Source organism: Tinamus guttatus, unplaced genomic scaffold (genome assembly GCF_059628265.1).
Source record: "Tinamus guttatus ecotype Peru unplaced genomic scaffold, ASM5962826v1 Tinamus_guttatus_pri_ptg000408l, whole genome shotgun sequence".
NCBI lineage: Eukaryota > Metazoa > Chordata > Aves > Tinamiformes > Tinamidae > Tinamus > Tinamus guttatus.
Window position 1 is genome coordinate 384,811 of NW_028288942.1, and position 144,179 is coordinate 528,989.

The 144,179-nt window shown below is 42.5% G+C and overlaps 4 protein-coding genes across 4 annotated transcripts; 1 reads left to right on the forward strand and 3 right to left on the reverse strand.

Annotated features, from left to right (window-relative positions):
* Positions 1–34,954: 34,954 nt before the first annotated feature.
* Positions 34,955–75,970, reverse strand: TEAD4 (TEA domain transcription factor 4). Its single transcript, XM_010214025.2, has 11 exons — positions 75,716–75,970; positions 57,958–58,022; positions 56,939–57,001; positions 53,886–54,020; positions 53,029–53,072; positions 50,462–50,511; positions 49,599–49,729; positions 48,157–48,330; positions 39,057–39,197; positions 37,824–37,976; positions 34,955–35,190 (listed from the first exon to the last, which is right to left on the reverse strand). The coding sequence occupies exons 1-11, from the start codon at positions 75,720–75,722 to the stop codon at positions 35,077–35,079; spliced, it is 1,077 nt and encodes a 358-aa protein (XP_010212327.2). The 5' UTR covers positions 75,723–75,970; the 3' UTR covers positions 34,955–35,076.
* A 19,610-nt stretch (positions 75,971–95,580) lies between these two features.
* TULP3 (TUB like protein 3) lies at positions 95,581–110,210 on the reverse strand. The gene is made up of 10 exons (XM_010214024.2): positions 110,162–110,210; positions 105,068–105,230; positions 104,308–104,484; positions 102,236–102,354; positions 101,446–101,643; positions 100,847–100,959; positions 100,499–100,613; positions 98,941–99,039; positions 96,239–96,410; positions 95,581–95,730 (listed from the first exon to the last, which is right to left on the reverse strand). The coding sequence occupies exons 1-10, from the start codon at positions 110,192–110,194 to the stop codon at positions 95,597–95,599; spliced, it is 1,323 nt and encodes a 440-aa protein (XP_010212326.2). The 5' UTR covers positions 110,195–110,210; the 3' UTR covers positions 95,581–95,596.
* Positions 110,211–119,636: 9,426 nt separating this feature from the next.
* RHNO1 (RAD9-HUS1-RAD1 interacting nuclear orphan 1) lies at positions 119,637–122,787 on the reverse strand. Its single transcript, XM_010214031.2, has 2 exons — positions 122,547–122,787; positions 119,637–120,310 (listed from the first exon to the last, which is right to left on the reverse strand). The coding sequence occupies exons 1-2, from the start codon at positions 122,712–122,714 to the stop codon at positions 119,681–119,683; spliced, it is 798 nt and encodes a 265-aa protein (XP_010212333.2). The 5' UTR covers positions 122,715–122,787; the 3' UTR covers positions 119,637–119,680.
* Positions 122,788–124,262: 1,475 nt separating this feature from the next.
* Positions 124,263–132,362, forward strand: FOXM1 (forkhead box M1). The gene is made up of 9 exons (XM_088531322.1): positions 124,263–124,273; positions 125,167–125,763; positions 126,871–127,019; positions 127,223–127,435; positions 127,871–127,999; positions 128,551–128,595; positions 129,477–129,552; positions 130,000–130,181; positions 131,204–132,362. Exons 2-9 carry the CDS (start codon positions 125,214–125,216, stop codon positions 132,251–132,253), a joined length of 2,394 nt encoding a protein of 797 aa, XP_088387448.1. The 5' UTR covers positions 124,263–124,273; positions 125,167–125,213; the 3' UTR covers positions 132,254–132,362.
* Positions 132,363–144,179: the final 11,817 nt, after the last annotated feature.

Genomic DNA, 144,179 nt, shown 5'->3' on the forward strand with positions numbered 1-144,179 from the left:
GGTAGAAAGGGAACATTATATCAGTTCCTCCTGAAATTCTCTAACTGACCAGTGGAATTAAAGACATTCTTATAATCAAACCTATGCAAAGCTCTTCCAAAGCTCTTTCTCAACTCCTGATCTTCCAGGGAGGGCAGGCCTACAAAAGAAAGTTGCATATTCCTTCCTCTCACACAAGTACACCACATTTGCACCAGAAGAAACTGGGTTGTTTGTTCAGGCATCCCCACTCCAATCAGATGGGCTGAAGCATAATATGGAGAGATGCCCAATGGTTCTTTTTGACTCCTCTTTACTGCCCTAGTATAGTTTGTACTGCATCCCATGAGAGAGAAATCTGCTGCAAGATCTGAAACAAGATCTAAATAAAGGCCTGTGATGTGTGAGAGGTAAATAGTAATGAAACAGTAGCACAATTTTTTATGTCAAAAACTTCAAAAAAATCGTATTTTTTGGAGGACTGCTTCCTTTTAACTCTCACACACATCTTCATTAGAGGAAGCTGTACTGGAATATTAAAATAAAAAAAGGACTATATGAATTTTTCTCCCGAGAGCACAACATAACTGCTGCCAGAACATTGCATAACCAGGTGAAAAATGAAGCAAGCTACTGAGACATAAGTCTTCGTATTGCTCATAAACTAAAGGAGAAAGCAGAACAAGGTCAAAATAACAGATGTCTATGAGGAGCTTTATAGAATTTTGATGTTAAAATGTAAAACATGCTTCCTAGAAAATGATTCCTTTTACAAAAGTCACAGTAGAAGAGGGATGGACAATAAAGCAGTAAAATTCAAATAACATTTGCCCTACAGTGTTATAACAGTATCGTCGCTTCTCCAGGTCTTTTCCCTACATACATTTACAGATGAAATTGGATGTAATGACTAAAAGAGCAAACAATCTAAGAGAAGAGCCAATAATCCCTCACATAGCAACAATTCAGGGCATAATCTCGACCCAGTGACTAAGCATCACTGGGAAACAATCTGGCTCTCAGCTGCTCTATTGTACTGGTTATAAATAAAGCTTCCTTTTGTTCCTCAATTTGCAAGGCTGGCAATTAGGAGGAAAAAAAAAAAAAAAAAAAAAAAACCAACCACACCACCACCACCACATTAGTTTTTGCTCAATTTAATTAGTTCCTTCTTTCAATACAAACCAACATGAAATGTGCTCTGCTACAGTATCTTTTTAAGAGTTATTCCTCTGACTAAAATACAGCTAAGTCAATGGCACTATTCAAATGCCAAGCAGTTCTGCACTCGGTGAACCCTTTATAAAGGATTAAGCAAGCATCATCCATTTTCAAACTCCATGCATCAGTCGGGCTGCTGTGGGAGTAAATTGGTAAAAGTCTGTGGAAGTAAAACAGTTAATGCCTCTGCCTACCTGGCAAAAAAAAAAAACCCACGCAACTGCAATGTGCAATGACCCTGTTGAAGTCTGTCTTACGAGGCATTCAAGGAATGCACTGTCTGTATAAAAACTGCACTATCTGTATGGCACTGCCGCTCGGAGTTCTCCCCTTAGCGCTACAGCTTTAACTTGTTTCTGCTCAAGACCTCAGCCTGCTTTGCATTCTGCTGCAGAATTGATCTGGCGCAACGCTCACCTCGCAAGACACAGGTGCAGCAGCAGCAGAAAAGGGGCGCTGAGCATCCCCATCGAAACTGCACTTACGTAAAGGGGAAGTAAATATCTGGGATTTATTTTAAAAAGGAGAAAAAGCTTAAACAGATCCTGCCAGAGTATTTTAGCATCTGCCAAGCCCTGTAACAAAACACACACACATAAAAAACCACAACACCTCCCCACTCCCACAAAAAAAGCCACACACACCCACAAAAATACACACAAGTAGGAGGATTTTAGGGGCATATATGGTTTTACAGACTGTGGTTACCAGGGTCAGGGGAATTGACAAAAATCACTAGCGACAGCTACTAAAAATGAAGGAATAGATCCAATCGCTTGGACAAAAGTCTTTTGCAAGTATTTAAGAGGCCTTTGCAACTGCTCCTGCATTAGGCTTCCCAAATTATTCAAAACCATTTAATATGTTCATGAGAGAAAAGGAGTGGGTAGTGGAGTAATAACGTAGCCTCTAGGTCCACATCAGCAACCAGCTGCATATTATCCTAGGCACTTAGATCCAGTAATTCTAAGAATTCCAAATTGTATTAAAGCAACAGCCACAGCTGCTATAATTTTGGAGAAAAGCCAACCCTTAATCCTAGGCCATCCAGTAACTATCCACATACTCCATGAACTAAAAATTTTATTGAAGGAGTATATACAATGCAAGCTCTTTCCTCTCAAAGAGTGCGTAAGTATGAAATAATTCTACTGTTATCTGAAAATGTGGTTTTGAAATGGTGTAACACCATGAATCCAGTGACTTTGTTCCCTTTGGCAGATGAGAGACAACCTCACCACGAGTGTGCTGATGTCATCCAAACTTCTAGTAAGCCAAGAGATGATTTAACAGACATTCCTTTGAGCGATCCAGATGCAACTTGTTATGTGGATGGATTGTCATATTACCAGGATGGCTGCAAGAAAACGTGATATGCGATAGCAGACCATGAAGGAGATGGTGAAGTGAATCCCTTGCCAACTGCTATGAGTCCTCAAGAAGTGAAACTTGTTGCATTACTTGGGCAACACATCTGGTAAATAGCGAAACATGCACCAGACTCTCAATATGTGTTTGGAGTATGCCATACTATAGGAATGTTGTGGGAAAAAAAAGTGGATTTCTTACACCTGCAGGAAAACATCTAGCCAACACAAAGGAAATAAAAGACTGAGAGGCTATAAATGAACTTAGGGAAATTGTGCTCATGCATCATCCTGCCCATACTAACTAACAGTCTGTAATCACTAGCAGAAATGTAATGGCGGATCCAACTGCAAAGGCCGCTTCACCTTCACAGCTGCGGTTTCATGCGGATCAATAGTTAATAATGACTGTTACAAATAACTTTGATGCAATTTTTTTTACGCAGTCCTTAATTAATATATGTGGATTGTTCACCAAAAGAAAAGTCAATGGGAAAAACGGGAAGCGTGCCAAAATGATGGGATTTTGACATGCATAGCTGCATATTGCAGAGTATTTTGCAAAGAGAAATAGTAACCTTCTATCCCTCCCGTTACTTCCTCTGATTAGCGCTTCCTTCTGATTATCATATGTAGCCACCAGTCCCAGCTCCTCCAGCCACAAGGTTCTCCGCTGGCCTAAGGCCAGGAAGGACTGCCAAGAAACAGAGGTTGTGGGCAACCACGTGTCCCGCTGGCCCATTCTGCACAGCCTGATGATGCACACACTGCCCTGCTGAGCGCATGAGTGCTCAGCATAGTGCGTATACAGGAGGCACAACAGAGCCTGGAGAGCGTTAGATATAGACTATACAATCTCTCTCCTGGCTCTGTAACTGGGCCTAACCAACGCGAAATAACAGTGAAGAAGCATCACTTCTCTCAACATCTATGATCTAATTAAAAAAAGAATATACTCTATTCCTCCTCCTCTCCATTTCACTTGCAGTCTGCAATCCCTGTGGGAAAAGTTCATTTAAAATTCATCCTTTGTTTGATATGAAGTATCTTCCAGTTCAACAACAGAGAACATACTTCCTTGCTGATCTGAGTCTCACCTTTCTGAAGTTTTCAATTTATTATGCCTGAATGGTGACCAACAGCTTCTCAATTGCATGGTAATCCTTTAAACAGGAACTAGTTATTCCTAGTTATTCTACATCAGCATTGGTCCGTGAGCATGTCAACAGATATTCTATGAAACATAAAGAGGAAATGGTGGGAGAAACGAAACAATTCTCAAAGGCACACAGACAGGCACTTACCAAAACATTTTCAAGATACCACAAAACCAAAGCCTAAAGCCACTCTATTCTCAGTTGACTCCAGTCCAGATGATTCTCTTCTCAAACCTTGGAGAACTACAGTCCACAGTTCTACAGCAAACCCGATATCACAAGCTAAACCACAATCTAGTATCTGCAACCAGTTTTTTTATTTTCCAAAAACAAACAATGAATTATTTTTTGCTCCTTGTGTCTATAGTTTATATTTTTAATCCTTCTCTTGGCCTCTGAGAGCTAAGAAAAACTTCTGATAAAAATAAAGAAAAATTGAAAGTTTCTTATATCAAATAAAAGTTTCTTATAACAATTTCAGGTGCTTAGCTTGAATGACAAAACACTTTCCTAGCTATCACTATAAAATTGCTAAGGTACAATATGTTACTAAAAATGGACTTAGTTACTTCTCAGAATATACAGTTTGTAAAGATCAAAACCAGAATATTTGATAAAAAAATCACAGTAGTCTTGCAATACTCCACAAGGAGTTCCTTTCTTAAAAGTCTCAGTGCTATTATTTTGTTACTCTGACAAATACCTTTCAATACTCAAGTGCAAATAAACATTTGATGATTCAGCTGAACTTTATTGCTCAGGACTTGCAGTAAGCCTAACGGATTCAAAAAAGGAAGGGGGAGCAGCAACCCCACATGACTAGCCAACTCACTAGGCAAGATATATGTTCTTATTTAATAGCCAGAAAAGCTAAATATTACACCTCTGAAATTTTTGCCTTTGAAACAACTTACAAGGTTTACCCTGTTTTGCTATGGCTGTCATGAAACTTTCTTAATAGATATACAGTATTTCCAGGTTTAGGTTTAAGCCAATAAAAAGGTGTTTTCATGTAAGATGCTTTAAGTGCTTTGAACTTTTCTTATTAAAGGCTTTCTATGGGATTTTGTTTTCTGATTACTGAGAGGGAAAAAAATGCATCTACAAAAACAAGTTGCTATTTTGAAGCTTCATTTGGGAAAGAAAAAGAAAAGAAAGGATTACTTTGAAACAAAGCATACAATAGGGAAACAGGCTGTGGAATCCAATTTAAAATTACATTCCAGGAAAAACTACAAAATAATTCAAAAATGCTACAAAATAAGCAAAATGAACAGCATCCCTGACTTTGACAGAAAGTCAAGTTACTGTCCTGCCACTCTGGAGACTTAACTTATTGTATACACAGACCATGAATTTAATCTTGGTGCTTCTGTCTTGTTTCTGAAACAAGATAGTCCAAATCATCTGTCTAATCACACAGGAAATACAAGCAACATTTCCTCATTACTACTAAAATAGCAAGTTATGCTCCTTCCTTGACTTCTATCAGTCTGATTGCAAAACAGTGCTATAAAAACATATAGAAGAGTATGTCAGAAGATAGCTGTTTATGTTTTGTAAGTATTGAAAGAAGAAAATAAAGCTAACAAATATAATATTGTTGGCAGTTAACAAATCCATTTTCTTCCTGAAATGAAGAAGGAAAGCTGAGTTCCCCCATAGAACTGAAGTGTTTCCACTGCCATCTAGTGTTAAAATTAATACATACATAGTCAAGGAGAAGACTTTTTATGACTCAAGATCTCATACTGATTAAAAGAGAGAACTATTGTATATGAAAGATATTTTTCAATTCATTTTAAATAATGCCATTTATATATAAACATACAGCTGAAAAATTCTGCTCCTCCTCATATCCTTGGACATGAATTTTAACTGGATTTTGCCTATCTTGCTGAAAAAGGAAATCTCCAATAAAAATCGTTTCTGAAGAGCATAAAGTCCCTCACAAACAAATTAAATGAAACCCTGAAAACCAGCAGCAAAATATTGAATAAAGGTAACACAATGAAAAGAAAAGCTTTTAAGATTACGAGGTACTGATAGAAGAAATGCTCTGACAGAAGTGGTCAAGATAAGCTATATAATGAACAAAAAAAAGGAAAATACAGATAAGGTTTTCATGAGTAGCAGAGAAGAAAAAAAACAACAACAACAATCACCAAAAAACCCACCTCCTTTGGACTGCTAAATGAAGTTCAATGAGGGTCACTAATGAAGGACCCAGGGCCAAGTTTAAAGATGCACATAACACATGTAGTTCCACTGAAAGCAGTAGATTCCTTATTCAGGTTTCAGCAAGAGATACAGAGCTGGCACTCTAGCTCTGTAATAGCTAGTTTTCTACAGAACCAGTAGCAATATAGCTGCCAGTGCTATATCATCATCCTGAGCGGATGAATCCTCCGAGAGATAAAGGTGAGCAGCTCAGCTGCAATGGTGCTCCAATGCAGCCAGTGTGGTTTCCAGAGTTGTACCATATCTGCACGTGCTGCCAATTACATCACGTAGCTTCACTACTTCAGTCAGCAGCAGCTGAGGGTTATCTGAACACAGTGTCTGATGTTGCATCGGTACTTCTGAATCGCAAGATCAAAATTTGCATTTATTATTGCCTACCAGTAGGCCTGTCACATCACTGAAACCTATATTACATCTAGACTAGATCTGCAGTCTCAGCAGAGTTATTACACTGGTATGAACTGAGTCTTCTAGGTCCCAAACCAGGAAAGGACAGACTGGCAGGTCTTTACTGAGCCATCCATTCCCATGCACATGAAAATGAATATACCTATCAGAAGACTAGTTTGGTTGAATAGAGAAGTTATGATTGAGCTCCAATTCAAAAAGAGGTAGAAGTGAAGACAGAGTACAGATAAACAGAAAACTTGTCCTGAGGAAACCTAAAGCTGAACATAAGGGATATCAAGGCCAGAAAGAGTTACATTAGCCCTAATAAAATAAACAAGAAAAATGTTGGCCTGATGCTGAATGGGGCAGAAAATATAATGGGAGCAGACACAGATGCAGGTAAGGTTCTTAATGACTTATTTGCCTCACTTTATTACCAAGGCCTCAGGCCCCTGTGTCTCAAGACAGGCTTCAAGAATAACTGGAATTACCAATGGCAGAAGAGGACTGTGAATCAAGGGTTTCTTTAAAAACCTCAACCCTGTAAGTCCACAAGACCAGATGGGATGCACTCTAGGGTGCTGAAATAATTAGTCAATATCACAGCAAGACTGCTTGCTATCACACTTGAAATTTTGCAGAGATCAGGGTCTGTCCCTCATGACCAGAGAAAGGAAGGTATTACATCCACATTCAAAGAGGATAAAAAGGACAATTCAGGCAACTATAGCCTAGTCAGCCTTCAGTCCCTGGGGAAAGGGGCCTGAGATCTCTCTGAGATCCCTTCCAACTTGAATGGTTTCTGTGATGTTTTATCTCTACAAGAACTCTACCACAAACCAATAGCAGACACTCTATTCATCAACAGGGCATGGATCTATGATGACTGGCATAAACCCAGAAATATCTCATCTGTTAGTTCATGATGGCTACTGTGCCAGCTGTTAGCTGGAGATGTGATCTCACCCTACAACTCTGACACGAAGGGAGTCAAGAGGAATCACAGATTTGATACCCTTGGTGACATTACAAGTAACAAATGTCAATATTTCCTTTGCAGTGCTTATCACTCTGAAGAAAGAGCATTTATAAAAATGCTGTTAGAAGATGCATTTGAAAAGACGTTAAGTTAGCATCTGCCTATACCAGGGTTTGCTGTTCTGCATTCACATGAAGCACTGCCACCTGTTGGCAGCACAGGGGAAAGTTTGGGCTGCTCACCCACAGTTTCTATGCTCAGTTAGTTGTTTCAGGCCAAGTTAAAATAGTGTCCCCACCTCCTCTTTAAGCTTCCCTCATTACAAATGCAGTGCCATAAGCATCCAGATGCATAAGGCAATATAGACATGAGTTCTCAGTCAGCCTGAAAGCAAATCTTTGGAAACTTTCCCCACTGCAGATGGTCCCCTTCAGCCCATGTATGACACCTATAATGCTATTATCCATATTATATTTGCTCCGTAATAACAATCGTTAGCAGGAAGCCTGCCAGTTATAAAAGAGTATCAAGTAGCTGCCAAGACTAGTCAGTGATGGGACCCATGGTTCATGTCATCAGTCTAGATTTAGACTGTTCACAGCATTATTAGCAGCAGGCACTGCATCACAGAAAGCACTCTAGACACCTGAAGAACTTAAATACTTAAGAAGACAAAAGATAAATACAGTTTGAAAGAAAATAAATAAATGAGAGAATGATGTCTATATGTATTTAAAAGAAACAAAGCACCTAACATACAGAAGATCAGAGTCAATAAATCAAAGCAATTTAAAAAAAAAAGGAAAACAAAACAAAACAAAACAAAACAAAAAACCTTTCCTCAGCAGCATCCCTCTGGGGTGGTGCTGCTTTCTCTAGCAGCAGCTCAGAGCACATGTGCTTTCACTGGAAGGAACAAAAATTGCATAGCAGTCAGTAAAAACAGAATTTGTTCCCATGTGATAATCTCTAATCAAACACAACAGATAGAGAACAGATTTTAAAAAGCTGAGACCAAAAGTTTAATATCCCTATCCAAGTAGGTTTTCTTCACTATATGTGGGTATTCACTATCTACACATATGCCCAAGCTCTTTCGAATGTACTTCACTCATAAACCCACCACCTAGCTTGATGAGGACTTCTACAGTGTGATATATAAAGATTTGCACTGATTTTCCTTCATTCTTTTCCCACTTCTGTGTTTCACTGAACTTTCCTTTCTTGCATTATGAGAGGAAAGCTTTGCTTCAAACTCAAAAGTAAGATCCTCTATATAAGAAAAGAATATAGTTTGAATTTTAGGTATTTACTTTACATTTTTTCTCTAATTGTGTGTCCCTGGAATTATAGTAACATGAATAAAAATGCATTAGGTGAATTAACTGAGTGGTTATTTTGGAACACAGGCATAGAGGCATGGCTTTCTGTGAACAGAGTGCAGAAAACAAAAACAGACACAAAGTCACTAAAGAATTTCAGTATTTCAACCTACATAATTTCCACCTATATAAACGTTAAAGTACAACCCTATCCTCCCTTTTCACCTACTCTCCCTTAAAGAAAGAAGTTGCATGTCCATATAACTTTTTCTTTCTACATACTGCTACTACCTTCTCATTTGTTTAAGGCTCATCAGCCTCCTAAAATATATTTCAAATGTAATTCTGGATGCTTTAACAAATAGGAATTTGTCTGAGCTTGGATGGATTCCCTCAACCCCACACTCATCCACTGGCTGTAGATGGCTGGTACTGGCCAACTGTGAGCCAGTGTTCCTGAACAAGTAACGATTGTTTAAACAAATCAGTTGAGTCTATGCATTGTTCTGCACTGCTATCAAAGGAAACACTCACAGGAACATACAAAAGCAGGAAACATCTAAAAAGTACATTCCTTGGCACCAGCCCTTTGCCTGCTGAAGTCTTAATTGCACAGCGCATCATATTAAGAAAGAGAAGATGTGCTGGGCACTGCTTTAACATAAAAATGAGTAAACTGAAGAGTAAGCCACCAAACTTGCAACTTGAGACTTGCAACAAATCTTCACAAAGGTCAATGTAGTCCCCATGATTTTTATTTTGACTGTCAGCTTTAAATGCCAGACAGACGCAAATGCCTGTGGGTGTCAAAGGTGATAAATAAGAGTGACATATAGATACTGCCATAGAGACCAGTTTTCCACAGACTATCTTTTTAAATTACTTTACAAGGCTATAATAATAAACTTCAAGAACATTTTCTGATGAAAAGTGACAGAATATCAATATTCAGTTCACCTCAGGAGTTATTTTCTCATCTTGCACATCTCTGGATTGACCTCAGCACCACCAGGCATCCCAAGTATGACTGGACACAGAGTTCACTGAGTTTTGCTGTGTGAGGTCTCCCTCCTAACCCATGCAAAAATCAGCTCCCAGAGCAACTGCTCATTTCCTAGAAATTAAAAGAACCACAAACCACAGAAAATAAGTTTAATGTTGCATATTTCAAGCAACCCTGATCAAAATCCTCTTAAGTTTACATTGTGTCACATGTTAAAATATTAACATTAAAATACAGAATAAAAAGTATATACTTTTTCATTCTTTTCATTCAAGGTATGTTAAAAAAAAGAAGAAAATGTTATCAGAGAACATATTTTAGAATTCATACATGCTACATACTTAAGCTAAAAATGAATTCCTGGAGACAATATAAATTTAAATAATTGTCAGATATAATCTCTGTAAAAGTATGCTTCTAGAAAAGCAAATATATTTAAAATAACGGTTTCATGAAAAAAATCAGACACTTCTGAAACTCAATTTTTTAGTTTCACCTTAATTTGTACGAGCACATCAAAAAGATTACAGAAATCAATAGAACAAAAATACATAAGACAATGCTCTTCTCTGGAGGAGAAAGTAAAAATACACACACGAAGGCAAGCCAAATGCTAGCAGCATCGGGTACAAAGTTTACTCATCTTGTTTAGTTCTGTATGGGAGAAGTCAACACGTTTGCTGCTTAACCTTCCTGGTCCATATAATGGACTGCTTTGTCACGTTATACTCAGTTTCATTCTGACTTTATTTAATGCCTCGCTTTGCACTAAATACCTCCAAGATCCAAACAGGTTTCATCAACTATCACCTTGGTCAGATGCCTGCATCAGATAACGGTCTTGCATATCCTTGATATAGACCAAGTGTAAAAAGCACAAGTTTCCTGTGGAGTTACTTTGGGGAGTCTCTCTATAGGGCTCTAAAAATAATAATAAGAACAAATTTGAAGAAATGAAATAGGCTTTCCATCTCACCTTCTGAGCACTGTACTGCTACAGATGCTTTACTTGCTAGTGATACTGCATTTTCTTTTGTGCCCCTACATTCTGCACACCAAATCCTAAGCTAATTGACCATTTGTTCTCCAGTTCCTCTATTATCCTTCTTAACCCCAAAATGAGGACTTTTGAAAAGGAAAATTCTTCAGTGTTTGGTCAACTAATCCCCCTTCACACCAAGGCAAAAAGTAAAGGAAGCAGCAAGTTGGAAAAGATAAACCAGCTGATTAACACAGCTCAAATGAGAGCATCACTGGACTGAATACAGGGTAACAGCACCACAGTAATTTAAAGGTAGGAACCCAAAGGAGAGCACATGTATTTAGCGCAACAGAGGGGTCAGAACTAGGATTAAGGACTAGCTAGGACTAACCACCAGCCCAAGCCCCCACCCTGGCAACAACTCCGACAGCCCGTAACAATACGCTGTACAAAAACAATGCAACGTTCATCATGGAAAAACTTCCCCAATTCTGCTTGGGGAAAACCCAACTGGATGGGCTTTCTCAGCAACTGAAGGAAACAAAGTGCCAGGAAACACACTAATAGGAAACAATTAGATACTAGCTCTACTTATGGCTGGGAAATTTAATGTTTTCCTTCTCTTTCCATCTCTAACCTCTGGGATGCTACAAATGCTTGTGCTGAGTGACAGAGGTATCCCTGAAAATGATGGAGAACAGATCAAAGCTACAAGCCAGAAAAGTTGCACAGCTCCTGAAATTTCCAATTATGACCACATATTTCCACCCATGGAGACAGAGACCGGCCTAACTTCTCTCCTACATCAAAGGAAGCTCTTCAGGGAGAATGAAGGCAATGATTTTATATGAAGGAAAGCACAAAGCATCTACTGATGCTTTGAACAATGTAAGCATATATATCTAAAAAAAAAGAAAAAAGAAAAAAAAAGGTCTGTAAGAATATGCCACAAAGCTGATATTCCAATGTAGCTGAATGTAGCTGAAAACATATTTTCTTGATGACTATGGCACCAAGGAGAACTTTGGAAGTTAATTAATGAGAGGGGCAAATATTCTAGGTTAAAGCAATCCGAGAAGGGCTGACGATTAACTCTACTGATACTTCTGGGACAAATCAGTTTGCTTTCCCCATAACTAATTTATCTTTCACCAGTGGGTTGCTCTTATACCCTGAGGTTTAAGTTTATGGCACATTAAAGCTTAGCTATATCATATTACTCAGGAACTTGCAGGACTGAATCATTTACAATTCCGCCTTGAGGCCTTAGAAGGCAGTTTAAAACCGAGACCCCCTGTAAATGAAATTACCTTGACTTAGCAAATGGTCAATCCCAGGGCTGTTGGACAGCGGCATTTTCCTTTCCTCAAGCTATCCTGTTAGGACCATGTTACTGACCTTTATCTAACCATACCCATTGAAGTGGACATGTGGACAGCATCTTTAACTGACCAAGTAAGAGACCTCTGTCAAGAAGTTACCCAATTCAGACATAAATGAAATGTTAGCTAGACTGTGGAACATCACGGCATATTACACTCTTTTCATAAAGAAAGCTCTCTTACACAATGCAGATCATCAAGCTGCTCTGTAATTGTAAGGCAACTGAAGAAATTAATTAAATTTGTTCTCACACGTTGCTTGCTCACCCTGCTTGTCTGATCTCATTTTGGATTAAACTGTGCAGTTTGTTTTGTACACACTCTCCTCCCTTTACCTCATTTTGCTCAGAGTGGTACAAAGACTTTGGAACAAAAACTTACTTACAGTCCAGAGCAAACTAGATAAATGAAAAAGAACTGACCCAATTTAAAAATCAGCAAAGGGGATGACTTATCCAAGCTCACCCAAGGAGATCCCACACTCTCTTGGATGAGTAAGGCATGGAATAATCTTACCATCTCTGCACAACTGTACAATTAAACATTTAAAACCCATTATTCAATACATTCTATTATATATTCAACTGTCCAGCTCATTTGAAATGGCTGCCTGCCAGAAGCATATCATCACAAAGCTTCTCATGCTTTTGTTTGTTTGTTTCTTCTGCACAACAGTGAAACAAATTGCCCACAGTGCTTAAGTTAAAAATACTACTTCTTGGGTTCTGATTTTTTAAAACTATAACTGAAGACCATCGCTTACTACCAACCAAGTTTGACTCCTCTATTAAGCAGTTTCCTACAAGTAAGTTTTGCAATACTTTATCAATCTAAATCAAATGCAATATATTTCTTTCAACTTCTGTGCATATTTTAACATCACAAGGTAGGCAAGGCTTTCAATCACCTCATTTTAATCAGTCAATACATTGTGCAGATTTTAGAATTTAAACTATTTCAAATCCTCTAAGATACGTAAACACAAGTATTTTTCATTAGTAAAATGAAAAAAATACACACACACCTCGCTCATCATGAAAAAGTCCTCTCTTCTTAGAATAAATGGAGACCTTTGAAAATAATATCTTTGCATTACAGCAAGGGGCTTTCTGAAATCCCATAACTAACACTGATCAGCATGCTAAGAAAGTGAGGTAATTTGGGGGCCTGCATTAGAGAAGGGATAGCAATTTTTCAATCTAATTTCAGGATCATGGTGGGAAGAGAACTGCATATTACCATGCATGCAAGAAAAATACTAGAAATATGCTATTTATTTTCTCTCTCTGATAGATGTGCATTCTTTCCTACTCCTCAACGATGCGATTCACAGACCAGGATTCCGGGAACGGAGCCAGTGCCCATTTACCAGTGCAGCAGGATCATTTGGCATAATTAGCGTATGACACTTCGGCACTGCCATGAACTTCAACCAGATCTGTAATCTAAGTATTTGCCACATGCTACACCCCATGCCCATGCTGTGTAACTTAAGACACTCGCTTGGTGCGCATTCTTTTCTGAGAGCTGAGTTAAGGGTGCTGTGGGAATTCTCACTTTCATAACATAAGCCAGTTAGAACATCATACTTAATGTTGCATTAATTTCCAGAGTATCAAATTCTAAAGCAGTGGGAGCAAAATGAAAAAGATCCCAATACAATAATCATTTAAAGTGGCATAAGGAAAGTCAGTAAGAATTTTTTTCTGTGCCCAAAATTGACCATTTCTGGCTTCCACGACTATCTTTTCACCATCACCTAACAGTCCAACTTTTTTGAGAACCCAGGAATCACGGTACCCTTCTGCCTGATTCAGAGCATGGCACATATGACAACATACTGAAGTTATCCAAACAATCATTCTAAGATTGCAACACACAACAGCCTTACAAGGCGAGTCATCTTATGCCTAAACCCAGGCTGTTCCTGCCCTGTTCTGACTTAAAATCTGTAGCACAAGATTTTATAGGTTCCTTATCTTATGTACTGTAACATTTTGTCTCATATTCAGCAAATATGAATGATACCTATATCAAAGCCTAACACTATCCATCTCTTTATTTTGTCTTACAACAAGAAGTACCAGCAGCTATTTATGCCCAGTAGCACAAATAGGGATTTTAAGCTAGTTGTATATTCTTACTGTACACCTTATTACTACTGTTTTTTCAGAAATATGCAGATCCCAAAATAAGACTTTTTACAGCAGTTAGACTACAGAACTACAGCTTTGGCATCCAAAAAAAGGGCTCATCTTTTCCAGTTCTTCTTTACATATACAATTTCCCAAGATCAAACTATCTGTCTCATATCCCCGAGAGGGTGTTGTTAAGTTTCTATGCCATCAACTGTAACAACCTTTGGGTTGATTTAAATAACATTAAAGGAAAGTTTCAACATTTCCTTTTCTTAACCTCACCTAGTATTTTCCTTGCCTTTTCCAACTGCAAGAGAGAGACTTTTTTTCCCTCTGCATCACTGACAAGATGATAAATTCATTTTCATTCATTCTTTCAAGCTTTCAGAATACCACTCCTCCAGCCTGAGCTCTAAACATCTGTGCAGTTGTAGCTTGCTGCAGCTCACTGGTCATTCAAATCATATAATAACAGATATCATCTGCTTGCAGTTGTCTTTACAAGCTTTACACAAGCAGCACAAAAATATGCCATGTTGCTTAGCAAATCAAGCTGATTATTTTGGACTAATTATTTTTTTGCTGCTCCTGTTTGTAGAGTTTAGCAACCTGCATCCCTCTCTGCCTTTGGCAGCACACATGACTGTTAATCAAAAAGGCAGTTCCTTTTCTTCCTTCCTCTGACAGTCAGGAAGCCACTTCCTCTACTGTTTTGGAAGAACACTGAAAGAGGTAGTGACACATTTTCTACTCACTTGTTAGCCAAGGCCAAACCCTTAAATAAGTAGGGTGTGCAAAGAAACCATCAGCCTCACATTCCATCCTGCAACTGCACTAGGGCACCAAACATGAGGGTAACAGCAGATACTGCAAGACTGGCCTATTTTCAAAGCTGCTTTACAAACATATACTTGCAAAAGTGGACAAAACTTAGCTGGTCAAATATAAGTACTGAATATACTTAATATCAGGGCAATATGATAGAGCCCCTCTTGAACCTCCAAATCTCAGAGACAACTAAGAAAAAGAAAATAGAGGCAAAACAGTATTTGTATATAATAAGATGATCTCTGGAGGTCCCTTCCAACCTCAACCATCTTGTGATTAGAAGCAATATACTTCTCCTTCACACCTCCTCTGGTACCTACAGCAGCATTTGGAGACATCTCCACCAACAACCACCTTAGCATTTAAAGTAAAAACACATTACAAAAAGGTTTTATAAGTGTTGGCCCAACTCTGCTACTCTAGGCAACTATTAGAGCACAGTTAAAGATCAGACTGACTGATTCTAAAATACCGTAGCAGAAATCCTACTCACCTGCAGTATTTTTATGTATGGTGCTGGAGAGCTCCCAGACAAAACCTGAGGGGATGAGAAAGACTAAAATGAATTTGATTATCTCCTGGACTCGCCTCCCTTCGCAAGCATACATCCCTCAAAGAAGACAGAAATGAGAATTTCACAAAAAGCCAACAAGGTTGCATCAAATCCTACATGCTTCTGAACATAAGGAATAAGTCTTAACAATCTGGTACCTACGAGCATAATTGAATTTGGATGAAAACTCAGACAATGCCAAAAAATATTAAAAACAGACTCAAGAGAGAGAAAGGGGAAGACAGAGACCTTTGTGTGTCAAGTCAAATCAGATATACTAGTCATAAAAATCCAAAGTATCTGTCCCTTTTTGTTTAGGTCCTCTATAACCACTAAGACATCCATTATCTCTACAGCACCAAGAACTGAAATTAAGCAGGACCTCTCCTACTGACCTTGCCTGTGCTAGCCACATTTTGTGATTGCTCTCACAGACCTCCCAGAACAAGGAAGCACAAAACCAAAACAACATGAAGGGCATCAAAAGTACTCAAGCACATCCATGAGGAAAATATTTATTTTTTTAATGTTTCAGATTTCTAACATAATATCTTATTTGTACAGCAGGTAAGAAAGCCCAGTTTTGAGAACAGCATTTTCAAAGCTTGACTATTGTCCAATTCCAAAGAGTGAGAAAGAAGCTAATTAGATATTTTCATCTTTAATCTTCTCACATTCAGCTACAAGAACTACTCTATTCTTAATTAACCTTTGTGTCTGAAGCCAAGAGAAGGTCTTGCTGATTCACAGGTCACAGTCTACTTGCCATAGTTTCTCAAGTGCATGGACTCCTCAACAGATCGTGCACATCAATTGATTTAGTTATATAGAAGTTGAATATGGCTTAGCAAAATTAAAAAAAAAAAAAAAATTCTCAGTTTCACTAAGCACGTATAAGACAATTGGCCAAGCTGATGCCACAGAGCAGGATGCTGTCATCTTCATTTAAAATTCAACTGAATTCACCACTGGTGTAAGCCAGTTTTTGGTGCAGCATAGGCCGAAATACTGGCCCAAAAAGTGCCCTTCCAGCCATGTAAGCACTTATCTCCTTACAACCATTAGGTACATTACCACATATGCCCTCTAAAATAAAGTACACACATCTTTCGGTTCCTCAAATCATGTCCTAAGGGCAAAGAAAGCTTGTTTTGTTTTGTTTTTTTGATGTATGTCTCAGACTAATATCATCAGCCCTAGGTAAGTATCTACTTTGGTGTCACTGACAGTGCTGTGAACCTACCTCTCGAACAGTAACAGACCTGTCTAGAGATTTAAGCTGCAACAGCCTGATAGTCATTCCCCAGTAGCCTTAGAGGAACATAGAGCAAAGCACATAACCTTCCAAAGCCTCTTAACACTAATGCCTTAGCATCTCCAAAAGTGACAAGTGTCTTGAGAAGAGTTTGAGAAGTGACTTTGAAATCTAAAAACAAAAGAACAAAATACCATTTGCTAAAGCAGGAAGAAAGACTTAGTAGCACTTCTTCTTAAAGCCCCTTTAAACACAGCTGCAAATCTAAATGGCTTGAGCTACAGCTTCATTTCCTCTGTGGTGGTTTAATGCAAAATCGGGAGGGTGGTGGTGAACTACAGCTACATGCAGCAAAACAGGATGCCTAGTTCCATTAAGCACCATTCACAAACTTCCTAAGCTCTTCAAAGAGGAGAGGTGAATAAATATGAAGAGTGGAAGATAGAGACTACATAGCTGGGGAAAAGACACTATGCTCAGGCCCTAGCCAAACTTTTTACTTACTTAGAAGAAAGCAAGACATAGTAGCTGTCACTCAGGGGTCCCCAAAGAGTAAAAGACTCCAACTAGTAAAGTGAGAAAAGGAAAACCTAAGAGCAAAAAATAAAAAGAACTCAAAGAAGATTAATTCAACAGTTTAGGAAAGACCTCTTTGAGGAAGATATCTTGGGAATAGACTCAAAAAGGGGAGTCTCTTATAGAACTCTAGGGATATATCTTATGGTAACCACTCTATAAGGCAAGAGTAAGAAAACATGGAACACGAAAAAATCAAAACCATGAAGATGAATTTACGTGGGTGTGGGAAATTAAGATTCTGTGTCTGTTCTTGTTTTCTCTTCCTGGTTCTCTACAGGAGATCCCTTGTGTTTCACAGTCCTTTTCACTCTACTTTCTACATTTGGATTAGACATCACTCGCAAACAGCTCCTGTTCACAGCAAAGTCTCTTCTTATCTTTTATAAGCTTTTTTTTTTTTTTTTTTCTCTTAGGGACCACTGGTTCCAGCAATTACTCTTACCAGCATTTTCTTTTCCCAGACTATAACTGCATTCACTCAAAATACTGTCCTGGGTCTTCGCCATTACCAACATAAAACAGGAATAGCTTCACGAAGTAATGCCAAGCCCCTCCATCTCAAGTGCATCTGAAGGGAATAAGCTGATTTTTTTTCCCCAGAGTTGCCATACTCTTCACCATACTCTTCCTCTTTTATGTCACCAAATACTTAGGCAATAGGAATCTATAGCAATAGGGAATTGTATACTTCCTCTAGCTACCCTTGTTGTTATCAAAAGCTTCCCAGGTGCTATGAAATGCAAGATTCTTGCCTTTTCTGTCACTTTCCCTGTTTCTGCCAAATAGACCTCCAGAGCCCCTATTAACTTGATGAGACTCAGAGACAGCAAAGCAACACTAAAGAGATCCATCCAAATACCTTGCCATAAGAAACAGCATCACTTTAAGCTATTTATATTTGGAAAGTTTCCTTTACAGGCTCTAAGCCAGACATTCAGTTTTATTTCACAAGTTGATGTGCTCTAGACAGCTTGTTAGTAAAGGTCTCTTCAGTTGCTAGAGCCATTATCCCATTTCCCTGATGCTATTTGCTCACATGTATATAAATACACATAAACAGTACTGTACTCTCCTCAAGTTAAAGACAAAATAGCACGCTAGACATTCTTAGTATGTTGCATTCAATCCTCCGTATCTTCACCCGCGCTTTTTTCAAACAGAGTAGAGTAGCATTCTTTACAGAATCACAGAATGGTTGAGGTTGGAAGGGGCCTCTCAAGATCATCTAGCAAGGACACTCAGAGCACGTAGCACAGGGTGGCATCCAGGCAGGTTTTGAAGATCTCCAGAGAAGGAGACTCTACAACCTCTCCGGGCAGCCTGTTCCAGGGCTCTGGCACCCTCACAGCAAAGAAACTCTTTCTCACATGGAGATGGAACTTCCTGTGTTTCAGTTTGTACCCATTACTCCTTGTCCTGTCACTGGCCACCACCAAGAAGACTCTTTACACCCTCAGGTATTTGTACGGTACTTCAAGCCATGCCTCCCTCAGTTCTTCAGGTCAAATGACTTTAATTAGAAGGGAACCTGAAGAACAACAAGCACAGCAAAATTCAAGGAGCCCTCTGCTCCTAGGATTTAGATTAATCCTACTTCCCAGCACACAGTAACAAGCTTAGAACTTGTGACCCTCAAACCCACTAGGTGCAATATTTGAGTTTCTTTTCCTCTGGACACTGTACCACCTTATCCTTCCCTTTCAATTCTTCCTCCCAGGGGATGGTTGCAGACTTCCTCTCCCCTAGCCTCCTCCCTTCACAAGACTCCTGCAATTTCACTTACTCCCTATTCAGTCCCTTCTTCAGTCTAGCCCTGTCACCTCCCCAGGAACATCCCCACAAGGTTAATACAGCTCTCATGATCCTTTGCTTCCCTAAACCTCACATATCATATCCTTATTGGGAGGACACACAGATCAGCCCAAGCAGTCAGTGAAGACTGCAAAGGCCGTTCTACTTTGGCAGTATCAGTGTAAAAACCCAACTCCAGTTCGTACCATTAAGCTGGTTCTAGATACATGCAGTGGCTCAGTCACAGAAATATAATTAGCTTTTCACAAGTTATTGCAGTTTGTTTCCTTTTCTGCCCTGTTAGCAACAGAGATCATGAAAATAAACTCCCTAGCTATTAGTCATTTCCACCTTCAGAAATATCAGACATTAGAACAGCACAGCAGAGTTCACACTTGAAAGGCTTTACAGTCAACAGAAAATATGTTTTCAACAGAACTTAAATAAAAATATTCATACTGCATGTTTTGAAATAAAGACCAATACACACTTCACATCTTTTAAATGGCTGTTACTATTTCACTTACTGTGGTATGTATTATATACACTTCACTGAAAAGAAATACTAAGTTTAATTAATTCCTTGTCCATTTAAAGTTATTGGAGCTACAAATGCTTATAGTTTAGTCTCCCTCATTTCCCTGAAGCTAGCAAAGAGCCCTCCAGAGAGTGGCTGGAGAGTGTGGGATTTCAGAGGCACCGTTCTACTTTGCTTGCAGTCAAGGCAAAGGCAACTGAGCTTTGCCTAAGGATATGGCTAACCTGTAAACTCCAGCCCTCAAAGTCTCACAGCAAGGAATGCAAGTGGTGAATAACAGCAAAAAGGGTTTAATATATTCTGAATATAAAGTGCTTTCCAAAGCAGGCTGAGAAGGAAAGGTAAGGGAAGGGTTGAAAGACAGTTTAAGATTGGTCCAACCAAAGGCATAGACAACTTCTCAGAGAGAAACTTCATGACTTTCCCACAGACACCTGTGCAACAAGAAAATTATCTAATATCTTTCAGTGGAGACCAATGTCCCACTTAAATACAAACACCACATGGCCCACGAAAATGACCCATAAGGCAATGATCTTTTTCTAGGAAGCCTAACACTGGCATCCAGCCATTTGAGTTTTACCTAAGAGAGGCTGGAAGGAGCAGCAGAAAGTGTTATGAAGGCAGCTTCAGCAGAACAGGACTGCCGAAGAGAACCGAGTACACACTTTTGTCCCCAAGAAAGCAAACAATGTAAAAGCTTATTTCTCCCCAATAAGAACTTTTAATACAAATGAAATTATAGCATGCATTTGTATTGAATGAAGAGAAAAAGGCAGGTCACAGAACACCTGAGATTGGAAGAGACTTTCAGAGATCGGTTAGTACAATTCTAACCAGGGTCACCTACAGTGTGTTGTGCAGAACGCTATCCAGGTGGCTTTTGAATATCTCTAAAGCTAGAGATACCACAACTGCTTTGATCCAGCGTTCAGCCAACCTCACAGTAAGGAAGTTTTTTTTTCTTAGATTCAAACAGACCTTCCTCTGTTTCAGTTCATGCCCATTGCCTCTTTCCCTGCCACAAGGCACCACTGAAAAGAGTCTGGCCTTATCTTCTTTACACCCTCCCTTCAGATATTTATACACTTTGATAACAGCACCCTTGAGCTTTCATTTACCAAGGCTAAAGAGTCACAAGTCTCTCACTCCTTCCTCACAAGAGAAATGCTCCAGTTCCTCAGTCATCTTAGCGACCTTTCACTAGACGCAATCCAGAAGCTCCATACCTCTCTTACTGGGCCCAGAACTGGACACAACTCCACATGCAGCCTCACCAGGGCTGAGAGGAAGGACTACCTCCTTCAACTTTCAATGCTCTTCCTAATGCGGCCCAAGATACCACTGGCCTTCTTGGCCACATGCTAGCTCTGGGTCAGCTTGTTGTCCACCAGCACCTACAGATCTTTCTCTGCTTTCCTGCAGGTCAGTCCCCAACCTGCACTAGTGCATGGACCTCCCTAGATGCAGGACCCTGCATTTGCCTTTATTCAGTCTCATGAGGTTCCTGTCTTTCCATCTCTCAAGCCTGTCAAGATTCCTCTGAATGGCAGCACAGCCAGCTGCCCTCTCAGCCACTTCTCCCAGTTTTGTATCATGACTGGCATCCAACTTGACTTTGCCCCTCTGATCACAAAACTTTGAGCACAGCAATGTAGCCAGTTTTCGATCTGCCTCACTGTCTGTTATCTAGGCCATACTTAACCTCGTAACAACCTCATATGCAAGCTGGTTGTTATGGGAGAGAGTGTCAAAAGACTTACCAAATTCTAGGTAGACAATATCCACTGCTGCCTCCTCATCAACCCAGCCAGTCATTCCATCATAGAAAGCTATGAGTTTGGGAAGGCATTATTCCCCCCTGTAAATTTATTTTGACTAGCTGACTAGTCTTGATCACCCTCTTAACTTTCATATGTTTGGAAAAGATATACAAAATGAGCTGCTCCATCACCTTCCCAGAAATGAAGGGAAGGCTGAAGGCTAACTGGCCCTGGATCTTCCTTCTAGCCCTTTTTGAAGGGAACGACATTCGCTTTCTTCCAGTCCTCAGGCACTTCTCCTGATCTCCGAGACTTCTACAAGGTGATCAAGAGTGACCTTGCCGTGACATCGGACAGCTCACTCAGCACTTGCAGGTAAATCCCATCAGGGTCTGCGGACTTGTGTGTATCCAGTTTCCTTCAGTGATCCCTAACCCAATCTTCCTCCACCAAGGCAAAGTCTTCTTTTATTTTTCTGGATTTCTTCCTGGTCTAAACAGTCAAGGATTCCTGAAGAGCAGTAAAGACTGAGGCAAAGATGACATTCAGTACCTCAGTCTATTCTATATCTTTTGTCCCCAGGGCAAACGTCCTTCCCCATTCAGCAGGGGGCTCACATTTCCCTGGTCTTGTTTTTGTTACCCGTGTACTTATAGAAGCTAGTCCTCTTGTCCTTGACATCCATCCCCAGATTAGGGGCCCCCTCCAAGTGGGCCTTTATTTTTCCAGCTCCATCCCTGCATACTCAGAAAATGTCCCTATATTCTTCCCAGGTTACTTGTCCCTGGCTTCTATCTTCTATGTACTTCCTTTTCATGTTCCAAGTTTTGACAGCAGTTCCCTGTTCATCCATTTTGATGAGTTCTTTCTAGTTCCTAGAATCGCTCTCTCTATTTGCTCAACACATTCCTGCTTTATCACAGTGTTATGCAGAGAGGAAAGGACAATAACTCATTCCTGATCCACTTATATTCTCTGGATATTATAAGCAGGGCTGAATGGACCTGAGGGTCAAGAGCAATCAAACCACAAATAGAGAAATGCTGTGCTGCTCCTAACATATTTATTCGATCTTCCAAAGAGTCAAAGAAGATGACTATGAACTATTCCATGATCAACTATGAACTTTTCCATGATCATATATTGTCTTTTTCCAAGCTCAACACTGTGCTGTACTGACATGCTCTACATGAACTTTAAAAAGGTTTGGTCTTTTCCAGAAAGCATTTTAGGTGACTTGACCCTTTAATTAAAAAAAAATAAATAAATAAAAGAAAAAGAAAAGGAAAGAAGAAGAAGAAGAAGTTGGTATATCTAGTCCATTTCCTGCTCCACACAGAGTCGGCCATGAAGTCAGACCAGGATTCTACCCAAGGCTCAGGGTTTATCCAGTCAAGTCTTAAATTTGTGAGGATGGAGACTACACATCCCTAGCCAAGCAGCTTGACCAACCTCATGGTAAAAGACTTTTTACATACACACAGATTGAACCTCTTTTTTCAGCTTATTTTTGACTCCTATCCTATGCCCATGCACCACTGTTTAGGGCCTGGTTCTGTATCCTCAATAACTTTCTCACAGGCATTTGCATCTACTACTAGGTACCCTCAAACCTATCCCATCTCCAGACTGAAGAAGCCCCATTACCCTAGCCTCACCTTGAAGTGTTGCAGGGCTCTGGGTGCACCAAAAGGCCTTAGGCCCTGAATGTCCCTGACCAGTCTCACCTGGGGCCTCTGCTCCACTTATACACAGGCCCGGGACTTCGAACCCTGCTTGTAGCCATGCCTATCTCCAACTCTGTCACAGCCCTGCCTGCACTTGGCCATTGGCCCTGTTGATCCAGACCCTGCCCTGAGGATGACTTCTCAGCTTGTTTTCAGACCTGCCTCATCTCTATGGACTTGTGCTGGACTGTGTCTGATCTTTGTTACCACCAGCAGACCTGACTCTGACCTGCTTATTCACTTACCACGTTGAACTTGACGGAATCACAGAATGCTTAATGTTGGAAGGGACCTCTAGAGATCATCTAGTCCAATCCCCCTGCTCCAGCAGGGACACCAAGAGCACGTGACCTGGGTGGCATCCAGGCGGGACTGGAAGATCTTCAGAGAAGGAGACTCCACAACGTCTCTGGGCAGCCTGTTCCAGGGCTCTGTCACCCTCACAGGAAAGAAGTTAACTTGGACCTGCCTTGTCACCATGATTTTTTCTGGTGATCTCTCAGTTAGTCCTGTCTGCCATCCTGGCTCTGCCCCACGCATTTCACTCGGGTAATGGGATTTCACTTCTCAAAACCAATAGCAACAGAAATGTTAGTATACCTTTTCTAAAACAACTCCTGCTATCAAGGCCGACAAACTCCATGGCTTGTCTCACACAGTAATGCTGTGAGACAAGTCCTGGATTCTCCATAGAAGTTTTGTTATGAAATTGTAACAAATACATTTAAAAGTTAAAGTAACTCTTCCAGTCAGTGTTGTACTCTTAGCATTGGTTTGCTATTTTATGCTGTTCCCACGCATCTCTTCTTTTAGAATAGTATTTTGGTTTCGGTATTCTGGGAAAGGGCTTAACACACTGAAAATACACAGTTCTATTGGAAACACCCTTGTGAACAGGTTGAAGTTTGGGCTGCTTGGAATAAAATATTTTTAAAATAGCAATGAAAGAATGGACTGCGGAATATGCACAGTATTTTCTGTTATAATAATCACAGGACCTAAGATAACACCAACATTCACAGAAATAGTCATTAAATTTCAAAATTAACCCTCTACCCTCCTCAAAGGAGATGAGCATGATCATTTTAAATTCTGAGCTTTGTCTGCATTGTGCAAATTATACTGCATGAGTTATACTCTCATCCCAAGGTCTTCCTATGCAGCTTCAGCAGTCAGAAATCTTTAAAGAAAGAGGGCCCAAAACAGACTTGCCATAAACTCTACAACCCCATAATAGAAAAAGCCTCATTTATAGGGACTGCAATTTGAACAGCATAGGTCTAAAAATAGGAAAGTGAAAGATCCAGAGGCAAAAGCTACATTAGCTCCACCAGTTCTTATTCCTACAGCCCCAAAAATGTGAAGTTGAAGAGCACAGAACTATAACAAGCAAATTTTAGTTGTTGTTACCTTTTATTAAACCCTGGCATTATTAGTTACACACATCATTTCACAAGTTATCTTTTGAAAACAAAACACACATGCACATATCTGGCCCCTTGTAATGGCTATAAACAACTTTAGCTTAGGCCCATCCAGGAATAACAGCATAAACAAACTGAAAGATTTGATTGTTGTGACTGTTCTAGAGAAAGCCCGACCTTTTTCCCCAGTCAAGGCTCAGGTAACTCACTTAAAGTCTTAAAATAAGCCCAGTGCTGAGTCAAGTACTCATTCAGATGTTCCCATTCCTAGCCCTGAGGTTAAAACCACGAAAGTACACAGAGTGAAAGCACACAAGAACAAGAGAGCTGATATCAGGGCTAAGTCAGGAAATGCAGTTTTATTCACCTTTGCAGTCTAGTTCTTCCCAAACACAGCATCCTCATACCACAGATCCTCCTCTCTGCCCATCTGACATTTCCTGAGCTGAAGGCTTCTGTGAGAAGCAGAGCTCAGACTGGAGCTTTCCCCCCTTCTCATCAGAACCTGGGTAACAGACAAGTACCAAGGTTCAGCATGAAAAGTTTCCAAAAGCTTGAACAGGAAAACCAAACAAACAAAAAAAAAAAGGGGAAGCAGGGGAGGCTGGCTCAAGTATTACATATCTAGGGGAAAGTCGGGCCCGCTCACACACCTCTGCAGGCAGCTTATGAGGGCCTGCCCCATGGCTAGCCTCGGTGCTTCCCCCGGCCACGTTCCCTGAGCCACAGCATCCCTCCTCCAGGCACCTCGTTCCTGCTGCCTCCGTCGTGTCCTGCCCTCGGCAGCGGCTTCTCCCTGCTGCTACCTGCCCATGGCATAGCTCGGATTCACACTAGGGCTACGGGGAGAACTGGAGGAGGGAAGGAAACCCTCCCCTCCCGAAAACAAGAAACACAGAACTATTTCCCACACATATAAACACACACACCACCCCGTGACGGGGAGAAACCCCAGATGAAGCCACCTCTTCCCAAGAGACACGAGTTCGCTAGCTCAGAGCACACACAAGACCCGTCCCTCTCAACTAACTTTTCCATTTCCGCAAAGATTGCCAGTGACGAGGGGCGAGGAGAGGAAGCAAGAGCCGAGGACGCTGCTACCCGCACGCAGCTCGTCCCCTCTGCGAGTCACCCCTGCCCGCCCGCACCTCGGCGCCCCCCGCGCCCCCCGCACCGGGCCCGGCCCCCGCCTCGCGCCCTCCCGCACCCCGGCCCCGCACCGGCTCCCCCCGTCGCCGTCCCGCATCTTCCAGGCCACCAGGCCAGCCGGCATCCGCGACTGCCCCAGCCCGCGCTCCTCACACCGCACTCACCCGAGCCGCGCCGAGCCGCGCCGGAACGGGCCAGGCCGGATGGGGCCGAATCCCGGGGGAGCCGCTGCCGCACGGCGAGACGCGGCTCCAGCTCCTGCCAGCGGAAACGAGAGGAGGAGCCCGGGACGGAGCTGGAGAGCGGGGAGGAGCTGGAGGCGCAGCCCGGCGTGGGGGGGCGCCGCCGCTGCCCTCCCCCGAGCGCCCCGGCTGCCCGCGCCGGGGTGGCTGCTGCCCGCGGCGCTGCTCCCGGGCAGGGCTGCCGATGCTGCGCTCCGTGCCGCCTTCCGAAGGCTCAGGGCCTGCTTCCCCTCGCCTCTCCACCGCCAGGGCCTCGCCACCTCGTGCGCAGCCAGCGCGCCCCAGGGATCCCCCCTGGGACGTCCCAGGGGCCCTGCTGCTCCCTGTGCAGCCCATGCAGCACAGGACACACGGGGTACTCCCCTGCAGGATGTCTCCGCAGGCCCCCGCTCTCCCTGTCCGTGCTCTCCAGGGCACACAGGATGCCCTCAGGATACCCCTGAGTCCCTCACTCCTCCATACACAGCTGATGCACCTGAGGACAGGTCCCCCAAAGGTCCTGCAGCTCCAAGGGTAGCCCACACATCACAGGACACACGGAATCCTTCTGCTCCAGGCACAGCTGATGCACGCAAGGACACACAGGCCACCCCTGGATGGAGTCTGTGCACAGTCTGGAGTTACCAGCTCTGACTCCTTCCCCAGCTGCCCTTCCTGAGAGACCAACAGTTTCAGGCCTCCTCGCTGTTAAGTGGCACAAGCTGTGCAAACCTGTAGGCCAGCATGAATGCAACCCACTGGCACCTAGGCTGTTAATGCAAAAGGCAAGCCCGCAGCTAAGTTCCCAAGTCCATGACCGTCAACATGTTGTTACAGCTTCTAGTACGGGGAGCAAGGCACCTGTTTGATCTCACTGCCCGTATAGCCAGCAAGAGTCTGCATTCTCCAAAGCATATTAATCTGTGATGCTGGAGATCCTACCCATCTGCCTACTCCTAGATGTCAATAGAAGTGAAAGAAAAAGTTAATGGAGCCAGCCTTAAAATCCATCTCCAGCAGAGATGTCTCCACAGCCCTAACATGGCTGCAGAAGGTCCTGGCATGGATATAATATGTCAGAAGCAACAGAGGGACAGAGACTTCAACAGAAATAGACCAGTATAAACGCGGGCTTGTAGGGAGGGCGCACTGTATTTTACAGTATGTTCTTCCTGCATGTACTTCTGCAGAAGGTAGCTGTTTAATATCCTCAGTCTTCATGTTTCCTCATTTCCTTAGTGCTACTGTTGTTATGCTTCTCAATTCAAAGTTATGTTCACATCAAATACATTCTCTCATGTCTTCTGCTGGATTATCAATAATGGAGATATGGCCTTTATCCTGAGTCATATCATGCCGTCAGTTGTCCTATGTGGATTCTTGCTTGATGCACCAGAATCTGAGCATCCTGACAGTAGCACTGCCAGGAACACAGTTATCACCTGCCACATGTTTAACTCTCCCTTCCCCTGGGAGAGAAACAAGTGCAGCAGTGTTCTGCTCTTCATTTATTTATGTACAAATGTTGCTATGTGTTTAGCTTAAAACAAGCAATGAGGGAAGCATGTGTTGCAGTGTAGCAGAAGGTAGAGATTTGTGGAGAAAGGATTATTGACTATAAGCTATGAGCTGTGAAAAAGCTCCATCTCCTGTCTAGAGAAGCTATAGCTGTAATGCTGTAACTCCCTTGGTAAATGAGGAGTAAATAATCTTCATATCAGAACTGTTGTCAATCTTTTAAATAACTCAGGCTAAGACCTTGAAGAGCTGCTTCCTCAGAGATGATTTGGTGCAGCACAAGAAGCCGGAGCAGACATCGGAGGACAAATTTGACAAGCTTTGGGTTGCAGAGGCAACTTGTGCTGTGTTCATCTGTTGGTATTTTGTAAGCACAAGCAGCTTTATATCTAGGTACACTGCATTTCTGTAGCTCAAGTGAAATGTAAAGGATGAATAGCTGAGGTCAAGTCATCATTTGGAAACTATCTGGAAAGAAAGCAAAATGTGCTACTGCATGACATGGGATCATACAGACCATGCGTAAGGCATGATATACAGGTATTACACCATAGAAGTGTTTTCTACAAAGATACTGCATTAGGCTGCAGACATCTGCTCAACATCCTAATAAGCAGAGGAAAGAAATCTCTTTAATGTTTGATTTCAACTTCAGCTAGCCTTCACATTTGAGCAAATCTAACATAGAGACACTCGGGGACTCTTTGTACCTTTGTATTCAATGAGGAGCAGAAAGACTTGCCCCTCCTTACCAGCATACAAACACTTGAATATGAGACATCTGGCCAGCACACCTGAAGGCCGCATACAGCTATTGAAAATAAATGAAGGGTACATGCATTTGAGGGATCATCACTCACTGGGTATATCCCAACCCTTGTAACAGGTTGCACTGGGTACCACACACCCCTTTAAGATAAAACGGTGACACTGTTGAATACTGTAGGAAAATCAGGGAGGGCAAAAATGAAAGCTTGTCCTCTGCCTTTGTCAGAAAGAGATCATTTGTTTACATTGCCTTGCTTTGCTCTATTCAGAGCAGGTTCTGTCCATCATTGTTACGAGGACAAGTACCAGTACTTTGGGGCTCATTTGAAGCAAAAATGGCACAGGTGACAGGTCTGCAGCCTCAGGTACGTCCTGAATCTCCACACTCAGTTATGCAGATACAAACAAAATGTGAATACAAGCGCAAGTAGGCAAGAGATCTTCTTTTAGATACCTTTCTAATATTGCATGGTGCAGTGTCTAAGAGGATACCAGCCCAGACCTCTACAAAGTGTGGAGCACACCCAAATGAGAGAAGGAGCAGCACTCAGACTCGTGAGTGCACTAATAAGTTTCAGTTGCCCTCACCAGCCTCACCTGGAATCCATGCAACCATTGTCATTAATTCAGGAGCTTAAGTAAGCTCAGGCTTAGGTGTTGTAGGCCTTGCTTGAACTATGCTGTAAGTGTATGTATAGTCCTGGCTCCTGAACTGTTGATGGGCTTTCCTGGCTTGGCTTCAACCCTGACTGGGCTGCCTTCTGATAGCAAGTGGTCCATCAGTGGCATCTGATGTAGCCCCTGCTCTGTTCGCTGGCTTGGATGCTGTGGAGTTGTACACTGTTCTGCAAGGTTCCTGACAGAGCTGTGGGCAACCTCAGCTCCTGGTCATCTTTTATAGAGCAGCCCTGCTCTTGCTGCTCGCTAACAAGGATGTCGGTTCTTAACCGCCCTTGCTACTCAGTATTGATGCAGACTTTCAAATAGGAATGATAAAGCAGCAGGACTCCTTGGCAGACACTCTGGGTAATTCTGTGGGCTTCAGCACAAGCTTTAGCATAGGCTTGAGGGCCTTTTCACCTGCCCGAATCAGTTGTTATACTTCACAATCACTACTCAAGTTCTTCCCTTTCTTTGGGTCAAAAATGTCAGAGCTGCGGAAAATCAGGTGGATAATGGGGAAGAAAAAAGTCACTAGGGAACCATTGTGCCAAAGCCAGTGTGCAAAACTCCAGGAGAGACTGATCTTTGGGTTTAGATGCTGAAAGAAAAGGGAAGAGATTTGAATTCAACCCCTACTGCTGTCTTTAGATCTACTTCTATGTTCTGTTTTCTTTGCTGGCAATATCAGCTTAAGATGTTCCCATTCTCTCATCACAGGTAAGTATGTGTAGTCAAATGAACTTGTCTTGCCTGAAGTGTTTATTCTGGCTTTGAAGTGAAGGGAGGGCTTCAGTTTTCTTCTGTTTTATTTAGCCCTGTCTTGTACAGACCACAGATCTGCTCGGTTGTATCTTATTTCAGCAGGCTGTCTTTAAATGGAATAATTTCAATGATCCAGTTTGGCATGACTTCACAAGCAGCTGTAGATACACAAGCTGCTGAGTGGGTTAGAAAAGAAAGGTGAAAGGGTTGAATGGAAACTTTTGAGCTGCTTTCTCCCAGTGAAAACTTAGATTCTGGTTCTGTCACCTCATCTTCTAATACTTCAGTGCTGTGGTTGTAAAGTGATCAGGGAAAATGGCTTTGGTGCTCTGTCTTTTGTTTTTACAACAAATATTTGCTGTCACCAACCAAGTTCTTTTCCTCTTGCACAGGTCCAAAATGTTGAAGAGTCAAGGGAAAATGGATTGGATAATGGGGAAGAAAAAATCATTGGGAAACCATTGTGCTAAAGGCCAAAGCCAGGATGCAAAACTCAAGGAGAGACAGAAAAATTCACAACAGTTTAAGATTAGTATTTACCAAGAGCATACCCATGTTTCAACAAAAATTGTGCTCATAAGATTCTCTGACAGCCTAGTATGTTTTTGATTGTTATGAATATAATTTAGCTTTTCTTCTTGAAGCTGGGCTAGGTCTTTTATAACATGTTGCTTTTCTTGTATTTACTTCGACTAATTTTCAGCAGAATTGCAACTGACTTTTGCCAACTTGTATCTTCCAGGAAAGCAAGAAAGCAAGCCTTGGGGGCAGAGATCTCCAGTCCTTTCAATTCCTGAAGTATTTATGCATGTATCTCACTCAGTCTGCAAGGGGGAGAAGCCCTTTAGTCCAGGTCAGAATTTCCGGTCTTCCTTCTGGCTCATGGATAATGCAGTTCTATTAAATATACTTCATCTGGCAGCGCTCCAGAAAAGTAATGAATTTTCTGTTCATTTCCCTTCTTAGTTTGGAAGGTAAGTAGAAGTCTATTGCCAATGCCAGTTATTGACATGAAAGAGGCATGAACTCTACGGGCATGAGAAGAGAGGAGTGCCAGGGAAGAAGCTTTCATTACTGCTACATGCCCCCTCCATTTGCTGAGCTGTTCAGCCTGTTCTCTGCATTCCTGGTTTTGATAACATCTTAGAGTTATGTGAGCTTGGTCTTATTTATTGATGCTTGACAAAGCAGACTTATAGGATCCATCTCTCTGGACTCCCTCACTGGGTCTGCTGTGCCAGTGCAAACCTGCAGTGCACTCAGGTGCACCAGGTGCATGTCTGCAGCAGAGCCCCAACACGTTACAAGCAGTTTTCCATTTCTGGGGACGACTTACTGCCCCTTTTCTGTACAAGCTTCAGTTTCAAACCATATTTGCTGTCCAAGAATTGCAAAATTTGCTGTGTTTGCCCAATGTATTTTCCCTTGAGTCAGTCTTTTTCCTATTGTTGAGCTATATTTGGTTTGTTGTGTGCACCACCTTCTGGGGATTAAGGAGGGAACTGCATAGGGCTGAAAAGAGCAGGTGTGTGCACAGCTAGTGAGCTCTACCTATTTGGTGCTGTTTGTACCTGGGTGGCTGAGTGTGGGGCTGGGGCCTACAGACATGCAGGTAATTAGGTCTGTGCTGTGTGATTCTGCCGCTGTGATAAGCGGTGATACCTGACCGACAGACCTTGACCTATCTGCGCTCCAGCTATGTTAACACATCAGGTATTTCAAAATGCTGTGTTTTCTGGATGTTTCAATCCATATACCTTGATTTGCTTTTATCGAAGCTTGGTTACCAGGGCCAATACCAGTTCTTATGGAAAGGTATTGGCAGTATGCAATGCAGAAGACTGTCAAAAGCCTGCTAGTTTTGTGTTGTCATTTGGAAGCTGGCTATAGAAAGTGCTTGTGGGTGCTGGAGAGTGTAACCACAGGAGGTGCCTCTTGCATAGGCAGATAGGTGCAAAAAGTAGCACTCTCCTCTCTAGCCAGTTCTGGCTCCTGCACAGAGAAAATAAACCAGCCACTACTCACACATTCCTTAGAAGCAGCCACTGGCAGTGCAAGATCTGCAAGATCAGAGGAAGATCCCATCAGTGTATTAAAATAGACCCTCTTCCCATCACAAAAATCAAACCATCTTTTCCTAGCTCCAACTTCACAGCATCAGGTTTGCTCTTCTCTTCACTTACAAAGCACAAGTTTTGACCTAGATGGAGGTCCCAAGCAGAGAAGTGCACAGTGCATGACAGAAAAGGTGTAGGAGCTGCTACCTCACATGGGAATATACCAGCACATGCCAGCTGCTCTACAGAATGGCTGGTAAAGCCTCATACCTATGAGGGCCGTCCTACACATAGGTAGAAACCTGTACTTGGGCAGCTAAAACAGAGCAACTGGCATGCAATAACTTAAGGGAAAAGGCAATTAGCTCCTCCTTCACATCAAACTGAGTATCCAGGCCCATGCAGGCTCCAGAGATGCAGGACCCCAAGCAAGTCTGTGTGTCATTAGGTTAGTACTGGTGTGGCTTGTGCTTACCTGAGTACCAAAATGGCAATCGCATGAAAATCACATCCAGAAGGGCTTTGCAAGTAACCATATTTCGGTCTTCCACTTGAAATCTCTATCTAACTTACCTTTCAGTTGTCATCTGTCTGCTTATAAGAACATTTAAAATTATATTTCACATCACCCTTCTCATTCATCCTCCTAGTGCAAGCCTAGTTAATAGAGTTCAAATCACTGTTATAGTTCTACCTACTCAATGGACAAAATCTTCCTTCAGTACCACCTGCAGATTTATTTAGCCTTGTGTTTTCTTCTTCCTCCAGGTCACTGATGAAGATGTTAAGAGAATGGGCCTATCTTTTCAGTACAAATCAGAGTAATTTAGCATTGTCTTAACTGATGATCTTCTAGTTCTTTCCTTATATCTAACTGCTAAAAGCCATACCAGTGTGAACCCATACTTCAGAAAAAAAATTAGAAGATCCCATACGAAAAGTTTACTGTAATAAACTTGTCTAACTTACTTGATTTATGAGTTAAATTTTAGTAGTGTGTTTCTTTTTGTTACTTGGATATGACTTGGATGTACTCGTGGGAATCATAGGACCCAGCTGCAACATGGCATCAGGAAAGACTGTATTGAAACTTAAGATCATAGATTAAGTACTATGCAGGACTGGAAGGTTTATACTATGCTGGAGAAAGTATTATAGGCCTGGCAGGTTCTACACGTGGGTTGCACAACATTCATTGAAGGAAACACAAGACTGTCAGCCAGTGAAAAGCAAGAGGAACACTAAAGTTTTAGGTCATTGAAGGGACCATTGCATGTTTCTCTATGCTTACTGCGTAGCAGAGGACAATTGTTCCTGCTGGCAGCTTCAAAATAAAACCATGATAATATGAAGGCATTAGCAGGTTCATCCTTACAAGAACTACATGGAGTAGTACCATTATCCAGGTAAGTCCGGGCTATAACTCATGAGTCCAGAACTCATTTAAGTTGAGTAAGATGAAGAACAGTTAGGAATTTGGTAAGGAAGATAATGAGAGCACAGCTGGTAAAAAAAAAAAATAATTCATCGAAAATTTACCATGAAACTGATAAGTGACTTAATTGAAACAAACATCTAAGATAGCAGATTGCAAAAAGAGATGAGGAGCCACAGAACCCCAATTAGGTGCAATTGATGTGACTGAAGTAACTATTAAAAGCAATAGAAGAAGTGGTGACAGACGTTCTTATAACATATGGGTGCTTTGAGCATAGTGAGGACTTTGGAGATGATTTGGTACATATCAGGTTGCGTTTAAAAACACAAGTTTTTCAGTAAAGGAACTCCCACCTTCAGAATCTGGTGTGCCAAGTAACAGTGATACTAATTCACGCTGTAAGATGACTAGCTAAGCATTTTTCATGAATTTCAGTGAGAATGGGGATATTCACCTAAAATTGTGAAAAAGCCCAGTAGAGAATTAGATCTTCATGTTCTTAAAGGATTAATTTAACTCCATAAAACATGGTAAGAACATTCTATAGGAGTTTAAAATTTTAAAGAGAATTGGGATTTAAACCCGGAGGAAATGAGTGCCAGTTTATGAGGAGATTTCTGGAGTACCTGGTAAATGAGCACATATTACAAAACCAGAAAAAAAGAAAAAAGAAAAAAAGAAATGTCAGGAAGATGGATAGAAATCTGGAGGAGACATGTAGGCCTGTGGGCCTCTACAAATGCTATGGGAGGATTTGAATAGCATCTTCAGGGAGCCTAGGGCACCCTTTTAGCAGTTGATTGAGAGTTGTGTGGCTATGGGGCTAATGAGCTAATGAGCTCAGAAATTCTTCAGAGAGGTCAGGTTTCATCTACCTGTGGCTCAAGTACTTACCTCCTGGCATTCCAATAAGTCCTTTGGTTTCTACCAATGTACATCTCATGTGCCAGTGAGTTCTGTCTCTGTGCCAAATTCTGTCTCTGTGCATTATTTTGCTGTTGCACAAAGAAAGAGCAGTGTCTATCTCCTGAGCTGCACAGGGACAACAGGGGCAAAAGCAGTGATAAATTACTTAGTCACTCAAGTCAGCAGATCTAACAGATGGAGGAAATCTGCTGGAAGGACAACATGATTTAACACACACAATTTTCTAAGCACAACTGCATTTTAAAGAGCAGCTTTAAAGACAGAAAAAAAATGGTTAGTATTCTTGGGCCAGGAAGAAAGGAAAACTATGTCCAGGCGCCATCAACAGTATAGCTGAAGGATAATGTGACTGTCCATCTGCAAAGGTATAGCTAGACAGGCGGATGTGTATGTGCATCTCTACACACATACCCATATACCCATGCACGTCTAACTGTACACTAACCTGTACATACATACGGAAAGCATGTCTCTGCATGTGTAGACTTACGAATGGATGCATACAAGTGCCCATACACAAACCAAGGGCAGGCATGTCACGCACCCTTTCAACCAGTACTTCAGTGGTCTACCTTTAGTGGAAGCTGCTACCACTGCCAAAGCGGCAAGCCCAGGTCCATACCAGTCTTTTCATCTGCATGATCACACCTGGTGCCTGCTCTGAGGCCTGGTTTCCCAGAGTGGGAGATACATCCCAGAGGATGTTGTTTGCAGTGAAGCCCCTATGCAATTATTTGCCTGTTTCTTCAATTCCAAGTTTTTTTCCCATTTGCACAAACCTGGAGACACAAACTTATTTGGCCCTCTCAGTCATAAAACAGCTCAGAGGTGCTTTTCTGAAAATACACAATATCTGCAGTTTATTTTTTGATTTGATATTGGGGGGTTGGGGTGTTCAAGCATCGGCTTTTCCTCAGGCATATATCCCATGGATGACTTGGGGCAGAGAGTCTAGTCCTTCACCAGTCGGTAGATGTGATGCTGGGCACCGTGGTCACTAGTTGACACCTCAAAAACATATGCTATGCACAGCAAGGTCTCTTGTGTGTCCCTGTTTGTCACAACCTAAGACAGAAATGGAGAGGAAGCTGAGACGGCAACTGCTATTGCGCTGCTTACAAATTCCAATACATTTAACATAGAGCAAAAAGTCAATAATAGGCAAAAAATAAAGCATCTGGAATGATACATAGCTCAGCTGCCACCACCCCCAACTCAAGTGCCCACACGCGCAGCAGGGGAAGCCCTCTAAGCCTTTCCAAACATCAAGACTACAGTGCAGCAAAAAGATTGGGAGGCGAGCAGAGTCCAACATGGCAGAAAGAAAACTGAGATCAAGCAGTGACTAAAGACAGGGAAGTGGGTTTATTCAGCCCAGGAAAGGTCATCCTCTCTTAGAGTAAGCATGTCCTTCCTTTGCTAGAAGAGACAGCGCCCCTTCCTGAGACAGACCCGGCCTCCCTACCCCTTCCTGCTGCGGATTTCAGGAGTGAGAAAGTGCTTTGTAGAGAAACTCTCTTTGCTCTGTTCTTTGGGTTTTGAGATGTCATCTGCTGCAGCACGTCTGCTCTGTGAGGATCACAGAGTATTTCTCAGCATAGGAGACAAGCAAGTTGGACTCCTTTACACCTCCCATTCCGCATGCTGTAGACGTCAGGAGAATACTGGCCATTACACCCAGGTACTCTTACAGAAGCTTGCTTCTCCTTTTGCATTTCTTCCTCTGCAGTACCTTGGCAACCTCTGCAACCCACCGTGGTGGCACTGAACAGCAGCGCAGTCTGGCGATGGAGCAGTGCTGTCTAAGCCTCAGAAGCACTGCCTAGACTACAGAGCAGCCACAGGTGAAATGTTACACCCAGAGCTTCTAGCTCAGCTCCTCTCTCTCCCATATGTCTGACACCACAGATCTTTGCACACTCTCATAATTTGGGCTGGTGCCTCAGCTTACGACTCAAGCAGTTCTTTCCTGCTGGGGGAGCAACAATTGATGAGCGGTAGTACCAACTCATCTGCAGAAGAAAAGGATACCAGCTGGAGGCCTGTACTGCACCAAAGCACAGCCACCCTCATTCAGAGAGAAAACAGATGCTTTCAAAAGCTTATTCATTTTAGCAGTTGATTTTAGTCTATTCTTTATTCTTTATGATTGGCTTTGCAGCTGGACTAACACTTCTTCCCACTGCAGACAGAGTTTTGAATTGTCTGCATCTGGGAATGGTAAGGCACCCAAGCCCCATCCAAAAATCTGCACCAAAATGGGCTCTGAAATCTCAGCCTTAGATTTAGAGCTATGTGCAAAGCATGATAAGACTATGACTGAGAGTGCAGTGGTATCCAAACTCATAAAAGTGTCTAGCAAAAATATAATCAGACTTGCCTCAGAACATGGCAGTGAGAACCCAGGACTAGCAGCATGCTTTGCATTAAGCATGACCATTTCTCAGCAATCTGTTGGGGGGTGGAAAATTCTCAGCCTGCCACTCAGGGAACAGGACTGCAAGATTACATCAGAAATACGTGAAAGGCCACGCCAGCATCCGCATTAAATACGTTTCTCTGTGTCTGCAGGTAAGAGTAGGGCATGAGATTATTCAGAATAAAGTCCCAAAGGAAGTATATCTATATGACAACTTCGTTCATAAATTTAGACGAAGCCTAGGCCTGGCTGAGGAATGATGTGTGCAGAAAGCAGTTGCAGCTTTCCTCAGTATGAATTACACAGCACACAGGCCTTTCATCTTTCTTGCTCTGCCCATTTCATGCCTTTGCTCACCTGAAAAAAAAAATCATAAAATTTGCGTTCATCTTTTCTTCCAGGCACTAAGAGGTTGGTACAAACATGAAAAAGCAAAGCCTTCTAAAGCCCCGTGGGGTTAACAGGTGCTATTCACCTTGCTGTATAGTGGAAGTACCTGCACCATACGGCAGTGAAATGAATTGTTGAAGGATCTTCAACAGATGGAATGATCATTTCTATTCTTTCACAGAGCTTCTAGCATTTCTTCCACTTATCAAACCTCAGGTTCTCTCAGCCACGATCTCACAGTCCGTTAAGAAAACATACCTTTTAAGCTATCTTTGACCTCTTCTTTCATTTTGGCTTTCCAGAGCCTGGGAAGGCTACATAGACAATAATGGAAATGTAGCCAGGGTAGCCTTATAGTACTGCTATAGCTAGAGTCTGCAGTACTTCATGATGGTGCCTCAATGCTTCTTGTAACATGCTCCTTCCTCTACATTCCTTCCAGGTTCAGGATTGACCCGAGGAAGCAACCTTTTTCTTATACCTGCTAAGGATGGAGAATTTTCTCTATGTCAAAACTGTATGGCTGCTTGATAGCATTCTTGTTTTTCACCTTGCAAAGGGGGCCTCAATGTCTGTCTAATAATGGAACAAGAATTTTTCTTACTGCAACTCTTGCATGCTCCTCCTTCCTGTATCTGTCTCATCAATTCTCCCTTCATCTTTCCTTTCTTGCTCTTACTCAAATCTCTCTTTTTTTATTCTGTGGCTTCTCTGTGTGAGCTATGCTCTCTAGAGATCTATAAATTGTCCTGAGGTGCAATTTGCATGAGAGAGACTAAGTTCAGTTAGATACTAAGTTGTAAAAGGAAATCTGCTTTGACTTAAAACTGTGAACTCTTATGAGACTTTCATGTCTCCAAACTTCAGCAAAACCAATTTGATGTCCCACCTGTAAGATAGTAAAGTTCTCCAGCACACTGTTCATCATATACTTCTCAGGGAGGTGCTTAAGTTTATGGATGAAGTTAATCATGTATTCACACAGAGGGGAGCGGTGGATGCGATAAGAATAGTGTCCATTTTCATAGCGTGCATACTCAGTCTGCAACATAAAACAGAAAAAGGGCATGGGGGATCAACGTTATCACATTAATCTCACAAAGGGACTCAGAACAGGAAAATTACCTCCACATTTTCAAGTCATTTTACTAAAGGTAATGAGCCGATTAATCATTCCTGTACAGTCTTCCTCAGCAAGGCCAGAAGCTGACACTGGATTGTATCACTTCACAGCAACTCCCTAAATGCCTTTTACCTCCTTTCATTCTTGATGTCCTCTCTCATGCACCTTGATACCCTTCCTTGGCTTATGTATCCCATCTTATGACCACATAGAAATTCACAACCAGAGTTCAGGCAGGCCTATCATGTGGCTGGAGATGGGTCCTAGGGAAGAATGTAGCTTAGAGTTGACTACTGACACTAGAATGCAGCTTTGTGAACAAAACTCTCCTTCAGCACATAGAGGCTCCTTAAGAAGACAGCAAGGAGCAGGTCAGAGCAGCTCTCTTTCTTAGCAAGTGAATCTGGCATCGGAAAGAAGAATATATTCAATGCCATATATACATGTATAAAAATAAGCAGCCTGCTGTTGCTAGAGCTATAAGTATACAAGCACTGCAAGTACTAATATAAGCCTCATGAAACAATAAATCTATAGTCTCTCTATATAGTCTATAAGTTATTACACTCTATTAATTTGTGACTAAACCCTATAAATGATCTGTTTAAAACCACTGATGAGAATGAGGTGTTGTCTACTTGCTTTCTGCTTTCTGGACTACAAAGACATGAGCCTACCTTTCCCAGCTTTTCTCTGCTCCCCCAAAAAAATGAGTCTCATGTATTCACATGTCTTCAGAAACTGAGACTTAAGGAAAAAAAAAAACAGCAAACAGTACCAGACCTTCAATGAAGTCTTGAGAAAAGGTTATGTTGCAGGCTGGAGCATTCTTACACCTGCATGTCTCAGAAATAACAATCTACGGCATGAATGTCAGTGCTTCTCCAGTCCATCTCCCCAACAAAAAGCATGGGATATATTTTGCCTTGAGATATATGCAGCATGCAAGTACTTGCAGCAGCCCTGAGAGAGCCTTGCATCCAGGCGGCTGCTGCATACCTCCACTTTCTCCACCACCTGCTTTCCAAAGGAGCATACTTTAGTGGAACAGGTAATGACCATGTTTTCAGGGCTCTCATATTGGCTGGAAACGCCATAGAAAGATCCGGATTCATCTTCGATTTTGGTGTTCAAGTCAGCCTGCAAAAGGAAGAAGGAAAAGAAAAAAAGGCAATAAGAATAGATTGTTCTCATGTGCGGTGGTCATTACCACGACCTAAAAGAGTTTTGCTTGGCCAGGATGGGAAGGTATTAGAGTGCCCAAAGCTCTATAATCATTAACAAGTATCAAAAAAGTAGATGAAATAAAAATAAATAAATAGTAAAATCCAGTTCCCACTTTGAAAAAAGGGTGATGACAATTTGCATACATGCTGAGGAAAACTCTGATATTTAAAAATCTATGACATAGTCTGATGCCTTAACTGATATTTACCATCATGGAACATGTGCCAGAATGACATGTAGATGCACACGTGCAGCAGACAGGGCAATGTGCCAGATAAGCTGAACTGTGCTCCCTCCCACAGAAGGAAAAGGAGGAAAGTTAAGAGCACAGCAACTGTAATAGTTTTTTGTGATTTCCAACCCCACAACCACCACCACTGGAGATGCTGATGAGGGGAAAGGGAGCAAGGAGGAAGAAAATGGGAGTGAGGGAAGAGCATTAGATCCGGTGAACCCGACTATGCTATGAAGAATATAAGAAGAGAGGATGCAACGTGAGGAAGGCAACTTGCTGGTGGATCCAACCCAGCCCCACCCAGCTGGATGGGCAAGCCACATTTCAAACGCAGGTCCCCACCGTCGAAGCCTGATGTTGAGAGGTAACTCCCTAACGCCAATATGCGGCTCCCTGCAGCTTCCAGCAGGGGTCAGTCCAGCCCTGCCTGAGGAAAGAAGAGCAGCGACATTTTCCTGCGCCCGGAGCTCCAAGCAGGCGGGAAGGCCGTTTCGGCTTTCCCTCCTTTCAAACCTAGGAGGGCGGTGCTTGTCTGTACTCAGTAAGCTCCGGTGCTAAATCACACTACCCGAAATCCGATGACCGGTCCCCTTGGGTTCTTTCAGTCTGTTCTATTCTTCCTGCTGAACTGACGGACACAGTGTCCTTGCTCTATTGCCCTGTCCACAGTGAAAAGGACTCTGTATTAAACGCAATTATAGCATGTTTTTCTTATACAGTGTCATTGGAAAGTTTTTTAATCCAAAATCTAGAGCAGCCTTTAAGATAGACGATGTTTTCTTTGCCAGGCACATGACCTGACCTTCTCTACAATGCTGTTTCGGCACTGCTGTTAGCTTATTTCTCTAAAGCGGCCATTTCACAAGGGGTTTTTGTCAGCCTACACCTGTGCTGCTGATAGAAAGCAGCAATCCTGCTGCCTGCCCATACACAGCCACACCTGCCTACTGCTGTCCTTGTGCCACCACCAGCAATCGTGCGACTCCTCAACTCGCCAGATCAGAGAGCTGGTTGCAGCCGAAATGCTTTGTTCTGTTTTGTTGTGGTTTTGGTGGGTTAGGCATTCAAGAAAGCTCACCTCAATCCCCACATGTCTGCAAGGGCAGGAAGGGGTGAGCACACACACACACACAAAAGCTGAGGGTGCAAGGCTGCCTATTTTGATAGCAGCACAGGCTCAGCCTTTTGCAAAGTTCATTCCTCAAAGCTGCAGTTTGATGAATGCCAAGGTGGTTCTGCCACCAAAAGCAGTCTCACTGTCCCACAGCCGTTGGTGCCTCCCCATACCTCTTGTACTGGCAGGAACATTTTTTGCAGGTGTAGCACAAAATTGAGGAACTGCTCAGTTATTTCTCAGTGGGATCAGGTCCGAGACTGGGTTCAGAAATGCCAGTGTCTATTCACACTACGAGCATGCTTTGACAGGACGGACAGCAGTGAGAAATTGAGTGCAGGACTGCTTCTTAGGGCAAATGAATGTGAGAGCAGAAGACTTGCAAAACAGAAAGTCATTACAGTGAGCAGTGTATCACCAATAATACCTCTTGAATTAACAGTTATTGGACTTGGTTAATTGTAGCCAGGTTCAATCCAGGTGAGATAAAAGAATGACTGAATGGGATCTAGAACATCTGCCTAGATCTAGAATCTGCCTAGAACTAGAGGTAATGGCCACAAACTGAAACACCAAAAGCTCCACAGGAACTTAAGGAAAAATTTTTAACAGTGAGGGTGACAGAGCACTTGAACAGGTTGCCAAGAGAGGTTGTGGAATCTCCTTCTCTGGAGATCTTCAAAACCCGCTTGGATGCAGTTCTGTGCCACGTGCTCTAGGTGACCCTGTGTGTGCAGGGGGGTTGGACTAGCTGATCTCTATAGGTCCTTTCCAACCTTAAGGATTCTGTGATTCTATGATTAACACTGGCTGGCAGCATTAGGGATGAACATACAGGTTTCACTCTGACACTAATACAGATGACATACTAGGCTGTTATGAGAACATAACAGCAAGGTATAACTACATGATCACAAATACCTCTTCAAAATGACATATTCTTGTTTCCAACAGTTTCCACATACATTATCTTCACCATGGATTAGGGGTGAAAGAAATCCAATTGTCATCTTTCCTGTGATTTCACCTCTGAAGCAGAATCTTTTCCTCTGAAGGAGTGACAAATATTTAACTATTGTAAATCAGCTTGATTCTACTCAAATAGCAGACTCACACCAGTTTACAGCAGCTTTGAACCCATCTCTTCTATGTCTTCTACTTGTCAGCTCCTATACTGCATGCTGAAGAGTACCCTTTGATTTATCAGGGGATAGTAGTACAAAGTTGATAATTTCTTGTTTTGCTCATATTTGCTTCTCCATAGGAGATAGTTTCACTAAACAATCCAGCTGAATATGTCCTTATCTTCTCTTGCCATATTATCCCTTCTTGGCCTGACACTTTTCTACCTTGTCCCTGTGTTGAAAACAGATTTGGAGCCCACAGATCAAACCACATAAATAAAACAGCTTGGGTTTAACTTTTATCTTTATGATTTTTAAATCATTTTGTATCATTTGGATTGGAACCACTGAGGCAGTGATAGCATCTCCACAAGATTTGGAAACAAGTGGTTGGAAAACTGGAATCTTCACATTGGCATGACCACCAGAAAGACTAATGCAGTGTCATTCTCCCATGGCTTGTGCACGCTTACATCTGGAGCTTATGTGGCAAGTTATAGCAAGTTAGCTATAACTCAGTAGCACAAGTACTAACAGGAACAAGGCACAAGCTTGTTCCTATAAGTCCTACAGATTTCATTATTCAGGCTGCCGAGTAATTCTCTATGGCTCATGTTGAAGTCCTTCCTATCAAATGTTCCCCACTATTAGCTCATCCAGCTGCTTTGCTCCCACCACAAATATGTATACATATGCATATGCTGGTTTAGGTGTTATCAGGCTATTGTATGCCTCATTTTCTGTAACAATACAGCTCGTTGGATTGTTTACTTGACCCACACTTCAACTGTGTGAATAAAGATTAATCCTTCCCCTTCTCCAAAGAGGAACTAGACTGGGAGTACTTTACAATATTGCTAAGGTATTTTCTTGGGGGTTAAGTGATAAGGATGGACCAAATCCCACTTTCCAAATGAATTGCCCCCCTAAGTCAAAAGAGCAAAGGGGCAAGGCTACCAAGAGCAAGCAATAGCTTGGTCTGACCACAGCTATGTAAACATACAGGAGGCTGTCACTGCAGAACCGCCCAAAGGTTTTTAGGTTCTCACCAATAAAATCAGGGTCACATTCCCATGAACTTTTAAATATGGTAAATTCAAAAACAAGTGTAGTCAATATGAGGTAAAGCAGAAAGATCTTCACGAGAAGCTTGACAGAAGATGCCTAAGAAGCCACTGCAGGTGCCTCCACAAGTTGGCAAGTCTCCCACAGAAAGATCAGCCTGTAGAATTTCACACCTAATTAACACTTAATTAATCATCATTAAACTATTTGGCAAGAAGCAAAATTATTGGAAGTAATATTGTTTGAATTAAGCAGTCATCACCATCCGCTTACATTACCTCCAGTTTCCCTGGGAGCCCTATCCCAGCGAAGCAAGGGGATCGTGTTTGAACCACCTGGTGTTTACACTGCACCCTTTATTCCAAAGCACTTTAAATAGTATGGGCTAGGATTTTCAGATATGTCTTAGGGAGTCAGTCAGGAAAAGTGGGGCACGCATCTCCTTCTCTGGTCTCTGAAGTTATCAGTGCATAAACACATATGCAGGACATTTCAGTAAGTCCAGAAAATAATAAGAGCAGACAGCCAAGTGTTCCAATTAGTGCTTGCAGGAAATGGAGCTGCAGCACCTCAGATAGATAAGATACTGTCCCAAGCTGATGGCTTCCACCTTCTAATGGAAGTTATTGTTCCTGCAAGAGGGATGATTTAGCACACATATCTGCACTTGAATTGCTTACAGCCTGGTTTATTCATGTAAAATGAAAATGATAGTGACATATATGATTACAATGACCAAAGAATTGCAGAAGCTCAGGAGCGGAACAACAACTTGTTCAGCTTTTCCTGCCATGGAGATGACTACTTCTGGGAACGCAAAGACTGAAAGAAGTATCACCGTTATCTGCCATAGACAAAAACAACCTGTAAATGTGGCCAGGTTGTTTTTGTCTATGGCAGATAATGGTGTAGATAAACCTGGGAGACTCAGATAAGTCCCAAATAGATATGGTTTTAACTTCCCAGTATTACACCAGGACAAAATCTTACTGCATATCTTGGGTCTTTTAATAGACAAATGAGCTATTGCTTTGAAGGTAGCATCTACAAATGCTACAGACATCATGCTCAGATTACCTATGAGTTTCTCACAACACCTAGGCCAGCAGGACCATTGCTGCTTTGAGGAAAGGCCTCCTCCTTTCTCTGCATTTTGAAAGTTTTCTTCTCTATAGGAAAGTTTATTCCAAACCATACCCAGTCCTGCCAACGCACCTCCCTGCCCAGTCTGTACCAGGCACAACGCGGAGCAGAGAAAGGCCTACTCTACTCTGTCCAATACATTCCATTCTTCTGAGATGAAAGGAATAATATTGATAATGTTAATATTAATAATATTAGTGACAATGATTTGAAGTCAATTTATCTTCCCAGCAATTCAGCAAGTAGGAAGGTCAATCCTTAGTTTACAGCCTTGGAATTCATAGACTTGTTGAAAACAGAACTCTACATGTGATTCAGACTTGGCAGAGTAGTACCTAGACTTCTCAGTGCCTCACCATCTAATGCTCTTTTTGTTCACCAAATAAGAAATTAACTCTATAGCGTGTTCCTTATCCCAAACCAGGCAGCCAAAGGAGTAACAGCCAGGATTTGGAAAAGCCCCTAGCTACAGCACTGAGTTGCTTTGCCGCCCAGGTCCTGCAAGGCACTGCTAGCAGCACAGTGGGACTGCAGTGGAGGCAGAAGAAGCATTCATCTGGTTGAGGGGTGTCCAGCATTCCAACAGCTGTTTTCCATCTCCTCAAGAGCAAAGGTAACAGGGCAAAAGAAAGGAAGAGACTACAGGCCTTATGTGACTCTTGAGCCACCAACTGAACCATACTACTTTATTTGTGCAAGTCAGGGTTTTTGCATTTCTGTCCAAGAAAATCAAGATGCAAACAGATGTACACACTTTTAGTTAGCTCATAATAGTCATCTGATGTGCCTGGGATGCATTTAATTTATTGTGCAAGCCCAGCACAGATACTTGTCCCACAGCTTGTCTGATGAGTTACAAGAATGCTGACACTAAAATCACTGCTGCATCTCAGATATCTACAGACTGCATGCAAGAGACCCAATATGCTTGTTTTAGGGAAAACACGTGAGAGTTCTTCCCTTCCAGACAAACAAATTTTTTTTTTAATATCTGTCAGACAAGATAGGGAAAAAAGTGATTTGTTCAGGTAAGGACAAGGTAATCATGAACAAGCTAGCATTACATTTTTCATCTTCTCAGAAGAAAACATGACCTCTGAGAACCAGGCTTCAGTCATCGAGGCTTTGAAAAGTGGTGACTGGATCCAAATAGCAGTTAATACTGTGAGAAACCATGCCATGAAGATGTCTTGCACTTGAGTCAAGTATGCAGGTCAACACAAATTCCACATGGTCAGTGGAAAGCGTGCTGAACAACTCTTGGCTCGAAGAATGGTCCAAAACTCATGCAGCTTCAAGCACTAAGAAAAGAAAAAGGGAGCAGCCTCTGAGCTAGCCAAAGACAGCAAAAGACCTTGCAACCCACAGGATATCTGCAACTCAGCTAGACCCTCAGGACTGTGTCAGTTTGAATCCAGAGGACAGATACCTTAGCAATTCAATAAGCTTTCTGCTGCCAACCATCTCTACACAGAGCACCCTGGGGAGCACTTTTGGTGGAAAAGGGTCATTGTTTTTGAGTTTCTTCGCATAAGAGAACCGCTGCAAGGAGGTGGTGCTGTTAAATGCAGGTGGAAGTAGTGGGCTACTTTCCAATCCATCCTCAGTAAAATTGTCTAAAGACCATAAAAATCTCTGTTGCTAAATGCTGTCTTGTATGCTGCCTCAGTAGAAGGCCAAGGGCAGAATGGACATGGAGACTAAATTACCATTCCCTTTCCCCGCAGGCAGTTCCTGCCAGGGCAGGATTGAAGGCATTCAGTGAGCAGGGCAGAATGCCCAGAGGAGTCTGCACTGCTGCTGCTGCTCTGACTGTGTTTGCTAGGCAGGGGAGAGAAGGCAAGAGCAAGACAGAAGTCTCCAGCCCCTTCTGGAAAAGCGACCACTGAGTGATTAGACTGGTTCCTTAGCTTGCCTGTCGCTGACAAGCATAGTCATCACTGGTAGAAAAGGTCTCCCAGGCAATTCCCCTGATACAGTCCTCTGCAGATGGCTGCTTTGGACAAAGGATTGTCTGTCCTAAATTCCCGGTTTGCCATTTTCCTTCCATCTCCCAGCCAGTCTCTCACAACAACTTCTGAAAGTTTTAAGATTCAAATGCACCATTCCACTAATGTGCAAAGCCCTGAGAACCCCTCTTCTCCTGACTATTAATAACGATGCATGCAAGAGGAGTTCGTGGGGAGGGCCAAATAACAGGTGGCAGAGATAACATTACACTGCAAAAGAGCAGAGCTGCCACTGCCCATGTGCTGGGAGTTAATGTCTCACATTCATTGTCATGTGCTAGAATGCACTTGAAGCACAGAGAAATGTCACAGAGATGTCACACACAACCTGCCAATCCAAGCCCAGGAGTAGCTCATTGTACCACAGACTCCCAACGCCAAAATCATCAGGGAAGAATTGGAAACAGTGCTCATGTTCTAAACTAACCAACTCTTTTTATACAACAGCTAAAAGTCAAAGCATCGCTGAACAAAATTGAACATCTCTTTCTTTGTCACATAGATCTTAAGTGTTATTAATGATGTCAAGAATCCTAAAACATGGTCTTTCTAAGTAGGTGGAGTGCAGTTAGGAAACATCCTTGCCTCAAACTCTTCAAACCGGAAGTGTATAAATACAAGTACAAAACCAGCATAAGCAGTGTCTTAAGGTTAAATATTTGCCACCTGCAACCACCCCTTCAAATCAGAACCTCTGAGAAAAACCAAAACAAAACAAAATTGTATCTCCATATTAAAAAAAAAATTCAAAGGTCAACTTTCAACAGAAAAACCTTCAACTCTACTGTCTGAGTTTAAAAGCATTACTAATTTGCTTTTGCATAGTATTTTTTAGGATAAAAGGATGCTACAAATGATAGTAATTGCTTTATCCAACATACCTTTGAATCTGAACTCTAGATTTGAACAGTCGCACAGAGTAATCAGGAAACAAAATGAAAAAACACCCTAGCATATCCTGTCACAGAAGCATAAAAACACAGAGATGTATAATAATTCATCTGAAATCAGTTTTTCAGATTAAAAAATGGATTTGGGGACCATATGGCCTTATCTGTGTAAGTGAAAAAACGAGTTTTTGAAAACATATCATTTTTGTTTTTTAGCCAACATTTGGCTAAAGTAAGCATTTGGTCAAGGCCCCATAAATCTGTATTTGATAATACCAAGATAATGTCACATGCAACTTGCAGTTTTTGCTGCTTCATAGGATTTAGTCTCTCCTTTGGGCAGCAGTTGCACTACCCGTATGTGCTACAGTGCAACAGACCCAGGAACCTTGGTAGGGTACACAAGTAGGATGATGCATTAGATGCTTGGCTCATATGCTTAGTTTAATCATGGGGCTGCACTACCACAATATTTTAAGCATGCTGAATTAGAAGTTTCCCAATAAAAAAGTTCGGAATTTTTATCAAAAAGAAATCTGAATTTTCTGGAGAGACATACACAAAAGTGTCTCTGTTATATTGCCCAGGAGATCCTAGCCAAAATCTTACAGGAAGATTAATGCAAGTACTTCTGTGAAACGCAACATAAATTGAGATAAAGCTCCTTTCTTGTCATCTCACTCCTGACCTGGAGTTGAATTGGAAGTGGTAAATGTAAACTGAAAGTCTCCATATCCCATTACCCCTTCAGCCCTCTAGCTTGCCATTGCCCCAAGCTGCTATTATTTTCAATCATGTAATATCTATGATAATATCTAAAACCAGAAGTATTTTCCTTGTATCCTGAAGCATAATGGCACATGTTTTGCAAATATCTACTAGGTCACAAGTGCCTAATTAGATAGGAGAAGAGATGCAAAAATGCTGCTTCTAAGTTACTTAACACTGAGGAAGAAAGAGAATGCAAAGGAGAAGAATTTCCTCTGAATTCTTCTCTTACACATAAATAAAAATTTCAAAGGGCCCAAATCACCATTAGTAATTACAATCCCCAAGCACAAGCCAAGAAGAACTGAAGAGAACACATGAAATATCTGTCTAGCTTCAGACCAGAACAAGGCCTTTTGCAATCAAGTGAAGCTGTGGCTGTAAGAACAATCTCCTGCATGGCACAAACCTGTTGCATCTTTGTTAGTATTTAACAGCTATCGAGGCCACCACTTTTACAGCAAGAATTTGACAGCGAATGGGTACCCTGCAACATGAGCACCCCTGCATTAAATTTCCCTTACCCAGAATTTGACAAGGAAGAAGGCATTAGCTGGCCCTTTTTCAAAGAGCTCCTTCAGACCCCCTTTCTTCTCAGGGAACTTGTCATAGATCTGCCGGATATCCACTGCCTCGAGATAGGGGTCATTGTAGCTGGGGCTTGACTGCCCAATGTGCACAAATAGATGTTTGTTATACTGTCAGGAAAAAAAAATAGGGAATCAGAAGATTGTACAGTACATACTGAACACTTACAAGTCTTCAGAGAAGAAAAGTCGAGACTTTTTAGCAAACCAGTTGAATCTACCTCACTGAAGAAATCCAAAGAACTCTGGCTGGGGTCAGACCACTTAAAAAGAATGTCGAGCCCAGGAAGCACGCAGCTCGCTCCCCAGTTCCTGCGGGGAGTGTGAACAGCACGCAGAAGGGTGTGCTGCACAAAATGGTGGGAGCGATTGAGCAGAGAGCTGGTTACCACCACACCAAGCAAGCACTGATGCTCTGCCATCTTTATCCAGAACTGAGGGGTAAGGACTGACGACGATATCACTGAAGATTTGATATCACTTATAAGTGAGCAGAGGTATTAGCACAAATATCTCAGCTAATGCCAGCTCAAACAGTTCTTTCTTTCCTGTCAATACACCTATATTTGTTACTTTGTATGAAACATTGTTTTGGGTTTTTTCCCCATGTTTACTCCTAAGCCATTGCCTCATGCTGCTGTGCGATACAGAAATACCCTGTGATGCAGAATGTTACCTGTCACAGATCACTCGGCCAGCAAGCATCAAAACTTCCTGTCCTGTGAAGTGCTGCTTGAAATCCCACAGCAGCACACCAGCCAAATACTGGCACCAAATTCATTTCTGAACAGCAGTTTTCCTGTCTTGGAGACAGGAAGCATAATTGGCCCAGCACCAATGTATGTCTCAAGATGCAGCATCACAAGGCTTTCAAGAGATTGGCAGCTCTTATTACTCCCATTTTATAGATGGCCCCAAGGAAACACAATGATGTAAATTCATCCCAGCTGCCCCCAAATAAATTTAGTTCTTCTCAACACACCAGAGACATGACATGTTGCTTCATGTGATCTTACCATCCTCTGATTCTGAGTCTGTCCTCAAAGGCAAAGAATAGCCCTGCAGAAGCTGTACAACTCTTTTATGATCTCAGTTCCTTGAACTCCAGTACACACTGGAGCAGGAGGTCAGAAACAGAGAACAGAGCTTGCTATATTGCTTTTAAGCAATTCTGTCCTCTAAGTGGAATATCTGTTTAAACTGTGTTCTGTGTTTTTCTCAAGATGTATTTCTATTCTCAACCAGAGAATAGATCAATGAAGCACGTATTTCCACATATACAATACACTACAGTAGTAGCGCATAACACATCCATGATGAATGGAAGCTACCTGGAGACCAAAAATACATGAGGTGTGGATGACAGGTGCATATCTTACTGTGTCTTGGTCTTGTTGTTGTTCCAAGAATGCAGAGAATTCTAACATCCACAGTTTGGAGCTAGCAACCCTTCGTCCTTGCCAAGCTGGTGCTGATGGGGATGGTGAGAGACCAGTAGGAGGCTCAAACCCTAAGCACAGAGGATTTATATAACAAAATTTAGAAAGAGACAAGTTGGTAACAGCTTTCCAGTAAAGCACCTGTTGTCAGAGCAGACTAATTAGATTTCATGACTTCAGTCTTCACGCAAAAATAACATTCACAGGATCGCTCTCCACCCGTGCTCTAAACAGCTTGTCAGTTATCCTCGTCTAGGATAGGATTGGTATGATGTAAAAGCCAATCTAGCTGATTCTGAAACCAGATAAAACACTTTTACCAACTTTAAGATGAGTCTGATTGAGCCCTTAGGTATCACAGAGAATGACTCATCACAGTTAACATCACCATTAGCCTCTCAAATAGGGGAATTCAGAAGGAAAAGCCCCACTTAACCAGGCACTAAAAAGGCAATAGTATTATGATGAAAACCAGTGTATTCCAGCAGATGCAGCATGGTGGAAGGAGAGATATATGAACTCATAGTTTCTACTGAGCCAGGGAGAAAAGAAAATGACCAACCAAGAAAAAAGAGGAAAAACTACTATTCAAAATAGGGCCGAAATACAAAATATTTTTTCACCTCTCAGTACAACGATGGAAGTTAGAGATAAATCATATACAATTTTTGAGCTCACTCAAATATTTCTATAGAACCATTTTTTTAAAAAAATAGCTGTTCTTGAACTTCACTTAAAACCATTTGCTATTTTTTGAAAGTAGACTATAACTTCAGTGCAAGGTACTAGATTTCCTTACTCACCTGGTAATGGAAGCTGAACAGCATAGGGTTGTTGAGAAAAAGGTTTCACACTACAGAAACATAAAAGAGAGATGGTTAATAGTAACACAAATAAAAGGAAAATAAAATTGTGCAATTGTTCAAATAAAATTATTTCTTCTGATGGAAGCAGGAGTATTATCAGCATAAATGGCTTTGGGAAAGAACATCTGTGTGGGCAAGACAGGGTCAGGACAAGAACTTAAGAAATAAAACCAGCCTGGGTTGGACTGAGTAAGCCTTCCCTCCAGATATATAGCAACATCTCCAATTTTTTTATTTGGAAATCCTTATTCAGCCTGTCAACAAAGGCACTAGGTCCCATTTATTTCCTTTTTCCTTTTACCTTTGGATGGATTTAAATGCATGCAAGTGGGTATATTTCTAGGTTGGACTCCACCCAGACTTTCAGACCCAGATTTTCAGGGCTATTCAACAACATCCACAATTGAACCTAGATAATGTAGTCTAGATAATGAACAGTCAAGACTGTTCAGCCCCATTCTACTACCACTGTAGGGGATAAAAAACCAAATGCACCTAAAGATAACATCTGACCTCAGGGGCAGCACCTATTTTGAGCCTGTAAAACAACTTTTCAGGCTGCCCCTTCCCAATTCCCCTTTCATTTCTCTCAGAAATGCTCCAGTCCATTTACCAACCAATTTCCCACTCAAGATCACTGAACAGGATCTGTTCCCTGATCTACCCCACAAATATTAGCAATAACAGAAGAGAACAGGGAGACATGGCTAGGGGTACAGAACACGGCTCCGTCTCAGCAGCCTGTACTTTAGTTGGCTTGAAGTGCTCCCAGGACCCTGTTCTGCTAGGTTAAGTCATAAACAGCTCATCTCCACAGCCCTAAAGGGGCCCAGAGGAACAAAAGCAGGTGGGAACCTGAGTATCACCCTTCCTCAGCTGCTCCCAGACCCATCACAGAAAAGCCATCAGCCCAGAATAGGCTTATCATCACAAACACAAGGACCATGAAGAGAACACAAATAATCCCCTCAGAGACATGAGTCCTGCCCCAGGCCCTCCCAGGGGGTTCTAGGACAGCCACCAGACTCAGGGTCCAGGAGTGAAACTCACCAGATCTGTCTACAGAAGCAGCTCTCCTGATCCCTTGAGACACACACATGGGGCTCTCCTGAATAGGGCTATGTGTTTCAGGAGTGCATGAGACATTATGGGAGGCTTAGAGGAGGAAATAAAAGTGGTAAAAGGGAGGGATTAAAGTGGTTTTGGGAGGAACAAATGTAGGAAAATCAAAGCTATAAAAGGTGTTAGTTGCATAAGAACAGGTTGCTTGATCCGTAAGCTTGTCTGGCCATGTCCAGGGCCTGACCAATGCAGTCTGTCCTGCAATCTCATTAAACTGAGTGGAGAGCACAGGGCCCAGCAACTGCAATGAGTGAAAGTATGTGTGTCAGTCTGTGCTCACTAGCAAACAGCAAGATGGGCTAGCCAACAGGCAGGTCAAGGGCTTGGGAGCCAGCATCTGGTGCAGTTGGCTACCAAAGAGACCACCAGGTTAACTGGCGGAGAGACTGCGGGACCTGGATTTGGCAGAGAGGTGTGTGGGGGTGTGTGTCCATCTGTATGGGAGGCAAATAGGAGGAACAAGCACCCCAAGCCGGCTACCGGATGGACTGTGTATGTAAGCCCAATTACTGGAAGAATCCACAATGAACATGTGTGTACGTGCGTGTGAGTCCAGCGACTGGAGTGGGGCGGCAGGACTGGCAGATTGCATGCTCGAGTGCCAGCCACTGGGGAGATGGGGGATCCAGGACCACCTGCTGGATGGACTCTGCAACCCGGGGAATGCATAGTGTGTGTTTATTGCTGTGTAGGGGACACGGGTTTGTGTGTCCATTAGCGAGGGAGACAGAATCAACTACTGGAGTGGCGCTGTGGGCCTCGGGGACTTGCATGCCCAGGTGTCAGCAGCTGGGGAGACCAGGGATCTGGGGGTCAGTTATGGCATAGACTGAGGGTTTAGGAAGCCCAGCTGCTAGAGGGATCCACCTCGCATATATGTATATATTTCCCTTATGGGCCTTCATCCTGATCAGACAGAACAAGATGAGGCCATTGGTGCCGTTTCTGTGTCTGGGGACTGTTTCTCTTTGCGTTCATCTTGGTAGCTGGCAGTGTGGGTATGTGAGTGTACTGTATATGTAGGTGTGTGTGCCCACTGAGAATGCACACCAGCCTTGCTACTGGTTGCACCTGGGGCACGGATCTGTGGCAGCCTCACCTCTACCTGGCTGCCAGATGGGGCAGCTCCCTAATATAATCCCATAACAGGCTGCACGGGACATCTGAAAGGGGTGTTACCCATGTTGAAGGAACTGTAGGAAAGTAATTGGCTTTATCTGAGGCCTCAAATCTCAGATCCACGGTCAGGGAATCTATTTGTCTGAGAACAAAGACTACATTATCTTAGCAATTCCTAAATCTTGAATTAGCTAACAGTATTCTTCAGGAAGCATGCAGTAGCAGAACACCTGCTTCAAATGCTCAGGGGAAGGAATACTCACTCTTGGGAAGATCCGGCTTGGCCTGGCAAAGCTCCTTGCCAAAACTACAAGAGAATAACATAGACACAAAAGTCATCACCCTCAGGCCTGAGATGAAAAGCAAGGCTTACTTCTGTTTGACAAAACTGCAAGCTCCCAGACTTTGAAAATGGCTGATTAACCCTATCTTCCCTTTCTGTCTTCCTGCTTTCATCCCTGTGGAGATGCTGCCTGGTCCCTGCTGCTTTCTGTCTATACACTTCTAGCAGTGAATGCAAGTGACTGACTCAATAGCAGTTTTAATGTTAAAGACTATGCATGCATCCTTAGGCTAAGTCTCCAGAGTCTTTAAGATACCTCCCATCTAACATTTTCTCCAGAAGAACCTCATAGGAGTAGTTTGGCAGAAATCAGTGTTTAGCAAAGCTCACCAGGCCCAGCTTCAAGGTTAGGCTATGCTGACAGGCCTTCTCAAAGGTTTTATGCAGTGGCCATGAATCTGGAATCTACATATTCACGACCACACTGTTGCAATGGTGAACTTGGGAAAGAGTCAGGATAGCTCAAACCATTTTATGCAACAAGATTGTGGACTGAGAGAGGGATACAGAGACCTAAAAATATTTCAGGCAGTTGAAAACCCAAAGCATCTCATTCTTCTCTCACTTGTGTCATTTTAGAAAAAGCATACAGTGAAATTCTATTGCTTTACATCAGTGTGAACTGATGCAGCCACATGATAGGTTTGCTCTACAAAGACACTGTCTTTTGGTCTCATTCTTTTGATGTTACCCAGAATGTTTCTATGCAGATCCCAATGCCCTTTCAAATACTCTAGACTGCTCTGCGCAGCACCTCCCAGTCTCTGATTCACTCACCCCAGAAACAGCAGGATAGGCTGGTCGTGGGAGACCAGGCAAGCCCATTTTACTATGGATGGCTGTTGCAGAGATAATCTGGGCAGATGACATTGTAGCCATACTTTGCATGGCTTTATCTTTAGCAGCCTGATCCTGTTGTCAAGAGAAAAAAAAAAGATTATAATAATAAATACATTTTCTGGTCTAATGCTGTATAACCAGGGTTTCTCACCCGCTTCTTTGTAGGAAATAAGCATCTCCGAAAACCCGGACAGCAGATTTATAACGGTCATAAGAATTCTTCAAAGCTAAGCATTCCTACAGTTTCAGACATGACTGATCTTCCCTTCTGAAATGCTGGGACCATTCCTGTGTTTTAATCACTGATAAGAACATTCAATGGGAAAGATGCTTGATCATTAAAGAAACACTAAAAACTACCTCACTATTTAAACTGAAGGATTTTGTCACCATGACTGGAAAAATACAGGCTCAATTTGGGATTGCACTAGTTTCAGGTAGAGTTGATCAGGGGAAACAGGCACTCTCTCAGGGCACACACGTGATGACTATTTTGTATTACATTTTGTATTTTAACATGGCTATGGAATTGCACGCTTTTTTTAGAAACAATGACGCAGTGCAACAACTAGGTCTAATGTATGTTTAAAACTAAAAGCATTCTTCATTTTATATATCAAGAAAAGGGAACGTAGAAGAACTTCCTGCCTTTCTTCCTATGCAAAAACTAATCTTACCTCCTTCAGAGACTCTGCTTTTATGATCTACAAAATATGGCCGCAATATCTGTAAAAATGACCACGACTTGGATATCTACCTTTTTTTTTTTTTTTCCTAAACATCTGTGGCTCCTGTTGGTACCATTCCAATGTATGGAAGGGAAAAATTTTAACTACTGAGAAAAATCCTAAACTTTCCAAAGCTACAGGAAAGTTTTTCAGAATCTAGTTTAAATTGTGCTGCAGGGCTTTAAAGCTTACCTGCAGCATTTTTAAAAGGGAAAGTAATCTTCCTTTTTATTTCATGACATCTGGACAAGGACTACTTCCTTTGAAAGTAAAGGAAAATATTTTTTTCTACCTGAGCTTATGGGAAGAAGCAATAAAATCACCTGTAGAATTCTGAAAGTAAAAATATGAGCAGTTAAGCAGGGAGAAGATTTTAACTATCATTCACTGTTCGGTTTTCTCTATGGTATAAACACAAAAATGTGTACTTGATGTGAGAAGTGAAAAATGCTAGAACACATAGCTGCCAGCAAGAACTTGGAAGAAGGGCAGCAGCTTTTGTGATTTCATTTGCTCTATGAAAATTACCAAGGAAAGCAAGAAGTAAATGAGTTGAATCAGTGCTACAGACTTGCCTTTGCAAGCAGAAAGGAACAGTCTGGTACTGAGGACTGGTTCGCTGTAGGTAGCTGGGCAGAACTCACAGCATGCCCCCAAGTAGTGTAAAATGAGAATGACCAATGGCTCCATGGAGCTGCCTGAGACACCTTCCTTCCCTGAGAACAAAAAAGCCTTGCTCCTGTGTGCTAAGTGGAAACGGGCTCAGCAGGCTAGCTTTCCAATCATGCCAAATCACAGAGCTGTAAGGTGCAAGGAACAGAACCAAGGGTACAGATATAAGCAGCACTAAATCTTTTAATGTCCTGGGTAGTTGTTGTTTCACACTCATTCTAGCTGGCCTTTCTAGCAGGCCTCTACTTGAATTGACTGCTTAAGGCCACCACAGGCTCCAGGCTTAGGCAGCCCTCCCTAGAAGCACTGATTTAGCCAGTTGTAATTTGTAGCTTCTTTCCCTTACCGGAGCTGTTGCAAACACGACAGGCTAATTAGAAGCACAGCACTGTCTTCTAAAATGGAGCCAGGAAAGAGATGGGGGGATAAAGTCACGAGTATTAGAGGTAATCACAATTCACAACAGAGGTGCATGCGATTCAGCACTGGTCAGGAGGGAGTCCCAACTGTTTGCTTACAGAAAAGTCCACTCCTCAAGAGGCCAAATTGAGAAATGGCCCAGATAGCCAAGAAGCAGCACCTCTAGCAACTGTCCACTGAATAGTTAGGGCTGAGCAGGTCTGTCAAGACTATAGTTATCATCCGAAGCATAATCATCCATCAGGACGAATGTGCATCACGCACAGCAGGAAACATGTCTTCCTCCTGATCATCTATTGGCATACCAAACAGGGAAGTTCAGTGCGCACCTTCCTTTCCTAGCTATCTTGATGACACGTAACAAGGATTGGACCTCTCATCTTGCTCACCAGGCCCTTTTAGGACAGCTCACATTCTAGCAGGGAGAACTCTCTTGTGCAATTGCACCCGTAAGCTTCATATTCTTGACATTTACATCAATTCATTCTGAGCAAATGTCAAGAGCTATGGGGTTCCTCAGCGCATTCTCCAAGCTCTTCCCATGGAAAGAAAAACACAAGGGTTTACTTAAGCAAGTGAGCAGAACTCAGACATTTTTCTTCTGATCAACCCTGGCATCTTCAAATCCAAGCCTGAATTAATCAAAGGGCAAAGTCAACTCAGCTGGCACCATTTTCCCTAAGAAGATGCCAGATGGATTTGTTACTTCCTCCCAGTGGTTACACCAACTCAGGACACTATTTCTTGCAGACAAGTCCACAGCATTACCAGTATTAGAGATGGAACTAGTGCTGCAGTAGCTGTAAGACTACCCTTTTCCTAGGCTACTACAATTGGCCAGCATTTGTAACCATAACCCCCAATCCTTCTCAAGTAAACACTCTTCCCTTATTCCCCAGAATACTCCCAGAGACTCTCAGACCTGGATGACCACAGCATCAGAGGCAAAAATAAGATACATCAAAATTAAAGGTATCATTTTTTATTCTTTAAATAGAACTGTCTCAGATGTCACAGAGCCTCAGCAATACAAATATGTGCTTTTCTTAACCAACTTACCACAGTTTGTGCTGATCTCACCCTTTACTGGGGTTACTCAAGGAATGAAAGGATGAGGGAATAGCTGACTTGGAGTGCTTGAAAGATATGTTTAAAGGATACATATCATACCTTGAGTTTGGCTTGGATCTCTCGAGCTTTTCGCCTTGCCAGGACTTGGATGTGACTAGATACCTGCATCGAAAGACAAAATCCATCTTCATTCCAGAGAGGTAGTTGGTAGCTCTTGCAGAACTAAACAACATGCCTTGGGCACCTTTAACAATAGGATTCATTTAAGGTTTTCTTTTTCTATTTTAGTTAGTTTGAGATTCCAGTGAAATGCTTCTCTGAACATGTTAACTGTCATGAAGTGAGAAGAGGAAGAAGCAGAAATGGACCATTTAAGGCCTCTTTCATTTCAAATGGCTTTATCAATCCAGAGATCTCTCTAACACTGAGGAGCCCACCCCTAAAAGTGGGAGTTGAGAGTTCTGATCTCTTCGCTCCTCAGTTTGGCCTTTTCTTAGGAGAAGAATAATCCGTATTCTTCATCTGTATAATGATACAGCGACTCTCAAAATTTCTCTGTATCTAGTCTGGGCTGAAACGCATCATAGAATTATAGAATAATTTAAGTTGGAAGGATCTATGGAGGCCATACAGTCAACACCCTACTCAAAGCAGGTCCAGATTGCTCAGGAATTTTCCAGCATTGCCTTGCCTGTCATTGCCAAATCACATAAAACTCGTTTGTACAAAGTAATTTGAAAATCAACATTGCTGTTGATTTCTTCATCATCTGGGATGAAGAATGAACCTTGCTATAGAAAGCCACAATGATGGTCACATAATGAGAAATGCTCATTAGCAGACCAGATAAATAAAACTGCACATTGCTTAAAAGCAGAAAATATTGTGTATCGTAATGCAATTGGAAGGAGTGAGTGTCGCGCTACAATCATAAAATGTGCGACTCTGCCCAGTGCTCTTACTAGCCAACTCTCTTGCTGGTTAGCCAGCACAAAAATCTCTTGAAGAAAGTCAGAAACTAAAAGCAAATGAGCAGCAAAGGGATATGTTCTCATAAGCCCTCTCTGTGTGAAGCGGCACAAAGCAACTAATGTTTACAGGGTAAGCTTGCCACTTACCTGTTTCCTTGTGCGCGTTTTCCCTGTTCTCAGCTTAATATAGCGGGCGATCAGCTCATTTCGGCCTGGAACAGAGAAATAATGTCAACACAAGTTTAGCGAGCTAAGAGTCCAGGCAAAAGATACATAATGGAACTCTCTATCATAGAGGCCAGCAGAGAGACAATGCACGTCATCATCTATTTTAGGAAGGTATTCATTCAGTTCACAAGGTAGAGGCCAGAGCTTTAGAAGCAGGACTTTTATCTGGAAGTTTTATTTCCTAACTTGCATCTGCATAGCTTAAAATTATCAGTAAAAATGGGAATTAGAGGCTTTGTTTAATACTTATGTTGCTGTGTTGTATAGAAGCTGTAAGCAAGGATCAGGACCACCAGTACACAGAACAAAGAAAGCTCCTTGCCCTAAAAGCACTCAGAATCTAACTACAGGAAAATAAACAATAAAAAACAACAGAAGTACATGCAAACAGATGGTATTTATCAGTGCTACATAACACAGTGAATGAAGTGTTTTCAGGCTCTTGTAGTTAATACAGAAAAAGATAATTTTTCAAAAGAGATATAGAGAAGGAAGCCTAGCTTTGTGGAAGGGAGCTCCCATGAACAGGAAAGTGGGGCACAGGTTGGGATAGATGAAACAGAAAGCAAAACTTGTTTGAACAGAAAACAAGTGGTACTGAAGGCTGAAAGTTTTACATCTTGATTGTAAGAAATGCCAAAGCGAGAGTAGGCCCTTTAGGGCCCAGGGAAATTAAGACAAGCAGCAATATATTCAGTGCAAGAAAGAAAGAAAGGCCAGTGAAGAGATGCAAACAGAAGATGATCATGGTGACAAATGAGGGAAATTGCAGTATCAGAACTATCAATAAAATGAGTAATGAAATATAAAGCTAAGAGGTCACCGGTAGAGAACTTGACACTGCTTGGAACAAGAGCAGAAAACTGAGGACCAGGAATTAAAATCAGAAAATAAAAAGTAGATAAGAGAAGACTGACAACTTCAACAGCAAACAGGAGAATAAAGCCTAGAGTCTGATTCACAGCTAACACTATAATACTACTGGAGAGGGTATACCAAGACATGAGGCAGACTATGCAGGTTCCATAAACTGGCTCCCATGTGCCAAGTCCGACCGGATATTCCGATTCTCTTCCCTTCCCTTGAACAGCAAGAGCATGACAGGGGAATAAACAGCAGAAACGGAAAAGCAGCAGTTGCACATGTGACCTTGAGGCTGATCTTGGAAGGCAGGAAATGTGAAAGAAAAATGAAGTTTTGTAAAAAATACACCTGTGTTGACCACACTAGCAGTGATGCGGTACCTCTGGAAGAAGCTGGAGCGGGAAGTGCAAGGTTGTGAGAAATCTTACATGTCTGCAACTGCTTACGGAATCTGGTAGGAATAGTCACAGCTCTTGTAAAATGTATTTATAACAGAGGTCTGATCTCTTTCATTTAAAAGAAATTGTTAAAAAAATATGAAATACTTAAATAGTGAATAGGGAACTTGTACATGAGAACATCACAGAAATCAAGAAAGCAAGCCCTGAAAAGAGTTTTTTTTTTTATTCAGATAGTTTAAATTTAATATTTCACAAAAGAGTTGTCACCTCCTTTTACTTTAAACCCTTATTTAACTCAACCTCTGAATAAACTGAATACAAAGAAGGACTCAGTGCTAGAGATTGATCACCCACACCTTTATAGAAGTTCTAGCAGAATCCCTAATTCCATCTGTTTCGGAAACAGAAGAATGAAAACATTTATGATGGCATTTATGCCATGTTCATGAAATGTAACCAAAGCACAGTTAAGGAGGGAAAACATTTTACAGACTCACAGAACTTAGTCTGTTCCTAAAGATACAATTACAGAAGCCCTCCTGTTCCTCTAGTAGAAGAATCAGATCCATAGCTTTGAAAAGAGGACAAACCCAGCTCCTCTATACACAAATCAAGAACTATTTCTGTGTCAGCAACACAATGCCCAGCATGTAGCACTCTGATCTCTTCAGTTCCCATATTTCCAGCATAGCACCATCACATGCGCAGGGCAGTTAGACTGGACCAGATGTTGTTATGCTACCTTCCACCTGTCTGTTTTGACAGCTCATGTAACCATTTTCACAAGCCGAGACTAATTGCTAGTAATGTTCATTTGTACCACTTTCTTTTAGGCCCAGAATAGCTCTTACAGCTTTCCAAAGCCTCTGTCCATTGGACACATATGAGATTCACAAGGTAGGAAACAACAGGAGTGATGGGAAAAAGGCATGGCTGCCATAGCTGCTGGCATAAGCCAGAGCTCAGAAGGCTTCAGTTCAACATATCTTAGAAGGGGAAATACCTCATACCTCATTCCCCATTATCTATAAAGAAGGAATGTATATACATGCACCAAGAGAAACATAGAACTCACATTGGAGCAGTAAGAGGCAAGCGGCAGTGGAAGAAAGAAAATAAGAAGCAAGGAGCAGCAGAAATAAACCTTTTTATGAGCTGCCCCCAGCCGCCTGTGCTGCCCCTTGCCTCAGCTAAAGGAACTGGGAAGGACTGAGCAAAAACAAGGGACTGAGGCTAGGAAGGGGGCAGGGTGAGAGGTGGTGGACTGAAGCTGAAGCTGGGGAAGGGAAAGAAAAGGTCTTTCCTTGGAAATAAAAGTTCAGGTTAATTGGCAAAAAATTCAACAGCGTGAAGTTCCTCAAATCAAGGCTGTTTTGCCCATTGTATCAGCCAATATTACAAGGCTCTCTCATGCCACATTCTTCACTGAAGAAGACTGAGGAGTTGGGGAATAAAGATACTGGTGGTGAAAGCAGGTGACCCAACAAAGCCATTATCACCACATTACTAAAGACAACTATGCAACTTGCCCCATCTAACAATCTCCCCAGCAGAAAGGTAATAAATTACCAAAAAAAAATGTATATATAAAACTGCAAAATAAGCAAGTCCTAAATGTCTTTTGTTTTCCTTATCAGAAATTAGATGTGTGCAGACACTAGATTGCTGTTAGGCTGTTGGTTCACAAGAAAAGCGCTTGTTTTGTTTCACCACCCAGGGTGAGCGAAAGCCGCTGCTCCCGCCGCTGGGGCACACAGAGCTGTCACACGCTGTCAGAGGGTTCATTTTTTAGGACTATGCAAAGTGCCCCTCAGTAACCTGATCATATGTTGTGTTCTTAGAATAACTCCTGTCGAGGCCTGTCATGGTCACTGGAACCTTCCAACAGTTGTGATTCTTCTGTCGAAACCACGCATTAGGTTTCATGAAGCTTTAGCCAACATACCGACGGCAGCCCAACACCCAAAAGCCCTTTATCCTCCCTGAAGCCTCCCCCTTGGAGGCACGTTATGAAAAAACAAGGAGGAGAGATCTTCGCTCTCGCTCTTTACTCTTCCTCCTAACAGACATAAATTTTCAAGGGCATCATTTCAGCTCCCACCCCTTCTCACACTGAATTGCAGAATTTTGCACTTAGCAGTTATCTGAAAGTTGCTGCTCACAGAAGGGCAGAGGATTTTTAGCTTCTGAATTCGACACTTGAGCTTACTCCAGTGTAACAGGAGAGAAGTATCTCCCTCCAAGGGGAGCAGAGGGGGAACAAGAGAAATTCCCAGGGCCATAAAAGACATTTCCAAATCCTACTTCACAGCTTCATGTTGGCTCTCTGCTAGTAATGGTATATAATACTGCTTACATGAGAGGCAGATAGAACTTCTTTTTAAGCATGGGAATTACTTTATCCTAGCACATCTGTTGAGAGAGATGGGTGGAAGAACCAAAACCTGTCTTCTAGATGGATAAGAGCTAAGCACTTGTGATTTGTGCAAAATCTTTCCAGTGGGAAACCCACATGAAAGTATCTGCTTCTTGACAGAGATTACTGCTGTCTTCCCAGAAGAAATGTAGGAACCTAGCTACGAAGTATAGCAAAGATAAGAGAACTATAGAAGCAAAAATCCAGCTGTATACAGTGAAAGATTAACTGAAGCATGGTCAATGGAGCCATCTTAGCCATTATTTCAACTTGCTTGTATAACCTCAGGGTAGCTCCCAGGACATCACTGTCTCCCAAACTTGCTATGCCTGTAGTTAACTGTCTGCTACAATTAACGTAATGAACTGCATGCAACAGACACGGCATGACAGATAAATCTAGACACAAAAGGGAAGTTACGGATGTCCAGCTGTCCACCAAATGTTAACGCTTCTCTACGCACACAAAGCAAAATTAACTGCAGAGCAAGTCTTAGATTCCTCCAGAATGACACTTGAGATGAAAGTGTGTGTTTTGCTCACGAGCGCATGGACAATACAAGCTAAATTATGATAAGGCCTGACCTGGTCCCTACTTAGCTGCACAACTTGACCTTTCATCACTCTCCTTTCACGGCTTCCTCTTCCCAGCTACCCTAAATGCCTTCCTGAGCATCACCTTTTCTACAAACAGGGAATTTGCCAAAAGCATTTTCTTTTTGTCTTTCTGCTGGCTAAACCTTTCCTCTCAGCAAAATACCTAGACACTTGTCTTTTACTGATATCTTCTTTCTTTCCTGTAATGCCATCTCTATTAGACTTTCCTTCCATCAAACACCATCTCCTCTTACCAAAACCTTGGTGAGGATCTTCTGTTAGCTTCCCTACTTCCCATGCCAGTTTTTTCCAGGCAAGAAGATAGGCCATCAACACCCGTTCCTTCTCTGGCTTGGGTTCCCTTTGTTGGCTTTTGTCTATCACTAATGCCACATCTTTCTTGATTACTTAGCATGCTTGTTTTCACCCTTAAAATTTCTTTTAGGGAACTTGTCTACGGAGCATTAAAATTTGGCTTCTCTCTCTCCTATAGTTCTTTCTTTTTCTGAAATTTGTTTCAGTTTACCACATATATCATACCGAACTGACGTTCAGCATCTCAGCTCAGGTTCTTCCACAGGCTCAATCCTTCCTTTTCAGCTCCTACTTTTACTATTAATTCCTCTATCACAGCTGAGACTATCATAGAAGTCAATAAAAATTCTACAATAACCATTTGCCTATTCATCCCCATCTCAACCTTTCCACTTCTCCCCACCCTCACTCCTCCACCATTAACCTCTGAACTTTGCTGCTTGCTCTTCACCAGCAGTCCTCACTGTGTGTCGGTACACACAAACAAAGCACACAAAGCAAAAATGCAGCATGGTGGTTTATTTTTCCCATTTATCTGGACTATATCAGTGACAAATCCATGTGGCCAGTGGTCCTGGCAACAACAGACATTCTCAAAAGCCTCACGTTGACTGTATGTCTGCATGAAAGACAACTCTCTAAACAATGTTAATAAAAACAAAGTTCACTGATCAAGCTCCTTTCAGGCTTCTAACAGTCTTTCTCCTTAAATGGCCAATTCTAAACTCAGAGAAAGGTATTCAGAATTCAATATAAGAACTTAAATACATCACTAGGACCATCATCCTGGGATCTCTTTCCATGAAATAGACCATAGAAAACCACACTGACCACTCTTATCCAGACATCTCTCCCCAGTCACAGCAGAACCACAGTGCTGAATAGTCAGTTTTGAGTCCCCTTGGTATAGTTACACATGCCAGAGAATTTCATATTAATCTGTGAGAAGTTTCATCACTCTAATCATTTACTCCATGCTCCAGTTTGCTCAGATTTAACTTTTAACTTTCCCTGCACCCACTCATGCAGTCCCTAAAAGAAGAATTTGCAAAGAACATTCAACAGAGCAAGTTCAGCTTGTACTTGATTTTTCCTGTAAACACTGGAACCCTCTCTTATAAAAATGGCCTTCTGCTGCGAAGGGTCAGATTTATTTCTCCCATTTCCACCGTGCAGCTTAAATCCATGCCTAGAAATATAAGAACGGCCATCCCCCACCATTCAGAAACTGATTTTTCTTGGTGTCCAGTTTAAGATTCATCCTGCAAAGTGTATGGAGACTACACAGCCCTTCAAGGCAACCTGTTCCAGTGCACAATTACCCTCACAACAAAAAAGCTTTTCTTCATGTTCAGATGGAATTTCCTGTGTTTTAGTTTGTGCCTATTGCCCCTTGTCCTAAAGCTGGGCACCACTGAAAATGGTCTGGACCTATTTTGTTTACACTCTTCCTGCAGATACTTACACACATTGACAAGACCCCCCAGTCTTCTCTTCTCCAGGCCTAACAGGCCCAGCTCTCTCAGCCTTTCCTCATATGAGAGGTGCTGCAGTCCATTAATCATCTTAGTAGCCCTTGACTGTATTCCTGCCAATAGTTCCATGTCTCTCATTCACTGGGGAACCCAAAACTGGATACAATATTCCAGATGCAGCCTCACCAGGACAGGCTAGAGGAGGAGGATATATAATCCTCCCCCTATATAATAATAAGAGTCTGTAGGTTTTTGGAAGCTTTTTACTGGTTCCAGTGAATGGAGATAGCTGAAACGTCACACACTACAGGTGTAGTCACGCCAACGCATTCTTCATCAGCAAAGCTACTTGAAGATATTCCTCTTTCCTCAGCTGGTCATTCCTGCCCCATGCAATACTCCAGCATCTCTTACCTGTGGCTGTACCAATTAAACTTATGGAAGAAGGGTGGTGCAAGGGGAGAGGACACATGTATCTACTTTGTAAAATGAATTACTAAAATAAATATGAAGTCTCTTCACCCTCTTAAAAAAAAATGCTTCCTTTCAGTCTATTTGTTTTTAATTGGATTGCTGATCCAGTTCCCATTTTTGCCACACTATCAACAGTATTTGGCACAACAGTAAGAACAAAGTAAGAACCAGGCCAGAACTTCTTATTCTTAAACCAGCTTTGCCTCCATAGAAGCTGTAGCCTCCTTCTTGTCCTTTCATCACTTGCCTAAAGGCAGGCAGAATTAAAGTGCCTCCTGTTTACTCCCCCAAAACACATGGGGTTGTTCATTAGAAAGATGAGCTTTTAGTAAAGTACCTCACACCATAGATTTGCAAGATCCTTCCAATAACGTGCTCTTTCATGTACACACTAAGGACTGCAGCAGAAACAGACCAGGGACCTGTTCTGGTACTTCCAGGAGCAAGACTGATGAGAATTTTCCGGGCAGTGGCTAGATTCAGTTTGGCTGAGAAACCCCACAATTATACGAAGGCAGCTGTACGAATCTTTCATATGTCAGCAAGCGTATCAGATACCACCTGAAACCACCAATGAGAATTTGCAGAGAAAGTCATGTCAGACTGCCAGCTTTCAGTCTCACAGGTCACCTATAAACAAAATCATACACACACAAGCATACTTTTACTCAGTAAGGCCCAGGCTCAGAAGAACATGATTATTCAGGGTAACACTGCAATCCCAGCCCCAGCAACAATCTATAGTTCCTGTGTGCCCAAGTCCTACATTAAGGTCCTAAACACTGGCCAAACCCTTCCTTAGGTCAGCAAAAGTTGTTGTTTTTGTTTCCATAGCTTTAATAGCTGAGGTGCTATTAGAGAGCAACTCTTAACAATCCTTCTGTGATATGACTTCAAAGAAATGCAAAAAGCTCTGGCACCTCCTCTCCTTATGACCTGCCATCAGCTACTTCTGTTGGCACCAACAGGGTACTGTTTCTTGCACATTTTGTCCCAATACTAATCTGTTTTGTGCATTTAACTAGGTGACAGGATGACCAATTACAAAAATCATGCAACCTACTATAGAAATTAGGATGGGAAGGGGTCTGTGAAATCATTCAGACACCTGCTGTATGACCAGCAGAAAACTGTGCAGTTCTCAGTGCAAGTGGCCTAGTCCAGCTTAGCTCTGTGATGAGCTGGAACTGCTTTGCTTGCTTTCTAAGATAAGGATCCAGTCCAGCTCCAGCTCACTGAAAATTATGCAGCAGCCTCAAGGAGAGCAAAAGCATATGGAGCCTGTTCTTAACTATATGAAGAAATGAAACACTGATTTTGTATGAGGAAAGGCTCCGACTTCAACCCTCTTCAGATTTTGCCATAACTCATACCATAGACATCATCATGATTACTTAATCATCTTATATCTTAATGGGAAGTTGAGCTATCTAAAAGGCGGCTACTGCTCATACAGTAGCCTAACACCTCCCCAACACCAGACCCTCGCACAGGTCAGATGGGCTCTATCCTGGCAGACACCTGCCAAGTTCCTTTGATAGAGTAATTTAGCAAGTGAAATTGGCTCAGCAAGGATTCTGCTGGAAAGCAGGGCTAACATAAGAACTGGGAGTGCAAACTGGGAAGAGGGCAGAGAAACAAAGGAATGAGAGTGAGAAATGTCCCTTTTCTCCTGCATTATCCTCTTAAATCACCTCAGCATTTCCTAAGGAAATACACCCTTGGTCTCAACACAACAGCCCTTCGGCATGGAGCCGTACACCACCCTAATATGAGCAACAACGGTTATTAAGGAAGCTATATCTTTTAAAAGATGAACATGAAGTATGGATCATTGTTGGTTATAAAATGCCATGGACATTTCTTTTAAAAAGAAAAGAAAAGAAAAGAAAAGAAAAGAAAAGAAAAGAAAAGAAAAGAAAAGAAAAGAAAAGAAAAGAAAAGAAAAGAAAAGAAAAGAGAAAAAAGAAAAAAAAAAAGGCTTTATAACTACAGTTCCTGGGTAACTGAAACCTGCCAAGCTCAAAATTTCCTTGCAGTAGCTTGTGATTATTTTCCCCCTCTCTGTCTGTTCTGGACACTGGCAGAGTTCAGTTCCAGATTCCTTAAGCACCTGTTCCCAGCACTGAGTTTACAGCACTGCCCGATGACAGAGAGTTGGGCAACCATAATTCACAAAGAGGTATGAGGGCAGAAACAAGAGGCTGACAGAACTATCTGTGCTGCCAGTGCTACCTAAAAATGCATGCAGATTCAAAGGAAACTTGTAAATATCTAAGTGCTTCAGCTTCCTTCTAGCTGAAAATTGTTATATCTAGAATAACAAGTCATTCTTCCCCAGTTGCGAGCATAAAAGATCAGGCTAGACATAAATGGCTTAAGTAGAGCTGTGCCTCTGGGGGCAGGAATGGACTAGACGATGCTGGGAGGCCCCTCTCAGGCCTGTGTACTATGATTCTGCAACTGACGATGAAAACAATAGCTGCTTGATACTTGAAGATCACCTCCAATCTCAAGCACAGTCCATCCCAGTTAACAAGACAAGCAAATGGGGCAGGAGAGCTGCATGGATGAACAAGAAGCTCCTGGCAAAACTCAAGAGAGAAGGCAGCAGTATGCAGAAGGCAACTCAAGGACAGATAAACTTGGAGGAATACAGAGATATTGCCCAAGCACTCAGGGATGAGGCAAGGAAGGCCAAGGCCCATCTGCAGTTTTATCCATCGAGGGATGTTAAGGACAGTAAGATCTTTAAATACACCAGTAACCAAAGGAAGTGGGCCTGCTGCTGACCGGGGCATGACACTGCTCGAGCAGGGGGGCTGGACTAGATGATCTCCAGAAGCCCCTTCCAACCTCAACCATTCTGCAATTCCATCTTCACACTGCAGGAATGCTTGCAATCTCCAGCCAAGGCTCAAGGCAACATCATTTTAAACCCCACAGATGCACACATTTCGCTGCAAACAGGTCCTTCCTAGTAGGTTACCACAAAAAGCACTGGTCACACTCCCAGTGCCTAGTCCACAGGCTCACATCCAGCACCTGAACAGGAGTCTGCATTTCCTGTCCACACTGCACTCTAGAGAAAAAGAATAACTCTAAGGTCATTTCAGATGGAAGAGTTGCAATGAAAACAGTGCAACTGCCTGTTCAAGAAGCTACGGAGGGAGCAGGACGGCGCCTGCACTCATTTGCGTGCGGAGACACTGAGGGAGCACCCAGAAGATGGGTCGAAAGTTCAAGGTGACAGTTAACGAGGAGCAGCTGCTGGTTCCCCACCCTTCAGCAGCAGGTGGGCCCCGGCCCCGATGGTTTCAGGCAGCTCTGCCAGTGACCAACAGACTCGTGAGACCATCTGTGCGGGTGCAAACTGCACGCAGCCTCCTTCGATTTGGCGCCCAGACCTTCATTACACAGAGACAATACAGGGTTTGTTACGGAGAAGCTCAGGAGCAACTGCTGAAAACCACCAAGCAGCTCGAGTTCTCCTGCACTCTTTTTCTCTGAATCCTGCATGAATGAAATCCTGCCTCTTCTTTTACTTGTAAGAGTGTCTTTCTCTCAGCAAGTGGTTTTCCTTTCCTTTTGGGCCAAAACTCTGAAAGCAACCAGACCCGGGAAAGTTATGTTGTCTTGCATCACTTTTGCCTAAAATACCATGCACAGATGTCTTTATGTGCAATAAAGTTTTGCTAAGCTGTATTTCACACATGCCCAGTCACTCTGTGGCATGGATTTAAAAGAAAATTGATTCATGGGATAGACTTAACCTGCTTGCGCTGCTGAAGTAAGAAAATTCCTGTTTTCCTAGAGCCAGGTCTCTGCATAATCTGTGTATTCACACTCATCAGCTGCTTCAATGTATGCAGATTCCCCCGCCTGAGAAATGTTAATACCCTCCTCTACCCAATGTTTGACTAAAGAACAGAATTAAGATAAATTCTGAGAAATTAAAGGGCTTGTGAGTCCACTGGTCTAATAAGTTACTTCACAGTACAGAAACATAGACAGTATAAAACATAATGTTAACAATTTTGAAAAATATGGAGCTATTTGCAGTGAAAATAGTATTTGGTCACCTGCTCATGCCTACTCATGTCCTCTCTGTCTTATGTACGATCATAGTATGTTTAATCTAAAATTCATCTTTCATTGACACAAAGTTCAACCCCATTAGGCTATGTTTTGTAACTGGTTTCACAGAAATATTCTCTATAGCTTTCTCTGATACAGTTTTAAAAGTCCCAAATAACGATGTTTCCCTTCTAGTTCTTATGGGAGAGAGATACTTCAGCACAGGACATCACACTGCCACGAAGCTTCTTCTGACATCCATCCTCGATTTCTTCTTTCTCTCACATTAATCCTAGTCATGCTCACATGTTCCACATAAAATAATCCCTGTCCCTCCTAAATGTTAACACCCTTCAAATATTTTTAGACTGTTAGTATCTGTCCTCCCCTGCTTTCAGTCATCCATTAGCCAAGCTATGTATATTTAGTTACTTTAATCTTTCCTCCTAAATCAGTCCCTTCAACTCCCAGATCAGTGTTAAGTCTGGAATGCTTGCTGCTCTTCTTAGAACTTACTCTGTGTTTTTGAGATCTTTCTGGTAACGTGTTTGTAAAAACCTGGCAAGAAGAGAGGCACATACGTGTTTGGTTTCAGGGAAAAGAAACCCAATCCAGCGGACATGTATTTTCATATTCCATATTTAATGTTCCCAGGAACTGAATTCAATCTGAAGCTGTAAATGAATGTGTTGTATACATAAGAGCCCAGTGGCAATTGGAAATATTTGGGTCCAAGTGTGAAGGAACTCTGTGTTTTTAAAAAAGAAAAATAACTCTAAGGCTTTTTCCTAAATCTTTCAGAAAATAACTGAAGTGTGTAACGCATAGCAGAGACAAAACAACAACAAAAAAGAACTACAAAAAGTGAAAATACTGAATAATGAAACTGAAATATAGCTTCTCAGAATGTAAGGTAGAAGAGTAACTACAGCTACAAACCATAAGGGTGGCTTAGCAAACAGGAACTCAGATGTCCTGGTGGTGTAATTTACAAAACAAAGAAGAATGAGTACCCATGCCTCATTGCGAAATATACCCTTCCCAATCAAGTCAGTCTTCCCAAATTACTGAATATTTGAAATTTAGAAACAAAGCAGAGGAAGAACATAAAGGGTTACGCCATTTTTTTCATGAAGGCAGTGCCTTGAACATGAGGAACATGCTGTGACTGCAGACATATACAAGGAAAAGCTTAACCCTACATAGCAATGTGGGCTTTAGGCCTGACAGGAGGGGGGAAAAAAAAAAAGGAATGCAGAACTACTGAAAATCATAAAGGGACTAGAGAAGATTTGTGCCAAAATAAAGAAAAAAATAGTTATCATAATGTAGAGAACATATAGGGCACAGTAAAACCATTATTTCATTTCCGTTCATTTCATTATTAAGCATGATAAAAGAATGAAGCCACAGATAGTGATATGAATATTTTTATTATTATTATTATTATTTTCTTTCCTCCTGCCCTGCAAATACCATCAGGTTTCTGACCTGCTGGGATTTTAAGAGAGGTAAATTCCTCAGTTCTCGGGAAATGCTTGCAACTTGTGCGAAAACATTTCTTTCTATGTTTGCATGGAACACACAGAAGATAACAGTTAAATTGAAATGCAGTTCAACATGAAGAGCTCCAAACTCAGCTTACAAAGAAGAATGGAAGGAAAAACTTTATAAACTCCAGCAAAAGCTTCATCTGTTGCAAAAATCCTCAGAAATCTGACTTTATAATAGTTGAAAACAAAGAACCAGAATCATATCAGGGCAAAACTGAAAGCCTAGTGAAATAAAATCTGGTTATTAAGAAATGCTGCCAATCTTAATACAAAAGTCACACCTACACCAGAAGAGGAGGGAGGAGAAAAGCCTCTCAGACTATGGGCTGATTGTCCATAAATTTAAGTTTCAATTATCTCGCAGTGCTAAATTCCCTTAAAATGGTAGAGCCAAATCTGTTACCAAACCTGTAGGACAGAGGGCTGTTCTGCAGTTCATTACATCGCAGTAGCGGAAGGGACAGTAATGCCAACGCATCTCCCTAAGAAACGTCACAGCCAAAACCCAAATTCTTCGATTGCCTGGGCCAGGCAGCTCAATGCCAAGCAAGCCCATCCTTGGCGGGTTCCCACTCCTCACAGTGAGACAGCGTAAGTTGAGATGCTAACCCAGCTACAGCAGAATATCGACACTTTGGAGGTTTGCATGTGTGTAATAGCAGCCATGCGCCTCCCCTTAAGGACAAAAAAAAGTTTAGAGAACAGAAGCAGGCAGCACATATTTTGTTCATTCAAAATTTGTTTGCTTTTCAGTTTTGCATTTAGCTGGGTATCAGAGGTTGTGGGAAACACTAAATAGCACTCTATTCCTTTGAGACGAAGACAATATTCTTCACGTTTGCCTTGTCATTTCAGAGTGGGGTGGGATGAGCTACCTCCGACATGGTAATTTTCAGCATCAGACTGACCCTTTATAGCAGCTTATTTCGTGTTGCAGCCACAAGTCTTCCTAGTTCACTGCAAAGCTTTGGGTTCACTGCAAGAGCTTCGGGTCTTAGCCAGTAGTATGGTTAAGTATGCTTCTCCTGCCATTCAACTTCTGAGTTTTGGAAGAAAACCTTTCCTGCCAGGCTCATTAGAGCCAAATCACAACGAGAGAGTATGAGCCATGGAGGTGACTACCTCCAGCTGTCTGTCCCACAGAAAAAGCCGTCTTGTCTGGAAGCCAGCTGCTAAGATACACATGCTACAGAATAGCTTTCTGACAAAAACAACCACCAATTCCAGCCTTTCTTACACAATAGTGCTGCAAACCTTGGTTCAGGAACAGCTAGATGTTTGTGCAACAGAAGGGAACACCAGACAACTAGTAGTCCCTCTATGGGCTGTCCCAACCTTTACTTCCTTGATTGTAAATCAAGACCCCACGTGTGCTTTGTTAGACTAAATCTCACTGTGCTATTTTATTTTTATTTTTCTGTCCTCACTGCTATTAGGAGTCCCTCTCTATTTAGCATCTCCATGAAAATCACATAGAGATAGTAAGATATTTCCCTTAGCTTTCTCCAGACCAGTTGCCTGACTAACACCAAACTCCGTCATTACCTTTTTGGTATAAATACTACTGATATTTCTCCCATGGAAAAATACGGTTGGAAAAACTAAAACCTGGGTTCATAAGACCACGCTCCCAGGATATTCAAGTAGGCAACACTATTAAGAAATACTTTCAAAGCCTCTTAGTGCTTATCATAAAGAAAACAACAACAACAACAAAAAACAGTAATTTAATATGCCTTGGAATCACTTTTAACATCAACAGAATTATCAGGAGAAAAGGCTCCCCTATCAAATAAGATCTATTTTTTTTTTATGCATCAAGCATCTGGTAGGCAGAGACTGCTGCAGAAGATAGCGAGGCAGCAGTGTTATATCAGGCTGCTGCCTGTGGTAATAGGGTATGTCCAGAATGAAAAAAAGCAATCAAACAAACAAGCAAAAAGGTGTACTGCACTACAGGTAGGGTAGAAATCATGTCCACTCAGCAAACTCCACACAGTAATGGGTAGTGTAATCTAAAGAGCTGTGAGCAGCAAGACTATGCTGAGGAGAACAGGCAACATGAAGTCCTATGTATAGATTGAAATGATTTTAATAAAAGATGCAGTTTTAAGCCTATTCAAGCAAAACGGTGCAAGTTCTTCATATTAACTTGGTTCTCAAATTCGGCTTGTTCAACAAGTAAAAGCTATGGAAGTATACCTAACTTTAAACGGATTACAGGTTGTCCCCCCAACAGGGATATAGCTGTATAACAGGTAATAAAGCTGTATAAATTCCACAGGTAAGAGATCTTACGACCTGAGATATGATGCCCAAAAGAACACATGTACAACACAAGACGTCACCAGGTGGGAAACAATGTCAAGGTTGTGCTTTTGTCGAAGGGCTTATACCATTCTTGGTAACACTTTTACCCCATAGTTCAGCAAGTTATTTGCAAATCAGTCAGGAGAAGGCCAAACAATCTTCCTTTTGAGGCCTGATCAACATAGAGCTTGTCCTGCTCCGTGAACTGGCTCATAAGCAGCGAGGATGAAATCATGGCCTATATTTACGTGCCCTGCTTGGTCATATCTTTCTATAGATTCGCAGGCTGGGCCCCTCTGCCTTGGCATGGGTGCTAAAGACTCGCCCGTAAGCGTTGGATGGCATAAATCAGAGCGCGGAGCTCTGTCAGGAGCACACGGAGCTGCCTCTCCTCGCTGGCAACAGGTGCAGTGGAGGCAAGCAGGGACATTGCCCCAGTATGGAGCTGCGGGGGAGCTTTGTAGACAACCTATCAATTTATTGTCCGGCGCCATAGATTATTTACCTTCTGAATCTTGCAGGTTAACTTAACGGGAGACTTTCCACCAAAAGTCAGTGCATGCAGGGTCAGAGCCTAGTTCAGTCGCTTTCGTTTCTGTGGTTCATTCTACTTTGTCTTTGCTTTTGCCCCCACAATTCTCCTACTTCTTTTCCAGTCCATTTCAGTCCCTGCTCTGACACATTAGCCCTAAAGCTGAAGTATTTCAGAGACAAGGGCTACACAAAATGATTAGGAGATAAAGCCAGGGTTAAAATACATCTGTTTCATTAGTAACTTTAAGAATCAGCTGTCACAAAAACTAGCGCAGACTTAAAATGGTGAGGAGCACGTTACTAATCTAAACCCTGACAAGCCACAAGGTTCATTTTCAAGGAAGATTTTAGTTGTCTAACATTTCAAGCAAGCATTGCTTCTAAAAGCAGTAGTCCTACCCTCATCTCAACCATGGCTGCTCACTCCCGTCTCCATCATCACTCTCCTAAGTGTGAGTCCAAGCAGTTGTGCAGCAAGGCAGTGAAACAGATCACAGGTGCAAGTTCAAGTTTCTTTTCTCTCCATTTTTGGCCATGTTCGTTTTAGGCCGGATCCATTTCCTGGTCTGTTCCACAGCATGGTCATAAAAATATTTGTACCAACACAGAGCAGGAATCAATATCTACGTCAGAATGCTGCCTAGTCTTAGGGTGATCATGCTCAACATGGAAGTGTAGCTCTGTAATTGTTCAAGATATTGCTGCCTTCTCCCTTCCTTGTTCCTCATGGTGCAAAATGCCATTTATCCCACTGTGTCAGTCCAGCTGTTTTTATAGTTATATTTAAGCCTGATCATAAGATGCAAGCTGAGGTGGGCAGAACTTCTACTGTCGCTTGCTGTGTGGTACCCTTGACCCATATTTAGTCATTACTGCTGCCATCCTCACTTGGAAAGGGATCACATCTCATGGCTTTGAGGCCCCTGGTACGCTGAACTCACTTGGAGTCTCTGCTGTGGGAGAGCACAACTCTGGTCCTGGGGACTCAAGAGCTGGAGCCATGACAGCCTAAACTGGTGCTAACAAAACCAAAAAGACAATTTTCCCCCTAAGTTTGCACTTTGGGGGAACTCAGTGCAAGATGAGAAAAGCCCTAGAGAGGGTAGAAGAGGGCAGGAAAGGGGATTTTGGAGGAAAAGAAAGTCTAAAACCATGTCACCAACTGGCTGAAACCAGTCAACAATTAATTTAGCTTGGATTACAGAAGAACACAGACTCAACAGGAACTATGGGAAGATTCCAGAAGATCATAAATATTCCAGTAATTTAGCTTCTCATCTGCCTGCAAAATAGTCAAGTTATCAGCCTAGACAGAAGTGTAATTTGGTTTCAAGTTTACAGCCATAGCCAAGGCAGCTAGCCCAAACCGAAACTATCACAAAAATCTAGATCAGTAGTTGCACTTGTGTGGATGAGAAAATCTAGGGAAAGAACTTAGCTAAACTCTGCACTGAAGATGTTTTCTATTTCCATATGAGTATGCACCTACTTAAACCAAACAGTGTAGACAAGACCTTGTAAGCAAGACTCCACCCAAGCCACCATAGCAATCTATAGCAATCTATCCCTAGATGAGAGAACAACGACCTAAAGGGTTGGACAGAAGCCTGCAAATGATGTGCAAAATGCTGCATATAAAGCTTCAGGGCATGTTGCTCCCGTGGTGAGGAGTGCAGAGACACACAGATTCAATAAATTGTAAAAAAAAAAAAAAGAAAAAAAAAAAAAAACCTCTTGAATATCCAGGGCAGTAGAGGGTTGTTTTCCACAACATTATTCCAAGTGCAATGAGAAACAGTTTTAACATTGGACTTTTACCCAAAGATTGTAAACTCTCAACCTCTGCTTTGCTTTAGAGTCACTCACAGTACCTGTAGACTCCTTCTAAACTAAACAATCCAGACCTGCTCTTCATGGACTACAGCAAGAGAGAAATTTTAACAACTGTGGAACGGATCAAAAATGACCTCTATCACCTAGAAATTGGCTCTGCTGCAGCTGCAGGCCAGTATATCTCTGCTTTCAGGACTAAGTGGCATGGTAACTGAGAACAGCCCACAGGTGAGAGACATTCACGGCAGTGCTGTAAGAAGGCAAACTAGAGCAAAAGATTGCAGCCAGAGTGGTCTGGTTTCTGCTGAGACTTGTTCCTTTAAGTGCAGGTACCTAAAGAACTGTCTATGCTTGTACAACACCAGCAGGGCCATTCAGTGGTTCAGGAGCTCAGCCTGTGAGCATCACAGACACCAGCCTTTACCAGTTAGCATAACATGAAGGTTAGAGAAGGCAGTGGGAGATATAGGAGATACCTTAAAGGATGTATTTATTCACATCCACTGGGCTGTTATAGTGTACTTATCCAAACTTTAGCTCAGCAGCATGCCTAGCTCTGAGATTTGCCTTCTTGGTTCCCCCCCTGAAACAGACACCCTTTAACTCACAGTGTTTTTTGCTTGAGGAATATCTGTTTCTGTTGGGAAAGGGAAGTTTAAAATCTTAAGCTGGTTAAAATCTTCACTGACATTCCTAAACTTAAAGTCACCAACTGCTTCCAGTTGGGATAGCCCAAGAGGAAGGAAGCAGTTCAGGACATTATTTGGTACGAGGCAAGCGGCTTGCGCAGTTGCCTGAGGCGCTGTGAGGGGCCTGCCTTTCTCCTTACCATACATCTTGCCTTCGTCCGACAAGATAATCTTCCGCCGTCCGCATGGCGGGTAGATGGCTAGCGCTTCCTGGAAGCTCTGCTCAATGTCCGGACTCCACACGCCCTCGGCGTCATTGTCAATGGGTTTGTCCAAGGCCTCGCTGCCCCCCGAGTCGTTGCTCCCCTCAGGGGAGGTGGGAGAACTCCACTCGTTGGAGGTAATGGTGCCAGCTAGAAACTCCAAGGTGCCACGTGGAGAAGCGGACTCAGAATCTGCAACAACAAACACATCCCATCTTTTGGTTAGAAATCCTCCTCTCTAGGAAAACAGAGGAGATGCTAAAGGGAAAAAAATCTAGCAAACAGGGAGCAGCCCACGCATGTATGAATTGGCCTTCCCAAGAGAGAAACACTTCAGCTAATACCCAGTTCTACCAAAGAAGCATTCGGTCTGAACAGGCTCAATCCCTCTGCTCTATCTTAAAATTCAAACGTACAACAGAATAACTAGAACAGAAGGGGTCAACCAGCTTGGCATAGCAACTAGATACATGTGCTCCTAATGCATAACTCATATGAGTTTATAAGTTCTTTCATCAAGGCTTCAGCAAACACAGTTTACCTCAATTTTCCCTTAAATGGTAACTCAGCCATGTGCTTCATTTCATTACTGTTGAGATAAAAGCCTTTTCTTTTCCAGGTCCTCCTGCTGAAGAGCTTGCTTCTGTATCTTTTAGGCTCACTGCTTTCCAATTCCCTTCAAAAACCCTTTTTTTTCTCCCCTTCCTTTCCCATCTGCTGTCACTGCATTACTTTTGTAATGTCATTTAACTTTCTGAAACATGCAGGGGTTCAGTCTGGGTGAATGACACCACACAAAATAAAGCTGTGATGAATTACCTAGTCATCACTGAGCACGGAGGTTCAAATTTTCTTAGATACTGTTTCACCAGACTGGAGTTAGTGGTCAGTGTCATTTTTAACACTGACATTTCTGCTTCTTAATCATCAGCCACAATTTAAAAGAGCAATTCCCAGAGCCAGGCAGTTTAATGGAATGTCTCCCCAGCCTGCACATTATAGGCTGGCAGGGGCAGAAGGCTCTAGGAGTTAAAGGATAGCAACCCTGGGTTGCACATCAGGAATCCTGATTGCTTAGCTTAGGTTGTTTCTACCACTCATCTTCAGAACAACTTTAACAGTTCTCTGGGGCTCTCTGCCCCTTTATCCTTTGCAGATCTTGGGCTATTAGATTGCCAGTGGCAGGAATAAAAACTGGTTAGAAACAAGCTTAGATAACAACAAATAGCTATTTTACATCTCCACAAACTCAGGAAACAAGTAGGATAACAGAGGATGTTTGTACAATAAATTTCTGTATGCAGTATATTCCTCACATCATGATGCAGGGTATTTACATGTGGTTGAGATGGAAATCCAGAAAATCTAGTATACAACTTATTCCCCCATTAGGATGTTTGGAACACAAGAACCACTAGCATGATCTACCACCATTCATCAGTCCACTTGGATCCCTACATGGCACTATTTTAACTCTCTTGACCCATGCTATACAATAAATGGGAGAAGAAATAAAAACTGGGAGTTTCCCAATGGAGACCCAGGCACAGGACCCACCCTGTTTCACCTGCTCTTTTGATGTCTCCCCAGGCATCCCTCATTTCTGCTGGCTATCCATCATTTCCATATTTAATGCACATTAAAATCTCCACAGACACAAGGCACAGACTACTTTTAATTTAGGCTGACAGAAATGGCAGTGGGCATAAAGAAACCTAAGGTTTGACATAAGAAAGGTTCTCCACCAGCCTCTCTACCAAGTAAAAAAATACTATCACCGTTTGGCAGTGGGACTTCCAAAGCCATGGCCATTGGGAAGCTGCAGCCACTGCTCTCAAGAGCTGAGCCCCCAGCAGGCAAAATCAGGTCCTAGGCAATGCATAGCCATCAAACAAACAAACAAAAAAGAACCATTTTTGAAACAAGTTACTTTCATCTCAATATTTCTGCAGACAATCTGAGCAAGATGTGCTGCAATCTGAACAAATACATCCGATGCATAACTTTTCTTTTCACCTCTGCATCCACACTCTACAAGTTGCTGCCTGATCATCTCATGTTTATGAGGCTTCAGTTCTGTGCCAATCATCGTCAGTGACGGGAAGCTCTGGGTCCCTTCTGGTCCAAGCTCCAAAACAAGCACAGAGGGAAACACGGGCTGCATGCAGGACACCCTGTCAGGTCCCAGGACTCTTTTCTCCAAATGCAAAATAAAAGCTGCACTGGCTTCAACTGAAGTTATTTCAACACTCAGGAGAATCCACAGAGCAAGAGAGAAATATCTGAGCCTTTTCTCGCACTGATCTAAATCAAGGGAGAAGTGACTAGATATCTTTTTTCCTTTTTTTTTTTTTTTTTTTTTTTTAAATCGCTGCTTCTCACTTTCACTTCTAGAACAGCAATATTAGGCACAGCCCAAGCTACACCTAGGTCAGTAGCTAACGAGATAGGACTGGCCATGACAGCATACATTTTTTCTATAGCTTGGAGCCTGCTTCTGCTCTGCCTTCTTGGAAGTACAGCTATTTCTGACTGATGGTGAGGGAAACGGAATTGGCTGGATTATAAAATTAGGCAGAATATTTGATCATTTCTGTCTAAAATATCAAAAATCACCAGTATACTAATACTAATCAGCTTTACTTGGCCAGCTTAAGACAAAGGCCACAGACCAAAATGAACATGAGCCTCTCATTCGGCAAGTGCAGGGGCTTTACGGGACTGTTTCATGTTAAGACCCTAAAGGATCTGTGCAGTTTTCTTAAATAATTTTGCTCAAATAGTATGCTCCATGTGCAGTACCACCCAGATCAGAAACATCAGTATGGCTAAATTTGGACAGATGCTACCTGGGTCCATAGGTCTCTTTCACTGAACGCTTCAGGCCTTTAGTGACCAAGATTGTTGAACACAATTTGGAACCAGCCAAATCAGCCATTTATTAAACCAAGTAAAGCAAACTATAGAGAAGCTGGGGGGCAAACTGTATGTTAAAAGACTCTAGTAGTAGGGCAAAAAAAAAATCAGTAGAATCATTATTCATCAGAAAAGGAGTCTGGTCAGAATTAGAATGTTTACATGGAATATACTGTTAATAGAAAAGGTTTAAATAATATTAATGAATGTTTAGATACTTTTCAGTATCTAGCTTTCAATTTTATTTTTATTTTCCCATTCAATAATTACATAAATATAATACTTTTAATGGTGTCTTATTGAGCTCTATTTTCACAAGGTATTTTGTTATTTATAATTTTTTTTTCATTCCTTCTCATGCAGAGTCTGTAACAAAGTCTTCTGATGTGGGAAGAATCTCAATCTGAAAGGCAGCTTCTCACTAAACAGAATTTCCTCTTCCTGGGCAGACTCACCTAAATATGAATGCTCAGAGTAGTCACATTTCTTCTGGACAATAACCTCTGACACTGCTGATCCTCTCTCATAATGGCAAACTTTGCTAGTTTCCAGGCTAGAGTCCCTCTTGAGATTCCCTTATTTTCAATCCTTCACATTTTTTCTTAGCTCTTTCATTTCTGGGTTTGTACCTTACAGTAATTCTTCTGATCCCATTCTTTATTATTTTGCTCAGAGATGGTAAATCATCCTTCCTTGTGGACTCCGGTCATGTCCTGTCTACAAGAATCAAAGAAACCAGCCCCTCACAACACCTCCACCTCCTCACCACAACATCTCCAATTTCTTGTGTTTCCCTCCATTCGTGGTCTGCAAACTTCTTTATGCCATGGCTCATCTGAAATTCAAAGCACTCACCGAGAAACCTTTTGGGTTATGGGACAGGAAAACCAGAAACAACAGCACAATCTTTCAGCAACAGCAGTTTTGGTTTAATTGTTCTTGTACTGATAATTTCCAGTTCTCGCACATAGCCTCTTATCAAGGCCTAGAGACCTCACAGGGCTAAGCAGCTGCCAGGAGCCCTTTAGCAGAGGACTCACTGGCGAGGAGTGCATCTTTAACAGGCTCTACAGACTGACACATCTGCTTTCTAATGTCAGTCCCACACTTGCGGCTCTTGGTAACAGCTCCCTCCTGAGCGTGTGTGTCAGCTGCTCCACACAGATTTGTACTTTCCTGGGGATCTGAAAATCTGCAGCCAGCTGTCTCCAGTTGCTCCGTTTTCTTAGAGCTGCTCTGTCCAAAAGGCTCTCCCCTGCCCCACCATGCCCACTGCCTTTCCCTGCTGGAATCAGTATGGAGCAGGATGCACTAAGCAAGGAGGCCCCTATCGACTCCCCCGGGGCAGGAGCACTTGCCAGTGCAGCACAGGGGAGCCCGACAACATGGTCCTACTCTTGCTTCCGATTAGGCTTCACTCTGAGCAAGTCACTTCCCTTAACAGTGGACCTCTCTTCCTCACCTCATTCCTTGTCTCATTTAACAGAATTGCAAGCTCTACGGGCAGGGACTGCTTCTTGTTACAGGTATTCCTTGGTGTTACTGTAAGCAAATAAAAACTGCAGTTCCAGTACTTGCTGTCTTAGTAACATGAGCCAAATACTGCTACTACAGAGGACCTCAACCACTGCATTTTTATGTCTGACCACCAACATATACAGTCGAGTAGACAACTTAACAAAAAAAAAAAAAAAAAAGAATCCAAACAGAAGAGATGCCCTACTGCTCAAACTGTAGCTTCAGAGAGGTAGTTTACAGCAATAAGAAAACCTGGAAACGCAAGAACCAGTTACTTCCACGAAGAATACACTAACACATGTGTTTACACAATGTTGTGTAGTAACGCAGGAGATTGACTTCAGAAAAATAACAGTTTGAGAAGAGCTACCGATTAAGGTACAGCATCACACAGTACTGAAGTCTAGCAGCAGAAACAGGCAGGGGAATTCTACAGGACACCAAAAAAAAAAAAACAGCTCAGTCCCTCTGAAAGATGAATGAGAGCAATTGGTAGACGGGTAGCTCCAAGGGGAAGCAACTCAAAGATTACAAGAGAGAAGGAAGGATCATTACCTGGCAAGCAGTCACTCGGGCTCCCCAGAATCTGTGCTCTGGTCATTAAATCAGTCTAAAGCTAGACCCACTCTGGTTCCATCAGAGGTCACAGTGAGGTCGGAGAGGATCAGGACAGTTCAGAGGGCTCTAACAACTTATCCAAGTGTTACAATCCCAGCGTTCACGCTAGGCCTCCCGCAATCCCTGTGCAATGCTGGCTATTTGCTATGAACATCCCTGTCCAGGACACCAGAGATTTGCTGCTGAAGCCTGTGCATAAAACTAGTAGTGCAGGTGTTATATGGTAGAGGAAAAGCAAAAACTCCTTAACAGGTAGCAGCACTACGGCAGGCAAAGAAGAGAACTGAGATTTCCGTATGTGCATCAGGCGGGGTGATGCAATCATTGCACTACATCTACAGAGAGATGCTCGGAGATTTTTGTCACTTTCTAAGCACTGAATAAAACCAGTTTACAAAGGAAGGGGCACTACCAGATTCAGATCACATCCGCTGCGTGCCTGGGCTCCAGCAGAATGTTTCCTACAGCGTGCAGCTCAGTTTGCTTGGCGTGCTGAAACCGCCTGCAGCAGCTGCTCTTCCAAAGGCACCTGACTTCCTAAGCAAAGCAAAACAACACTTTTCAATTATCGCAGCGGTAGAGCTCTGGTTGAAACGGAGGAGGATGTAGCGTCCAGCACAACGATATAGATCAAAACAAGGAGAGACGGGAACTGCTCTCGGAACAGCCCTGGATACTGCAGTCAAACAGGACGCGATGAGGTAAGGCCGCGCGAGGCCTCGGGCGCCATCCCCTCGGCTACGCTCGTGGGCGCCTCAGCAGAACCCAACCCCCCGCGGGCCGAGGGAGGGAAGGGCCACATGCCCCCGAGAGGCTGACTCCGTTCTCATTAGCCACGGTGGCAGGTGTAGAGGTTGCACAAACTGCCAGCACAGAGCCCATACCGGGGAACTGTGTTACAAGGCCACCGGCAAGGGACCTGCAAAATGACTACTGGGCAACCCACACCTCAACTGGGAGGGAAGAGGAGCTGGCAAGGACAGCCGAGGCCAACGGTGCCAGGCTGCCCTGGTTCCCAGCAAACACTGGGCTGGCCCCAGCCCTCAGGGGAGCAGTGCAATTCCTGGGAAGTCACGGTTACCTCCCACGTGGGAGCTGTTCCCAGATTCCCCCTGCCCTCCCGAGACATGTGTCTCGCAGCCTTCCAAACGGCAGAAGGCTGTGGTAGGGTGGTGAGGGAGAGCCAGCCTTGCACTAGTAGCAGTTACATTCCCAACAAGCATGGAGTTGGTTGGGAAGGAATTACCCAGTAAGTTCAATAATCACCTTCATTTTCCATTACAGAATCATCAATAAATAGCGCTAACTAACATGTTTAAAGCAGGACTGACTCTTCGGGTACAAGCAAGTGTACAGACTGACTTAAATGGCTCAGGTCTTACCAAATCAAACTTAAGGGAGAAATAAATCGTGCTTAAAATTTTACCAAAGAGTAATCTTAACCTTAATATTGAAAGATAGGGAGCTTCTAGGAGGAACCTAAAAAAGTTTTGCTCCTAAATCTACTGTAAGTCAGTTCTCTGAAAATCTCAATTGCCAGACTCATCCCCCATTTAACCTATGAAAAACTATAGCATAAGAAAGCAAACAAACAAAAGTAAAGTAAAATCCAATCAAGTATTTCCAGACAAGAAAAAAAAATACCTTTAAAGCAGTTTGCAAATGCAGGTGCTTTTAACTTCAAAAGGACTCCGTTTTCTTGGGATTTAAGTTTATTATTTTCTGGAAATTGCAAATCTTCTGAATCTATCAAGTGTTCCAAAACTGAGGGACTCACAATTTGAACATTACAAAAAGTGAGGGCATTAAGTGCTTTCCCCATTCCTGCCTTCTCTTCATGCCTCTCATCCCTCTTGTCTAGGACTAAAAAAACTACAACTGTGACATATTTACGTTCTCATGACACCAATGGCAAAATTTCACATGAATTCAGACATGAGACATTGATCGCTTCTCAAATCTCATCCAAAGGAATGAAAATACTCAGCTCCAAAACAACAACCAGCCTTCAGCAAGAGCAATAGCTGAGCCTGAGCTAACAGTCTTTTCACAGAATAGAACCAATTCAGCACATGCCATGATACTAGTAGGAGTTAAGTGGGAGCTAAAGGTGTTGGCAATTCTCATAAAGCAAAGCCTAAAAGTAAGGAATAACCATGCAACCTAGAGGCCCCACGAATGATCCCTACTCTCTACTGCTTATGAAGCAGCTACCAAGCTCTCTGGGGGCACCAAAGCCACCTCACTGCAGCGCTGGTGTGTGCATGCTCCACCTGGACCATGCGGCAAGTAAACATTCACTGCTGACGCCTCAAAAGATCATTTCTTAAAGGCTGCCACTCAGGAAAGACCACCAAATTTGTTCTTCCATAACGGAGTCTGAGTGGAGTTCTCAGAAGATGAGATCTCTGACTCCCAGAGATTCCTTAAGTGAGTCCTTAACTCATACTAGTGTAATTCTGAGGTCAGAACCCTTCCCTTTGAATTGCAGCAGCAAATATACTCTTATTTCCAAGTAGCTACATACAGATTTCATGGAAAGCAAGCAAATACCATAAGCACCTGTAATTATGGCCCCAATCCTCAAACTGCAAGCACTAAGCAGAGAAAGAAGGCAAACAAGACAAAGCAAAAAATGAAAAGCACAAGTTAAACTTACCACTAGATATGACCGGAAAGCTCAAACCTTCTAATCTATCTCTTTGCCCTTCCAGGCCCTTCTCCCCAGGAAGGTCAACAGGTTATATACCTTCTGCTGGATTAATCTACAGGGGAACATGGGCAGCCAGCCAAGCACAACTAGATACTTAAAGGGACACCATCAGCAAAGACTCAGCTCCACTTTTGAGAGCATGTTCTCACAAATAAGAGCTGTGACCAAAAACAAACAGCAGAAAGAAAAAGACCCTGCTGCTTTAATATTCTCAGTTAGCTTACTCGATGCATTCAATATGGCAATTTTACTTGTTCTGAGCAGGTATTTTATTCCATTTGTGTAGAGGTTTCACACATGAACAGGGGAGGGGAAATAACTTACTTTTTTAATTAGAAAGATGAAGTAAAAAGTGCTAGATAAGGAGAAAGTCCTCTTATGCAAACCTACTTTGCACCTCTCTTCCCCACCCCCCCATCCCCCAGCTCTGCCACCCTGAGAACCTCTCTAAATCCTCCTACTCCAATATCAATGAGATTTACTTCAAGGATCTATTCAGGAGAGGTATGGTCAGATAAGATGGATTTACCTATCAGTAAATCATCCTACATTTGCACTTTCCTATCTCAGTTAATGGATACTCAGTGCTCTCCTGACTTTTCCTTTGGTTAAAGCACAGCAGTTCTGGTTATAATAGATTAAACTTTGTCTGAACATTTGCCATTAATGGTTACCATACTGTTTGAAAGGAAGCACTCTGAGGACTATGATAATTTATTTTCTCTTTAGCTATAGCAAAGCACAAGTTGCAAAGGTTTGTATCCAGGCTCTGAAAGCCACTCACGCTCGTGTCTCTGAAGCACAGCAAAGTAAAACACCTAGCTACTGGCAATCATATTCTAAGATACAATCAAGGTAACTATAAAACTCTAACAGAAAGCAGAGCCAGTGACTCAGCCAGTGGCACCAGGAACTGGAAAAGCTGCCCCGCCCGATCAGGAAAACCTCTAATTCATATGGTGTAAAAACAAAGGGAACTGACTGCATCATCTCCAGAAAAAGGAGGAGCCCAGGGGCACAACAAAAACAAAGGGAGAGAAACACCAACCCTCTCACCAGGTCGTCTCAGCTCTTGTAACCTCAGAGCTCCATTCAAGCACACCGCTGATTTCTGTAAAGCTCTTTCCCAGATCACGGCTGCAGAAAGTAATGTGTTTGGTATTGGTTTAACATGGTGATGGGCATAATGCAGAAACACGGGAAGAGAGAGGGGAGCATATTATGAACAGTACGTAGTTTGAGTTTATTATAAATGATATCATAAATTTTGATCAACTCAACTGTTTTTCAAAAGGAGAATAGGATTATTATAAAGCTGGAGAATTAAAGGAATACAGTGGATGATGGAACAGGTTTACATGCAGAATTGCATTTACTACTCTCCAAGCAAATCACTGATGATTTAAGTTACTTGGAGAGTATTACTTATATGATCAGTAAATTAACTTCAAAAATAAAAATCATGACATATGCTCATGTAACCAACTTCAACATGGATGCCTGCTGGTTTGTGGCAGGAATCTCTGCTCTCCCGTTTTACTAATTAATGATCTAAAAGACTGGAAATAGGCATGCTAATGAAATTTGCAGATGATATAGAACGAAGTTTACAAACTCCAGTGCACAGAGACACTTCAAGGGGATTCAAATAGTTCAAAATAACAAAGACAAGGGGGAAAATATCCCAAAATAAGACTATCTGGGAAAAGTAAGGACAAGAACCTGAAGAAACACCAATACAAAACCAAAGACAAATCAAGTGAAGAAAAAGCTCAGTCAGAAATGGACACAAAACATACAAGGGAAGACAATAACTGAAAGAGCAGTTTGCAAAGCAAATAGATGGATGCAACTTTTGTACGCCTTTCCTCAGCAAACGTTCCATTAACAAAGAGATATAAATCACCTCCAACGTGTGGCATATCACATCTCCTTCTGTAAAAGGACAATGGACAAAATAAAGAAAGTTCAGAAAAAGTATCACAGCAATCATTAAGCCTGGATGGCAGATTTGAAAAATTTTGAAAACAGTCTGATTAGTAGTCTGTAACAAGTTAGAAGGTGCAAATACCAGTCCCCCCAAAAATAAAGAAAAATAAGAAGAGAGAAAGAAGAAGGGAAGAACAAATAAGAAAAAAAAATAGAGAAGCAAAGAAACAAGTTATTCCAAAGTGCACCAAGGCAAAAACTGTTGCAGTAGAATCTGTCTGAATTGGTCTGAATGTCAGGTAATCTTTCCTGATGACACAGGGCTACAGAAAAGCCGCCTATGATAATTAATGGAAGATCTACTATGGGATATTTAGGGGAAAACAAAACAACAACAAAAAAAAACAGACTGAGCTATAGGGATGGTATGATAGATCTTTACAGGAAAAAAAAAAAGAAGAAAGGGCAATGCTGAACTGTTGCTTTCCTAAGATACAGGCCAGTAGCCAAGTAAGACTGAAAATCATGTGACTACCACAGAAGTGACTACAGGCCTAGTGCAGGGTACAATGTTCCCAAAGACCTGGTATAAGATGGCAATATTGCCAAGAGAAACAGCTCAGATCTTCCCTACCACTCAGCTCCAGTTCCTGTGCCTCATCATCCACATAACCATATGGTCACATAAATGTTAGTGTAACTGGCCCGTGGAATAGATCTGGCTGAAAACTAACTTGATAAAGGTTATTTTTCATCTGGATCATCTCTTTCCCATGGGAGCATCCTGGGTCCAGAACTGGAAGTGCAAATACACTCCAGTGGCCAAGAAAATAAGTTCCACCAGGATAGAAACACACAATTGGAGGCCGTGTGGACAACTTCTTTCTTCAGTAGTACCACTCTAAAACACTTGTTCACCCACCCCTTTAACTCTGATGTCCTGGAGGAAAAAAAAAAAAAAAAAAAAAAAGGAAATAACCCACATGTTACTAAGGAAGGAAAGCTGCACGGACAAGCACAGCATCATTCCAAACAGCAGTAATCTCAGGCAGGAGCTGCTGGAGACTGTAGTTTTCAATAGCCTTCTCATAACCCTACTTACTGTATGAGTCCTGTAAAACATCTGACTGAGAGAACAAGAATGCAAGTTTATTTTAAACACAAGTAGGACTCTGTGCCATTGAGCCCTCCTTCTCTTCAGAACTTGGTCAAAAAACTCATGCAGTTTTTTCACGGAATTTCCATGCTATATATCAAATATATGCCACAGTAATAACTTAAAATACTTTAAAACTGACAATAAAATTAACTCAAAATCTGAAAGATGTACAAGGAAGCTAAGAGAGTGGGAAAACTGCTAACACTTATCACTAAGAGGAATTCTCCTGCACATTGATTTCTGCAGAAATCACCTCCGAGAGGCTACAACCAATGAGTGGATACTCGTGTTCAAAGATTACGGACTTGTCACACACTCGAGTTTGACTGAAAAATCCAGACCGGGATTTTGGAAAAGCCCTTGAAGTGCCTCCGCTAGCCCTGGCTTGGTGCCTTCAATCTCGCCTCTAAACTGAACTTCCCAGGAGAATTACCAAGTCCCCCAGCATCCCAGGGCTCCCATAAGGAAACCCCTCCGTATTCATTATGCACAGCCGGGCTCTTCTCTGTCGTGAGAAAAAGCTATCGCGACCAAAAGGTCTTTTTGTCGCAAAAGTCTTTTGGTCTTTAACTTTACCGCTGGTCGTAGAGCAACTGTAACAGGCCCTAACCCTTGTTTCACCATCACACTCCGTTTTGCCCCTTGTTCTTTCCGCCTTGCTCTATACCCTGTTCTGCTGCCCTCTTTAGAGGCAGGAACTACAAATTGCCCAACGTCTACAGAGACGGACAAGGCAGGTGAATAAATGCTCCCCTTGGCTCATACACAGCCAGGGTAACTCAAAAGGGGAAAAAAAACACTTTTTTTTTTTTTTGGGAAGTCGATCTGTTCTGAGTGGTAGGAAGCAAGCAAGCAAGCAAGAAAAAAAGTCTCGTTTTCTCCCTGTGTCTGAAAAGTACGGTGTCATTTATTTGTGGAGTATCTTAAAGTTCAAAATGTAACTTCGGGTTAAATGAAAGCAAAAGAAAAGAGTTTTTTTTAACTTTTTTTAAAAAAAAAAACAAATTTATAACATCATAAAGAACTTTAAAAGTGGGGGGGGGGAAGGACCTATTTTGGTAAAGTTACACTCCTCCTCCCTCCTGAAAGGAAAAAAAAAAAAAAAAAAGGCGCCGTCTCCAGAATCACAGCACGGAGTTGTTTAAGGGGAATTATCTACATGAGACAAGAGATAAGTTGGTGAAGCCTTTTGTTTGCTTCGTTTTAAACAAAAATCCCTTCCCGAGGCATGCCACCAGATTTCAACAGGTCTAACTTTTGAATAAGTTATGTAGGAAAAGTTTATTTGTTTTTTTTCGTCATCTTTTGATAATAGCCACATTAAAAAAAAAAAAAAAAAAAAAGCTTTCTCATGGACGGGCTTTTGTTTCCCCCACCAACATCCTCCAGAACCTACAGTAAAAATTATACCCTTTTTACAAGGGCGTCCTGATCCCCAAAAAACACCTCCGTAAAAGGCACGGAAATCTCCTCTCCCCCCTGGAATTACTCGGGGTTTGCTCTTGCCACAGCGAGCTGACGAGTTCGCAGCGTCCCAAAGGGAATGGTGGAACCAGCCAGCCACCTCCATGGAGAGCTTCCCGATCGCTTCCTTTGTACCTCTGCGCCTTCCCCGCCGCGCGCGAGCGGCTGCACGGCCTTCCTCTCGCCTTCCCTTCCCTTCCCTCCTCTTCCTCGCCCCGCTAAAGCCCTCGGGAAGCCGCGCGTCCCGACCTGAGCGAGCGGAGAGCGGCGGTTGCTCCGCGAGGGCGACGGGGAGCGGCTTCAAATCCTCCTTGTGCTCCAGGACTTGCTGCCTAGAGCGGGAGAGGAGGGTTGTTACTGCGCGCCGGCCGCTCTCGCTGCCTCGCCGGATCCCCACCCCCGAGCCCGCGGCGCCGGGAGCAGGGGGAGGGCCGGAGCAAGGAGAAAAGTTGCCCAAAGCTGCGCCCCTTGCGGGGACCTTCCGCGGGGCAGGGAGGCCACTCACCTGAGGAGCGGGAGGCGGCGGGACGGCGGCGCGGGCAGCCGCGGGGCGCGGAGGAGGCGGCCGCGCTGCAGTTTGCGCGGGGGAAGGAAAGGAAAGTTTTACTATTATTATTATTATTTCCCCCGGAGTTTGAAAGGAGGAAGCGAGGAATGCGAGGAATGAGAGTTGGTATGAGATGAACGCGGCCGAGGGAGGGCACTGCCGTCTCACGTGCAGGCTGGGGAGGGGGCAGCGCGAGGGAGGCCGCGGCGGCGGCGCTGGGAGCAGAACGGGGCCGGGAGCAGCCAGCCCCGGTGCGGCCAGCGAGGAGGGGAGCCGGGAATGGCCGGAAGAGCGGGCCGGGAAGGCGCTGCCCCGCAAACAAGGGAGCACAGGAAGGAAACTCCAGGCGTCCGCAGGGGAAACGGGGCGGGGGAGGGGAGGGGACGGACGGGCCTGGCGGCGGGAGCCCCGGGAAGCCTCTGGAAAGCAGGAGGGCGCGGGGCGGCGCGGTCGGGAGTGCGGGCTTCCCGCGGTGGGAAAGGCGTCCGCGTGCGTCCCGCTGCTCCGCCAGCCGCGGGACACAGGCAGGAGCCCGGCGGGGCGCACGGACATGCCTGGAGCTCCTCGGGCCCCCACATCGTGGCCACGGCCCGCGGCGGGTGCCACGGCCCGGCCGGGCCCCGAGGGACGGGCTTTGCGCCCAGCGTGGGTGAGCCCAACGCCACAAACAGCGCCGTGTGAGAGGGGCTATTAGCAGTTTAACCGTATCAAGAACATCCCAGAAAGGAAGCGACTCGCCTAAAAGCTAAGGAGTGTCCTTCCACTTTTTTTTTTTTTTTCAGTTACTTTTGCAGATAATCGACTTTAAGCTGACCCGTTTTTCTGTGAGGCTTCTCCCATTCCTTATCGCTCCATCTATGCCTTCTCGCCCCAGTTTTCATCTGCAAAGCGCATCCCGTTGCCCGTCACTATCCGGACAACGTGCTGCAGCTCCACACACACCCCAAGAACTGGCATAAAGTTGGCACTTCCACCAGAAGAGCCATTTCCCGCTTCCTCCCCTCAGCCATTATTTTGAACTAGGCCTGATCCTTAAGTCTGCTATGTCAAAGTAAGTCGCTCTTTTCTTATGCATTCATACAGCGTCAGTTCCCAGCTAAACTTCCATTTCAGGTCTGCTGCCCTACTCCTTCCCTGCTCTGCTTTCCTCAGAGCCATCCAGATGGGCGGCACCTACTTGCGTTGCTGGATGGCTGGTTTTATCATGTCTTTCCACAGATATTTGCAGATATTGACTCTTTTCCACTCCCCAGCCTTCTTTTTTTAATGGCAACAGATACAGAGCCTGTTTTCATGAGGGCCACTATAGGCCCTTCCTAGACTTTTTCCTACAGTCTCTTACTCAGCAGTCACTTACACCTTTGGTCAGTCAATGACAGTTTCTGCTGCCCTTCTGTTAAATTTTTATCAGCATTCCTTTTCTTTTGCTGTGTCGTGCTTGGAAATAGATCATCCTAAAAGTCTGAAAAAGCAAAAACATAGTCAAAAATAAGCCAAGGGAGTTTAGCCATTTCTGCCTAGATCAGGGTACCTGCACGCACATTTCACTACCTCTGGGCCTCTGTTCCCCTTTGCATTTTAATGTGCACAACAATCATCTTACGGTTATGAAATCATAACTTCAAAATCCCCTGCATATTATGATAGCTAAAGAAAACTACTTTTAGGCTGGTATGTTAAAATGAATCATACTGATTCGGCATTGCCCCATTCTTTCACAACACATCCTTACCTTCCTGCCTCTGTTACCTTTTTTTTTTCCCCCCTACGTTAATTTAGGAAAATTGTGGGGAGAGTTGATTGCTTTGCGCCATGTAGTGTAAGGGGTCCCAACCCAAGTAATACCAGGCAAGGAATAATGATGAACTGAAAAAGGCATACTGGTAAAAAGCCTACTACCATTGTAAGTGCATGCATACTACAGAGTTGACCAACGATGTGACGAGCAAAAAACATATAAACCAGCAAAAAAATGATTTATTTTCCAAGTCATATCTATATTGAAAACACTTGACCAGCATAGGAATGCCGGACTAGAGAGTACTGATACAATGAAGTTCAGAGCTGCGCTTGAGGTGAAAAGCCACATCCCTAAGAAGAAAGCAGGCAGTCCTAGCAGGACTGCAAATTCAGTAAATATAAATGCCTCCTATTAGGGGCTTTTGATGCAGTGCAGCTGAAACAGCAAAGCAATCAAACTTCTTCATGTCTCCTGCAGGTGACACTGTCACAGATGGTTGTAGTGTGCAAATAACAACCTGTGCCGGAGTTACTACCACGTTGTTTTACTTTGTTTGAATTCTGTTCAGGGAATGGACTGAGAAAAATCTCAGCTTTTGGCAGGCAAAACCCAAACCTAAATTGTTCACAACTCTTTCAAGTTATGTAGCAAAGCCTGAAAACAAGACCTAAATGCATTCTAGAGCCTCAAAAACCAGATGGCAAAACCCACCACCTTCAAAAATATTATGTCTTGTGATTGGGAAGGCCTATTCATTTATTTATTTTGAGGCTGGCAGTGTTGAAGATAGCAGATGCTGGTAATCCATTTAAGTACAATTATATTTCTTTGTAATGCCATGCCATTATTTTATGAGTATAACTTAAGGAAAAAGTTTTATGATGCAACTGTGGGAATCAGAAGTATTTACAATATAAATAAGATGAAATTAATAAATTGAATTAAATTATTCAGCTGTTTTTCTTTATGAAAGCCCTGTAATGATCTCATCCAACTACTGCTTCTGTTAACCCCTACTACAATATGTTATTTTATGAAAAAAATGTTTAGACATAAAAGGTAGCTCATTTCTCATCACATCTGCTCCCTCTGTGAACTCTAGGCCATGTCTGATGATAATGTGACTAATGCTCCCATTCCCCTGCAGAATCAACACAGCTCCGAATTGAAGGAATTGAATCATATTCCTTCCTGTGAATCAATATACAAATGGTTTGCAGCAGCCCAGTGATGGAAATCCACTCAAGAGAAGGGAGTACTTTAATTTCCTTCTCTCCTTACTAGCAGTGACGGTGACACAAACCGTTCGCTTGGAACCGGAAGCGAAGGGAGCTGGGGAAGCTGATCAGGCCTTACTCCCCATGCTTTTACTCTATTTAGCTGAATGATTTTGATATGCAGCTTTTAAAAATCAAATCATTTTTCACAGTAAAATATGCCCTTTAATAGAGGCTTCAATGCAAGCATTAATAAAAAAAATACTTTTTTTTCTGCATTTTAAGTGGTTTTGTTGTATAGAGTGCAATGGTCCACTTTATCTGTTCATTTACTTTATGTTTCCATGAATTCCATCTTGTAGAACATAGCCATCCATGTATAAAATCTCTAAATTAAATGTTAATGTACCAATGCAGGTAATGGTTATAATAGCCTTTAGCTTGACACATTTTGGTAAAGTCTGTGCAGTTCAAGGGATAGCAGTAACAGCTGGTACAAGGTCTCTGCCTTCTTACACTAAAGGGCTTTTGTTTCTTAGTACTTCACAGTCGTAAAGGTTGTCCTCACACCCTGGTAGTCTGCACTGGTTGAGGCAGCAACAAAATGATCAGCTATCGATATCTTAGTTTCTTTCTGGGATTCACTTGTAGTGGCTGCAAAAAGTTAAGGATGACAATGTGACACTATGGGTAAAAGTTTTGAACTCCTGACTGCATGAAATAAGAAACCTGGCCATAATTGTTTCATAGGACAAACTTTGCACAAACTCTTAGCTCTTGGCCTGTAAATGATAAGCAAACCTTTCTTGACTTCTCTAACAGAGTCAGGAAATCTAATTCAAATATAACTTAGAGGTTTATAGAGTTATTAATACCAGCAAGTGGAAGAGAATTATTATGCAGACAATAAGAGTACTATTATACTTAGAGCAAAACCTCTGCTACTGCTACTACCAAATTAAGCAGCAAAACTTCAGTGAGTGTGGGACTGATCCCTAAAAAGAACAAGAAATTACTCATTACCTTTGATGTTTGTGAGCCTATGAGCCGTCTGTTATGCCTGCCTTTAGGATTCACACTTAGTAGTCTAATATGCTTCTTTTCTTGTTCTAAGCTCTTCTTAGGATTTCCTGCATTTTACAGTTATATGCAAAGGTAAAAAAAAATGGCAATTAATATTGCTTTATTAAGAGGAAATTACAGTTTTTCCTCCCGACTATCCTAATTTAACAGAGATGGAGAGTGTTTGGAAGAAGAGATGGTGGACCGCTTGCATCAAAGCCTACACAGACAGTTGTGTCAGTATTTGATTGTTGTGACCACTGTATCTCCCTGTAGTGAGAGAAATATACTGTGCTGTCCTTGGCATGCACAAAGGTCTCAGAAGGGGAGGGAAAAGCATTTAAAAAAATTCCAAAAACCTTAGCTGGAGGCTGGGAGAAGCACTAAGAATATGGGGAGGGGAAGTAGCTTCAGGAAAGAATCAAATAGGAATCAGGAACAGCATAGGAAGACCTCCTGCTGGTGGAGCGAAAAAAAAAAAAAAGATCTCACATTCATTCTCATACATGTGAAAAACACTACAAAGGAAGAGAGTTGAGGATTTTAAAGGAAAAGGGGGAGTAAGGAGATGAAGAATGGGAAATCAGGAAGAAACTGAGGTAGAAACAGGAGGACTAAAAATAAACACTCACAAGTAACTGCAAATCCTACAAAAAGTATTTTAGAATTGAAATTTTAAAGCTTATAAATTAGTTTATTTTCATCAAGATACAAAAGTTATAAATACAATTCATGTAAAACAGTATCTGATCAAAGAGCACTGAAGCGGTTCATCAGTCTGCATAACTGGACAGAAAACCCTAGAGGTCAGGGGGACTCTGCTAGGATCATTCTGAAGTCAACAAATAGCTGGAAGAGCCTTTGATGACTGGCCTAGGTGAGAGGAGGAATAAGGGGATGTGTCAGAGCCTGCGCAGCATAGAGGAAATTGGCTCGAGTGGAAAATGAGCATTCTACCTTCAGGTGACCCCAGACTAATGGAAGGGAGTTTCTTTCATACAGTCCAAGTAAAAAGACCAACCAACAACTAAGCAGATCGAGGCATGCTTTGAACCAATTTCTTTAGCTTTTCTGGAAGGGCCAATGGAGCGAGGAGCCATCAGGCAAGAAATCAGCAGAGCGCCGCTGGAAAACATGGCCACATCTTGTTCCCAGGCTGAAGATCACGGAGAACAAAAGCCATCTGGGATTCAATTTCTCTTTGACAAATGCTGTGCTGAGGAGATCCCCCTGAAAACAACAGCTCCCCAAATAATGCAGAGCGGGCACCTTAAGAGAGCTGGAGCCCTTAGCAACAATTCAGAATTTACAGTTAGATACAGAATTTCAGATAACTATGATTAATACTTCTTTTTCCCGGCAATACAAGAAAAGGTCTTTGCAACTTCTCATTATTTTGAAAGAGCAAGTGATAGCTACCACTGTGAGGACTCAGGAGAACTAAACCAGTAAACTGCCCTTTGGGAGCATGAGGCAGAGTTGTTCTGCTCACAAGGACTATGTGCATGGTTGGAGAACACCTGTCTCGGTGCAGTGGAGGGATACAGTTTTCCACAATTATCATGGATATGCATAATGTCATGACATTTTAGTACATAGCCAATGTGTGCTCTAAGAGGCTGATATGACAGTGTGCAGCAATTCATTCTGATGAATCAAGGCCACTTGAATCAAGAAATGTTCCATGTTAGGTCCTGCATTCTCCGTACTGTACAATCCAGCATTATATATGGAACATCAGAAAGACACTTTGCAGAGCCCCATGATTCAGCTCTTTTATTTATTTTTTTTTAATTAAATTTACTGGTGCTTTTGAAAACCCCTGTACTCTCCTTTGGAATGAGCTTTCCTCCTTCCTATATTCAGACTAAAAATACTTGCATAAAATATATTTCCATAGGCTTTGATTTCAGACAATCTCATGTTAAAAAAAAAAAAAGGAACTCAGCTTATTCCTAAAAACATGCCAAATTTTACAAACAATGTACAATAAAAAAAAATGATCTGCTTAGAATCTAGATTTAGTAAGAAAACTGCTTTTCAGGTGCAGTACTGTAAATTGTTACAATACTACTTTCCGCCAAATTCAGTCAGATTCTATCATCTATCCAATCTAATTTTGAAGTAGCTAAGAACAACAAAAAGAAGAAATACGTGGATATCACCATATAACTTAGTTGGGTATCACCAACTAAGAAGGGACTATTTGAGTTTTGATTCTTTTTTTATTTGGTAAAAAGATTGTCAAAGGATATGAAGCAATTAGAACAGTGAAAGGAAACTTGAGCATCAGCCTTAACAAAGAACTGCTCTTCATACTAAGAGAGAAGTAGATTATTAAAACCAGTGTCTCATTCCAGCACTTTATTCGCTGAAAATTACCTACAATTGCAGAGGCATAAGCTAGATCCTTCCCTCTCTGTCTCTGGGTGTTGTAACAGACAGCAGGATAACAAACACACAGAGCAAAACAGAATACATGCCAAAACTATCCTCCTTTTCCTGAATTAATCTCTTCAGGATCTGAGAGCAAGATCAGCAGCACCAACTCCACGGGCACTACTGAAGATCCAAGGTATACGGGCACTAAACCACTATTCTAATCCAAACTGAACAGGTTCCAATTAGTGGCCTAGTTCTTTGCCTGCCCTAATGCAACGTCTGTTTCAAGATTCTGAAAGTGGGATCAATACTGACAACAAGAACATTATGCACGTGCCTTGTTCTTCCATAAGAATGCTCCGTTTCAGGACAGTCTCCCCAGGGTCAGCTACCACAGCGCCCTTAGGCTGGCTCTTTGCTTTCTGCTGAGCCTGCAGAAATTTGTCCTCCAGTTCCCTTCCCTCCTCAGTGTACTTCGCATCGCTGCACCTAGAACTCAGACAGCAGGATGCAGGTTGGCAGGGAGTTCGTGGCTCGAGCCTGTTGTCTCTCTCATTCACAGGCCAATTTACTATCAAAGCTGGAAAGTCCAATAGCAAAGGCCTGGAGAGCACAGAGAGGATAGTTATAGTCCAGCGTGAACACATCTTCTGCTACACGACCAAACTGCATCACAATGTAGTCAGCTGAGGAGAAAAGAAAGACTCAGAGACCAACAATTTCACATGGAGGCAAAACTTAGGCACAAGCAAAGCAAACCAAACCAGCAGTGAGACCCACCAAACATATGTGGTTGATGTAGCTATTCCTTCTTTACCAAATTGGCCTTGAAATTTGTTCTCTAGAGAGACTGTGTTGCTGAAATTACCTTATTTTCCAGAGCCAAGGCTCAAACCACTATTTGGTACGGTGGAAGGTGCCATGTTAATCCTTTCCTTTCCCTTTCAGAGGCTTGATATTGTCCCCCTTTTTGGTGTAGCTGTGGACAGCAGCCTCTGCACCCACCCGCAAAAAAGGGAAGTCTCATATCATTTGCTTAACAGATCAGAAATCCCCAATACCCCCCTGGGCAGAATTTCTCCACTTTGTCTCCCTTCTCCAGGAAGGGTGTCCTACACCTCCCAAACTTCACAGCATATGCTGGGATTTCCATATTGTAATGCCAAACCCCCAAACTCTCCAAGGGACTCTTACGGTCATTGTCATGGACAATCTGGAAGTTCTTCACTGAGGCCTGAGTGACTCTCCCATGGAAGTTCAAAACGTAAGACTGAGTATCATCATTCCAGACTGGAGCTTTGTTGTGTAGCTCAATGAGGTTCTCCAAGTTTTTGCTTTGCCACTTTGATAGCAGACTCTCATGCTCCTGCTCCGAAGAAATAAATGTATATATCAGATTTGGAATGATTCTGCTTTTAAGTACTGCCTCTCTCAGGTGTGTGCACTCTACCACTTGAAAGTCATTTCCTGTTTAACAGAACACAATGACAATACTTAAATTCTGTCTTAAATTCTTTTCCAAAACAACAGTGAGAAAGAGCAAGTGTGAGCTTCAGAGGTCATCAGTATCACTTCTACCCAGACCCAGAGTATCACCCTGCTATCAGGAATCATCTCCAAGACTCACATCAGCTTTCTCCAATAGGATCCAACTTCCATTTGCAATCTTGTAACTTTCAAACCAAGAAAAATAATCTAATTTAATTCCAGAGTGCTAGGTCCTAGGGTGTGTTTCCATAAAGAATCTAAAGGCTACAGTGGGCTGTAAATATGCCTTGAATAGGTTAAATGCCATCTGACCAGGTCTAATAGGAGAAGTAAAATATGAAACACAGAGATGAGGGGAAAAAAAAGTGATAAAGCAACAAAACAACATGTTATATTTGAGAAACGGAGGAAATTTTAAGGCATTGACAACAATAGTGAGGAAAACAACCTGTGATTTAACAGTTTAACCAAATAAAATCCAGCCTGAAATAATAAAAGCTAAAAGTTACCAAAAAAAAAAAAAAAGGAACCCAATTTGAAGTTATTTAATGATCAGGGAACAACCTCTTGTGGATGTCTGCCTAATACAGCTATGTCATATGTTTTGGTACTAGTGTATAATGGATTTTTAAGGATAATCAATTTTTAAATTTTCATTAAAGCTTATTGTTCAAGTTAATCTACTTAGTTTGTATCTTCATTTTTATATTTGTTTATTTTCTATTTGTTTTATAAAGATTCAAAGAGAACTTGCATGATGAGAATAGTCATCAAACATTATTTAGAAATGCATTTTTTTCTCTTTAACAGCTGAGACAAGATTGTTTAACTGGTGGCACCAGACTACAGAGAAGGAAGCAAAACCAAAATGTCAAACCCTGAGGGCTTTGACAGCTTCTCAGTACAACTTGGTATTTCAGCCAGTGCCACCATGCTTACCTGCTACCAAAACACTGAAGAAAATGTTAGAGAAAAATGAAATGGTTCCTGTATGTTCCAATGAAGATGGAAATTCCAATAGAGAGATGAGGAATCAGTGACCATCTCTAGATTCAATTCTCCTGCCCACCAAATTAAATTTTTTTTCAGATTTATATGTCTCAGTTTCCACTCTTAAAGATTCTTTTCTGTCTTATACTCAAAGCACTGCTGCAAATACTGTTTTCTAGATTATAACATTGACAATATCTCTATTCATTCTTCCTGCCCTCTTCTCCATCACACTAAACATGAAACACACACTAACAGAGATCTGAACCAGAATCTTGTTCATCCCACACTTTAAAACATCTTCAAATGTACTTCTCGCAGGATCATAGAATGGTTGAGGTTGGAAGGGACCTCTGGAGATCAGCTACTCCACCTCCATCCATCCCCTGCCCCACTCAAACAAGGTCATGTAGAGCACATTGCTCAGATCTTAAATATCTCCACAGATGGAGACTCTGAAACTTCTCAGGGCAACCTGTTGCAGTGCTCAGTTGCCCTTATAATAAAAAAGCTTTTCCTGCTGTTCAGATGGAACTTCCTGTGTTTCAGTTTGTGCCTGTTGCCTCTTGTCCTACAGCTGGGCATCGCCAAAAATAGCCTGGCCCTACCTCCCTTCAGGTACTTGTTGATTAGATCTGCCCCCTCAGTCTTCTCTTCTCCAGGCCTAATATGTCCAGCTCTCTCAACCTTTCTTCATAAGACAGGGGCTACCGTCCCCTAATCATCTTAGTAGCCCTTCACTGGACTCACTCTGGTTGCTCCACGTCTCTCTTGTATTGGGGAACACCAAACTGGGCACAGTCCTCCACACGCAGCCTCACCAGGGCTGAGTAGAGGAGGGTGGTCACCTTCCTCGACCTGCTGGCGACTCCCTTCCTAATGCAGCCTAAGATACCATCGGCCTTCTTGGCCACAAGGGCACACTGCTGGCTCATGGTCAACTCAGTTTGCTGCCCTTCAGCACTCTCAGGTCTTTTTATGGAGAGCTACTTTACAGCAGGTCAGCCCCAGCCCGTACTGGTGCATGGCCTTATTCTTCCTTAGATGCAGGACTTTGCACTTCACTGAATTTCATAAGGTTTCCCTCTTTCCCATCTCTCCAGCCTGTTGAGGTACCTCTGGGGCTCAGCGCTCTGGGGTATCAGCCACTCTGCAACATTGAGGGCTGTTCTCAGCAGGAAAGACTGAAGCAAAGATGTGTACAAGTGAGGTAAAAAGCAAGGACATTAATCAAGACCTTTTCATTGCACTATAAAAAGTTTACTGGCCATGAAACCTGCCAACCATCTTTGCCATTAATAACCTTGCTTTGATAGCTGTAATCATCAGTAGCAGCCAGATCTCTAGGAGAAGGCCTCTAGGAGAAAGATCTCTAGAAGAAAGCCTCTTCCTCCAGACTGAAACGTGACCAAACTCACATTTTGGGGCCGAATTGGGATTCGCTTGTGATTCATATTCATTCCTGGAATGATCACAGACATCTTCCTGGGACCCTTGAATCCTAACACATTGGTTTCCTGAAAGATAAGGAAGATAGTATTTTTAGGAAATTAGATACTCCCTCTCACTGAAGGAAAGGCAACAAGGCTGATCTTAAATTCACATCTGTACTGCTTCTTACAGATTTGTTAGCTACAACTGTGCCAGCAGTTACATTAAATGCAATTACATTTACTGCTGAGAATAGCTGCCTCTCTCCATTTTGAGAACTTAAAAGACATGCATAGTACTACTTACTTAACTTTGAGCACACTTATATTGTTCTAATGAAACAAACATTTACCATAAGATCAGAGAAGAGTGATCTCAGGAAAAAAAAAAACTGCATTTGAGGCAAAAAGACGCTAAAATATTGCTAATGAAGAAGGCTTAACATGATAAAATCCGGTCTTTGACCGGGTCTTTTTCTTATCTATATAACTACCACTTAGGTTTGAATGTTCCTGGAGAATGAACAACTTGTCTTTTTTCTACAATTTTCTCTGAAATCGCGCTCTTTCATAAATGATTGAGAACAACCCCCAAAAGAAAAATAGTCAGGTTCTATCTGAGCTTCAATTTTAGGACAAGCAGATCGATCTGAAAGTGCAGCAAGAGACTGCTGCAAGTGAATTGGGTATAAAACAAAGAAAAAGGATCTTTCTTGGTCTTCTCTAACCATTCAGTTCATTTAAGGTGCTCTATAGCATCACATCATTAACAACCTTTAAAATTTCCAAAGCACAGATTAAAACCAAGCAATCCCTTCCCCCCCCCCAAAACAAACAAACAAACAAACAAACAAACAAAAAACCCTGACAAATCAAGATGAGGCTCTTTTAGAAACACTGATTAATAGAAGTTATACAGCTTCTTCTAATGTGCTAGTGCATTTCACAGACACCGTTTTTGGAGCTGCAACCTCTATTATATCATTTCAGAAAATCTAGGGGTACATATGAGAACCATGTAGATAAAATGTCTAAAACATTCAGATAGGCAGGGAAGTGAGGAATACTGTATACAAATAAAACATCTAGTAACACATAAATAGGTTGGTACTAGAATTATCACATCTTTTTTGCCTCCACCTCAAGTGCCACTTAGCAAAAAGATCAGGATCATGTTCCAGTAGAATGCCACCTCTGTAAATTTCTGCTGCTGTAACTATGGCAAAGATAAAAATCCCTCTACTTGGTTGGCTATAATTTATTGAAGAATCTCAAAGTTACGTTGTCATCTTTCCCTCAGTGAAAATATTAGTTTGGGTCTCTCTCCCTCTTTCTATACTCCTGCTGATTCCCTAACTGATTTTTTTTTTTTCATGAAACTTGTAGGAACTTATCAGGGCCTTTGCCCTTTGTCTAATTTGATGGAAATTGGTTGGCTAGCTCAAAAGTGAAGTAGGGGAGGCTGCCAGGATTTTGTGAGCTCAAATTCCTTGGAAGTCAGGCTACAAGAAGGGAAGAGGGGCAAAAGGAGAGAAGCACTACTTACATAACAAATGGCTGCAAGCTCCTGTCGAGTGTGAGCCTTTTCCACTAGACCTTGGGCCTTGACTGGGTTAACTCCATGATCATAGACTGTAAATTTAGTTCCCATGAGGTTTGACCTAAGATCAAATAAGGGGAAGAGACAGAAAGAGAGAGATGCATCAGTGGTAAATTTTGTCATCTTCTGAAGGCAGCTGTGCAGCACAGTGAAACTTTATACATCTCCAGGCACATCTTCCTGTGATCTGTTCACTATTTTTATTTGCAATTCCAACTCAGCTAAAACGGAAATCCAATCTCTCCTACTGCAGAAGCTGTATATTTGGCTCCGTTTTTCATCTGTGGCTCTCACCTGAGTTTTCCAATGAAACTTTCCCCTTCCCGAGATAAGTCAGTTGGGTCAATTGATATGAGGTAATTTGATGTTTTGCTCTTTTTCCGCTTTCGTCCTGCAAGGAGGAATGTCTGGAAATACAAAACTTTGATCAAAACCAAAATTTTCAAAGAAAGCATCACTAGGCATTACTACCCAAAGTCCCAGCTGCTTCCCCTCACCCACTCCCATTTTTGCTCTGTGCTGTTACTCCTGTCTCCATACTTTTCACCTCTTCCCTAAGTGAACAGCCTGAAATCCTAATCCTGCAATTAGCCCCCTCAGTCTAGATTCAAAGCAACTTTGATTTTTTTGCATCTTCCCTCCTTTTCTTCTCAAACAACTCAGTCCTTCTGTTCTCCTTTACCCCTTAAGTTTTTATATTTTTGTATTTCATCTTCTCACTATGTTATTGCTTCTAAACCTTGCTTTGTGGCTTGCCAAAGATAAGCAGTTCTCATCAGCATGCTTTTTCTCCTCAGCCTCTAATTTCTTAATTTATGCCCTGCTCCCATTACATCAAAAATGGTCTGTGGTAGGAGTCCTATAGCCAAAATACTGTGCACTAGCTCCAATACCTTTCTGTTGTCATCCCTTTCCAGATGCATGTAATAAGTAGGGAAGAAGCCCCGATCCATTCCCTTCTTATCTCTAGTGATTCGACATTTGACTGTAATACCACGGGGTGCTGGATGTAATGCAAAATCCTCCAAGTTCTCTACTTCTCCCAGCTGTGCATCTGCCTGAGGGGCTGGAGTACAGGAAGCACCTGTTTCCTATGAGAAGAGGCATCATATTAGCAGATTATCAGATGAGAGGCTCTTGTATTGACCAAGAAAAGAACGGTCAGTTGAAACAGAAGACCTTATATTTCAAGAGGAAGATACTTGGGAAAGAGGAGTTTATCAAGAAACCACCTGTGTTTCTCTGTTGAGAAAAATCCTGGCTGAAGATATTTTTGATCTTAGGATCAAAAGGAATCTTAGGATCTTAGGAAAGACTCCCCTACTGAACAGATCTATCTCACAGGGAGAGTTAGTTATTCTTTATCATCTTGGAGTTTCACACCAGTGGCAACTGACTCATCTTTCCCCTTAAAGGGTCTTTGAGGAGTAGCCAATTCACTGTCTTTTCTTCACTGATGATAAGATTACTTCTGTTCCTCTGCCATGCTCCTTTGATCTCTAGGTCTTTGTGTTTAACTTGCCAGTCAGATAACCTGACAATTTTGACCTTTATCTGCCTTCAGGAATGAACACAAACTACAGCAGTTGCAACTACTACATTTTAGCATAATACTCAAGGTGTGAGTACTAAAAAACAAGTATGTGCCCAATTCTTAATGGAAATTGACTTCATAACACTTACTGCAGAAGATTTCAGGCTGGTTGCAGAACTAGGTCTCTCAGATTCAGGACATGGTCTTTTATTAGTTTCTTCTTCCTCTTCTGTGTCCTCCTCATCAAAATTCAAACTTCCTGAAATTCCTGTCAGAACAGAGGATCAAGCAAACAACCCCTGAAAGAAGGCATCATGAGTTCATGGAATCACTAATTCACACATGCCACTTCAACAGCTCTTTCGCTCCTATCTTCATAATCTCTGCTATTCCAACTGCTTATTTTCTTCTTGTGGAATACTGCTTCCCAAGCCTTCAATTCCAAAGCACTGGTGATATTTTTCACCACTCAGCTGATTAAGCATCTATTTGACTTTCATCACTACACATTTCGCATGATACACTGTATTGCTTAGTTTATACTTTCATTCATGACTGTGGTATATAACTAAAATAACTCCGCCTAAAGGCATTTAGGAAGAACTTCTGTACACATTACTGTTTGGAGTTTCCTTCCACTTGGAGTTGCATCATCTTGTTCTGCGATTTCCTTCCTATGATTCAGCTGTGAAATGGAAAAGTGCGTAAAGCTCTAAAGAATAGGAACAGCATCGGGCTGTTGATCTGGATCCTTTCCTATGAATCAGTAACACAGCAGTATTCCAACACGGCACTGAAAACAAAGGGCATTGATGGAAGCTTTCTCCGTCTCAGATGAAATAGAAAAATGTAGTCTTACCAACCTGCCAAAAACTTCCCAAAGTACACTTGGAGAGAGGAAAGGCACTAATCACAGTGCTCTGGCCAGCTTCAAAACTCACTGTTTACATTCTCCCTCTACCAGTTTCCCCTGAATTTTCTATTTAGACATTCTATCCTGCTTCCTGTCCTGACTCTTGTTGCTATCATAGAATCATGGAATGCTTAAGGTTGGAAGGGACCTCTAGAGGTCATCTAGTCCAACCCCCCTGCACACGCAGGGTCACCTAGAGCACATGGCACAGAACTGCATCCAAGCAGGTTTTGAAGATCTCCAGAGAAGGGGACCCCACAACCTCTCTGGGCAGCCTGTTCCAGTGCTCTGTCACCCTCACCGTTAAGAAATTTTTCCTTAAGTGCCTGTGGAACTTTTGGTGCTTCAGTTTGTGGCCATTACCTCTAGTTCTGTCGGTGGCCACCCGTGAAGAGAGGCCAGCACCATCCTCCTCACTGTCTCCTGTGAGGTATTTATAGACACTGATTAGATCCCCTCTCAGCCTTCTCTTCTCCAGGCTGAACAGGCCCAGCTCCCTCAGCCTCTCCTCATAGGGCAGATGTTCCAGGCCCCTGATCATCCTCGTACCCCTGCTATCCATAGGTAAACAGCTGTTGTATCTGACAACTGAAAGTGTTTCTACATATGGTAGTATCTTAATTCATAAGGTGTACTGGAAACGTTCTGTGAGACAGGTTTTACCAAATAAAGCAAGCTGTGTGCCATGTTAAACCAAGTCACTTTTATTTTTCTGCCAAGTGCTTGGACAGCATGCAACAAATAGTTTCTTGTGGCACTGGCAGCAAAGAAAGATATTAGCATGCAGGGATGGACATTTGAATGTGAGTGTCCCTCTCCACCTATTGAAAATAAAACTCCAAAACTGCTGATTGTGGTATGCTCCAACTCAGGAAGAGCACCTTTCAAGAAGGTCTCCTCAGCAGGTAAATAAGTGCTGTATTATTGATTGCAGAAGGTCCCTGTGTCATCAGGTATGAGACACCTATATATTATATCTGGAATAAAATTATCCTGAACTTTAGCAAAATGAGAAATGCTGCTTTGTGACCATCTTCCTTGGAAAGGACACAAATAATACAAGACATTAAAAAAAAACAACTTTAAAATATAACTAGCTCTCTAATTAATACCAGCATGTTATGGGAAAAAAAGAGAAACTGCAGTTAACCAGAAAACAGAGGAACTACTACTAGTGTATTTCAGAGAAAGGTCCTATAGATACCTGCTTCATGATATTCCCCTCCTCTTCTACCCCCACCTTTTTTAATGTTACGTGCAAAATTATAAAATTATACAAAGTAAAAGAAGTCTGCTCCATTATCTTACCCCGTTTCTGTAAGAGTTCTTGCAGATCTGGCTTGCCTGCTGTTTCTGTGAGGGCCTCTCCATCATTTTCCTGATCTGCACTGTCTTCTGTTATGGAAGATCCAGCAGAGAGAGTTTGGAGTTTGGTCCCTAAGTCTTGCACTTCTGATTTCAGGAAAGCAGCTGGTCCATCAATGCCTGCAGACCAAAATTAAGCAGAATCCAAAAGCCTAATAATTTACCACTACAGAAGTGTCCCAGGGCAATCTCTCATTTATTCTTTCCTTGCTCAAGATTCCCTTTAAACTACCAATTTATTTTTGTTCACTTAACTTTGGCCAGGAAATTGTGAGCAACTTGCTTTAAACATGTCAGAAATCAGTTTTCCCCATTTATAAATGACTTTTTTTTTTTTTTTTTTTTTAACAAGGGCTGAAATGTGTAAGGCAAGAGGTATTTGTCACGCACACTAATATCTCACTCTGGATTCTTATCTCCCTGCCTTTCTAGAAGTTCCTAACTCATTTTGGAAATTGCTTTTAGCCTAACACAAAAGGGAGATTACTCAAAGGCAGATGATTCTCAACTGTCACAAAACTCAAGATAAGGTTTTTGTTTGTTTTTATGGCTTTGGTTTGTTTTATGGTATGTTTTTTTGAGAGATGTGTAATCAATCTTGTTCCTCCCTGACCACTGCCACAGCAATGTAGGTGACCATCGCTGACATAACATGCACGCACTGGCTTTTTTGGCAAGTACTGCAATCATGATGCGTGCTTACCATGTAATGTAGCATCACTGTGGAAAGGAATTGGGTTTTCTACTAAAGGAGCCTGCTCCTCGCACCCTTTGGGCTTTGACCTGCGAAGCTTTGCCTCAGGATTTGGCTGAACCATCAAGGGATCAAGACGTTTCTTCCTTTGCTTCTTCTCCAGAAGAGCTCTCTGAAATAAAGAACATGAAATTGAGATGAGTAACCACATGCAGAGGGGCTGAAAGCATACTCCTCTATCCTGAGGCCATTAGCAAATAATTTTAACTTCTTTTATTCAGTCTAGACTGCACAAAATCCTTCATATAAATAGAAATAAACTCAGCAGAGTCATTTAGAATCCAATATGAAGAGTTTCACAAAGTAAATTTTACAATATACATGTGTGTCTGATTTTATTACTCTATGCCTCATACTTATTTAAGCTGATAGAGCAGATAGAATGAAGACTCCTTGTGAGCTGCTCTTTCTACTGCACTTATGATTGAACACCCTGTCTTTTGGGATAACAACTTGTGGTGCACTTAGGGAATGGATATTTTTTCTCGCTGTTCAGTACAATTAAAGTTCATATTAAGAGAGATAGGTTTATTATATTGCTAAAGTTTCATCTCCAGGATTATCAGCAGATGGCAAAGTAAAGATGACAGTTTTTGACCCAGGCATTACATGGCAATAGAAACTTATACTAGGATATACCACTTCTAAAAACCCCTTAACTAAGGCTTATTCATTCAGTTGACTCTGTTGTTATGAATACCTTCACAATCCAGCAAATGAAGATTTGCAAAGGAAAAAGGTTTTATGACAAAGGTTGTCATCTAACAGGAAGAACTCACAACACACAGTTCTCAAACTGGTAGAGGAAAAATAAATGAACTAACACAAAAGGAAGAAAACAGATAATTCGGTCATTAATACTGGACTTGATTCTGTGATAGGAAATCTGGCCTACCTTGAGAACTTTTCCCATATAATTTGGGACTGAAAGGAAAGAACAGTAAAAATGAAACCATACTTTTCCAGCATGATTTGATACTCACAATTGTCTAGCAAATGAAAGTAGAAACGACTTCTGAAGATAAATCAAGGTATATGGGAACATCATATCATTTTAAAGACAGATGTGCTTAATTATTATAACTTTTAAGGTGCATGAAGGACAGAATCATATTCCAGTATTCTGTAATGCACCACTATGTCAAATGATGTGCAAGTCCTTTGCTGGAGGTGCAGTTTATCCAAGTCTGCTTATTACGCACCTTAAAAACCTCGTGAAAGTTCCTCTTCAGTTTGATAAAACACTCTTTCCTCATCAAATTCTCCTCAGTCTCCAAGTATCCATCAGATAAATAGCACCAAGAACACAATCCCTGAGGCATAAGTGTTTTTAGAGCCCTTTCTTCTTCCCTTAGGCTCTCTCTCTCAAGCAATGGTGGTTTCTCTTGCATGAGATGTAGAAAATCTGCTAGCCCACTGACAGGATAGTTGGTAGCAGTTCTTTCTGTCTACACATGGTGGCAGAGCAGCTTTACCTTCAGACTTGTGCATTCTTTTAAAACTTACCCCATGAAGATGGGATTAAAACAAGAAACAGATTCTCTGTGTGGTCAAAGGTTTCAAACAAGATGAAGTTGATTTCAAATTCAATCAGGTGAGGTATTAGCTATGATGATCAATTAGTCCACCACAAGGCCTGTTAGTGATCTGCTACTGACATCTGTGTTTCTCCGAAGGCATGTTATTACTCAAGAAAATGTTAGAAGTAGACTTCCAAAGCTAACATTCAAACCTAAATATCCAACCACAAATAAGAGACTGTTAACATTTCTTGTCAAATCTCTACAAGGTGTATACCTGGGAGGAACAGGATACGTTTACGCTATGTTTTTACTACAAGTTTCTAGGCATCGATTCTACAAATGATTGCCAACATGACCAAATCTAAAAAGTCTCAAACAAAACTTCAGACCCAAGATCCATACTAATCCAGAAAATGACAGCCAGGTACCCTCGCCAAGCACTCTGACCATCGTTATTTTTTCATCTTACTACTGAATGGCATTTGGCGCTATATGCTCTTTCACAGATTCTTAAATCTTTTCTCAAACTACTGTTTTCTATTCAACATTGTTAACAAGAGGTACTGGAAGGTCAACAGGTAAAAGAATGGAATGTTGTCCATTCTTTTATGGACATCAGTATGCTGGGATGTGAGTATGTAGGGATGTGACAAAGAAGGCCAAGGCCCATTTGGAATTAAATCTGGCAAAGGATGTCAAGGAAAACTAAAAGGGCTTTGTCAAATACATCAGTACCCACAAATCCATGTGCCCTGACAGGATGCACCAAGTGCTGAGCTGGCAGATGTTATTGCTAGTACACTCTCCATCTTCTTTAAAGGTCTTGGAGAACAGAAGTGCCTGAAGACTGGAAGAAAGCCAGTGTCACTCCAGTCCTCAAAAAGAAGGAGCCTTCTAAAAGGGCAAGGAGGATGACCCAGGTAACTACAGCCAGTCAGCCTTACCTCCATCCCTGGGAAAGGATGGACCAGTTCATCCTGGATGTCACTGCTGAGCACGTGAAGAACAAGAAGGCGATCAGGACTAGTCAGCTTGGATTCCCCATGAGGAAGTCATGCTTAACCAGTCTGAAAACCTTTTTGAGGCTACTGACTGGAGAGATGAGTAGAGCGCCGTGGATGTTGCCTACCTTGACTTCAGCAAGGCTTTTGACACTGTCTCCTACAACATCCTCATGTGGAAGCTCAGGAGGCACGAGCTAGATGAGTAGACAGTAGACAGCGAGGTGGGTTGAGAGTTGTCTGAATGGTGGAGCTCGCAAGGGTGTGATCAGTGGCACAGAGCATGGCTGAGGCCTGTAACTAGCGGTGTCCCCCAGGGGTCAGTAGTGGGTCCAATCTTGTTCAGCTTATTCACCAATGACCTGGATGAGGGGACAGAAGGCACTCAGCAAGTTTGCTGAGCAGACAAAGCTGGGAGGAGTCACCGATACTCCAGAGCGCTGGGCTGCCATTCAGAGGGACCTGGTCAGGCAGGAGAGCTGGGCAGAGAAGAACCTCCTGAAGTTCAACAAAGGCAAGTGCAGGGTCAGGCACCTTGGCAAGAATAATCCCATGCACCAGTACAGACTGGGGACTGATCTTCTGGAGAGCTGCTCTGCAGAGAAGGACCTAGGAGTCCTGACGGACAGCATGTTAACGAGCCAGCAACACGCCCTTGTGGTCAAGAAGGCAAAATGGTATCTTCTTGATCCTCCCCCTCTGCTCAAACCTGATGAGCCCACACCTGGAGTGGTGTCCAGTTCAGGGCTGCCCAGTACAAGAGAGACATGGAACTGCTGCATAGTCCAGCATAGATGAATGATTAGGGGTCTGCAGCACCCCTCCCATGAGAAAAGGCTGAGAGAGAGAACAGAACCACAGAACGGTTGAGGTTGGAAGGGACCTCTAGGGGTCACCTAGTCCAACCCCCCTGCTCCAGCAGGGACACCTAGAGCATGTGGCACAGGGTGGCATCCAGGTGGCTTTGGAAGACCTCCAGAGAAGGAGACTCCTCAATCTCTTGATGGGCATATTAGGCCTGGAGAAGAGAGGACTGAGGGGGAATCAAATCAATGTGTATAAGTATCTGAAGAGAGGATGTAAAGAGCATGGGGCCAGATTATTTTCAGTGGTGCCCAGCTACAAGACATGAGGCAACAGGCACAAACTGAAACATGCGAAGTTCCATCTGAAGACAAGGAAAAACTACTTTAATGTGAGGGTGACAGAGCTCTGGAACAGGTTGCCCAGCAAGATGCTGTGGCATCTCCTTATCTGGAGATATTCAAAACCCACCTGGATATGACCCTGTGCAATGTGCTCTAGATGACCCCGTTTGAATATGGGAGTTGGACTACTTGATCTCCAGAGGTCCCTTCCAACCTCAATAATTTTGTGATTCTGTGAATTACTCATGGATATGGCCAAAGATGCTCTTTACTTCTTGATTCTGGAAGTGGTTTAAATATGCACAAATACGTAGAAAAAGCAAACAAAAAATCCAGGCTCAAGTCAAAGCTATGCAAATTCGGAGAAGAAATAATGAACAACTACTGGTAAACGAAGTTATTAACCACTGGAATAGTTCCCTAAACATTTCCATGTCTGGATTAAAAATCCTCATCTGAAACAGAAGGTCCTTTCTAAAAACCATACTTTAATTCAAATTCAGTTTTATGTTCTATCTAGCTGAACTGTATGCATCATTTTCTGGTCTATGTAGAATCGCCAGCCTGATGATCATAATAATCTTACATCTCAAGACTTCTAATCTATAGGCATTTAAAATGTCACAGAAGCAGAATATTAAGGATGGATGCATTGGGTACATTATGGCTTCAAAGAGTATGGTGATTTAAGCATTCAGCAAACAGCACTCAGCTGGTTTAGAAGCAGAAGCACTTTACCTCATACATACTAAACACTTGTCTCTAAGTGTATTCTTAAAGAGGGAAAAAAAAGGTGCAAAGATGTTGGAAATCTATCAGAGTTAAGGAAATCTTTTTATAGTTCAAGGAACATTTTTCTTTGATGTTTAAATTGCATAATTCCCTATAGAGCGTTTCCTCTCTTTTGACTAAGTCTGGCTCTGTGGTTATTCATTCCCAATCATATGAGCTTCTATATGAAGCATAAATGTACCAAAGAAATAAAGCCTACCAACCATGGCAAGGATGATTTTCAAACTAGCAAAATCCAGGAAAATCTATAACGAGAAGTGTTAGCAGTTAGTTCTCTTTGTATTCCTTAGACCTAGTATTTTTAATCACATCACCCAAACTCTCAAGTCTCCAAGAGATGGATTCTGAATCCATATACAGCCTTACGTATCACAGAACAGGGCCTGTATTCACTGTCACCACACTTCTTATGTAGCTCTACATAAAAAAAAGTCTAAGTAAATTGCAACAACAGGCCAGGCTATCATGAGGAAAAATGGGGGAAAGCAGAGGAAGCACAATTTCATCTCCTCCCTACTTAGAAAAAAGAGGTGGCTCATGCTTGTTTCCTGCTTTCTTGCCAGCTTCTGCATCATTTACCTGATTTTCAAGTTTCAGTTGTCGTAGTTTCATGCTCTCATCTTCGAAGACGCTGAGAAATCGAAATAAACAAATAATTATTAGTAGTAGATAGCTTGCATTATAAGACTGTTCTAGACTACAAGAACTTTATCATCAAGACTGTAAAACAACTCTAAGACATAACAGCTATCTCATAGGGTGATAAATTACAGGGTTTTGAAGAACAAATGTATTTCATATTTGATGATACACAGGACTAAAATGATTTCATAACCTTAGTAAATTGTTCTGAAAACTTTTTGTAAGCAAAAAAGTTTCATTGTTGACAGGTGGATTATGAACGAGCAGGTAGGTGGGCTGTGAGACAATTTACATCTGAAGACTTGACAAAGCTCAAAGCAATTCACTAAAATCCTCATTTCTTCATAAAACACCCAATTCCAAATTAACTCAAAATTTGAAGTTCAACTCTGCACCAATTTTTCTTCTCACAAGACTTGCCAAAATTACTTGGTTAATAACCTGAGAGAATCTCTATTTATACCACCCGATACTACTTCTCACAGATGTTGAAAAATAATTATTTCATTATTTGTTTTATAGCTTTCACAATAGAATCATAGAATCATAGAGTCATAGAATACATATTCCATACAGAGTTCCCACTTCCTTCCTTCCTTTTTTTTTTTTTTTTAATGATAAGGAAGTGTCACATAACAAGAATTTTAGAGCAGCTAAACCTAGAAAAGAGAAAGGTTACTCGGCAAGTAAGTGCACACATTCTGCCTACTACAGGTATTCACATTTCTCCCACACTGGGACTTTGACAAAGACACCTACTGAAGTGTGAGAACCTTAATAGTGGAGAAAGAAGACACTTATACCAGAAACATTGCATATTTTAATTGATGCTAAGCAGAAAAGCAGGGCCAGCCAAAGTTCCTATTTAAACAACAAATTCCCCATTTGGTTGAGGCATACAGAAGTGATCAGTGATGTGGTGTCATACACTGGCAGATATCACCTGACATGGAAAACAAGAAACAGAGGGAGAGGTAGCAGGAGTGCAGTTCCTACCAAACACATGACCTGGAACATGGGTCACAGGATATAGTGCTAATGAGAGAAAAAAAGGCCCAGAGTCCTCTTAATCCCTACTAAATCGGTACCTGACTTAATTCCCGGTAGACTAAACAGACACAGCAACAGCTCCAAGTTTCTTACAGGCAGGTTTCCCAGTGCAACATGGGCCCTATCCTGGAATGCCAAAATATGCAGCTCTGTGGATAATGATATCATCAAGCAAGAGACCTGGAAATCTGAAAACTCTTCAGTTTTAAAACTCTATTCCACAGTGGGCCAGTAATTGGTAGCAGCTGCGATTCAAAGGGAATGGTGGGCCTGGAAAAAAAGTAGTGCCTAGTGAGCTAGTGGGTCTCCTTGCAGCAGCAACACTTGTTTCCATCTCAAGAGAGCCCATCCTGCCAGCAAGAAACACAATAACATTCCCAGTGAGTACTGCAAGATAAGCATTAGCTGTCACCTGAAACTTGAACGTCAAGTTAAAACATAAAATGCTCTTCATATAAAGTGCAGCCGATGGAAAAGGATACTTCTGGCATAATCAGAATAACGTTTGGCAGATTCAGTTAAATATTTTGGGAAAGAAAATAACATAATGGAGTACTGACTTAAGAAATAGATAATATTTTTAACTGCTTGGTATAAAGTGATACAGTGTAGCATCAATATTAGCTTATGGACACATTCTCAAGCAACTAAAAAGAACCACAAAGTTGTACTCTGCTGATACAAACTAGCTTCTGTATTCCTGTTACTCTTCCTCTAGCAACAGAAAATACACCCTCCTCAGGTCTTTCCCTCTCTCCTTCAGAGGACGAAACAAACAAACAAACAAAAACTTCTTGGAAAAAAGGTTGCAGATTTTCCTTTTTATATAGAATAAGATTTTGTGTAAAATATTAACATATGGAATATTAACACTCGCATATATGATTTGCAGATACCCTCAGTGAAAATAAATTTACAAATGCATGACAAAGTTTTCATTTTCTGTGTGCACTGGAATAACGTTATGTGACTTCAAAGTCAGTAAGAATTCCTATACGCTGCAGATTGACATAAAAACTCAAGGGAAGTTTCCAGGAGAAACTTTTAACTCATTTTAAGTTGACTAGAGGTCATATTCGCTGTGTCTCTTTACGTACAAGCCTGGTACTTTCCACCAGCCTGGCACATAAATCCCTCCAGGCCATGGTCTTGACTGACACAATCTTCCAGTATTGATGCAAACATTAGCCTAATTCTAGACAGAGATCCTTACATTTTTTAAGATTTACCTTGTTGTATTTCCTTTAAGGGTACTCCATATATTTTTTCCTCAACAAAAGAGGTCAGCATTCCTAGCATCTTATGTTCTACCCCTCCCTCTACAGAGGGCTGTTTATATCAGGAGTCTATAATAATAATAATAATAATAATAACAACAACAACAACAACAGTTTTCTTCTTTTCTTTCAGGACATTTTACTAGTACGGTAGCAGTAGTTATGTCTCAGAACAATACACTTAACATTTAACAAAAATCAAGGAGTGATGGTTTGCAGTACATGTCTTGGTCCATTAGGCTTTATTTGTAGTGGTAGAAGTGTGAGAAAAAGCAAATTCGTTAAGAACAGCTGAGTCAGCTGCTTGTCCAACTGAAACAGTTTTTCCTGTGAATCGTTCTCCTCATCTGATCTCCAGTTATGAAAGAAAACAGAAGCTATGGAAAGTAGATATTTTAAGCAGGATTTAGATCTTTTAAAAGAGATATTCCTATCAAAACTAAAATTGCAATACTTCTGGAAATTGCTTGAGAAACAGAATTGCTCTGCAATGCTCCTTATTGTCTGCAGAAGGCAGGAGACTCGTCTCTGCACTTCCCTTGTAAGCAACGCAACCGCAATTACTCACTTCTGGGAAAACGCATAGCCTAGCACCAAAAAGAATGAGGATCGCCCCATTTCTCTGCCTTCCGGAAGGCAGGGAAGTTTTCTTTGGCAGTTACTGAGTATTTTTCCCTTCATCACGCAAGGAACTGCCAGAAAGCCTTGTAAGGTCAAAGTGCGCCCGTTGCTGCATGGTTATAAAACCCCCTCCCATTTCCAAGTGACACGGCCGAGATTGCATCAAGATTTCAAGCAGTCACTGCGTTATCAGGATCCAAGTTTGGTTGGATCTTTGCAAGGACCATCCTTTCCCCAGTGGTATTAGCTTTGCCTTTGACTCCCCTCCAGAGACAAGCACAGACCCTTTGAAAGCCAATAATTTTTGGAATGGTTTCATAAGATTTAACTTGTCTCTCACCTACTCAACATATCCCACACATAATCACACAATGCAGGAACAAATGTTTAATTTTGAAAACAGTTCAGAATGAACATAGTGCAGTGTATAAAGACTCTCTTGAAAATGTTTTAATACACAAACACCTGGCACGTGTTATACAGTCTGAAGAACAGCTATCTTTGAATACATGAAAAGAGGCATAAAACAAACTAAAAAAAAAAAAGCAAAAAAGTCAAGTGACCCGAATACAGTGGGGAATAGAGACAAGAACCTGGATCTGGTTGTCCTGTTCCCCTTCAAAATACACTGCAACCCTCTCCCTACCACCTGTGACTGTCAGTATCAGCAGACTATCTGAACCATTTAAACAGATCTTTAAGCTTCTAAGGAACATCCTACAGAAACACATGGGCAAGTTAGTCCTTTATAGCTTCTATTCCTGCCTACCTTGGATTTTAATATATGAGCTGTGGAATTATGAGGTATTCTTCTTTGAAGTTACATGGACTAGACACATGACTAATTATGAGGATGGCTGATACTCCTAAGAATAAGACCCAGTTTATAGTTAGTGATTTAGTGATTTCAGTCAAAAAAATGATTTAGGAGCACCACCAGAACCAACTTGAGTCTATGGGACTCAAGTTTTTTTCTCTCACGTCAGTTCATCCATCTTTCACTACACATACGACTTCCATATGTACAATGAAAGGAAAGGCAAATTAATTCATCATCCTCTACAACCCTGCAGCCACAACTCCTTCCTTTTCCTCTATCTGTAAACCACAGAAAACACCACACTCACAAAAAAAAAAAAAAAAAAAAGGATCATTTACCCATAAATCTGATATCAAGGGCAAGAGAGCCCTGAATTTGATCGAATGGATGCAGAGGACGTAGCATATGTGAAAGGAGCATAACGACCTGCATATTACTTAACAAGAAATGACTCTCTGTTACAACCAAAGAGACACCTTCCTCATAGGACAGCTGCCAGCACTGCCAACCCTGCAGCATCTGCATAATCATATTTTAAAAAATGGGATGACTGTGCAAGGATGGCACGAAAGGCACCTGGCAGAAAAGCTGGGAGGTGACCACAGCAGGAGGGGTTTAGTGAAGCTGGGTGGGCAATGTGATCTCACAAGGGTTATGGCAAAATAAGAAATCTCACTGCAATCACTGATCTCATCATATCAATGACTAATAGAGGTAGCATTGTATATTTTAGCACACTGTGCTCTTTTTGTTGACTATTAGGCTTTCAGGATTGGATTCATTTGGCTGGGATCTCTTACTTTAAGAAATACAACAAATAGGCAAAGCTAAGAATAGATCATGAAAATTGGTACAAAGCAATATAACAAGGAAAGAAGACAAACACTGCACTTGTGAAAGAGGGGGAACAAAAGTCTTCACATTTTGAGGTAATCTTTGGACATAATCCAAACATATGAAAATGTCAGTAATACATAGCAGCAGAATCACCAGAAGTCACCTTCTGTTTTATTTCTATCATTATTTGATAACTTAAGGACTGGAGGCCTAATGCAACAATCTTAGGCATTTTGTTGTTATTTCTGCTATCCCAAGAGCTTAGAGCCCAGCAAGTAAAAATACATTAGACTTAGCCTAAAGGAGTTCCTTTGGAAATTCATGCCATCTGCTTTAGGGTGACCGTTGGTATGTTACATGCAACTAGGTAAACATTGCTCCAATGTAGTATTAACTACAGTTAAGGATGCTCTTCTTACTGAACCAAAAACAAACAAGCAACACAGAATATCAGAGTGCAGAAAGGTAACAAAAAAAAAAAAAAAAAAAAAAAAAACATAGACTTACTGGGTACCAAAGATCAGCTCCTGCTACTGTTAACTACAGAACTGAGCAATACAAATAAAGCAGCACTCTCTGGGCAGAAACTAGCAAATATTTTATCCGTAAGATAAAGAAGAGTGGCATGTGCCATTCTCTATCATAATACAGAAGAAGAATAGAAGGTAGATCCTTTTATTTTCTTGACAAGGAAAGGCATAAGTCAGTCAATGCAGCAGCAGCATATATAAAGTGAAAGGAATATTGTTTTCCTGCAAGGAAGACCAAGTAAACTAAACCATTAAAGCCATCAGGAAGGTCAGGAAGGAGACATAGAGGAAAACAGTAAGAATAGGAACATACATGTAAAAATGCTTATTTAATATACTTGCAAGAGCAGGGGGATAAAGAAATCCCCTGCCAGGTACATTCACTTAAGAGTTCATAGCTGGTAACTTCCAGTGATCCTGGAATTGACAGGGAAGATACAAATCCATGACTTGAATAAGGTGTTTTTAGCTTTGAACCACCAACACAACTGCAGAAGGCTACGCTTTCACAAATGAATGGGTTTGGGGGTTTTGTTTGTTTGTTTGAATTCAGCTAAAACTTTGAAACTTTGATTGCAGATAGGGAAAAGAAAGGACAACTTTATTCCGTATATATTATATATATATATATTATATATTATATTCCATATATTTAGTCATCTCAACTACATGTTCCAATTTCTTCAGGTTTTTCCATTTATGTAAGCTACTCTATGACAAGCAAAATAAAGATACTCCAAAATAGATTAGAGAAAGAGTAGAGCAAGATTCACCATGTCTTAGAATTCTGACTCCTCTCATTGCAATGTTGTAAATTATTAAACCTCGTCTCTGTCACTTTTGCTGACATTGTACTCCATTGCACCATGAAGCCAGTGAAACATAAGGCAATTGTTACTCTATTCTCTCCTAGCAACTAGTTTCCATCCCAAACTAGGCGACTAAGCAAAATTCGGTTGCTAGATTTAATCTTTTATTTTCACCTGAATTTTCTTTGAACGTTAATGGGAAAGGAGTACAGAAGGTTAACAAGTGACAACCCAGACATCTATAACAGTATCATAAGATATTAAAATAGAATATGCAACAGAATATACAAGTATTCTTGTGGTCGTCTAAGGCAATAGATTTGGGCATATCAGCAAATCCACTTACAAGAGAATTCCATGATCCAGCTACAAAATAGAAAGCAATTTTACTGTGAAGGGCATTCAGTTGTGTCCCAAGGACAAAATGAGAGTCTAGAGCTACTCCAATGTGAAAGTTCTGCAGAAGCTTTACACACACACACACACAAAGTCATAATTCTCTTGTAAATAGGGTACTTGTCTCTCCTATAGATGCCATACCACCAGTGGCTTTTAAAACAAACGAGCAAAGAAGAATAATTGCTCTCTCTATAAAGATTGGTTCTCAGTAATCAGCAAATGATTCTTCATTAAAATGTTAGAGGAAAGGGTAAGGTTTGAGAAGAACTATTCAAGTAGCCTTCAACTCTAAGATGACTTGCTCATTGTTCTAACAATTACAGTTACCAATTGCATTTCAAAATGTATCTGGAAATTTTTATGACCTGTATACAGTTTTGCCACTTCTTCCTCTCTTTTCTTGCCAGTTTTGCCTACATTGCAGGGAAGTGAGGAGATTCCTTCTTCTTTCACACTGACTATAGCAACACCAAACTCGAGCCACAAAAGATTTTCTGTTTCTAAAATGTAGTCCTATGAACAGAGCTAAATCACACTTGCAAACACAAATCTACCTCACTTCAGACAGATTTCTTGGGGATATTGCTCAGACTTGAAAAGGATGGGATATACAAGATATTAAGTTAGCTCTCTTTTATCTAAGAATAAGATTTGCAGAATAAATCCTGTAATTTAGAAAACAGTGCTTTTTAATTGCAAAAGTCATTCATACTCAAATATGAACCTCCAAGGGCTAGCAGAAATATTGCTAAGACTTTTAAAAAGAAATCTATCTACTCTGGTTTAAAAGTACAGCTAAACTCATCAGCAAATATATTCTTTTTTTTCTTGATTTTTTTTTCTCTCCAAAATGTGTACTTATGTGTATCTGTGCAAAACAGATTCTCAATGTCTCCCCAACCATGCTAAGCTTTTTCAAACATGGTAAGGGATTTTGGCTGAGCATCAATATATGAAATTACTTTTGAACATTTTGAAGCCTATGGAGTCACAATCATTTTCAAATGGAGCTACCTAACAATAGGTTCTTTTCTTCATTAACTTATGTAGACATAGGATGGGCAAGGACATGTAGGATGCGGGAGTGAGGCAAGAGGTCAACCTCTTCTCCAAAATAACTACCGATAGGACAAGAAGAAATGGCCTCAAGTTGAACCAGGAAAGGTTCATGTTGGATATTAGGAAGAATTTCTACATGGAAAGAGTGGTGAAGCCTTGGAACAGGCTGCCCAGGGAAGTGGTGGAGCCACTGTCCCTGGCAGTATTCAAGGAACGTGCAGATGAGGCACTCGGGGACATGGTTTAGCGGGCATGGTGGCGATGGTGTTACAGTTGGACTCGATGATCTTGAAGGTCTCTTCCTCTCATAATGATTCTACAATTCTGTGAAAGGTCAAGCCCATTAGTCTCCCAAGATTTTCAGATGCTCACAGAAATAAGCAAAACCAGTGCAATCAGAAAAGAAAAACACACACTCTGTCCTCAACTCTCTCAAACATTAAAGCCTAAGATACCTGTGCAGTTAAATTTATCGATATTTGCTCATCATTTTGTTAAAACTGTTTCCAGAACAGCTATAAAAAACTTGTTTTTTAAAGTCTGCAGAAAGAAGTTTTCTAACATGTCACAGCATATTTGGTGGCCCCAAAAGATTCTAGTTTTCATCCTAACTCTATTGCCTCCTTTCGCTCTTCCAAATAAAATTCACGGGTGTATCTTAGGAATAAATACTGTTCTACACTCTACTTATTGTAATTCAGTTTAAAATTTAAGTTTTCTCTTTACGAGCTTTTACTTCCCCCATCCAAGCATTACCAGCATAAACAGATTTTCTTCTTTTTTTTTTTTTTTTTTTTTTTATACAGTCTCACTTGAGGAACCGCATTAATTCTGTCAAAATCTGTTCTGCCCATTTTCTTACATTTACCTGATGAATAATCTTATTTTTGAGCTATTTAAACACCACAGAAATCATCTCTTTCCAACTTCCCTGAACTTTACCGTCGGTTTTCCTACCACATGGATTCACTTTCCCTCAGCTACTCCTTCCTTTCTCTTGCAACAGCAGCATTCATGCCGTGCTGATACGTGCCAGCAAAGCTTCTTTTTGAAGGGAAGAGGGAGGTAACGCTGCAAAAACTCTCCTGGGGAACAACTGGAGCCAAGCAAAGCAGAGCGACACCCCACAAAACCACTTTAATCTGCAAGCACCGACATCCCCGCGACACTCAGAGCGGGCGACACTCAGGCGCTTAACGCCAGCCCGGCAGGGCAGCCAGGGCCACTATCGCGCCCTCTACAACCGCCCTCTATAAGAAGCTATAGGGTGCGCTACACGGCGCTACCACCGGCTGCCCCGCGGCCGCAGGACCCGCTGCGAAGACACCGCCGCGCCCGCGCCTCGTGGCGGGCCCGGACCAGCCACCCCCGCGGCCGCCGCCGCCTCCTCCCGTGCCCGGGCCGCGCTCACCCGCCGCCGCCGCGGCCCCGCGCGCCCTCCATGCTGGGCCCAGCCGTTGCTAGGGCGCCCCGGGCGCCACCGCTGGCAACGGGAGCCGGCGCCGGCGCGCGCCGCCATTGGCCACAGGGGCGGCCCGCCCCCAGGCCATGGCGCGCCGCGCATGCGCAGGGCGAGCCGCGCGGCGGGGCGGGGCGGCCGTTGGGGCGGCCGTTGGGGCGGGGGCGGTGCCGGGGCCGCCCTGGTGGGGCCTCCGGGCCGCGCTGCTGCCGCCTCCTGCCCGATCCCGATCCGCATCCCCTCCTCCCCGCCCTTCGGCGCCACGGCGCTCAGCGAGCAGCTCCTGCGAGAGGCGGGTGGACGAGGAAGCCTCCTTGGAGGCACTCCGCTCTCAAACAAAACCTAAACAAAATTAAAAATATTAATAGGAAAAAAAAAAACCCACACACTTCCCAAGACCATTTCTCAGTAGGATCAGCAAGCCATAGTACAGGTTTCATCTTAAGCTCCCGCCTTTTTTTAATCCTTGAAAATACCCTTTGATAGTATAAAAAAAAAAAAAAAAAAAAACCTTTTCTATTTAGCCTTGTCTTTGCATGCAACAAAATTACTGCTCCCATCCAGTCTAAAGTCACTTTGGCCTCTCCTGGAGGGGTCAGGGTGGATTCCTCTTCACGAATATGTCGTCAGCACTCAGCCTTCCTCGCTCCCTCAGGTACTGCAGGATATGAGGCCGCTGCCTCCAGGTTACCTTTACTCCATACGCATGCTCTGGAGTATCTGTGACCAGCACTGTTGCCAGATCCTCCTCCTCAGGGGGGTCAATATTCGGTGCCAGAGTGTTATGCAGAAGCCAGACATGGTCACTCATTTGTGGCAAAGTGCTGCTGCAACTCAAGGTCCTTCCAGGAGGCAGATTTTGAGTCTGTGTATCTGGGCAAATAGAGACTTCTGGTTCTACGGGCTGAGCAACAGGCAATGCAGAGAGTCCTAAACATGGCAGAGAACTATCTACTTGGATGTTGGCTTTTGCCACTATCTTTTTTGGCGGCTGCCTGTGGGAGAGACGTACAGCCTTCCTCGTGTGATCCGGACGATCTGAGAAGTGGTGCGCGTGCCCTTCCGGAGCCTCAAAAGTTAAAGGGGGAAACTTGCAAGGTATAACTTTTCGGCAAGCACCTCCTTGATGAAGAGAACTGTGGTTGGCATCCCAGTTCTGGGCTCTGTGACTCTTCTGACATCCTTTCGAGACTATGGGCTCTGAAGTTTCAAACTGTGGGCACACCTACAGGGCAAGACGGATTAAAACGTTTTTTTCCTCAGACAAAGGAATGCCAACACCATTCTACTCCCTCCCCGCCTCCCCCCTCGCCTCCCCAAATCTTTCTTCAGTGTAGTGTTTTCGTTAAGTGGGTGGTTTGGTCTGCAGCAGAGAAAGGCAGTTGCTAATCAAGTTGGTAAAGAAGACACCCTGCTAAACTTTGAAACTATGTTCTGCCACTCTTCTCTGAAAAGGGAATATGATTCAAGTGAGCTGCTGTATCTTAACTTAGGCACACAATAACTGGGAATTTGTTTTTAAAAGTCTAGTTGGCATGTAGTCCTCTAACCCCTGCTAATTTAAAACAGTTCAGAGCTGCATCTGATTTCTTGCTGTGTCTTAGCATAACTGAATAAATTCAGCAAATCACAACCTCAGCGTCCCTAAACAAGTTCAGGTTCAGCTGACATCAATACATGTAAGATGATTTCAAATAAAAGATGTCCACTTAGAAGAATTAAATGATTGCAGTTATCTGTGGCTTTCTGATGCTGTAGTACTCTGAATACAGGGATTAACTACGAGTTATGAAATAAAGATGTTTCAGGGAGTATTTGGAAAGCCTTATTAACGACATCTAAAATGAAGAAACTACCTGGGCATTCAACGTCAATATTTTGGAGAAGCTAGTCTGGAATCTTTCACAGAAATTTAGATTGCTGAGCTTTGATTATTACTCGAAAGCTGGAAACCCTTCTATTAAAGTATTCTTTATATTCCTGAGTCTCAATGGAAAGGGTCAGCTTCAACATTCTGCACTCTTACTTTCTCTAGAGGATGCAGTGCTCAGAATAGCCTAGAAGCTATCTACAACACCTACAGTGCCCTTTCAGCATTTTGAAATTACTGCAGTATCTCAAAAATTAAGTACTACTTATTTATATTAAGGAATTAAATTTATATTAAGGATTGTGATTTTCTATTGTACATCTATCGCGCTTGAAGGCAAAGTCACTGCACAGCAGAACACAGCAATCATCCACAGGTAGTTGCATCCTGGCACACAACTTACAAGAACACCTGAGAGGTGTTAACCTTGAAGACATGACTTCCTGGCGAGCTGGCAGGGGCTTTTAACCAGGGCAGAAGCCTAGCAGTGAAAAGCTTGTGGAAGTCTTAATATATCCCCAAGATGAGCAAAACCTCTCTGCTGCCACTGACACAACTTGAGAGAAGATCTGCAGAGGATGCTTTGGGAAGTTGCAAATGTACCAGCATTCTTAGGTGGAATGGCATCTAGTAGGTTTGGTGCTGTTGGCTTCAAATATATTTTACAATTATTGTACATTTAGAATTGAAGAGTTGAGTGTGTGCCTGTATGGCACCTTCATATATAAAAGGGAAAAAATGAACATGTTCTCCTCTGAAGTTAAGACATCACAAAAATAACTCTAGTACCCAGGGCCAGAGGAATGTCTCACACGGGTTTAAACGAGGCTTCTCAGAGCTGCTCTGTAAAGAGCTTGGAGACCCAGGTAACAGCAACACAGCAACAAAACTGTCCGAAGTGATAGCAGTTGTTGCATGAGAACAGCCTGTCCGTCCTTGTAGCAGCTGTTTGCTTAAAGCTCTTCACATTAGGAGATATAATACAGAATGTCTGAGGACAGTGCAAACAATACCTGGAATATTATTTCAAACCAGAAAAGGAGCCCATTAGACACCTTGTTTGGGGAGAAACTGTTCAAAACTCACAGAAAAAGTGTGTGACAGGGAACACAGACCTCCACTCCAGGATTATTTGTTCTAAATTTATCACAGCATTAGAATATCTAAAGCCCAATTTAAATGAAAGGCCTAGTACTTTAACATCCATCACTTAGGGTTCAGAAATTATTTCAAGCAGTAAGCCAATTTTTTTAAAAAAAAAGCCCCAGAAAAACATTTTATCACATGCAGGACTTCCAGTCACTGTATAAAGTGGAGTGTTTTCATGAGAGTTACTTTTTCAAAAGACCAATAGTAATAGTTGGTCAGTACACAATGTACTTTCAGGTAACTCAGACATCACTGGTGATTTGCAACTAGAGTGTGAGGCAGCCCAAAAGTACTCATTTATGTTTTCACCAACAATAACAAATGCAAGTCCATACCACTGTTTTTCAGTATCTGAGACAGATAAGGTTTTGTTGGGACACGCAAGAGAATATTGAAAAGCATATTTTGGTAACAGCCAGAGGGAAAGACGATGTGTACCAACCCAGGCAATCGAGGTGTTTTGGTCCACAGGCTTGGTAGGAACATGTCTTGGATTCTCAGCCAAACGTAGTGGAGATTCCCAGGAATGGATAGGTCCCTCTTGCGGCCGCTCAAGGAATACCAGCTCTGCCTTCCTGGCCTTGTGGGTACGTTTCTTCTTCGGAGGCATCAAGAGGTAGGGTAAAACCACTTAGTAGCCTCATGATGCTTGTTAGGATCAACTGGAGAAAGAGGGAAGCACTGCAAGAAGATGCTAAAGTGCTCTCAAATCTGGGAGAGGCAAACAAATGGGTTTGAAGACCAACTTATTCAGAAACCTCAAATACAGTTTCTAAACAGAAGTAAAATGTTTATGCAACAGTCCCACGTTCATATCTCAAAGCAACCTCCACATTTGCGCCAGCAGTGCTGAACTTCGTAACTGCTGCAATGCAGATTTAACAGAAGCACAACAGGATGGGTAATTAATGCTCTCCCAGCTCCACGAAAGCAGGTAGCCAGATACAGCGGGGAAAGAGAGATGGGCAAATAACTTGAAAACACCCCAGCTGCAAAAGGAGTTCTGAGCTGGGATTTTGAGCAGGACTCATCACTATGGGGAAAAATATTTCCTTACAAAGTACATATTTTAGATACATAAATCAGATATCTTAAACTCACATAGGCATTTTTGTTCATTTGAAGTTTATTAAATAAATTAATAAAGACATCAGGCTGGATTGAAATACCAAAATACAAGCCCAACTGCATTCACAGAACAGGCTTGGTCACTAAAATTTTGAAGAAATTGAAACCACTAAGCTGCTAGAAAAGAAACAAATATGCAATAAGAATATGTTGGGTTATTGAACCAGCTCTCCAGGGGATTTTAAGAAATAATTCATTCCCAACAGTGCTATATCTAGTCTAGGCATATCTGAAAAAAAAAAGTTTAGAAACCAGTTTCAATAGTAGATAATTTTAGTAGATAAAAATGCTTTGCAAGGCTGTGAGCTATCACTCTAAAATTAGGAAAGACCAGAAGTCTTCCCATTTCTAGTTGTGAGCCGTATTTCCCCTATAGCATATTCCCTATGTCAACTCCTATATTTTCAATTTCAGGTCTTTTAAAGTTAAAGAAAAAAAAAAAAACCCACGCAGGGACACCCCGCGCAACCCAACTTACTCCTTCCCCGGAGAACCCCCCATCTCTCCTCGGCGCGGCCTCGCTCGCCCAGCGAGCGGGCTGACGGCGCCCCGCCTTCCACCCGGGCGCGCACTAGCGCAGCCGAGGGAGCGCCCCGCTCAGCGCGCGGCCCCGCGCCGGCACCGCGGCCCCGCGCCGGCCCCGCACCGGCACCCCCCGCCCCAGGCCCGGGGCGGCCGCCGCTGCCGCCCGGCCCCGCCGGGAACCCCCCACGCGAGAGGCGCCTCCCGCCCGGACCCACCTGCAGGGACGACGAGGAGGAGGCGGGGGGCGGCGGGGGGGGCGGCGGCGCCTCGCGGCCTCCTGGAACACCCGGACGCGCCGGTGCCACCGCCCATTGGCCCTCGGGGCTCCGCCCCCCGCAACGCCGAGCCTCATTGGGCTGGGCTGTCACGTGGTGCCAACGAGGCGCCGGGCGCCAAATTCAAACCGGGAAACGACCCGCGGCGCGAGCGGCGGCGGCGGCGAAGCCCCTGAAGCGGTCGCGGCGCTTCTTCCCCCGCCTCCGCCCGCGCCGTCCCCGTCCCCCGGCCGGGAAGGCGGTGAGTGGCGCCCCGTGAGGTCCCGCAGCGGCGGAGCCGGGAGTGCGGCCCGCGCACGGCGCGGGGAGGGGGGAGCGGGCGAGGCAGCCCGGTCGCAGCGGCGGGAGGGCGCAAGGGGCTGGCGCCGGGCAGCAGAGCGCGCTGGGCAGGCGGGTCGTGTCCTGTGGGGCTCGCCCCGCAGTGCCCCACGGGGCTGGGCGGGCGGCGGGCCTTCTCCCGGCCTCCCGCTGCGGGCAGCTGGCGGCCTGCTCGGGAGGTGGCTTGCTGCCCTGGGGAGGCAGCCCGCTGGGAGGTGGTGAAGATGCCACTTTCGTGATTATTCTGTGGGGAATCTCCGCGTGAGGGACTGGCGCAGGCTGTGAAGGGCCCTGCTGTGTGCCAGGGTGCAGTGCTTTCCGTGCTGCTAAGCCCTGGCGGCCTTCAGCAGCTGGGCAGCCTTTGGCCGTCCGCTCCCGGCATCCAGGGCAGCAACTCGGGGTTTCCTCTGCTGGACTTCTTCCCTTTTGTGACTGCGCGGGTGATTCTTACTGAGACTGTTCTTGTTTCCCACCTGGCTGAACCAAATCCACCAGCAGAGAACGACATGATTCCTTTTTGCTCCTGTTCTGCCTAATGATAAATAATCCCAAGTCCCAAACGATAAATAATCGACACGGCGTACCTGCTTTGCAAACTTCTCTCTCTGCTTACAGAGCATGTGGACAAAGGAAGTGCTGTTTTCCAGCAGTTCTGTGAATTTTGTTAAAAGCATTCATATTTGATTCCCGCCTTGTTTCTAGATTCATTGTAATTGTTGAGCATGTGATGAACCCCTGGTGCCTTACATGGTTTGCCTTGCATTTCTTAGCCGTTCCTGCCCTTCCCTCTCTCACGGTGAATGTTTTGTGTTGCAGGATTTTTTCTTGTCCTTTTCAATGGAGACCGACTGCACAGATCAATAATGAGGACCAGCCCTCGCAGGCCCTTAATTCTCAAAAGAAGGAAACTGACCCTCCCACAGAAGGATGCATCCAGTACTTCAGCACGCGATGAGCCCAGCGGTCAGGGTAAAAAGACTCCTAAGCAGGAGCACAGCCAAAGGAACCAACTTGGCAACCAGCCCAGACACAAAATGGACTGTGGCCTGCAGAAATTCCCAGCAGGAATTAAGATCATCAATCATCCTACTATGCCTAACACGCAAGTGGTGGCCATCCCTACAAGCGCCGATATCCAGAGCATTATCGAGGCACTGACAGCAAAAGGAAAAGAAAGTGGCAGTAATGGGCCCAACAAGTTCATTCTCATTAGCAGCGGGGGCCCCTCTAATTCAGCAGATCCAGGGCCTTCGCAGCATCTGCCATCCCAAAAGAGAGCCAGAACAGTGCCCAGTGAGGCGGAGAGGTGGGAAAGAGAGAAGAATATTATCCAGACCCCTGGTTTTGCAGGACCGACAACACTTTTGCACACAGGAATTGATCCCATGGTTGGGCAGGAGCAGGAAGGCAATGGTATGTAATCTTTATCCTCTTCTTGCCCAGACATGTAGAGAATGAGAATGTGAAGTGTGCCAATGAGTGTAGCGTTCAAACGTCAGTATGCAACAGTGAAAATCTGTGAAATACAAAATAGGTGATGTGCATTAGCTCTTCACATGTAGTGAATCCTGAAGGATTTTAGTGCATGTATTTTTGTACAAGAGACAGGCCTGGCACATATCAAGGGAGAGATAGCAGAGCAAAACTTCAATGCTGGGGAAGAAAGAAGAGTTGGTTTTGGGAAGTCGAGAATACTAAGTTCCATTTAGCAAAAGATTTGTGACTGGGATCAAGACTAGAGCAGAGCTAGTCCAGTGAGTGACAAAATTCACAGGCCTAGAGCTTTGAAGCAGAGATGACTTCCCTTCCTTTAGTAACTAGGTGGCAAGTCTCTTTGCTGTCTCGTGAGGCTTCAGGACAAACATTGCAAGTGGGATGGATCTTATTTTGAACTGCAACTCGGTTCAAATGCATGTTTACAACTGAAAATAAAAAAGGAGGTTTTGTTTCTCTGGGGTTTATCCCATATATAATAGTGTCTGCCATAGTCCATAGGCAGCTCCAGTACCTGTATGGTTACAAACAGCATCACCAAAAGTAGTACAATTAAATTTGTTATTTTTCATCACTGCTGTTCAAAATCTGCAGATACCGGAGCTTCTCACTTGGGTCTTATGCTAGAGGTTATGCCATCACCTTTTTGGTCTCTGCCTCTTAGATTTATCCTTTAAGTAAAAACCAAAAAAACACTCGAATTCCCCAAGTACTGTAGTCAACACTGTCCTGCTGTTGGCTGAGAGCAATAGTCTGATTTCAGCGGGGATTTTGGGGCTGTAGCTTTTTTTTTTTTTTTTTTTTTTTTTTCCTTTTTAGAAACTGGGTGACTTCATATGAAATCAGGAATTCAAGCTATATCCACAAGAGAATATCTTTGCATCTGTGCATATACTACCTTGTCCCTATCCTGAGATAGAGATATCTTTTTGGGAAGAGTGACAAGGCCCTTCCTCTTGGCCTTTGGGATTAAGGGGGAAGTGTTACTCATGAGTAAACAGAGCTATGGGCTTGATATCCCAACAGGCAGCAGTGAGGCAACTAGCCCTGTGTTGGATAATAGTCTCACTAACATCCAGTGGCTGGGGAAGATGAGATCTGATGGGCTAAGTCCACGTCCTGTGAAGCAGGAAAGAGAGAAAGAAAACCGGATACCTCTGCAGGAAAGAACCAAGGTAAGCAGGAGGAGACAACAGAGCACGCACTAAAACTACGGAGAGGGGAGCAGTGCATGTGGATCAGATGACCTGAAAGAACTAGGTGTGACCATCTCTAAGCAACCTGAGATTCCCCTTTACTGGTTTGAATAGCAGCATCTGGAGGATCCAGGGGTGGTCCATGGTCCCTCTTCCCATATATTGTTCTTTCTGTATCTTAGACCAAAGAAGATTCTGCTGCTACTGTTCCTATCTGTTCCTCTTCCTCCTCCTGGCAGGATTCAGTATCAGAACGACCCCCTTACTCCTACATGGCCATGATCCAGTTTGCCATCAACAGTACTGAGAAGAAACGTATGACTCTGAAGGACATCTATACCTGGATTGAAGATCACTTCCCTTATTTTAAACATGTGGCTAAGCCAGGTTGGAAGGTAAAGTGAAGAACCTCAAGTAGCTGTGGGCCACAGGGTGATAATATTGTAAGCCTTTTGATGAAAAGGAAAGTAATTCCCCAGTTTGCAGAGCAAGGTGGAAATTAATATAAGCACCTCCCCATACCACCCTCATTACTTTCTCATTCCAGATTTCCATGTTCCACTTCCAGTATTTTTTTTTCTCTCCTTCTCCCATGTCACATAGGAAATATGATGGGATGCTTGGTCACTGAAGTAAGAATAGGAATCTTGGGAGCAAGGAGAATGCAAGGGTTTTATGACAGGGTTGGCTTGATGTATGGCAGGGTATGCAGTGAATATGAAGATCCACTTCACCTAGATTTTGGAACAGGATTCCTGTGCCAGGAGAGTCATGTCTGAGGACAGAGCTGCTGTGCTTGTAACAAAGCTACTGTTTTTCTTCCCTCCCAGAACTCTATCCGGCACAACCTCTCCCTTCATGATATGTTTGTCCGTGAAACATCTGCTAATGGTAAAATCTCCTTTTGGACTATCCACCCTGATGCCAACCGTTGCCTGACCTTGGACCAGGTGTTTAAGGTGAGTCCCTCATGCAAAGAAAATCTCACAATCTATCCAGCTCCTAAATGCTACACTAGCCAGATGCACCTTATTTTAGCTGTTTTGATATAAGCCTTTTTATGGAAGTTGGATTAAGTCTCTTGCTTGACAAATAGACAAGCTCTGTATTTGAAAGAAGGGATCATATCTGTACATAAACTGGAGCTTCTTTGGGACTTGTGTATTCTTCAGGATGTGTGACAAATGTAATAATGAAATTATTTGACCTCTTTCCATGGGCCTGATATAAACCAGTGGGAAGGTTTCCACTGAAGTAGTCATTAGTACAGTTCCTATGGTGTTTTGACAAGCTTGCCTTTTCCCAGATGAATGTTTTAGGAATTATGACTTTGTGAAAGAAACCAGAGTTGAATAGGTGTGGTCAGTCTTTTCTGTGTTACTTGCAGTGGGTGGACAGATTCAATTTCTGGTTTGCTCAGATTATGCAAGGTTAAAATGCCCCATTTTTTCCCCCTTTGGTTGATAACTTCCTCTTATTTTTCTCCCTCTCACTGCCTTGCTGTCACCAGCCACTGGACTTGGGGTCACCAACATCGCCTGAGCATTCTGAATCAGTAAGATTTTCCCTCTGGCTCGGGGCTTGGGCTTCCATTTCCTTCTGGACAGTTACTAAAGGAAAAGACAGAAGGTTTGGGGAGGGAGCTGGCTCACTGCTGCACCTAGTCAAAGAAGCTCCACACGCTCCGCTCCCATTTTAGGGAAAAGGGTTGAGCCAGAGGGCTTCAGCTGGGATGCTTTTTGTTAGCTGCTGGAGCTGTACAGCTTTGAGCAATCAGAATCCTGCTGCTGAAGTCAGCTGCGAAGAACCTTCTGAGAATAATCCAGTCTGTTCTGGGGCTTAAATCCAGAAAGACTAGGATCTCTGTGTGCTCCTTTACTCATAGTGGAATGTAGCTGTGCTGTGACTTGGAAGGATTAACCCGTTTGCTGTCTTTCCTGCTTCCAGCTGTTTTAACAATGGCAGATGTGCCAGCAGCCACTCGAGCACTTTCCTGTCACCGCTGCTGCCCTAGCCCTCTTTTTGTTTGCTTAGACCTCTGATTCCTCTGCTGCCTCTGCTATTTTACCCAAACATCCAGTTCCTGGTTTGTGTAGAGATCTGATGCACAGTGTGGTTTTCCTGTTCTCCTTCCCTCGGGCACTGAGGACGCTCGTACCTGGTTGCTTCTGCAGCAGAGTCCAGAGTTGGAGCAGCTCTGTCATGCCAGCTCTTTTTCTGCGTGGCTTTTGGTTGGTAGCTGGCTTTGAGATGGTACAAAATAACAAGCGGCACAGAAATGGGTCCAGCATGAATGATTGCTAGTAACTGCTGCTCTCTCTGTATTATCTTAGCACAGGCCTCTGGATACACATTTCTAAACGAGGCAGCTGAACAAAGATGGGTTCTTTTTGAATCTCTTTCTTTCTCTCCCTCTTTTTTTTTCCACAATTGCAGCAGCAAAAGCGACATGTTCAAGATCTCCAGAAGAACATGGGAAGCAGCAGCAGCAAAACTGAGACTCATAATGCACGTGAGTATCTGCATCAGCCTAGGCCTACAAGAATCCATCCTCTAAATCTTGGAGACTGTCCTAGATTTCCACAGCAGTAAAAGTGGAAATTGTGACTCAGCCTTGCAACTCGAAGTCTTCTTAGAGCTGTTTGGAATTGAGACAGTGCTGCTGTGTCTGAGAGAGAATGTGGGGAGAAGAATTAGTCACTCAAAATGGAGCGAAAGCAGAGCTCCCCCCAACTTTAGGTCTAGAATTTGTACAAAGAAATCTATCTTCTTCATCAGGGCTTCTGGCTAGGGATTTCTATATCCAAAATTAGCACAAAAGGCTGGTGATTCTATCCCTGATTTAGAAGGGGAGGATTTAGAAGGGGGCTGGAATTTAGAAGGACTTCCTGACATGTACCTGCATTTCAAGAGGCAGTGAAGGGTAGCAAGCTAGCAAATCCGTTCTTTTCCCTTCCAGGACGAAAGATGAAGCCGTTGCTTCCTCGTATCAACTCCTACCTGGTTCCGATCCAGTTTCCGTTGAATCAGCCTCTTGTCTTGCAGCCTTCTATGAAGGTCCCTCTCTCCATGGCACAAGGGACATCCCTCAACAGCTCAGAGACTGTCCGGAGCAACAAGCGTGTGCGCATTGCTCCAAAGGTTGGTTTTTTCCTTTGTTTATATTTCCTTCAATAGCTGTTGCCTTCTTTGGACCCTATTCTTTGCCAGATTCCTTTTGTACCTTTACTAGGACCTTCAAAAGACAGGCTTCTGGCAAGGAACTAGCCAGTGACAATGCTTGCTGCCCAAAAGGAAATGGGAAAACTATCTTCACCAAAAAGAAACGGAAAACCCTCTCTAGGATGACTATTACTTGCTAGTGGGCTTGCGATAGAGGTTGCCTAAAAGAGAAGAGGGGAAGGTCTCTGGATTAAATGGTCAAGATCATGTTATTCTACTACTTGGATCTGAAGAAACAGCAATGCGAGCAATGGCCCTTTCTTGTGCCTAAAATACTTGACTCTAATAGCTCTAACATAAGAACCTGCTACTGGAGCAGCATTTCTTCTTATGTAATCTTAGAGTTTTGGGAATTTCACAGAATTAGCACAAAGCAAGTACCCAGATAACTCTGGTCTGAATCAAAATGGTTATTGAATATTCAACTCTTGGCATTTCTCTCACTGTTCTTCAATGCTTAGAGCTTATAAACTCCAAACTTCTCCATCCTTTCTGAACTTGGTCCTATTCTCTTTGTCTGCCTGCTATTTCATGTTCTTTCCTCCCACAATCCATCTTTCCCCCTTCCGCTTACCTTTCCTCTCCATGAAAATTGCGCTCCTTCATTCTATTTTACATGTAGATGGTGTAAGGAGAAACTAAAGTGGTTGCATTTTCTAGAAATGCTTAGCTTCCCTCCTGTCTGTCCACCTGTAACAGTTCTTCATGGTGGTCTCAAGGGCATCACTTAGCTGAAATCCTTCCCATGCGATCTGTAAGCTTCTCCATATTAATCTCACAAAGAGATCAATCTCTATCAGCTGCTATTGCTACTGCTTTCTGAAGAGCTTTTTTACTGCCAGTATTTCTGTCATTTCTATGATCATTTGTATTTTTGGATGTGTTAGTTCCTTGCTTACTGGCTGCTTATCATTGTGGTTTTTTTTTTTTTTTTTTGGTAGATGTCACTCTCTACTGAAGAGTCGTCATCTTTACCAATGGCTGCTGTCAAAGAGGAGAGTCAATGTGATGAAAGTCTCTTTGCCTCAGCCCATCCTGTAAAGGAGAGCAGCTCCCAGCCTGGCGAGGACGTGGCGTCTTTCCCCGAAGCCCTGTGCATAAAGGAGGAGCAAGGCTCCCAGCCCGATGAGTGGCTGTCTCCTTTCACCTCGGCCTTTCCTGTAAAGGAGGAGCCTGGCTCCTTCCTCCCAAGCTCAGCCACCAAGCAGAAGAAACACTTCACCGTACTGAAGTCCCCATCTAAGGGTGCTTCTGACACGCTGGTTATAAAGAGGCGGGAGAGACGGGAAACGGGCAGATCCAGAAGGAAACAGCGCCTGGCACTGCCTTGCTCCGAAGAGCCGCTGCTCGTTTTGCCAGAGGGCAGTGACTATAATGCAGTCCGGTTGGGGGCAGATGTTCACTTCCTGCAGGAAAGCCAGGCTCTGGAGAACGTATCACAGCTCAGCTGCTCCCAGGAGGAAGGGGGACCCTTTAAAACACCCGTCAAGGAGCTGTTCAGCAAGTTGCCGGTTTCTTCCACTCCCAGCAAAGTCTCAGCTACCACGTCCCCACTAGGGTGCCTTGATCCCTGGAAATCTGCTTCATTAGCCAAGGAAAGTAATGAACTGGACTTCAGTCCAGTGAGAACCTTTCAGTTGTCATTCACACCCCTCCGAGAGAACCAGGACTTGCTGGGTTTTAACAGCACTCCTCCAAAAAATCCCCTTTTTGAGTCCCCTCGGGAACTGCTCAATACGGAAGCCAGTGAAATGATGCCTGGCCCCCTTACAAGCTCCCCATCTTTCATTCATGAATCCACTAAATATTCAACTGTTGAACTGCCAACCTCTGGCCTTACTGAAAACCGGTCACTCATGGAAGGCCTGATCCTGGATACCATGAACGACAGTCTGAGCAAAATCCTTCTAGATATCAGCTTTCCTGGTCTTGAAGATGAAAACCTAGGTACGGACATTAGTTGGTCTCAGCTCATACCTGAACTGAAGTAAACTGGCCCTAGGGCTGAAATTGGCTTATGGTGATATTACGTAAAGCACTCTCCTCTTCTGAGATCTGCTCACAAAGTCTGGGTAGACGTTCAATACCTGCTTTTGACTAGTTCCCTCATCCCTGGGCATCGGTGACTCCCGCTAGGCTGGGAGACAGGCCCATTGGCTGCTATAAGCTCCCTGTTATAAGCTGCAATAGACTGCAATGCGGGACAAGATGGAACCTCTTGTGCTAGACATGTGTCCCTGGACATTATCAGAAAAAACATCTAGGCAGGCACTGGATGGCCTTTGCTACTGAAGGGATCAGATGAAATAAGGACATACTCCTCAGTTATGTCTAATAGGAAAGGGCTTGGGACCTCTTTCCTAGCTCCTTCCTTGCTTCCCTTCACTTTGTTCCCCTCTTAGTGTAGTTTTGATGTGTGTAAATACTGTACATGCCTTAAACTAGCCTTTTTACAGTAATTTTATTCTTGTAGGCTTATTATGGGAATATTTGGGCTTGGCTTAGTATTCCCCATATATTCTGCTTCTGTAATCTTCCACCCTAGATGAGAGCACCAAAATATCTTCTTTTATTTTTTGACTTTAAAAATCCATTGACCTAGGCTGCTCTGAAGGTTGTTGGGAAGTGGTCTATATGTGACTGAGCAACTACTCAAGTTATGCTGCAATCCACATAACTTGTTTTACTATGAATTCTTGGTTCAGCTTCCCCTCACAGCTCTTTTCCCCAGGCTGGAATGGTGAAGAGCTCTTGCTCTTGGATCAAGCTCCAACTCTTCTGGTTCTAGAGTCCTACTATTATGTACTTGGAGGACTAGGTAAAGTCACTGTTGGAGTAAGACTGACTTCTACTGAATGGTTTTTTAAAATGGCTCTTATTACAATCATCAATTGAAATGGTAAAAGAGAACCTGTGAAGTAGATGCTGTTATTTTAACTGAGAAGTGACCGCTTAATGAACTATGCAATGAGAAAACTCATCCCAGTTCTCTGGAGCTCACGTCATTGGAGTAAAGTGCCACATAAAAGATCTTATTCTTCTACTTACCGACAAATGATGGCGCATGCACCTCAAGCAAACAATTTGTGGTCACTGCTACTACTTAATAAAGCTTGTGTGGGAACAAGGCTGAGTATGGTCTTTCCTATCATCAGAGGTTGGTATTCACCTAAGTATTCTTGGCCTTGCAAGATTCTTATCCTCCAAAAGTGCCCAGTATTTGCCTTCAGCTTCGTGTTAAAATGCTGCCTTTTCTCATGTAGCTGCTCAGTGAAATGCAACTAGCCATCATAGTCCTATCTAATTTTTGCCAGTTTCTCACATAATTTTCTGTCATGTCTAGCGCTTTGCCATGGCATGTCAGAAACTCTTAGATTCTGTTCAGCTATCTGAAACTCAAATCAGTGTCTAGTCTGCTCTTTACAGCCTTAGCACACAAAATTTGAGAATGAGTATGAATTCTTCTATCACCAGAGGAGCTCAGATCAAACAGGCAGGTATAAAAATGTGGCACAACGGCCAGGACTCTGCTAGTCAGTCTTAGCTGAAAAAGAGAAAGTTGTTATGAAAGCTTTGCTTTGGGGTGTCCAGAATGGTAGAATGTTTCTAGCATCTCAAACTACTCTCCTGAAAGACACATTGATGAGACAAAATGTAGGCATGTCTCTAGATACCCGCATAGTGTTTTTTTTCCAGGAGTTTATATTAGTCTTTGTTAATATTTCTCTGTTCTCCTAATTCCTATGAGGATTAGAGAGTTGAGAATGTGGTCTTGCTATGGCTTAAGCCAAGATCACTTAAAGACTTCTCTATTAAATTCTATTAGCTATAGAAATACCCATTTTCTTTTACATTCTGCAGGCTTTTGATATAGTTTGTATAAAACTCTATGGCTGCTGTTTCCTTCCAGAATGCTGCATTTCAAGAAAGTTCTTTTTTTCAAACAGAAACAGACTAAATGCTTCAAGAGGCAATTGCCTAGTTTTCCCTCCATTGTAACTGTTTGGGAAATTTTATCAATAAGCATAATATTCCTTGGTTCATAGTCTGTTTTTTAGAGTCAGTATGCTACTCTGAACTAACTCTTCTTGCATTTATGTCACTAAAAGCAATGTCAATGGCATCTACTGAGAGTCCTTGAGGCCAATTAAGAATGAAACCTCAGACTATTGGGTATAATCCATCAGTTTAGGGCCTTTAATACACCTGTGCCAAAGTTCAACTGACAGGAAGAGGGGAAGAACCTTTAAAAAAAAGACTGCAAGGACTTAATTTGGTTATTCAAATCCTGTTGATGGGGTAGTGATACAACAGCAGGAAGGGAAAGAAGAAGGAAGAATACAGGCAAAAAAAAAAAAAAAAAAAACAGGAGAAAAATAGCAGGAACGGATTCCAGTCAGCCTAGGAATGGGACAGATTACCCTTTTAAATATATATGCCATGACCTCTGTGTCCTTGACTAGCGGACCTGGGCTTCACTATTTATGTAGATTATCTCCATAAAGACCCCCTGGCTTTCCTGTGGTAACAGGACTGGTGATCAGAACGGCCCTGAGTAGAAGAGCACAGCGAGTTCCGGACTCTGCTGTTCCTAAACAGGAGATGTGTTTTGTTTTCCTCCTGGACAAAGCTGTTTCAGAACTGAGGACTACAGACTAGGCAAGCGTGAGCAAAGTGAAAGGATGGGAGTGTTGAGAAGTCGTGTTTTGCACTCTTGGAGCTGAGGAGAAAGTAATAAGAGCACCTTTCAAGAGGCGACAGGATTGTTGCACAGAGATTCACCCAGAATTGAAGCAGAGAAATGAGTGGTGTGGTGAAGGACTCTGCATGTGTAGGGAAGGGCATTGGCAAGTCTGGAATTACAACATCTAGATAGATGTGATGAGGCTGTCACCCCTCTTTCCTAGAAGGCCAGATGTGCCTCCTGACAGCAATATGAGGCAGGGACTTGAGGCCTACTGGGTATCCTACTTGACTGTCCCTTTTCCTTCTATGGATAGCCATACCTACCTGAAGTACATCAGGGAATGGGCTGTGTCTGTGAACCACAGAAATAAGCAGGTAGCAGTGGTGCAAGCACAGACACACACACTAGCAACTGAGGATAAGGAGGGCATGCCAAGCTCTCCCTCTATAGAGCAAAAGAAACACTTCATTTCCTAAAGCTTTAAAAAGTAAGAAACCAAGATTTTCTTCTCTTCTGCCTCCCCGACTGAGAATGTGCCTGAACACAGGAACTCAGTCACTTTTCCACTTGGGAATGATGGGCTCTCTGCTGGTAGAGGCACCTAGCACTGCCTTTGTCCAGAGTTACTGAGCAGATGGAAACTTCCCCAGGACTTGGTTTGAATCCTTGCTGGTAACGCTGCTGCTGCCCCGCCCTGTAGAGGATAAGACCAAGCACTAGGCCAAAGACTTGAAATAAGGTATTTTAGCTGAATCCTAGCACACTTGCTGTGGACAAGGCTATTTGCAATGGCAACTAGAAGGTGAATGTGTGTAGCTAGCGAGTATGTTCATTAGCTACTTTTTATGTCATTCAGAAGATTTGCACAGAGGGAACAGCAGTGTCTGCATCTGAACACCATCTGAGCAGTCAAGGAATGAAGAAAAAGTTGAACAAAAAAGGAAAACTGAAGATTGTCCTCTGCATTCAGTGACTGCTCATCGCAGAACTAACATGCAGTGAAGGCTTCACGCCAGTAGCCTCCATGCTTAGAACAGAGGCTGCAGATGGTGTCATAGAGAAGATATCTACTAGCTTAGGAGATGGTTGCCTGTTTGGGTTGCGATATGGCTTTATGTCAGAGATCCTGTGATTTTAGTAAGCAAGCTGAGAAACTGCCGTTCTGCATGAGCCCATGAGAATCATCTGTTACATACACAAGTACAGTGAAACCAAATTATGGAGACGATGGAATTATCCATAAGAAAATGGGAAGGAAATATGTCTGATGCAAAAGCATATTAAGTGTCTTAAAATCATGAATGGGAATGTCTTTAACAGCAACAAAGAAGGAAGGTCTGGCTGAAGAACATTGGCATATTTCTATGCTAGAAATATCTAGAAAACAGTTCAAAAGCATGCCAAATACTCGTGTAAGCTGGAAATATCTGTTCACAATGTTACATGTTACATGTTACAATGTTACATAATGTTCCCTCTGAGTCCAGTCTCCAGACTTCAACAACTTGTTTAGCAAACTAAAGAGGTTTAGCAAACTTATTTAATTCATGCTTTCCCATATAACAGACTCTTGACTTGCACTATCTACCTTCTTATGTTTTGGCTTTAGTTGTGTTAAAGACTTCTTTCGTCTACTGCTAAGTATAATTAGAGCCACCACTAGAGAGCAGTCATATCAAAAATAATGAGGACAGAAACATACAGCTGAGTTTCCTAATCAGTCCTGTCTACTTCTCCCACTGTACATTTCCCAATGTTTTGTGCAACCTAATTCAAAGCTATTCTTTGCAATCATTTCATCACATCCCTTACAAGGCTACTTCACTGCTCAGTAAATCTTTCCATAAGTATTTCCCTGACAGTCTGCCTGGATATCCTTTTCTTTATTCCATTCTGTTACCTTTAGCACCATAAAATTCTACAAAAAGCAAAAGAGCAGTCACACATTTGCACCAGTGCCTGAGTGACTGCAGCCACATTGCTTAAAACATTAAATCTTGACTTCTCCTTGTGTTGTCTCCCTGCTGCTATTTACATGTTATTTAGATGCATTTTGTATGTATTTTGTACATGTTTTCACATGATATTTACATTTATGGGAATGAGTTGTTGCTGCAGATAAACTGTGATGAAGAGAAGTTCTTCACAGTGTAAAAGAGTCATGGATATTTTGCCTCTTTAGCAGAAAAAAAATTCACATCTCTGGGTCACTTGGGGAAGATTCTGCTGCTGCCTTCTGCAGGTTCTGTAATGGTTGCTCCTGATGAAATCCATTTTTCTGGAAGGCTGATGTCCCAGAGGGAGACATGCACTTTCTCTTAGTAGCACAGGATCCGCTCATGGAAAATTAGGAGAATCAAATGAAATTGCATGTTCAAAGGGATATAAGTGCAGCATGAGACAGAAAAGAAGGAGCAGGCCTTGTAACAGCTAAGAAACTGTCTGGAGAATGTCTGATTAAATTTGTAGAGTTCTCTGTTGCAGATGTTTGCTGAAGTATTCTGTATTTGAGCAACTATTAAGAGGTGCCAGGTGCTCAAGACTGAAGTGGAAAAGTAGGACCACTGGAGTTCAAGCATTTCGTATGGTAGGGAAAGCACAAGAGACAGGTCATGGTGGGGATAGCGTGGGAACTCCAGGTTAGGTGTATGAAGTGTTGAACATGCTTGTCACAAACCAAACACAAGATGATAGGGCTGTCAGGCAGAAGCAAAACACTGTGCTGGAAACAAAACTAAAAGCCTTATATTGGACCAAGGGGAGCGATTTAATGAAACAGAGGTACATAAAGCAGGGCATGAAGGTGACTGAGCAGGACAGAAATACTCCTGCAGTCAGGTGAGAGGCATAGTGGATTTCCTGACCACAAACCCATCATCCTGTCCTAATACGCAAAAACATACATTCAGTCCTCAGAACTGAGAACTAAGATTGCAGTATCCCTCTGTTCCTGTGGGAAGTCGCAGTCGGAAGTTCTAAGAAGCCCTGGCATCTTCCCTTGGAAGAATCCCTGCCTTGGTTGGCATATTTTCTCCACATCTTCCCCAGCTCACAAAGATACTGCAGAAATTACCATCTCTGAAGGCAAGCAGGACATATCTTCTTTGAGCTCACATACTATTTCAGTAGACGTAAAACTCTGGAATGTAAAGATTGATTTGCACATAGTAGTTGTGGATTGAATGACATGATGACCAAGAGAAGGAATCTAACATTTATTACATTAAACTATTCAAATTATTATTGTTTTTCTTATTACTACTGCTTCCATTATATACAGCCAGTATCTAACCTAACACTAATATTAGGCATCACATGGATTGCCCAGGCAGATGTTTCCTTATTGATATTGCCATGATTTAATCCAATTGCCAGCAGTCTCTGGCATGCCATGCATTTGTACTGCTTGCTTCAACTAGTCACCTCAAAGCTACAGTTCACATATTTGTTCCCGGCAGGTATCAGGCTACAAGCAAAAGCCGTGTGGACTCCTACACAGCATGTGCTATTTCCTTGAACTATACTTTGTTTGACTGTATTGAATCCACACAAAGAATGAGATTCTGCTTCCCATGCAGCTCAACAGCGTGAAGATTCTCCCCTTTCTTGGGTAACATAACCTCAGTTTTATCTCATTTATCTTTGGAAATCACCTCAAAGACATGACACCAAATCCTAAAATGGTTAAAAGCAGGTCTATGATGGTCTTGTATTGCAGCCTACTGGGTACCACCCACAAAATCCTCCTCTGAAGAGCAAACATTTGCTCTTAGAGCTTCAGATGCCTGCTCACGACTATCCCAGGTCAAAGTCTTTATTTCTGTGCAGGACAGAGGGCTTATATCTAGATTGTAGGACCTACAGTTTCTCTCCAGTGCCCATTCTGGCTGTACGCGCTGACTCCACAGAGGTGTGAGACGGGAGCATGCCTCATGCTCTCCTCCTGCATAGCGGTAATGTATGTAAGAGGTACAAACAACACACGTGAAGCAAGTATCTCATCACACAGACTGGGAGGGAGCCATAGAATCCACCTGCATGGAGGTTAGATTTAGCTCTACTCACCAGCACATTATTAAAGATTATTTAGTTAAATGACTGAATTGTATAATATATTCATATTGTTCTAAAAAACACCACCATCTAGCACCCTACATATTTTGAGACTCTGAGTAGCCTCTGACTTCTACAGTGGGAATTTAGATCAGGTCCCTTTTTTTCTTAAGATAGTTTCCCCTGAATTGTACTTTCCATGGATTAAGAAAAAGCTCTTGATCCTGTTATGGGCTGGTATTACAGCGGGACGGAGCTCACTAATGAGGAGCTAGACAAGCAGTTGTTGTCTTTGACTTAATCCTCTCCCCCACCCTCACACAGGGTGGTTTGGTTGACCTAGTCTGTGAACAAAGGACATGAGCATGGTGCAACTTAGCAGAATCCTGTATATTTGGGCTTACAGCCAAACGTTAGTGCAGCAACGTCAATGGTGTATAAACAATAAATGGTGGCTCAGTTGGATGAAAGTCATTTAAATTGGAGTAATTAATTTGCTGTAGATACTTCTATGCTTCTAGCTGTTTCAGGAGGAATGCAAAATTCATTTACAGTAAGGTGGAAAATTCCTTTTTACTAAAAGACCAATGTTCTTTTTAAAATGCATCGTAGATTTAGAAAGCAAAATGAAAAGATTGAAAAACAGTGATCTTTTTCTTGAACTCCATCAAAAATACCTTTTTTCCAGCATTGGGAACTGCAAGGATAAAAAAGATATTCAGGGTATAACCAAGTATTAGCTGTCTGAGATTAAGAAGAAAAAACTGTCCTGGTTCAGTAGTTCACCTCAGACTGGTTTCTTGCTTTGATATAGGCAGAGTTTTAGAGCATAGAGGCTGTGAATCTGAATTGCTAATGCTGTTAACCTGTACATTTTATCCTTGAGTTTCAATGATAACTTTTATTAGAAAAATAAAGATGTTAAATACCTTGAAAATAAAGATGTTAAATACCTTGATACACAGTTCATAAATACAGGCAAAAGATTATGTAGAGCAAATAGATTCCATGCTTCAAATTCTGTGGGAAATTCTTATATAGAACACAGCAGTAAACTCTTTACATAGAAGAGGTATCATCAGGATTATTTGTTCTAAACATTTTCTTCATTTCTGATGTTTCCTATAAAAAAAAAAATCAAACAATGATGACATTTAAGGTCAAGCAAAACAGCCTGCCCAAATGATTGTTAAAATACAGCCACACGTGGATGTTCCCTGCTGTGGATCTCTATTACATTCTCAAGGACTGGTAGGAGGTCGCTGCCAATAGAATTCTTGTTTATTTAGTGATCTAACTCATAGAAAACAAGTTTTATTGTACTTATTTGTGGTTATAAACAAAATATCAGCTCATTAGAACTAGGACTGTTTGAAAAATGGCTAGACCAAATTTCCAGCACGGGAAAAAAAAGAAACTGCATTGAAATCAAATACATTGGTGGAATCTCTTAATATTCATTTCCTATAGAGCATATTTGGTTTTGGTGTCAGTATAGTATATTTTCTTCCTGTTCTATATACTTTCACATTCTATGCAATATTTATCAAAGCAAAAATCTTGCTCTTGGGGAAATTCAAAGTATTATTTGTTCATTCTGGTTAGAATAAAAAACATTTCTGCAAACGCACAAGACTGAAAATTCTACTTTCAGCTTTCATCATCCAGCCTTTAGCAGCCACCTATCACCAAAAGCCTTCAGCAGCAGGGCAAGGTTTTATAAAATGCAGAAGAAGTTATGTCTATGTGAACTTTTGTTGCCATACGTCACTCTTGATTATATGAGGGAAGTTACACAAACTTAAGACAAAAGTGTTGAAAATTCTGTGAATCATATTGACTGTTTTATCTTAAATCATTTTGCCATGCAACCATCTGCAAAGAGAAAAAGATACATTGTCATCCTGAATTAACTTTAAAGCAAATGAAGACTATATATGTACTTCTGCTGTCTCTCCCTTCAGAGACTCCATTCTCTCTTGTGCTTATAGTCTCTGTGACCATACTATTTCTTTTCTCCTCTTGGCTCCTTATGCAGTGTCTGCCTACTTCCACCTCTCCAGAAAAAGGATAGGTTACAGGTCAGGACTCAGATGCGAGGAACAACTGTGGTACTCCCTGCTTTGGCCCTCACCTGTCCTACGTGTCCTCTGGGTGGGATTTCATGTTGCAAAGTTGCTGCCACAAACAGTCTCCCATGAGCACATTTGTCTCTATACTTCCCTCCTCAATCACAAGTCTTTACATGCACTACAGGACAGTCCCTAACCTCGCATCCTGCCAGCTAGATAATTTTGACACACATAACCTTGCTCTTTCTAGTCCTTCTCCCATTGCCTCTCAGCCCCTTCTCTCTTTTTCTGCTTTTATTAATCTAATCTGCTTCAAAAGCTGCCAGGTCCCCTCCAGTTCATCAGGTCTCTCCTGAGAGCCAAAGTGTTGTTGCCTGGTGGTCTGTCCTTTACCTGTCTTTCTTTCACTGAAATCCTTACAAAGCAATCCCTTGCTTTGAATAGCACTGTAGTCTTAAATTTTTGGACAACAAACAGTATTTGATATATTTAAAAACAATAATAAGAGGAGACAAAAAAAAGTCAGAATGAAGCAGAACTGCCACCATAAAGCTCATGACTTGTGACTTGTGCAATCACACACGTGCTTTCAGGATCACTGTGCTTTTCCAGGAGTTTACAAATGGAAAGATCAATGCCAAGGAATGGTTTGGTTTTTGGAGCTCCACCCTGTAGGTAATTGATGCTTCACAGACAGGACTCTACTATAAATCTACAAGGAATTGACACCCTGCAATGATGAGAAGAGCTGTGTTGCCATTTTCCATAGCTCAATCTCAGTTTTTATTTATTTTATGTTTTAATTAAGTCCCACTCATGAAATCATAGACAGTTTTAGCTGTCATTAAGATAATACCATGTCCTAGCCACCAGAACTGAATAGAACAAAGGCCAAAGGCTAAGGAACCAAAGGAACTTGATATATGTCATTCCAAACAAAATTACATTTTAAAACAGCATAGTTATCCATCAAATCCTGGGGGTAGTCACATGCCCCTCTGCCTTCCAAACAAATTAGTCCTTCCTTGTATGTAGGACTGTTGCTGCATGATGTACACCAAGCTGCCAACAGACCTACTGCTGCTATAAATGAGAACATGAGTCTGTTTGTTTGCCATTAGGACATCCTTCTTGGGTTAGATGTATTCCTTTTTACCAGCTGAATGAAAATTTTCTAACATCTGTCTGAGCTATAAGCATTTTTTTTTTAAATCTATTTCACATCTTTAGAAAAGACTTAGTTGGCAACCAAAACCTGAGAAAAGATTTGGTTAGTACATGGTGTGCTCCAGCAGTAAATGGAGGCAGACAACAGACACAACAGTTTGTGCAGCACTCTCTAAGCTCTGCTTAGATCTTCTGGGGACTTGCGTAGAGGTAGTGGGAGGACTCCTGAGAATCCTGTCAGAAGCCAGAACAAGACTGCATCAGACAGAGGCGAACAAGTTAAGAGCCAGACAAGGAGAGCCACAGGAGACCTTCACCGCTTCTGGGAAGTTCTAGCAAGATGGTAGTAGCTCTTCTGCTAAGGAGCTCTGTTGACTGCCCTTGCTCAGATGATGTGGTTGCTTTTGTTCCAGCTGACCTATGATTAGGAAAGGTCAAGAACCCTTTTAGCCAGTGCTAGGGTGAGGCTATATAAGAGCCTAGACCAGAGCCAATAGACACAATAGTTTATGCAGCAGTGTACAAACAAGAGATCATCATTTCAATTCAGACCAGCATGCTGTTATGGAGTTTCCATCCTTGGAAATATTTAAAAGCCTGGGAAATCTGCTCTAGGTGACCTGCTCTAGTCTCAACCATTTTGTGCATATAGAGATTCCTTTCTGAACATGTTCTTCCTGATTGTCAAGGAGCTGAGCACAAGAGTATGAGTTCATACTGAATAAGAGTATGAGAGCTTACTGAGGGCTCATTGAGAGGGCTTTAAACTAGGTTCGAAGTGGGAAGGGGTATCATTGGGGAAGCAGGTTATGGGGTAGGCGATGGCCTGTCATGCCACTCACAGCAGACTAACTTCATAGCCTCTAAAGGGCGCCCTAAGCCTGAAGAGGGTAAATAGGAAAACAAGAGAACTTCTGAAGGCCCATGGAGTCAAGGCGCAGCTGCCCCAGCTAGAACGAGAGGCACATTGAGAGCCCAACTCAAATGCCTCTATGTAAATGCACGCAGCATGGGGAATAAACAAGGGGAACTGAAGATGCGTGTGCGATTGCAGGGCCATGATCTCACTGCAATTACTGAGACATGGTGGGACAGCTCGCATGACTGGAACATGGCGATGGATGGCTTTAGGCTTTTCAGGAAGGACAGGCCAGGCAGGCGAGGTGGCAGAGTTGCTCTTTACGTGAGAGAGTAACTGGAATCCTCATGGGGAGGATGAAGTGTAAGTAAGTCGAGAGCCTGTGGGGGAGGATCAAAGGGCAGGCCAACAAGGGTGACACAGTCGTGTGAGTTTACTACACACCTCCTAACCAGGGAGAGGAAGTGGATGAGGCCTTCTACAGGCAGCTGCAAGAGGTCTCATGACCCCAGGCCCTGGTCCTTATGGGGGACTTCAACCACCCTGATGTTTGCTGGGATAATCACACAGCTAGGAACAGACAGTCCAGGAGGTTCCTGCAGAACATTGCAGAGAGACTGAGGGAGCTGGGCCTGTTCAGCCTGAAGAAGAAAAGGCTGAGAGAAGATCTAATCAGCGTATACAAATACCTCCAGGGAGGGAGTGAAGAGGATGGAGCCGGCCTCTTTTCAGTGGTGGCCACTGACAGAACTAGAGGAAATGGCCACAAACTGAAGCATCAAAAGTTCCACAGGAACTTAAAAAATTCTTGACAGTGAGGGTGACAGAGCACTGCAGCAGGTTGCCCAGAGAGGTTTTGGAATCTCCTTCTCTGGAGATCTTCCAAACCTGCCTGGGTGCCACCCTGTGCCACGTGCTGTAGATGTCCCTGCATGTGCGGGGGGGTTGGACTAGATGATCTCCAGAGGTCCCTTCCAACTTTAAGGATTCTATGATCCTATGATAACTTGTTGATGAGCCAACAAGGGGAGGGGTGCTGCTAGACCTGATACTAACAAACAGAGATGGTCTAGGGGAAG

What these genes read in the sequence shown, in the direction of transcription:
- TEAD4 (XM_010214025.2), bottom strand. An exon ending in AGGTGGTGGAGAAAGTGGAG is followed by an intron (nt 37,977 to 39,056) that starts GTATGCAGCAGC and finishes TTTATGTTGCAG; the next exon opens with ACTGAGTATGCACGCTATGA. An exon ending in AGAACTTTACTATCTTACAG is followed by an intron (nt 35,191 to 37,823) that starts GTGGGACATCAA and finishes TTTCTGTCTTAG; the next exon opens with GTTGTGACAAACAGGGACAC.
- TULP3 (XM_010214024.2), bottom strand. Translation starts at nt 110,194, where the DNA reads ATGAAACTACGACAACTGAAACTTGAAAATCAG. An exon ending in CAGTGATGCTACATTACATG is followed by an intron (nt 104,485 to 105,067) that starts GTAAGCACGCAT and finishes TTTGGTCTGCAG; the next exon opens with GCATTGATGGACCAGCTGCT. An exon ending in AGTTTCATTGGAAAACTCAG is followed by an intron (nt 100,614 to 100,846) that starts GTGAGAGCCACA and finishes ATTTGATCTTAG; the next exon opens with GTCAAACCTCATGGGAACTA.
- RHNO1 (XM_010214031.2), bottom strand. Translation starts at nt 122,714, where the DNA reads ATGCCTCCGAAGAAGAAACGTACCCACAAGGCCAGGAAGGCAGAGCTG. An exon ending in AAAACACCTCGATTGCCTGG is followed by an intron (nt 120,311 to 122,546) that starts GTTGGTACACAT and finishes CTTGCCCTGTAG; the next exon opens with GTGTGCCCACAGTTTGAAAC.
- FOXM1 (XM_088531322.1), top strand. Translation starts at nt 125,214, where the DNA reads ATGAGGACCAGCCCTCGCAGGCCCTTAATTCTCAAAAGAAGGAAACTG. An exon ending in CTCTGCAGGAAAGAACCAAG is followed by an intron (nt 127,020 to 127,222) that starts GTAAGCAGGAGG and finishes TCTGTATCTTAG; the next exon opens with ACCAAAGAAGATTCTGCTGC. An exon ending in CGCCTGAGCATTCTGAATCA is followed by an intron (nt 128,596 to 129,476) that starts GTAAGATTTTCC and finishes CCACAATTGCAG; the next exon opens with CAGCAAAAGCGACATGTTCA.